Source organism: Urocitellus parryii, unplaced genomic scaffold, assembly GCF_045843805.1.
Source record: "Urocitellus parryii isolate mUroPar1 unplaced genomic scaffold, mUroPar1.hap1 Scaffold_129, whole genome shotgun sequence".
In the NCBI taxonomy this organism is placed as follows: domain Eukaryota; kingdom Metazoa; phylum Chordata; class Mammalia; order Rodentia; family Sciuridae; genus Urocitellus; species Urocitellus parryii.
In genome coordinates this window covers 43,828-188,006 of record NW_027551951.1, presented here as the reverse complement: position 1 = coordinate 188,006, position 144,179 = coordinate 43,828, and positions in this window count along the sequence as shown.

Below are 144,179 nucleotides of genomic sequence, written 5' to 3'. Positions count from 1 at the left end.
TAACCCTTACCCTAACCCTAACCCTAACCCGAAACCTTACCCTAAACCAAACCCAAACCCTAACACTAACCCTAACCCTAACCCTAAACCGAGCCCGACCTGAACCCGAACACTGAACTGAACCCTAACCCTAACCCTAACCCTAACCCGAACAATAACCCGACCCAATTCAGAACCCGAACCCTACCCTAACCCTAACCCTAACCCTAACCCTAACCCAAACCCTAACCCGAACCCTAACCCGAACACTAACCCTAACCCGAACTCGAATCCTAACCTGCACCATAACGCAAACACTAACCCTAACACTAATCCTAACCCTAAAACGAAAACAAAACTGAACCAGAACCCTAACCTGAACCCTAACCCAAACCCTAAACCTAACCCTAACCCGACCCTAACCCTAACCCTAAACCGAACCAGAACCTGAACCCGAACCATAACCTGAACCCTAACCCTAACCCTAAACCTAACCCTAACCCTAACCGTAACCCTAACCCTAACTCTAACCCTAACACGAACCCAAACCCTAACCCTAACCTGAACCTGAACCCGAACACTAACCCGAACCCGAACACTAACCCTAAGACGAACCCGAAATATAACCCTAACCCTATCCCTAACCAGAAACCTAACACTGACCCTAACCATAACCTGAACCATAACCCTAACCCTACCCTAACGCTTACCCTAACCCTAAATCTAACCCTAACCGAACCCTAAACCTAACCCTAACCCTAATCCTAATACAAATTCGAACTCTAACCATAACCCTAACCCTTACACGAACCCGACCCGCACTATAAACATAACCCTAATCAGAACCCGAACGCTAACCCTAACCCAAAAAAGAACCCTAACCCTAACCCTAAACCTAACCCTACTCTTAAACGAACCCTAACCCGAAACCGAACCCTAACCCTAACCCTTACCCTAACCCTAACCCTAACCCTAACCCTAACCCTAACCTGAACCCTTACCCTAACCCTACCCCGAATCCTAACCCTAACACTAACCCTTACAGTAACCCTAACACTAACCCGAAACGAATTCGAACCCTAATCCTAAACCTAACCCTAACCGTAACCCTAACCCGAATCCTAACCCTAATCCTAAACCTAACCCTAACTGTAACCATAACCCGATCCCTAACCCTAACACTAAACATAACCATAACACTAACCCTAATCCGAACCCTAACCCTAACCCTAACCCTAACCAGAACCCTATCCCTAACACTAACACTAACACTAAACTTAACCCGAACCCTAACCCTAACCAGAACTCGAACCCTAAACATAACCCTAATCCAAAATCTAACCCTAACCCTAATCTTAAACCTAAACCGAACCTGAACCAGAACCCGAAACCTAAACCTAAACCTAACCCTAACCCTAAACCTAACCCTAAAGTGAACCCGAACCTGAACCCGAACCCTAACCTGAACCCTAACCTAAACCCTAACCCTAACCCTAACCCGAACCCGAACCCGAACCCTAACCCTGACCCGAATCCGAACCCGAACCCTAACCCTAAACCTAACCCTAACCCTAAACCTCACCCGAACCCTAACCCTCACCCTAACGCGAACTCGAACCCTAACCATAACTGTAAATTTAACCCTTACCCTAACCCTAAACCTAACCCTAACCCTAAAACGAATAAGAACCTGAACCCGAACCCTAACCTGAACCCTAACCCTAAACCTAAACCTAACCTTAACCCGAACCCTAAGCCTAACCCGAACCCGAACAGGAAACCTAACCCTAACCCAAAACCTACGCGGAACCCGAAACCTAACCCTAACCATAAACCTAAACCTAACCAGAACCCTAAACCGAACCGTAACCCTAACCTTAAACCTAACCCGAACCCGAACCCTAACCCGAAACCCAAAACCTAACCCTAACCATAAACTAACCGGAACCCTCAACCGAACCCTAACCCTAACCTTAATCCTAACCCAAACCCGAACCCTAACCCTAACACTATCCCGAACCAGAAACCCAACTTTAATTCTTACCCGAATCCTAACCCTAACTCTAAAACTAACCCCAACCCTAACCCTAACTCGAACCCTAGACCGAACCCTATCTAGAACCCTAACCCTAACCCTAAACCGAACCCGAACCCGAACCGGAACACTAACCTAGCCTAATCCTAACCCTAACCCTAACCCGAACACTAACTCGAACCCGAAAACTAACCCTGACCCTAAACATAACCTGAACCCTAACCCTAACCCTAACCCTAACCCTAACTCTAACCCTAACCCAAACTCGAAACCTAACCATAACCAGAACCGTAATCCTAACCCGAACCCTAACACTAACCCTAACCCTAAACCCAACCTGAACCTGAACCCTAACCCTAACCCTAAACCTTACCATAACCCTAACCCGAACTCTAACGCTCACCCTAACCCAAACCCTAACACAAACCCTAAACCAAACCCGAAACAGAACCCTCTCCCTTACTTTGACCCTAACCCTAACCCTAACCCTAAACCTAACCATAACCCGAACCCTAAACCGAACACTAACCTTAACCCTAACTCTAACCCTAACCCTACCCCTAACCCTAACCATTATCCGAACCCGACTTTAACCCTATCCCTAACCCTAACCCTAACCGAAACCCTAACCCGAACCCGAAATCTAACACTAACCCTAACACTAACCCTAACCCGAACCCTAAACCGAAAACTAACCCTAAGCCTAACACTAACCCGAACCTCAACCCTAACCCTAACACTATCCCGAACCCGATCCCGAACCCGAACCGTAACCCTAACCCGAACCCAAACCCTAACTCTAAAACTACCCCTAACCCTAACCTGAACCCAAACCCGAACCCGAACCCTAACTCTAACCATAACCCTAACACGAAACCTAAACCTAACCCGAACCCGAATCCGATACCTAACTCTAAGCCTAACCCTAACCCTAATCTGAACCCGAACCCGAACCCTAACCCTAACCCTAATTCTAACCCGAACCCTAACACTAACCCTAACCCTAACCCTATCCCTAACCCAAATTCTAACCCGAACCCTAACCCTAACCCTAACCCTAATTGTAACCCTAACCCGAACCATAACCGGAACCCTAACCCGATCCCGAACCCTAAACCTAACCCTAACACTACCCCTAAACCTAACTCTTACCCGAACCCGACCTGAACCCTAACCCAAACCCTAACCCTAACTGTAAAACTAACCCTAGCCATAACCCTAACAATAACACTAACCGGAACCCTAACCCTAACCCTAACCCTAACCCTAAATGTAACCCGAAACCGAATCCGATACCTAACCCTAAGCCTAACACTAACCCTAACCCTAACGTGAACCCTTACCAGAACCCGAAACCTAACCCTAACTCTAACCCGAACCCTAACCCTAACCCTAACCCTAACCCTAACCCTATACCTAATCCTAATTCTAAAACGAACCCTAACCCTAAACCTAACCCAAACCCGAAAACTAACCGTAATCCTAACCCTAACCCGAACGTGAACCCAAACCCGAACCCTAACCCTAACCCTAACCCGAACCCTAAAGTGAAAACGAACCTGAACCCGAACCCGAACCTGAACCCTAACCCAAACCCTAACCCTAACCCTAACGTTAACCCAAACCCGAACACTAACCCTAACTCTAACCCGAACCCTAACCCTAACCCTAAACCTAACACTAACCGCAACCCTAAACTGAACCCGAACCTGAACCCGAACCATAACCTGAACCCTAACCCTTACCCTAAACCTAATCCTAATCCGAACCCTAACCCTAAACCTAACCCTAACCCGAACCATTACCCTAACACTACACCTAACCCTAAACCTAATCCTAATCCGAACACTAACCCTAAACCTAACCCTTATCCAAACCCGAGCCGAACCATAACTTTAACCCTAATCATAACCCGAACCCCAACCCTAAACTTAACACTACCCCTAACCCTAACCCTAACACTACCTTTCACTCTTACCCTAACCCTAACCCTAATCCGAACCCTAAACCTATCCCGAAACCTAACCCTAACCCTAACCCTAATCCGAACCCTAACCCTAAACCTAAACCTAACCAGAATCCTATCCCTAACCCGAACCCTAACCCTAACCCGAACTCGAACCCTAACCATAACCCTAACCCAAACCCTAACCCTAAACCTAACCCTAAACCTAAACCGAACCCGAACCTGAACCCGAACCCGAACCCTAACCCTAACCCTAACCCGAACACTAACCCTAACTTCAACACGAACCCTAACCCTAACCCTAACCCTAACCCTAAACCAAACCCTAAAATGAACCAGAACCCTAACCTGAACCCTAACCTTAACCCTACCCTAACCCTAACCCGAAAATTAACCCTGACCCGAACCCGAACCCGAAACCCAACCCTAAACTTACCCTACCCTAACCCTAACCCGAACACTAACCCTAACCCTATCCCGAACCCTAAACCTAACCCGAACTCGAACCCTAATAATAACCCTAACCAAAACCCTAACCCTAACACTAACCCTAACCCTAAAACGAACACGAACCTGAACCTGAACCCTAACCTGAACCCTAACCCCAACCCTAAAACTAACCCTAACCCAAACCCTAACCCTAACCCGAACCCGAACCCTAACCGTAATCCAAACCCAAACCTGAACCCGGACCCTAACCCTAACCATAAACCTAAACCTAACCAGAACCCTAAACCGAACCCTAACCCTAACACTAACCCTAACCCGAACCCGAACCCTAACCCTAACACTTTCCCGAACCCAAACTCGAACCCTAATTCTAACCCGAATCCTAACACTAACTCTAAAACTAACCCTAACCCTAACCCTAACCCAAACCCTAACCCGAACCCTATTCTGAACCCTAACCCTAACCCTAAGCCTAACCCTAAACCGAACCCAAACCCGAAACCAAACCCTAGCCTAACCCTAACCCGAACCCTAAACCTGACCATAAACATAAAATGAACCCTAACCCTAGCCCTAACCCTAACCCTAACCCTAACTCTAAACCGAACACGAACCCGTACCGTAATCCTAACCCAACCCTATCCCTAACCCTAAACTTAAACCCAACCTGAACCTGAACCCGAACCCTAACCTGAACTTGAAACCTAACCCTAACTCGAACACGAAATCTAGCCCTAACACTAACCCTAACCCTAACCAGAACCCTAACCCTAACCCTAATCCGAACCCGAACCGTAAATCTAAACCTAACCCTAAAGCTAATCCTAAATCTATCCCTAACCCGAACCCTAAACCTAAACCTTACCCGAACCCTAATCCTAACCCTAACCCTAACACTAACCCTAACCCTAAACCGAACCCGAACCTGAACAAGAAACCTAACCTGAATCCTAAATCTAACCCTAACCCGAATACTAACCCGAACCCGAACCCTAACCCTAAACCAAACGCTAAACCTAACCCCAACACTAACCATACAGCGAACCCTAAACCTAACCCTAAACCTAACCCTAACCCTAAAGCAAACCCTAACCCTAACCCTAACTCTAACCCTAACCCGAACCCGAATCCTAACCCTAACCCGAACCGTAATCCTAACCCTAACCCTAACCCTACCCTAAGCCTAAACCCAACCTGAAACTGAACAACAACAATAACCCGAACCCGAACCCTAACCCTAACCCTAACCCTATCCAGAACCCTAATCCTTACTCTAAACCTAACCCGAACCCGAACCCTAATCCTAACCCAAACCCTAACACTAACCCTAACCCTAAACCGAACCCGAACCTGAACCCGAACCATAACTTAAACCCTAAACCTAACACTAACCCGAATCCTATGTGGAACCCAAACCCTAACCCTAACCCAGACCTTAAACCTAAACCCAACTCTAACCATACCACGAAGCCTAAACCTAACCCTAACCCTTACGCTAAACCTAACCCTAACCCGAACCCTAACCCTAACCCTAACACGAACCCTTACCCTAACCCTACCCCTAACCCTAAACCTAATCCAAAGCCTAACCCTAACCCTAACCCTAACACTAACCCGAAACCAAACCCTAACCCTAAACCTAACCCTTACCGGAACCCGACCCAAACCATAACCCTAACCCTAATCATAACCCGAACCCTAACCCTAACCCGAACCCGAACCCTAAACCTAAAGCTAAGACTACCCCTAACCCTAACCCTTACCTGAACCCGACCCGAACCCTAATCTTAACCCCAACCCTAACCCAAACCCTAACCCGAACCCTCACGCTAACTCTTACACTAACTCTAACCTTAACCCGAACCAGAAACCTAACCCTAACTCTATCCCGAACCCTAAACCTAACCCTAAACCTAACCCTACCCGAAACCTAAACCTAACCCTAACTCTAACCCAATGCCTAACCCGAACCCGAACCCTAACCCTAACTCTATACCGAACCCTAAACCTAACCCTAAACCTAACCCTAACCCGAAACCTAAACCTAACCCTAAATCTAACCCAAAGCCTAACCCGATCCAGAACCCTAACTTTAACCCTAACGCGAACCCGAACCCGAACCCGAACCGTAAACCTAACCCGAACCCGAGCCCTAACCCTAACCCTAACACTACACCTAACCCTAACTCTTACCCGAACCGGACCCGAACCCTAATACTAAACCTAACCCTAACCAAAAACCTAACCTGAACCCGAAACCGAACCCGAACCCTAAACCTAACCCTATACCGAACTCTAAACCTAACAATAACCATAACCCTCACCCTAACGCTAACACTAACCCGAACCCTAACCCTAACCCGAAACCTAACCCTAACCCTAACCCTAACCCTAATCCTAACCTTAACCCGAACCAGAACCCTAGCCATAACCCGACCCCTAACCCTAACCCTAACCGTAACCCTAACCCTAACTCTAACACTAACCTGAACCAACCCTAACACTAACCCGAACCCGAACCCTAACCGTAACCCTAACCCGAACCCGAACCCGAACACTAACCGTAACCCTAACCCCAACCCGAACCCGAACCCTAATCCTAACCCTAATCCTAACCCTAACCAAACCATAACCCTAACCCTCACGCTAACCCTTACACTAACCCTAAACTTAACCCAAACCCGAACCCGAACCCTAACCCTAACTCTATACCAAACCCTAACCCTAACCCTAAACCTAACCCTAACCCTAACCCTAAACCGAACCCGAACCTGAACCCGACCCATAACCTGAACCCTAACCCTAACCGTTACCCAAAACCTATCCCGAACCCGAATCCTAACACTAACCATAAACCTAATCCTTACCGAACCTAACCCGATATCTACCCCTAACCCGAAACCGAACCCAAACCCTAACCCTAACCCTAACCATAATCCTAACCCTAACCGAAACCTAATCAAAAACCGAACCCTAATCCTAAACCGAACGCTAATCCTAAACCGAACCCTAAGCCCAAACACTACCCCTAACCCTAACCCGAACCATAAACCTAACCCTAACCCTAACCCTAATCCGAACCCTAAACCTAACACTAACACTAACCTGAACCTTGTCCCTAACCCTAACCCTAACCTTAACCCTAACATGAACCCTAACCAAAACCCGAACCCTAACCCTAACCCTAACTCTAACCCTAACCCGAACCCGAACCCTAACCCTAACCCGAACCGTAATCCTAACCCTAACCCTCACCCAAACCCTAACCGAAACCCAACCTGAATCTGAACCCGAACCCTAATCCGAACCCGAAACCTAAACCTAACCCGAACCCTAATCCGAACCCGAACCCTAAACCTAACCCGAACCTGAAACCGAACCCTAACCCTAATCCTAATCTGAACCCTAACCCCAACCCTAACCCAAAACCGAAACCTAACCCTAACCCAAACCAGAAACCTAACTTTTACCCTAACCCTAACCCTAATCCGAACCGAACACTTACCCTAATCTTAAACCTAACACTAACCCTAAACCGAACCCAAACCCTAACCCTAACAATAACCCTAACCTAACCCTAATCCGAGACCTAAACCTAACCTTAACCCTAACCAGAACCCTATCCCTAACCCTAACACTAACCCTAACCCGAACCCTAACCATAACCCAAACTCGAACCTAACCATAACCCTAACCAAAACAGTAACCCTAAACCTAACCCTAAACCTAAACCGAACCCTAACCTGAACCCGAACCCTAACCCGAACCCTAATCCGAACACTAACCCTATCTTCAACCCGAATCCTAATACTAACCCTAACCCTAACCCTAACCTGAACCCTAACCCTAACCCGAACCCGAACCCGAACCCGAACCCTGACCCGAACCGGAACCCGAACCCTAAACCTAACCCTAACCCTAACCCTAACCCCGACCCTAACCCTAACACTAACCCGAACCCTAACCCTAACCCGAACTCGAACACTCACCATAACCCTGCCCAACCCTAACCCTAACCCTAAACCTAAAACGAACACGAACCTGAACCCGAACCCTAACCTAAAATCTAACCCTAACCCTAAACCTAATCCTAACCTGAACCCTTACCCTAACCCGAACCCGAAACCAAACCCTAACCCTAACCCAAACCCTAACCCGAACCCGAACCCTAACCCTAACCATAAACCTAAACCTAACCGGAACCCTAAACCGAACCCTAAACCTAACCCTAACCCGAAATCAAAACCTAACCCTATCCCGAACCCGAACCCCAACCCTAATTCTAACCCGAATCCTTACCCTAATTCTAAAACTAGACCTAACCCTAACCCGAACCCAAACCCTAACCTGAACCCTATCCGGAACCCTAACCCTAACACTAAACCGAACGTGAACCCGAACACTAACCCTAGACTTACCCTAACTCTAACCCTAACCCGAACCCTAACTCGAAACCGAACCCTAAATCTGACCCTAATCATAACCTGAACCCTTACCCTATCCCTAACCCTAACCCTAACCCTAACTCTAACCCTACCCAAACCCGAACCCTAATCGTAAACCGAACCCTAACCCTAACCCTAAACCTAACCCTAACCCTAACCCTAAGCTATACCCGAACCCTAACCCGAACCCGAACCCGAACCGTAACACTAACCCAAACCCTAACCCTAACCCGAAACCGAACCTTAACCCTAACCCTAACCCTTACATGAACCCGACCCGAACCATAACCCTAACCCAAATCATAACCCGAACCCTAACCCTAACCCGAATCCGAAACCTAACTTACCCCTAACACTACCCCTCACCCTAACCGTTATCCGAAACTTACCTGAACCCTAATCCTAACCCTAACCGTAACCCAAACCCTATACCGTACCCGAACCCTAACCCTAACCCGAAACCTAATCCTAACCCTAAACCTAAACGTAAACCTAAATGTAAACCAAAGCCAAAACCTAACCCAATCCGGAAACCTAACCCTAACCCGAAACCAAACCCGAATCCGAAACCTAACCCTAACCCTAACCCGAACCCTAAACCTAACGCTAACCGTAAACCTAACCCTAACTCTAACCCGAACCCAAAACTTAACCCTAACACGAACCCGAACCTGAACCCGAACCCTAATCATAACCAGAACCCTAACACTAACACGAACCCTAATCCTAAACCTAAACCTAACCCTAACCAGAACCCTTACTCAAAACCTAACCCTAACCCTTACCCTAACCCTAACCCTAACCCGAACCGAACCCTAAACCTAATCCTAAACCTAACCCTAACCCTAACCTGAACCCTAACTCTAACCCTAACCCTAACCCTACTCCGAACACTAACCCTAACCCTAACCCTAACCAGAACCCTAACCCTAACCCGAACTCGAACCCTAACCATAACCCTAACCCAAACCGTAACCCTAACCCTAACCCTAACCCTAACCCTAAGCCTAACCAGAACACTAACCCTAACTTCAACCCGAACCCTAACTCTAACTCTAACCCTAGACCCTAAACCGAACTTGAACCCGAACCCTAACCTTAAGAATTAACCTAAACCTAACCGGAACCCTAAACCAAACCCTTACCCTAAACCTAAACCTAACTTGAACCCGAACCCTAACCCTCACCCTAACCGAAACCAAACCCGAAACCTAATTCTAATCCGAATACTAACTCTAACTCTAAAACTAACCCTAACCCAAACCCTAACCCAAACCCTAACCCGTACCCTATCCCGAACACTAACCCTAACCCTAACCCTAACCCTAATCCGAACCCGACCCTAACCCTAGCCTAACCCTAACCCAAACCTAACTGAATCCTAACACTAACACTTACCCTAACCCTAAGCATAACCCGAACCCGAACCCTAACCCTAACCCTAACCCGAACCCGAAACAGAACTGTAAGCCTAACCCTAACCCTAAACCTAAACCAAACCCAAAACTGAAACCGAACCCTAACCTGAACCCTAACTCTAACCCGAACACAAACCAGAACCCTAACCCTAAACCTAACCCTAACCCGAAAATAAACCCTTACCCTAACCCTAACCCTAACCCGAACCCTAACCCGAACCCGAACACTATCCCTAAACTAAAACGAAACCTAACCGTAACCCTAACCCTAACCGTAAGTCTAACCCTAACCCTAACCCGAACACGAACTCGAACCCTAACACTAACCCTAACCCTAACACGAACCCGAACCTGAACCCATATCCTAAGCATAAACAGAACCCTAAACATAGCCCTAACCCTAAACCTAACCAGATCCCGAACTCGAACCCTAACTTTAAACCGAACACTAACCCTAAGCTTAACCCTAACCCTAACCTGAATCCTAACCCTAACCAGAACCCGAACCCGAAACCTAACCCTAACCCTAACCCTAAGCCTAATCCTAACCTTAACCCGAACCAGAACCCTGACCCTAACCGGAAGACTAACCGTAACCCTAACCGTAACCCTAATCCTAACCCGAACCAGAACACTAACTCTAACCCTAAACCTAACCCTAACCCGAAACTGAATTCGAACCCAAACCTAACCCTAACCCTAACCCTAACCCGAAACCAAACCCTAACCCGAACCCTATCCGTAACCCAAACACTAACCCTAATCCTATCATTAATCCGAACACTAAACCTAAACCTAACCCTATCCTGAAACCTAACCGTAACCCTAACCATAAGAAGAACCCTAAACCGAACCCTGACCATAACCCTAACTCTAACCCTAACCATTCCCCTAATCGTAACCCTTATCCGGACCCGACCCAACCCTCACCCTAACCCTAACCCTAAACCAAAACCTAACCCAAACCCGAAACCTAACCCTAAAACTAACCCTAACCCTAATCAGAACCCTAAACCCAACCCTAACCCTAACCCTAATCCTAACCTTAACCCGAACCAGAACCCTAGCCATAACCCGACCCCTAACCCTAACCCTAACCGTAACCCTAACCCTAACTCTAACACTAACCTGAACCAACCCTAACACTAACCCGAACCCGAACCCTAACCGTAACCCTAACCCGAACCCGAACCCGAACACTAACCGTAACCCTAACCCCAACCCGAACCCGAACCCTAATCCTAACCCTAATCCTAACCCTAACCAAACCATAACCCTAACCCTCACGCTAACCCTTACACTAACCCTAAACTTAACCCAAACCCGAACCCGAACCCTAACCCTAACTCTATACCAAACCCTAACCCTAACCCTAAACCTAACCCTAACCCTAACCCTAAACCGAACCCGAACCTGAACCCGACCCATAACCTGAACCCTAACCCTAACCGTTACCCAAAACCTATCCCGAACCCGAATCCTAACACTAACCATAAACCTAATCCTTACCGAACCTAACCCGATATCTACCCCTAACCCGAAACCGAACCCAAACCCTAACCCTAACCCTAACCATAATCCTAACCCTAACCGAAACCTAATCAAAAACCGAACCCTAATCCTAAACCGAACGCTAATCCTAAACCGAACCCTAAGCCCAAACACTACCCCTAACCCTAACCCGAACCATAAACCTAACCCTAACCCTAACCCTAATCCGAACCCTAAACCTAACACTAACACTAACCTGAACCTTGTCCCTAACCCTAACCCTAACCTTAACCCTAACATGAACCCTAACCAAAACCCGAACCCTAACCCTAACCCTAACTCTAACCCTAACCCGAACCCGAACCCTAACCCTAACCCGAACCGTAATCCTAACCCTAACCCTCACCCAAACCCTAACCGAAACCCAACCTGAATCTGAACCCGAACCCTAATCCGAACCCGAAACCTAAACCTAACCCGAACCCTAATCCGAACCCGAACCCTAAACCTAACCCGAACCTGAAACCGAACCCTAACCCTAATCCTAATCTGAACCCTAACCCCAACCCTAACCCAAAACCGAAACCTAACCCTAACCCAAACCAGAAACCTAACTTTTACCCTAACCCTAACCCTAATCCGAACCGAACACTTACCCTAATCTTAAACCTAACACTAACCCTAAACCGAACCCAAACCCTAACCCTAACAATAACCCTAACCTAACCCTAATCCGAGACCTAAACCTAACCTTAACCCTAACCAGAACCCTATCCCTAACCCTAACACTAACCCTAACCCGAACCCTAACCATAACCCAAACTCGAACCTAACCATAACCCTAACCAAAACAGTAACCCTAAACCTAACCCTAAACCTAAACCGAACCCTAACCTGAACCCGAACCCTAACCCGAACCCTAATCCGAACACTAACCCTATCTTCAACCCGAATCCTAATACTAACCCTAACCCTAACCCTAACCTGAACCCTAACCCTAACCCGAACCCGAACCCGAACCCGAACCCTGACCCGAACCGGAACCCGAACCCTAAACCTAACCCTAACCCTAACCCTAACCCCGACCCTAACCCTAACACTAACCCGAACCCTAACCCTAACCCGAACTCGAACACTCACCATAACCCTGCCCAACCCTAACCCTAACCCTAAACCTAAAACGAACACGAACCTGAACCCGAACCCTAACCTAAAATCTAACCCTAACCCTAAACCTAATCCTAACCTGAACCCTTACCCTAACCCGAACCCGAAACCAAACCCTAACCCTAACCCAAACCCTAACCCGAACCCGAACCCTAACCCTAACCATAAACCTAAACCTAACCGGAACCCTAAACCGAACCCTAAACCTAACCCTAACCCGAAATCAAAACCTAACCCTATCCCGAACCCGAACCCCAACCCTAATTCTAACCCGAATCCTTACCCTAATTCTAAAACTAGACCTAACCCTAACCCGAACCCAAACCCTAACCTGAACCCTATCCGGAACCCTAACCCTAACACTAAACCGAACGTGAACCCGAACACTAACCCTAGACTTACCCTAACTCTAACCCTAACCCGAACCCTAACTCGAAACCGAACCCTAAATCTGACCCTAATCATAACCTGAACCCTTACCCTATCCCTAACCCTAACCCTAACCCTAACTCTAACCCTACCCAAACCCGAACCCTAATCGTAAACCGAACCCTAACCCTAACCCTAAACCTAACCCTAACCCTAACCCTAAGCTATACCCGAACCCTAACCCGAACCCGAACCCGAACCGTAACACTAACCCAAACCCTAACCCTAACCCGAAACCGAACCTTAACCCTAACCCTAACCCTTACATGAACCCGACCCGAACCATAACCCTAACCCAAATCATAACCCGAACCCTAACCCTAACCCGAATCCGAAACCTAACTTACCCCTAACACTACCCCTCACCCTAACCGTTATCCGAAACTTACCTGAACCCTAATCCTAACCCTAACCGTAACCCAAACCCTATACCGTACCCGAACCCAAACCCTAACCCTAACACTAAACTTAACCCTAACTCTAACCCTAACCCTAACCTAACCCTAACCTAACCATAAATCTAACCCAAACACGAACCCTAAACATAACCCAAACCCTAATCCTAACCCTACCCCTAACCCTAACACTTACCCTAACCCGGACCCTACCCCTAACCCTAACCCTAACGAAAACCCGAACCCTAACCCTAACCCAAACCCTAATCCTAAACCTACCCCTAACCCTAACCCTTACCCTAACCCTAACCCTAACCCTAAACCGAACCCTAACCCTATCCCTAATCCTATCTCTAAACCTAACCCGAACCCAAATCCTAACCCTAACCCTAACCCGAACCCAAACCCTAACCCTAACCCTAACACTTACCCGAACCCGACACGAAACCTAACCATAACCGTAACCATAACCCAAACTTTAACCCGATCCCTAACCCTAACCCTAACCCTAACCTTAACCCTACCCCTAACCCTAACCAATATTCGAACCCGACGCGAACCCTAACTCTAAGCATAACCCTAACCCAAACCCTATCCCGAACCCGAACTATAACCCAAACCCTAACCCTAAACCTAAAACTAACCCGAACCCTAACACTAACCCTAACCCTAACCCTAACCCTAAGCCTAAACCTAACCCTAACCCGAACCGTAACCCCAACCCTAAACCTATCCCAAAACCTAACCCTAAACCTAACCCTAAACCTAACCTAAACAATAACCTAACCTGAACCCTAACTCTATCTCTAACCCTAACCCTAACCATAACCATAACCCGAACCCATACCCTAACCCTAGCCCTAACCCTTACCCTATCCCGAACCCAAACCCTAACACGAACCTGAACCCTATCTCTGACTCTAACCCTAAACCTAAGCCGAACCTTAAACCTACCCTAACCCTAACCCTATCCCGAAACCGAACCTTAAACCGAACCCGAACCCTAACCCGAACCCGAACCCCAACCCTAAACCCGACCCTAACCCAAACCCTAACCCTCACCCTCACCCTAAGCCTAAACCTAACCCTAATCATAAACCGAACCCTAACCCGAACACTAACACTAAACCTAACCCTAACCCTAAACCGAACCCTAACCCTAAAACTAACCTGAACCCTAACCCTAACCCCAACCTTAACCCTAACCCTAACCGAAACTCTAACCGAACCCTAACCCTAACCCTAACCAGAACCCGATCCCAAACCCGAATCCTAACCCTAAACCGAACCATCGACCTAACCCTAACTCCAACCCGCACCCTAACCTTAAACCTAACCCTAACCCTAACCCTAACCAGATCCCGAACCCGAAACCTAACCCTAACCCTAACCCTAACTAACACTAACCGATCCGTAACCCTAACCCGAATCCGAACCCGAACCCTAACACTAACCCAAACACTAACCCTAACCCTATCCATATCCCTAACCCGAATCCTAAATCGAAACCGACCCCTAAGCCTAACCCTAAACCAAACCCTAACCCTAACCCTAACCTGAGACCGAACACTAACCCTAACCCTAACCCTAACCAGATTCCGAACCCTAAAACTAACCCTAACCCTAACCCGATCCCTAACCCTAACCCGAACCCGAACCCGAACTCTAACACTAACCAAAACACTAACCCTAACCCGATCCCTATTCCTAACCCGAATCGAAAATCGAACCTGAACCCTAACCCTAACTCTAAACCAAACCCAAACCCTAACCCTACCCCTAACCCTAACCCTAACTTGAAACCGAACCCTAACCCTAACCGTAACCCTAAACCTAATCATAACCCTAACCATAACCCTAACTCTAACCCTAACCCTACCACTCACCCTAACCCTAACCGTAATCCTAATCCTAACCCTATCCCGAACCCTAACCCTAACCCTAAGAGTAATCCGAAACCAAACCCCAAACCTTACCCTAACTCTAACTCTAACCCGAACCCAAACCCGAACCCTAACCGTTCCCCTAACCGTAACCCTAACCCTAACCCTAACATTCACGCTAATCGTAACCCTAACCAGAAAATAAACCCGACCCCGAACCCTAACCATAACCCTAATTCTAACCCTAAGCCTAACCCTAAACCCTCACGTAAACCCTAAGCCTAACCCTAACCCTAACCCTAACTCGAACACGAACCCGAACTCAAACTCTAACTCTAACCCGAACCCTAACAAGAACCCGAACCCTAACTCTAATCCTAACCCTAACCCTAATCCTAACCCTAACCCTAACCCTAACCTGAACCCTGACGCTAATCCTAACCCTAACCCTAAACCTAACCCGAACCCTAACGCGAACCTTTAACAGAACCCTAACCCTAACATTAAGCCTTACCCTAAACCTAACCCGAACCCTAACCTGAACCCTTAACAGAACCTTAACCCTAACCCTAATCCTGACACGAACTAGAACCCTAACCCTAACCCTAACCAGAACTTGAACCCGAACCCAAACCCTAACACAAACACAAACCCTAACCCTAAACCTAACCCTATACCTAACCCTTACCCGAACCCTAACCCTAAGCCTAACACTAACCCTAACCCGAACCCTAACCCCAACCCGAACCCTAAGAATAAAACTAAACAGAACCCGAACCCGAACCCTAACCCTAACACTAACCTGAACCCTAACTCTAATCCTAACCCAAACCCTAACCCTAACCCTAACCCTAACCCTAAACCTAACGCTAGCCCTAACCATAACCCGAACCCGAAACCTAACCCTAACCCTAACCCGAAACCTATCACTAAACCTAATCCAAAACCTAAACATTACCCTAACCCTAACCCTAACTGTAACCCGAATCCGATACCGAAACCTAACCCTAACCCTAACTCGAAACCTAACCCTAAACCTAACCGTAACCCGAAACCGAACTTGAACCCTAACCCTAACCTGAACCCTAACCCATCCTTAACCCTAACCCTAAACCAAACCATAACCAGAACCCGAATCCGAACCCTAACCCTAACCCTAACCCCAATCCTAATCCGATTCCTAACCCTAACCCGAAACCGAACCCTAACCCTAACCATATCCCTTACCCGAAACCGAACCAAACCATAACACTCACCCTTATCATAACCAGAACCATAACCCTAATCTGAACCCAAACCCTAACCCTAACCCTAACACTACCCCTAACCCTAACCATTACCCGAACCCGACACGAACCCTAATCCTAACCCTAACCCTAACCCTAACCTTAACCCAAACCCTAACCCTAAACCTAAACCTAACCCTAACCTGAAACCTAAACCTAACCCTTACCCTAACCCAAACCCAAATCCTATCCTGAAATCTAACCCAAACCCTAACCCGAACCCTAACCCTAATCCTAACCCTAACCCTAATTCTAATCAGAACCCAAAACCTAACCCTTACCCTAAACATAACCCTAACCCTAATCTGAAACCGAACCAAACCCTAACCCTAAGCCGTACACAAACCAGACCTGAACCCTAAACCTAACACCAAACATAACCCGAACCCTAAACCTAACAGTAACCCTAACACGAACCCTAACCCTAATCCTAACATTAAACCGAACCCTAACCCTAACCCTAACCCTCACCCTGACCCTAACCTAACCCTAACCCTAACCCTAACACTAACTCAAACCCTAAACCTAACCCTAACCCTAAACCTAACCCTAACATGAACCCGAACCCAAACCCTAAACCTAAGCCTAACCCGAACCCTAATCCTAACCCTAATCGTAAACCAAAACCTAACCCGAAACCGAACACTAACCCTAAACTTAACCCTTACTAGAACCCGACCCGAACACTAAACTTAACCTTAACCATTACCCGAAACCTAAACCTACCAATAACCCTCTTCCTTATCTGAATCCGACCCGAACCCTAACCCTAACCATAACACTAATCCAAACCCTAACCCTAAACCAAACCCTAAACCTAACCCTAACCCTAATCTGAACCCTAAGCCTAACCCTACCCCGATCCTGAAACCTAACCCTAACCCTAACCCTAACCCGAACACGAACACGAACCCTAACCCTAACCCGAAAACGAAACCTAACCCTAACCGTAACCCAAACCCTAGCCCTAACCCTAACCCTATCACTAACCCTAATCTGAACAAGATCCCGAATACTATCCATAACCCTAACTCGAACCCTAAGCCTAACCCTAACTCTAAGACTAAGCCTAACACGAACCCGAAACCTAACCCTACCCGTAAACTGAACCCTAACCCTAACCCTAACACTAACCCTAACCTGAACCCTAAACCGAACCCTAACTCTAACCCGAACCCGAACCCGAAACCTAACCTTAACCCTAACACGAACAAGACCCCTAACCCTAAACCTAACCCTAACAAGAACCCGAAACCTAACCCTAAAAATAAACCTAACCCGAACCGAAAACCTAACCCGAACCCTAAACCTAACCCTAACCGTAACCCTAAGCCTAAACCTAAACCTAAACCTAACCCTAACCCTAACTGTAACCCTAACCCTAACCTAACCCTAACCCTAACCCTAACACTAACCTTAACCCTAACCTAATCCTAACCCTAACCCTAACCCGAAAACTAACCCTAACCCTAACCCTATCCCTAACCCTAAATCTAACCCGAAACATAACCCTAACCCTAACACGAACCCGAACCCTAACCCTAGCACAAACCCTATTCCTAACCCTTCCCCTAACCCTAATCCTTAGCCTAACCCGAACCCAACCGCTAATGCTAACCCTAACCCTATTCTGAAACCTACCCTAACCCTAACCCTATCCCGAACCCTAACTCTAACCCTAACCCTAACCCTAACCCTAAACCGAACACTAACCTGAACCCGAAACCTAACCTGAACCCTATCAATAACCCTAACCCTAACCCAAACCCTAACCCAAACACGAACCCGAATTCTAACCATAATCCTAACCCTAACCCTAACACGAACCCAAAACCTCACCCTAACCCTAATCCGAACCCTAACACTAACCCCACCCCTAACCCTACGCCTAACCCTAATCCTAATCCGAACCCTAACCCTAACACTAACCCTAACCCGAACCCTAACCCTAAACCTAACCCTAAACCGAACCCTAACCCTAACCCTAACACTAAGCCAAACCCTAACCCTAACACTAACTCGAACCCTAAACCGAACCCTAACCCTAACCCTAACACGAAACCTTACCCTAACCGTAACCCTAAACCGAACCCTATCCCTAACCATAACCCTAACCCTAACCCTTACCCGAACCCAACACGAACCCTAATCATAACCCTAACCTTAACCCGAAAGTTAACCTGAACACTAAACCTAAACCTAACCGTAACCAGAACCCTAAACTGAACCCTAACCCTTACCCAAACCCGAACCCTAACCCTAACCCGAACACTAACTCTAACCCTAACTCTAACCCTAACCCGAACCGTAACCCTAACCCTAACCCTAAACCTAACCATAACCCTAACCCTAACCTTAACCCTAAACCTAACCCTAACCCTAAATGTAACCCTAAACATTACCCTATCCCTAACCCAAACCCTAACCCGAACCCAAACCCTAACACGAACCCTAACCCGAACCCGAACCCTAACCCCACACCCTACCCCTAAAACGAACCTGAACCTGAACCCGAACCTAACCTGAACCCTAAACCGAACCCTACCTCTAACCCTAACACTAACCCTACACCCTACGCTAAAACGAACCTGAAGCTGAACCCGAAACCTAACCTGAACCCTAACCCGAAACCTAACCCTAACCCAAACCCTAACCCTAACAGGAACCCGAACCCTAACCCTAACTCTACACCTAACACTAACATGAAACCGAACCCTAACCCTAACCCTAAACCGAACCCTAACCCTAACACTACCCGATCCCTAACCCTAACCCTAACCCGAACCCGAACCCTATCCCTAATCCTAACCCTAACATGAACCCTAAATCTAACCCTAAACATAACACAAACCCTAACTCTAACCCTAAACCTAATCCGAACCCTAACACTAACCCGAACCCTAACCCTAACCGAACCCGACCCGAACCCTAACCCTAACGCTAAAAATAAGCCAAACCCTAAACCGAACCCTGACCGTAACCCTCACTCTAACCCTAACCCTTCCCCTAATCCTAACCCTTATCCGTACCTGACCCCACCCTAACTCTAACCCTAACCCTAACCCAAACCCTAACCCAAACCAGAAAACTAACCCTAAACCTAATTCTAAGCCTAACCAGAACCGTAAACCGAACCCTAACCCTAACCCTAACCCAAACCTGAACCCGAACCCTAACCCTAACAATAACCCGAACCCTAACCCTAACCCAAACCATAACCCTAACTCAAAAACTAACCCTAACCCTAACCCTAAACCGAAACCTAAGCCAAACCGTATTCCAAACCATAACCCTAACACAAACCCTAACCTTAACACGAACCCGAAACATAACAATAACCCAGACCCGTACCCGAACACGAACCCTAACCCTAAAACTAAACCGAACCCTAACTCTAACCCTAACCCTAATCCTAACCCTAACCCGAACCCGAACCCTATCCCTAACCCGAACCCTAACCCAAACCCTAAAACTAACCCTAAACCTAACACGACCCCAAACCCTAACCCTACCACTAACCCTAACCCTTACCCTAACCCGGACGCTACCCCTAACCGTAACCCAAACCCAAACCCGAACCCTAACCCTAATCCAAACCCTAATCCTAACCCTACCCCTTACCCTAACCCTAACCCTAACCCTAAACCGAACCCTAACCCTATCCCTAATCCTAACTCTAAACCTAACCCGAACCCGAATCCTAACCCTAACCCTAACCTGAACCCAAACCCTAACCCTAACCCTAACCCTAACCTTAACCATAACCCGAACATTAAACCGATCCCTAACCCTAACCCTAACCCTAACCTTAACCCTACCCCTAACCCTAACCCTTATTCGAACCCCACCCGAACCCTAACTCTAAGCATAACCCTAACCCAAACCCTAACCAGAATCCGAACTATAACCCAAACCCTATCACTAACCCTAAAACTAACCCTAACCCTAACCCTAACCCTAACAAGAACCGTAACCCTAACCCTAATTCTAACCCAAACCGTAACACGAACCCTAAACCTATCCCGAAACCTAACCCTAACCCTAACCCTAACCCTAAACCTAACCTAAACAATAACCTAACCTGAACCCTAACTCTGTCTCTAACCCTAAACCTAACCATAACCATAATCCGAACCTGTACCCTAACGCTAACCCTAACCCTTACCCTATCCCGAACCCAAAACCTAACACGAACCTGAACCCTAACCTGACCCAAACCCTAAACCTAACCTGAATCCAAAACCTAACCGTAACCCTAACCCTAACCCTATCCCGAAACCGAACCCTAACCCGAACCCGAACCCTAACCCTAACCCGACGCGAACCCTAACACCGACCCTAACCCTAACCCTAACCCTCACCCTAACCCTAAGCCTAAACCTAACCCTAATCCTAAACCGAACCCTAACCCGAACACTAACCCTAAACCTAACCCTAAACCGAATTCTAACCCCAACAGTAACCCTAACCCTAACCCCTCACCCTGACCAGAACCCTAACACTAACCCGAACCCTAACCCTAAACCGAACACTAACCCTAACCCTAACCTGAACACAAACCCTAACCCCAACCTTAACCCTAACCCTAACCCAAACCCTAACCGAACCCTAACCCTAACCCTAACCCTCACCCTGACCAGAACCCTAACACTAACCCGAACCCTAACCCTAAACCGAACCCTAAACCTAACCCTAACCTGAACCCTAACCCTAACCCCAACCTTAACCCTAACCCTAACCCAAACCCTAACCGAACCCTAATCCTAACCCTAACGCGAACCCGATCCCAAACCCGAATCCGAACCCTAAACCGAACCCTCAGCCTAACCGTAACTCCAACCCGAACCCTAACCTTAAACGTAACCCTAACCCTAACCCTAACCAGATCCCGAACCCGAAACCTAACCCTAACCCTAACCCTTACTAACACTAACCCGATCCCTAAACCTAACCCGAACCCGAACCCTAACACTTACCCAAACACTAACCCTAACCCTATCCCTATCCCTAACCCGAATCCTAAATCGAATGCGAAACCTATGCCTAAACCTAAACCAAACCCTAACCCTAACCCTAACCCTAACCTGAAACCGAACCCTAACCCTAACCCTAACCCTAACTTTAACAGTAATCCTAACCTTAACCCTAACCCGAAACCTAACCCTAACCCGAACCTTAACACTAAAACTAAACCGAACCCAAACTATAACCTAAACCCTAACCCTAACACATACCCGTACCCGAACCCGAACCCTAACCCTAACACTAACCCGAACCCTAAATCTCACCCTAACCCAAACCCTAACCCTAACCCTAACCCGAACCCAAACCCTAACCCTAACGCTAACCCTAACCCTACCTTAACCCTTACCCTAAACCTAACCAGAACCCGAAACCGAACCAGAACCCAAATCCTAACCCTAAACCTAACACTAAACATAACCCAAAACCTAAACCTAACCCTAACCCGAAACCTATCACAAACCCTAATCCGAATCCTAACCATTACCATAACCCTAACCCTAACTGTAACCCGAATCCGAAACCGAAACCTAACCCTAACCCTAACTCGAAACCTAACCCTAAACCTAACCCTGACCCGAAACCAAACTTGAACCCGACCCCTAACTGAACCCTAACCCATCCTTAACCCTAACCCTAAAGCTAATCATAAAGCGAACCCGAACCCGAACCCAAACCCTAACCGTAAACCTAACCCTAAACATAACCCTAACCAGAACTCTAACCGTAACCCTTACCCTAAACCTAACCCGAATCCGAACCCTAACCGTAACCCTAACCCTAACCCGAAACCTAAACTTAAAATGAACCTGAAACCTAACCCTAACCCTAACACTAACCCTAACCCAGACCCTATCCCTAACATGAACCCGAACCCTAGCCCTAACCCTAACCTGAACCCACCCCGAACTGAACCCGAAATCAAACCATAACCCTAAACCTAACCCTAAATCTAACACTAACGCTAACCTTAAACCTAACCCTAAACCTAAACCTAAAACTAACCCTATCCCTAACCGTAAACGTAACTCTAACACTAACCCGAACCCTAACCCGAACCCTAACCCTAACCCAAACCCTAAACTTAACCCTAACACTAATGCGAAACCTGACCCTTACCCGAACACTAACCCTAACCAGAACACTAAACCAAACCCTAACCCGAACCCAAAACCTAAACCTCACCCTAACCGTAAACGAAACCCTAACCATAACCCAAACCCTAACCCTAAACCTAACCCTAAACCTTACCCTAACCAAACACTAACCCTAACACTAACACTAACCCCAACCCTAACCCGAACCCGAACCATAATGCTAACCCTAACCCTAACACGAAACCAAACCCTAACTCTAACTCTAAACCAAACCCTAACCCTATCCCTAATCTTAACTCTAAACCTAAACCGAACCAGAATCCTAACCCTAACCCGAACCCTAACCCTAACCCTAACCTTAGAACTTACACAAACCCGACCCGAACCCTAACCATAACCGTAACCATAACCCGAACATTAACACGATCCCTAACCCTACCCCTAACCCTAACCCTAAACCTTATTCGAAGCCGACCCGAAACCTAACACTAAGCATACCCCTAACCGAAACCCTAACCCGAACCCGAACAATAACCCAAATCCTAACCCTAACACTAACCCGAACCCTAACCCTAACCCTAACCTTAAAAAGAACCCAAACCCTAACCCTAAACCTAACCCTAACCCGAACCGTAACCCGAACCCTAACCCTTACCCGAACCCGAACCCTAACCCTAACCTTAACCCTAGCCCGAAACCTAACCCTAACCCTAACCCTAACCCAAAACCTAACCTAACCCGAACCCTAACTCGGTCCCTAACCCTAACCCTAACCATAACTATAACCCGAACCCGTACCCTAACCCTAACCCTAAACCTAAACCTATCCCGAAGCCAAACCCTAACATGTAAATGAACCCTAAGCCTGACCCTAACCAAAACATACCCCGAATCCTAAACCTAACCGTAACCCTAACGCTAACCCTATCCCGAAACCGAACCCTAACCCTAACCCTCACCCTAACCCTGAGCCTAAACCTAAACCTAATCCTAAACCGAACACTAACCAGAACACTAACCCTAACCCTAACCCTAAACCGAACTCTAACCCCAACCCTAAGCCTAACCCTAACCCTCACCCTGACCCGAACCCTAACACTAATCTGAACCCTAACCCTAACCCGAACCCTAAACCTAATCCTAAACCGAACCCTAACCCTAACCCCAACCCTAACCCTAACCCTAACCCAAACCCTAACCGAACCCTAACCCTAACCCTAACCCGAACCTGATCCCGAACCCGAATCCTAACCCTAAACCGAACACTCACCCTAACCCTAACTCCAACCCGAACCCTAACCCTAAACCTAACCATATCCCTAACCCTAACCAGATCCCGAACCCTAATCCTAACCCTAACCCTAACCCTAACACTAACCCTAACCCTAACACTTACCCGATCCCTAACCCTACCCCGAAACCAAACCCGAAACCCTACACTAAACCAAACACTAACCCTAACCCTATCCCTATCTCTAACCCGAACCCAAACCCGAACCCGAACCCGAACCCAAACCCTAACTCTAACCCTAAACCAAACCCTAACCCTAAACCAAACCCTAACCCTAATCCTAACCCTAACCCTAATCCTAAACCTAACCCTAACTCTAACCGTAACCCTAAATCTAACCCTAACCCTAACACTCACCCTAACCCAAACCGTAATACTAACCCTAACCCTATCACGAACCCTAACCCTAAACCTAAGCGTAACCCAAAACCGAACCTTAACCCTTACCCTAACCCTAATTCTAATTCCTACGCGAACCCTAACCCTTCCCCTAACCGTAACCCTAACACTCACGCTAATCGTAACCCTAACCAGAAACCAAACCTGACCCGGAACCCTAACCCTAACCCTAATTCTAACCCTAACCCTAACCCTAACCACTCATTCTAACCCCTAAGCCTAACCCTAACCCTAACCATAACTCGAACACGAACACGAACTCTAACTCTAACTCTCACCCTAACCCTAACAAGAACCCAAACACTAAAACTAACCCTAACCCTAACCCTAATCCGAACCCTACAGCTAACCCTAACCCTAACCCTAATCCTAACCCTAACCCTAACCCTAACCCGGAGCCTAACCCTAACCCTAACACTAATCCTAACACTAACCCGAACCCTAACCCGAACCCTTAACAGAACCCTAACCCTAAACCTAACCCTAACCCGAACCCGAATCAGAACCCTAACCCTAACCCTAACCCTAACCCTAACCCAATCCCTAACCCGAACCCTAAACCTAAACATAACGCTAACCCTAACCCGAACTCGAAACCTAAATCTAACCTAATCCTAACCCTAATCCTGACCCGAACTAGAAGCCTAACCCTAACCCTAACCAGAACCTGAACCCGAACACGAACCCTAGCACAAACACAAACCCTAACCCTAACCCCAAGCCTATACCTAACCCTTACCCTAACCCTAATCCTAAGCCTAACACTAACCCTATCCTGAACCCTATCCCGAATCCGAACACTAACCCTAACCCTAACCATAACCCTGACCCTAACTCTAACCCTAATCCTAACCTTAACCCTAACCCAAAACCTAACCCTAACCCAAACCCTAACACTTTAGTTAGTTTTAACTAACCAGAACCTGAACTCTAACCCTAACCCTAACCCGAAACATAACATTAACCCAGACCCGTACCCGAACCCTAACTCTAACCCTAACCCTAACCCTAACCCTAACCCGAACCAGAACCCGAAACCTAACCCTAACCCTAACCCGACTCGAAACCTAAACCTAACCCTAACCGGAAACCTATCCCTAACCCTAATCCGAAGCCTAATCATAACCCTAACCCTAACCCTAAACGTAACCCGAATCCGATACCGAAACCTAACCCTAACCCTAACTCGAAACCTAACCCTAAACCTAACCCTAACCTGAAACCGAACCCTAACCAGAACCCTAACCCGTCCCTAACCCTAACCCTAAACCTAACCATAACCCAAAACTGAACCCAAACCGAACCCTAAACCTAAACCTAACCCTAAACATAACCCTAACCAAAACTCTAACCCTAAACCTAACCCTAACCCTAACCCTCACCCGAACCCGAAACTGAACCCTAATCCTAACACTAACCCTATCCTGAAACCTAACCCTAAACCGTACCTGAAACCTAACCCTAACCCTAATCCTAAACCTAAGCCTAAACCTAACCATATCCCTAACCTGAACCCGAACCATAGCCCTAACCATAACTTGAACCCACCCTGAACCCGAACCCGAAATCGAACCATAACCCTAAAACTAACCCTAAACCTAATCCTAATCCTAACCTTAACACTAACCCTAACCCTAAAACTAACCCTAATCCTAATGCCAACCCTGACCCTAACCCGAACACTAACCCTAACCCTAACCCTATTACTAAACCTAACACTAACCCGAACTCTTACCTTAACCCTAAAGATAACCGTAACCCGACCCGAACCCTAACCCTAACCCTATCCCTAACCCTAACCCTAACCCTAACCCTAACCCCTAACTCTAACACTAACACGAACCCGAACCTGAGGCCTAACCAGAACCCTAACCCTAATCCGACCCCTAACCCGTAACCTAACCCTAACCCTAACCCTAAACCTAACCCTAAATGTAACCCTAACCAGAACGCTAACCCTAACCCTAACCCTAGCCCGAACCCGAACCGGTACACTAACCCTAAACCTAATGCTATCCCGAACCCAAACCCTAACACTAACCCTGACCCTAACCCTAAACCGAACCCGAACCCTAAATCTAACCCTAACCCTAACCCTAACCCTATCCCAAAACCGAACCCTAACCCGAACCTGAACCCTAACACTAACCCGAACCCGAACCCGAACACCGACCCTAAACCTAACCCTAAACCTCACCCTAACCCTCAGCCTAAACTTAACCCTAATCTTAAACCGAACCCTAACCCGAACACTAACCCTAACCCTAACCCTAAACCGAACTCTAACCCTAACCCTAACCCGAATCCTAACCCTCACCCTGACCCGAACCCTAACACGAACCCGAACCCTAACGATAAACCGAACCCTAACCCTAACCCTACCCGAACCCGAACCCTAACCCTAAATCCAACCCTAACCCTAACCCAAACCCTAACCGAACACTACCCTAACCCTAACCCTAACCCGAACCCGAAACCTAACCCTAAACCAAACCTAAAACCTAACCCTAACTCTAACCCTAACCCTAACACTAACCATAACCCCTAACCCTAAACCCTAACCCTAACCCCTCACCCTAACCCTAACCCTATCCCTAACCTGAACCCGAAACCTAGCCCTAACCCTAACCTGAAACCACCCCGAACCCAAACCCGAAATCTAACCATAATCCGAAACCTAACCCTAACCCTAACCCTAACCCTAAACCTAACCCTAACCCTAAACGTAACCCTAACCCTAACACTAACCCGAACCCTAACCCGAACCCTAACCCTAAACCTAAACCTAACCCTACAATTAATGGGAATCCTGACCCTAACCCGATCACTAACCCTAACTTTAACACTAACCAGAAACCTAAACCTAAAACTAACCCTAACCCGAACCCTAACCCTAACCCTAAACCTAACCCTAACCCAAACCCGAACCCTAACCCTAACCCTATCCCTAACCCTAAGCCTAATCCTAACCCAAAGACTAACCTGAACCCGAACCCTAACCCTAACCTAATCCTAACCCAAACCCTAACCCGAACCCGAACCCTCAACCTAACCCTAACCCTAACCCTAACCCTAACGCTAACCCGAACGTAACCCTAACCCTAACCCTAACCCTAATACGAACCCAAAACCTAAACCTAACATGAACACTAACTCTAACCCTAAACCTAACCATATCCCTTACGCTAACACTATCCCTAAACCTAACCCTAAACCGAACCCTAATATGATCCCGAAACCTAACCATAACCCAAACCCAAACCCTAAACCTAACCCTATCCCTAACCCTAACCTGAACCCTAACCCTAACCCTAACCCTAAACCTAACACGAATCCTAACCCGAAACCTAACACTAACCCTAACCCGAACCCGAACCCTCACCTGAACCCTAACCCGAACCCGAACCCGAACCCGAACCCGCACCAAAACCCTAACCCTAACCCGAACCCTAACCCTAACTCTAAAACTAACCCAAAACCTAACCCGATCCTGACCCTTACCAGACACCTATCCCAAACCCTAACCCTAACACTAACCCAAACCCTAACCCAAACCCGAACACGAAACCCAACCCTAAGCATAACCCTAACCCTAACCCGAACCAAACCTAACCAGAAACCAAACCCCAACCCTAACCCGAACCCTAACCTTAACGATAACACTAAGCCTAACCCTAACCCTAACCCTAAACCGAAAACTAACCTTAAACCGAACCCTAAACGAAAACCTCAGCTGAACCCTAAACCTAATCCTAACCCTATCCCTAACCCTAATTCTAACACGAAACCTAACCATAATCCTAACCCTAAACCTAACCCTATCCCTAATCCTAACCCTAAACCTAACCCTATCCCTAAACCTAATTCTAACCCGAAACCTAACCATAATGCTAACCCTAACCCTAAACATATCCCTAACCCTAACCCTAAACCTAACCCGAACCCGAATCTTAACCCTAACCCTAACCCGAACCCGAAACCTAACACTAACCCTAACCCTAGCCCTAACAAGAACCCTAACCCTAAACACTAAAAAGAACCCTACCCTTAACCTTAACCCTAACAGTAACCCAATCCTTAACCTTAAACAGAACATGAACCCGAACCCTAACCCTTACCCAAACACTAACACTAATCCTAACCCTAACCCGAACCCTAACCCGAAACCTAACCCTAACAATAACCCAAACCCGAACCAGCACAAGAACCCTAAACCTAACCCGAACACTAACCCTAACTCTAAAACTAACCCTAACCCTAACTCGAACCCGAACCCTTAACCGACCCTATCCCAAACTCTAACCCTAACACTAACCCTAACCAGAACCCGAACCTGAACCCGAACCCTAACCCTAAGCCTAAGACTAACCCGAACCCAAACCTAACCCGAAACCGAACCCTAACCCTAACTCTAAACCTAATCTTAACCCTAACGCTAACCCTAACCGTAACCGTAACCCTAACCCTAATCCAAACCCTAACCGTAACCCTCACCCGAACCCTAACCCTAAACCTAACCCTATCCCTAACCCTAATTCTAACCCGAAACCTAACCATAATCCTAACCCTAACCCTAACCCTATCCCTAACCCTAACCCTAAACCTAACCCTATCCCTAACCCTAATTCTAACCCGAAACCTAACAATAATCCTAACCCTAACCCTAAACCTAACGCGATCCCTAACCCAAACCCCACCCCTAACGCTAATCCTAACGCAAACCCTAACACGAACCCTAACCCTAACCCTAACCCTAACCCTAACCCTAACCGTAAACCTAACCGAACCCAAACCCTAACCCGAAACCGAACCCGATCCCGAATATTAACCCTAAACCTAACCATCACCCTAACCCTAACTCCAACACGAACCCTAAACCTAAACCTAACTCTAAACCTAACACTAACCCGATCCCTAACCCTAACCCGAACTCGAACCCGAACCCTAATACTAACCAAAATACTAACACTAACCCTAACCATAACCCTAACCCGAACCTGAACCCGAACCCTAACCCGAACCCTACCCTAACTCTAACCCTAAACCTAACGCTTAACCTAAACCTAACCCTAACCGTAAACCTAACTCTAACCCTAACCCTAACACTCACCCTAACCCTAATCATAATCATAACCCTAAACCTAACCCGAACACTAACCCTAACCCTAATCTAACCCGAAAACGAACCCTAACACTTACCCTAACCCTAAATCTAACCCGAACCCGAACCCGAACCCTAACCCTTACCCTAACACTAACCCTAACCCTAATCCTAACCGTAACCATAACTGTAACCCTAACCCGAACCTGACCCCGAACCAAAACTCTAACTCTAACCCTATCCCTAAACCGAACCCGAACCCTAACCTCTAACCCGAACCCTAACCCTAATCCGAACCTTAATCCTAAACCTAACACTAACCCTAATCCTATCCCTAACCCTAACCCTAACCCGAACCCTAACCCGAACCCTTACCAGAACCCTAACCCTAACACTAACACTATCCCGAACCCGATCACGAATCAGAACCCTAACCCTAACCATAACCATAACCCTAACACAAACCCTAACCCGAAACCTAAACCTAACCCTAACCCTAACCCTAACCCTAACTCGAACCCTAAACCTAACCCTAACCCTAACCCTAACGCTGACCGGAACACGAAACCTAATGCTAAAACTAACCAGAACCTGAACCCGAACCCGAACCCTAACACAAACACAAACCCTATCCTAAACCTAAACCTATACCTTACCCTTACCCGAACCCTAACCCTAAGCCTAACACTAACCCTAAACCGAACCCTAACCCGAATCCGAACACTAACCCTAACCCTAACCCTAACCCTAACTCTAACCCTAACACTAACCTTAAACCGAACCCGAAACTTAACCCTAACCCTGACCCGAACCCTAACACTAACCCTAACCCGAACCCGAACTCTAACCCTAACACTAACCCTAACCCTAAACCGATCCCTAACACTAACCAGTACCCGTAACCGAACCTGAACCATAACCCTAACACTAACCTGAACCCTAACTCTAAACCTAACCCTAACCCTAATTAAAACCCTACCCCTAACCCTGACCCTAATACTAACCCTAACCCTAACCCTAAACCTAACCAGAACCCGAACCCTAACCCTAACCCTAACCCGAAAGTGAACCCTAACCCTAACCCTAACCCTAACCCTAACCATAACCCTAACCCTAACACTAAACCGAATGCTAACCCTAACCCGAACCCTAACACTAACCCTAATGGGAACCCTAACTCTAACCCTAAACCTAAAACTAACCCCAACCCGAACCCGAACCCGAACCCTAAACCTAAACCTAACCCTAACCCTAACCCTAACTCTAACCCTAAACCTAAACCGAACTCTAAACCTAACCCTAACCAGAATTCGAAACCTAACCCTAACCCTATCCCGAACCCTATCCCTAACCCTAATCTGAACCCTAACCATAACCCTAACCATAACCCTAACCGTAACCCGAACCTGACACCGAAACCTAACCTTACCCTAACTCAAAACCTAACACTAAACCTAACCCTAAACCTAACCCTAACCCTAAACTGAACCTGAACCCAAACCCTAACCAGAACCCTAACATATCCCTAACCCTAACACAAAAACCTAACCCTAACCCGAACCCGAAACCGAACCCTAACCCTAAACCTAACCCTAAACCTAATCCAAACCCTAACCTGAACCCTAACACTAACCCTAACATTAACACTAACCCTAACCCTAACCCGATCCCGACCCCGACCCCGAACCCGAACTGTAAAAATAACACTAATCCTAACCCCTAACCCTAACCCCTAACCATAAACCTAACCCTAACCCTAAACCTAACCCTAACCCAAACCCTAATCATAACACTAACCCTAACCAAACCGAACCCTAACCCTAACTCGAACCCGAACCCTCAGCCTAAACCTAACCCAAACCCGAACCCTAACCATAACCCTAACAATAACCCTAACCCGAAACTGAACCCGACCCCGAACACTAACCCTAACCCTAACACTAAACGTAAGCCTAACCCGAACCCTAAGCCTAACCTGAACCCTAACCCTAACACTAACCCTAACCTGAACCCGAACCCGAAACCTAACCCTAACACCAACCATAACCCTAACCCTAGCAATAACCGAACCCTAACCCTAACACTAACACTAAGCCTAACCGAACCGTAAGCCTAACCCTAACCCTAACCCTAACCCTAATTAAAAGCCTACCCCTTACCCTGACCCTAATCCTAACCCTAAACCTAACGCTAAACCTAACACAAACCCGAACCCTAACCCTAACCCTAACCCGAACATGAACCTTAACTCTAACCCTCACCGAACCCTAACCCTAACCCTAACCCTAACCCGAAAGCTAACCCTAACCCAAACCCTAACACTAACCCTAACCCGAACCCTAACTCTAACCCTAACCCTAACCCAAACCCTAACTCAAACCCTAACCGTAAACCTAACCCTAACCCGAACACTAACGCTAACCCAAAACTGAACTCGAAACCTAAACCTAACCCTATCCCGAACCCTATCCTTAACCCTAAACTGAACCCTAACCATAACCCTAACCATAACCCGAACCCGATACCGAAACCTAACCCTAACCCTATCTCGAAACCTAACAATAAACCTAACCCTAAACATAACCCTAACCAGAACTTTAACCCTTACCCTAACCCTAATGCGAACACTAACCCTAACCCTAACCCTAACCCTAAACCTAACCCAAACCCTAACCTGAACCCTAACCCTAACCCTAACCCTAACACTAACCCTAACCCTATCCCGACCCCGACCCCGAACCCAAACCCGAACCGTAAAACTAACCCTAACCCTAACCCCTTACACTAACCCCTAACTCTAAACATAACCCTAACCCTAACCCTAACCATAAAACTAACCCTAACCTAACCCAAACCCTAACTCCAACCCTAACCCTAAGACTAACCCGAACCCTAAGCCTAACCCTAACCGTAAGCCTAACCCGAACCCTAAGCCTAACGCTAACCCTAACACTATCCTGAACCCTAAACCCAAACCTAACCCAAAACCTACCCCTAAACCTAACCCTAACCCTAACCGAACACTAACCCTAACACTAACACTAAGCCTAACCGAACCCTAAGTCTAACCCTAACCCTAACCCGAACCCGAACCCTAACCATACCCCTAACCCTAACCCGAACACCTAACCCTAACCCCTAAATGTAACCCTAACCCTAACCATAACCATAACAGTAACCCAAACCCTAACCCTAACCCTAACCCTAACCCTAACCCTAACCCTAAACCTAACCCGAACACTAACCCTAACCCAAACCCTAACCCTGACCCGTACCTGAACACGAACCCTTACCCAAAACATAACCCTAACCCGAACCCAAACCCTAACCCGAACCCGAACCCGAACCCTAACCCGAACCCTAACCCTAACCCTAACCCTAACCCTAACCCTAACACGAACCCGAACCCGACACCGAACCTGAACCCGAACGCTAACCCTAAGACTAACCCGAACCCTAACCCTAACCCTAACCCTAATCCTAAACCTAACCCTATTTGGAACCAAAACCCGAACCCGAAGGCTAACCCTAACCCTAACCCAAACCCTAACCCAAACCATAACCCGAAACCGATCCCTAAACCTAACCCTAACCCTAAACCTCACCCTAACCCTAACCGTAATCCTAACCCTAACCCGAACCGGAACAAGACCCCGACCCCGAACCCAAACCTTAACCCTAAACTTAACCCTAATCCTAACCCTAACGCTAACACTAACCCGAACCCTAACCCTAACCCTAACCCCAAACCTCACCCTAACCCTAACCCGAACCCTAACCCGAACCCTTACCAGAACCCTAACCCTAACCCTAACACTAACCCTAATCCGAACCCTTACCAGAACCCTAACCCTAACCCTAACCCAAAACCTAACCCGAAACCTAAACCTAACCCTAAACGTAACCCTAACCCTGACCTGAACATGAACCCTAACCCTAAACCTAAACAGAACCTGAACTCGAACCTGAACACTAACACAAACACAAACCCTAACCCTAACCCTAACCCTATACCTAACCCTTACCCAAACCCTAACCCTAAGCCTAACACTAACCCTAAACCAAAACCTAACCCGAATCCGAACACTAACCCTAACCCTAACCCTAAACCTAACCCTAACTCTAAACCTAACCATAACCTTAACGCTAACCCGAAACCTAACCCTAAACCTAACCCAAACCCGAACAGTAAACCTAACCCGAACCCGAACTCTAACCCTAACCGGTACCCGTACCCGAACCCGTACCCTAACCTTAACACTAACCCGAACCCTAACTCTAACCCTAACCCTAACCCTAACACTATTCCAAACCCTACCCCTGACCATAACCCTAATCCTAACCCTAACCCTAACCTGAACCCTAACCCGAATGCGAACCGTAACCCTAACCCTAACCCGAACTTGAACCCTAACCCTAACCCTAACCCTTACCGAACCTAAACATAACCCTAACCCTAAACTGAAACCTACACTAACCCGAACCCTAACACTAACCCTAACCCGAACCCTAACTCTAACCTTAACCCTAACCCTAATCCAAACCCGAACCCGAACCCTAACCCTAATTCGAACTCGAAAACTAACCCTAATCCTAACACGAACCCTATCCCTAACTCTAATCCGAACCCTAACCATAACCCCAGCCCTAAACCTAACCGTTACCCGAACCCGATACCGAACCTAAACCTGATCCTAACTCGAAACGTAAACCTAAACCTAACACTAAACCTAACCCGAAACCGAAACTGAAACCGAAACCTAACCTGAAACCAAACCAATCCCTAAACCTAACCCTAAACCTAAGCCTAACCCAAACCCGAACCCTAACACTAACCCTAAACCTAACGCTAAACATAACCATAACCAGAAGCCTAACCATAACCCTAACCCTAACCCTAATGCGAACCCTAACTCTAAACCTAAGCCTAACCCTAACCCTAACCGTAACCCAAACCCTAATCAGAACCCTAACCCTAAGCCTAACACTAACCCTAAGTGTAACACTAAACCTAACCCTAACCATAAACCTAACCCTAACCCTAACCCAAACACTAACTCTAACCCTAAGCCTAACCCTAACCCTAACCCAAACCCTAATCAGAACCCTAACCCTAAGCCTAACACTAACCCTAAGTGTAACACTAAACCTAACCCTAACCATAAACCTAACCCTAACCCTAACCCAAACACTAACTCTAACCCTAAGCCTAACCCTAACCCTAACCCTAACCCAAACCCTAATCCGAACCCTAACCCTAAGCCTAACACTAACCCTAACTGTAACACTAAACCTAACCCTAACCATTAACCTAACCCTAATCTTAACCCTAACACTAACACTAACCCTAACCATAACACTAAACCTAACCCTAACCCTAAACCTAACCCTAACCCGAACCCTAACCCTAACCCTAAACCGAACCCAAACCTGAACCCTAAACTTAACCCTAAGCCTAAACCTAACCCTAACACTAATGCGAACCCTAACCCGAACCCGAAACCTAAACCTAACCCTAACCCTAAACCTCAACGTAAACCTAACACTAACCCTAACCCTAACCCAAACCGGAACCCGATCCCGAACCCAAACCTTAACCCTAAACATGACCCGAACCCTAACCCTAATACTAACCCTAATGTGAACCCTAACCCTAACCCTAAGACTACCCCTAACCCTAACCCTAACAATAAACATAACACTAACCTGAACCCTAACCCTAACCCTAACCCTCACTGAAACCAGAAACCGAACCCTAACCCTACCTCTAACCCTAACCCTAACCCTACCCTAAACCTAACCCTAATCCGAACCCGTCCCTAAAACCGAACCGGAACCCTAACCCAAAATCTAACCCTAACGCTAACCAAACACTATATCTAAACATAAAACTAACCCGAACCCGAACCCTAATGCTAACCCGAAACCTAAACCTAACCCTAATCCTAACACTTACCCGAAACCTAACCCTAACTCTAACCCTAATCCTAATCCAAACCCTAATCCTAACCCTAACCCGACTCCGATCCCTAACCCTAACACTAACCCTAACCTGAACCCGAACCCTAACCCTAACCCTAACGCGAAACCAAACCCTAAACCTAACCCGAACCCGAACCCAAACACTAACCCTAACCCTAACACTAATCCGAACCCGAACCTGAATCCTAACGCTAACCCTAACCGTAACCCGAACCCTAACCCTAACCCTAACCCTAATCCTAACACTAAACCGAACGTGAATCCTAACCCTAACCATAACCCGAAACCTAACAATAACCCTAACCTTAACACTAACCCTAACCCTAAACCTAACCGGAACCCAAATCTGAACCCGCACCCTAATCCTAACCCTACCCTAACCTGAACCTGAATCCTAACCCTAACCCTAACCGGAAACCTAACAATAACCCTAAACCTAACTCTAACCCTAAACCGAACCCTAACTCTAACCCTAACCCTAACCCTATCCCTAACCCTAACCCGAACCCTAAACCTAACCCTAACCATATCCCGAACCCTAACTCTAACCCTAACCCTAACCCTAACACTAACACTACCCTGACCCGAACCCGAACACGAACCCGAACCCTAACCCTAATCTGAACCCTAACCATAACCCTAACCATAATCCTAACCGGAACCCGAACCCGACACCGAAACCTAACGTTACCCTAACTCAAAACCTAAAAATAAACCTAACCCTAACCCTAACCCTAACCCTAAACCGAACCTGGACCCGAACCCTAACCTGAACCCTAACCCATCCCTAACACTAACACAAAAACCTAACCCTAACCCGAACACGAACCCGAACCCTAACCCTAACCCTTACCCAAACCCTAACCCTAACCCGAACACGAACCCGAACCCTAACCCTAACCCTTACCCAAACCCTAACCCTAACCCGAATCCGAAACCTAACCCTAACCCTAAGCCGAACCCTAACCCTAACCCTAACCCTAAACCAAACCCGAACGCGAAGCCTACTACTAACCCTAAGCCTAAACCTAACCCTAACCCTAATGCGAACCCTAACCCGAACCCGAACCCTAAACCAAACCCGAACCCTAACACTAACCCTAACCCTAACCCAAACCCGAACCCGAACCCTAAACCTAACACTAACCCTAACCCTCAACCTAACCCTAACCTTAACCCTAACCCTAATCAGAACCGGAACCCGACCCTGAACCAAAACCTTAACCCTAAACATAACCCGAACCCTAACCCTAACCCTAACCCTAATGCGAACCCTAACACTAACCCTAATTCTAACCCTAACCCTAACCCTAACCCTAAGCCTAACCCTAACCCAAACACTAAATCTAAACATACACCTAACCCGAACCCGAACCCTATCACTAACCCGAACCCTAACATTAACCCTACCCCGAAACATAACCCTAACCCTAACCCTAACACTTACCCGAAACCTAACACTAACTCTAACACTAATCCTAATCCTAACCCTAACCCGACTCCGATTCCTAACCCTAACACTAACCCTAACCCGAACCCGAACCCTAAGCCTAACCCTAACGCGAAACCAAACCCTAACCCTAACCCTAAACCGAACCCTAACCCTAACCCTAACCCTAACACTAATCCAAACCCGAACCTGAATCCTAACCCTAACCCTAACCCTAACCCTAAACATAACCTGAACCCGAACCCTAACTCTAACCCTAACCCTAAACATAACCCTAACCCTAACCCTAAACCTAACCCTAACCCTATCCCTAACCTGAAACCGAACATTACCTTAACCCTAACCTGAACCCACCCCGAACCCGAACACAAACTCTAACCATAACCCAAAACCTAACCCTAAACCTAACCCTAACACTAACCCTAACCCTAAACCTAATTCTAACCCTAACCCTAAATGTAAAGATAACCCTAACCATAAACCGAACCTTAACCCGAACCCTAACCCTAACCCTAACCCTAAACCTAACCCTAACAATAATGAGAACCCTAACCCTAATCTGAACACTAACCCTAACCCTAACCCTAACCAAAACTCTAAATCTAATCCTAAACCTAACCCTAACCCGAACCCGAACCCGAACCCTAACACTGACTTTAACCTATTCCTAACCCCAACCCGAACTCTAAACCTAACCCTATCCCTAAACCTAACACTAACCCTAACTCGAACACTAACCCGAAACTTAAACCTAACCCGAACCCTGACGATAACCCTAACCCTAACCCGAACCCGATCCCGAACACTAACCCTATCCTAACCCTAACCCTAACCCGAACCCGAACCCGAACCCGAAACCTAACCCAAACCCTAACCATAACTCCTAACCCTAACCCTAACCCAAACCCGAACCCGAGGCCTAACGAGAACCCTAACGCTAACCCGACACCTAACCATTACCCTAACCCTAACCCTAACCATAACCATAAAACTAACCCTAAACGTAACCCTAACCAGAACCCTAAACCTACCCTAACCCTATCCCTAACACTAATCTGAACCCTAACACTAACCCTAACACTAACCGTAACCCTAAACCAAACCCAAACCCGAACCCTAACCCTAACCCTAAGCCTAAAACTAACCCTAAACCTAATGCGAACCCTAACCCTAACGCGAACCCTAAAGCTAACCCGAATTCTAACCCTAACCCTAACCCTAATCCTAAACCTAACCCTATCCGGAAGCAGAACCCGAACCCGAAGACTAACCCTAACCCTAAACCAAACCCTAACCCTAAACCTCAACCTAACCCTAAAGTTAACCCTAACCCTAACTCGAACCTGAAACCGACCACGAACCCAAACCTTAACCCTAAACATAACCCGAACCCTAACCCTAACCCTAACCCTAATGCGAAACCTAACCCTAAACCTAACAATAACCATAACCCTAAACATAACCCTAAACCTAACGCTAATACGAACCCGACCCCAAAACCGAACCCGAACCCTAACCCAAAATCTAACCCTAACCCTAACCCTAACACTAAATCTAAACATAAACCTAACCCGAAACGGAACCCTAACGCTATCCCGAACACTAACACTAACCTTAACCCGAAACCTAACCCTAACCCTAACCCTAACACTTACCCGAAACGTAACCCTAACTCTAACCCTAATCCTAATCCTAACCCTAATCCTAACCCTAACCCGACTCCGATCCCTAACCCTAACACTAACCCTAACCTGAACCCGAACCCTAACCCTAACCCTAACGTGAAACCAAACCCTAAACCTAACCCGAACCCGAACCCAAACACTAACCCTGACCCTAACACTAATCCGAACCCGAACCTGAATCCTAACGCTAACCCTAACCGTAACCCGAACCCTAACCCTAACCCTAACCCTAATCCTAACACTAAACCGAACGTGAATCCTAACCCTAACCATAACCCGAAACCTAACAATAACCCTAACCTTAACACTAACCCTAACTCTAAACCTAACCGGAACCCAAATCTGAACCCGCACCCTAATCCTAACCCTACCCTAACCTGAATCCTAACCCTAACCCTAACCGGAAACCTAACAATAACCCTAAACCTAACTCTAACCCTAAACCGAACCCTAACTCTAACCCTAACCCTAACCCTATCCCTAACCCTAACCCGAACCCTAAACCTAACCCTAACCATATCCCGAACCCTAACTCTAACCCTAACCCTAACCCTAACACTAACACTACCCTGACCCGAACCCGAACACGAACCCGAACCCTAACCCTAATCTGAACCCTAACCATAACCCTAACCATAATCCTAACCGGAACCCGAACCCGACACCGAAACCTAACGTTACCCTAACTCAAAACCTAAAAATAAACCTAACCCGAACCCTAACATGATACCGAACCCTAACCCGAAACCGAACCCTAACTCCAACCCTTACCCTAACCCTAACACAAACCCTAACCCGAACCCAAAATCTAACCCTAACCCTAACCCGAACCAGAACCAGAACCCGAACACTAACCCTATCCCTAAACCTAACCCAAACCCTAAACATAACCGTAAAACTTACCCTAACCGTAATCCGAACCCGATACCGAAACCTAACCCTAACCCTAACTCGAAACCTAACTCTAACCCTAACACTAACGCTAACCCTAACCCGAACACGAACCCTAACCCTAACCGAACCCGAACCCGAACCCTAAACATACCATAACCCTAACCCGAACCCCTAACACTAACCTCTAACCCTAACCCTAACCATAATCATAACCATAACAATAACCCTAACCCTAACCCTACACCTAAACCTAACCTGATCCAGAACACTAACACTAACCCTAACCCTAACAGTAACCCTTACCCTAACCCTAACCCTAACACAAACCCGACACCAAACCCTAACCCGAACCCTAACCCTAACCCTAACCCGAACCCTAAACCTAACCCTAACCCCAACCCTAAACCTAAACCGAACCTGAATCCTAACCCTAACCCTAACCGGAAACCAAACAATGACCCTAAACCTAACCCTAAACCTAAACCGAACCCTAACTCTAACCCTAACACTAACCCCATCCCTAACCCTAATGCGAACCCAAAACCTAACCCTAACGCTAACCCGAACCCTAACTCTAACCCTAACCCTAACCCCATCCCTAACCCTAACCCGAAAACTAACCCTAACCCTAACCCTAACCCTAACCCTAACCCTAAACCGAAAACTAACATGAACCCGAACCCTAACCCTAACCCGAACTCGAACCCTAACCCTAACCATACCCTAAACCTAACCCTAACCCTAACCGTAACCCGATCCCTAAACCTAAGCAGAACCCGAACCCGAACCCTAACTCTAACCCTAAATCTAAACCTAACCCAAACACTAATGGGAACCCTAACACTAACCCTAACCCTAAACTGAACCCAAACCCTAACCCAAACCCTAACCCGAACGCGAACCCGAACCCGAACCCGAACCGTAACCAGAAGCCTAAACTTAACCCAAACCGAAACCTGAAAACAAACCCTAATCCGAACCTTAACCCTAACTCTAACCCGAACCCTAACCCTAAACCTAACCCTAATCCTAAACCTAACACTATCCCGAAGCAGAATCCGAACCCGAAGACTAACCCTAACCCTAACCAAAATCCTAATCCTAACCCTAACCCGAATCCGAACCCGAACCAAACCCGAACCCTAACCCAAAATCTAACCCTAACCCTAACCCAAACCCTAACCCTAACCCTAACCCTAACACTAACCCTAACCATAACCCTAACCCTAAACCAAACCCTAACCATAACCCTATCCCTAATGCTAAACATAACCCTAACCATAAACCTAACCGTAACCCTAACCCTATCCATAACCCGAACCCTAACCCTAACTATAACCCTAAACCTAAACCTAAACCTAATGCGAACCCTAACCCTAACCCTAATGCGAACCCTAACCCTAACCCGAACCCGAACCCTAACCCGAACCCTTAACCTAACCCTAACCCGAAACCGATCCCGAACCCTAACCCTAACCCTAACCCTAAACCTAACCCTAACCCTAATGCGAACCCTAATCCGAACACTAACCCTAACCCTAACCCTAACCCAAACCTGAACCGGATACCGAACCCTCACCCTAACCTAACCCTAACGCTAACTCTAAACCGAACCCGAACCCTAACCCTAACCCTAACCCTAGCCCTAACCCCTAACCCTAACCCTAACCCGAACCCTAACCATTACCCTAACCCTAACACTAAACCTAACCCTAAACCTAACCCTAAACCTAACCCTAAGCAAAAACTTAAACTTAACCCTGACCCTTACCCTAACCCTAATCCAAACCCTAACACGAACCCTAACCCTAACCCTAATCCGAACACTAACCATAACCCTAACCCTAACCCTAACACTAACCCTATCCCTAACCCTACGCCCTAACCCTAACCCCTAACCATTACTCTAAATTTAACCCTAACCCTAATCATAATCCGAACCCTAACCCTAACCCTAACCCTAACCCGAACCCGAACCCGAAACCGAACCCTAAACCTAACCCTAAACCAAACCCTAATACGACCCGAACCCTAAGCCTAACCCTAACCGGAACCCTAACCCTAACCCTAACCCTAACCCTAATGTGAACCCTAACCCTAACCCTACCCCTAACACTAAACCTAAACCTAATCCGAACCCGACCCCAAAACCGAAACCGAACCCTAACCCAAAATCTAACCCTAACCATAACCATAACACTAAATCTAAACATAAACATAACCCGAACCCGAACCCTAACGCTAACCTGAACCCTAACACTAAACCTAACCCGAAACCTAACCCTAACCCTAACCCTAACACTTACCCGAAACCTAACCCTAACACTAACCCTAATCCTAATCCTAACCCTAATCCTAACCCTAACCCGACTCCAATCCCTACCCCTAAAACTAACCCTAACCAGAACCCGAACCCTAACGATAACCCTAAACCTAATCCGAACACGAACCTGAATCCTAACCCTAACCCTAACCCGAAACCTAACCCTAAACCTAACCCTAACCCGAACCCGAACCCGAACCCTAACTCTAACTCTAACCCTAAACCTAACCCTAACCCTAACCCTAACCCTAACCCTAACCCGAACTCGAACCCTAACCCGATATCGAACCCTAACCCTAACCCTAACCTGAACCAACCCCTAACCCTAACCCAAAATCTAACCATAACCCAAAAACTAACCCTAAACCTAACCCTAACCCTAAACCTAACACTAACCCTAAACCTAATTCTAACACTAACCCTAACCGTAAAACTAACCCTAACCAAAAACAGAACCCTAACCCGAACCCTAAACCTAAACCTAACCCTAACCATAACGCTAAACCTAACCCTAACAATAATGCGAACCCTAACTCTAGCCCGAACCCTAACCCTAACCCTAACCCTAACCAGAACATTAAACCTAACCCTAAAACTAACGCTAACCAGAACCCGAACCCGAACCCTAACACTGATCCTTAACCTAACCCTAACCCCAACCCAAACTCTAAACCTAACCCTATCCCTAACCTAACCCTAACCCTAACTCGAACACTAACCCGAACCCTAAACCTAACCCGAACCCTAACCCGAACCCTAACCCTAACCCTAAACCGAACCCTAACCCTAAACCTAACCCGGAACCCGATCCCGAACACTAACCCTATCCTAACCCTAACGCTAACCCTAACCCGAACCCGAACCCGAAACCTAAACCTAACCCTAACCCTAACCCTAACTCCTAACCCTAACCCTAACCCAAACCCGAACCCGAGGCCTAACCAGAACCCTAACGCTAACCCGACACCTAACCATTACCCTAATCCTAACCCTAAGCCTAACCCTAAAACTAACCCTAAACGTAACCCTAACCAGAACCCGAAACCTAACCCTATCCCTAACCCTAATCCGAACCCTAACACTAACCCTAACCCTAACCCTAATCCGAACTCCAACCATAACCCTAACCCTAAACCTAGCACTAACGCTAACCCTAACCCTACGCCCTAACCCTAACCCCTAAACGTTACTCTAACTCTACACTAACACTAACCCAAATCCTCATCCAAACCCTAACACTAACTCTAACCCTAACCCGAACCCCAACCCTAACCCGAACCCGAACCCTAACCCAATATCGAACCCTAACCCTAACCCGAACCCTTACACTAACCCTAACCCGAACCCTAACTCTAACCCCAACCCGAACCCTAACACTAACCCTAACCTGAACCCTAAATCTAACCCTAACCCTAACCCTAACCCGAACCCGAACCCGAACCCTAACCCTATCCCTAAACCTAATCCAAACCCTAACCATAACCCTAACCCTTACCCTGACCGTAATCCGAACCCGATACCGAAACCTAAACCTAAACCTAACTCGAAACCTAACCCTAACCCTAAACCTGAACCTAACCTGAACCCTAACCAAAACACTAAAGCTAACCCTAAACAGAACACGAACCCTAACCCTAAACCTAACCGAACCCGAACCCGAACCCTAAATATACCCTAAACCTAACCCGAACCCCTAACACTAACCTATAAAACTAACCCTATCCATATCCATAACCATAACAATAACCCTAACCCTAACCCTACACCTAACCCTAACCTGATCCAGAACACTAACACTAACCCTAACCCTAACCCTAAATCTAACCCTAACCCTAACCCGAACCCGAACCCGACACCAAACCCGAACCCGAACCCTAACCCGAATCCTAACCCGAACCCTAAACCTAACCCTAATCCTAACACTAACCCTAAACCGAACGTGAATCCTAACCCTAACCCTAACCCGAAACATAACAATAACCCTAACCCTAACACTAACCCTAACCCTAACCCTAACCCAAACCCGAACGCGAAACCTCACCCTAACCCTAACCCTAAACCTAACCCGAACCTGTATCCTAACCCTAAGCCACCTGGAAAACTAACAATAACACTAAACCTAACCCTAAACCTAAACCGAACCCTAATTCTAACCCTAAACCTAACCCTATCCCTAACCCTAACTCGAACCCTAAACCTAACCCTAACCCTAACCCGAACCCTAACTCTAACCCTAACCCTATCCCTAACCCTAACCCGAACACTAACCCTAACACTAACCCTAACCCTAACCCTAACCCTAACCCTAAACCGAACCCGAACCCTAACCCAAACCCTAACCCGAACGCGAACCCGAACCCGAACCCAAACCGTAACCAGAAGCCTAAACCTAACCCTAAAAGAAACCCGACAACAAACCCGAATCCGAACCTAACCCTAACTCTAACCCGAACCCTAACCCTAAACCTAACCCTAATGCTAAAACTAACACTATCCGGAAGCAGAACCCGAACACAAAGACTAACACTAACCCTAACCAAAATCCTAATCCTAACCCTAACCCGAATCCGAACCCGAACCCTAACCCGAAACCTAAACCTAACCCTAACCCGAAACCTAAACCTAACCCTAACCCAAAACCTCAACCTAACCCTAACACTAACCCTAACGCTAACCCTAACCGGAACCTGACCCCGAACCCAAACCTTAAAACTAAACGTAACCCTAACTCTAACCCTAACACTTAACCATAACTCCTAACCCTAACACAAATCCTAACCAAAATCATAACCATAATCATAACCCGAAACCTAATCATAACCCTAAACCTACCCCTAACCCTAACCCGAACCTGAACCCGAACCCTAAACCTAACGCGAACCCTAACCCTAACCCTAACCCTAACCCTAACCGTAAACCTAACCCGAACCCTAACCCTAACCCTGACCCTATCCCGAACCAGAACCCGAACCCTAACCCTAATCCTACCCGTAACCCTAACCCTAACCCTAAACCTAACTCTAATCCGACCCCGACCCCAAACCCGAACCCTATCCCTAACCCATAATCTAACCCTAACCCTAACCCGAACCCTAACACTAAATCTAAACCTAACCTGAACCCGAACCCTAACCCTAAACCTAACACTAAGACTAACCCTAACCCTAACCCTAACCCTAAACCAAACCCTAACCATAACCCTATCCCTAACGCTAAACATAACCCTAACCCTAAACCTAACCGTAACCCTAACCCTATCCATAACCCGAACCCTAACCCTGACTATAACCCTAAACCTACACCTAACCCTAATGCGAACCCTAACCCTAACCGGAACCCTAAACCTAACCCTAACCCGAACCGGAAGCCTAACCCTAACTCTAAACCTAACCCTAAACCGAAACCCATCCCGAACAATAACCCTAACCCTAACCCTAAACCTAACCCTATCCCTAATGCGAACCCTAACCCGAACACTAACCCTAACCCTGACCCTAACCCAAATCCGAACCGGATACCGAACCCTCACCCTAACCTAACCCTAACCCTAACTCTAACCCGAACCCGAACACTAACCCTAACCCTAACCCTAGCCCTAACCCCTAACCCTAACCCTAACCCGACCCCTAACCATTACCCTAACCCTAACACTAACCCTAACCCTAAACCTAACCCTAAACCTAACCCTAACCAAAACCCTAAACCTAACCCTGACCCTTACCCTAAACCTAATACGAATCCTAACCCTAACCCTAATCTGAACACTAACCATAACCCTAACCCTAACCCTAACACTAACCCTAACCCTAACCCTACGCCCTAACCCTAACCCCTAACCATTACTCTAACTTTAACCCTAACCCTAATCATAATCCGAACCCTAACCCTAACCCTAACCCTAACCCGAACCCGAACCCGAACCCTAACCCTAAACCTAACCCTAAACCAAACCCTAATACGACCCGAACTCTAAGCCTAACCCTAACCCGAACCCGAACACTAACCCTAACCCTAACCCTAATGTGAACCATAGCCCTAACCATAATCCTAACCCTAACCCTAACCCTAAACCTAAACCTAATCCGAACCCGACCCCCAAAACCGAACCCGAACCCTAACCCAAAATCTAACCCTAACCCTAATCATAACACTAAATCTAAACATAAACCTAACCCGAACCCGAACCCTAATGCTAACCTGAACCCTAACACTAAACCTAACCCGAAACCTAACCCTAACCCTAACCCTAACACTTACCCGAAACCTAACCCTAACACGAACCCTAATCCTAAACCTAACCCTAATCCTAACCCTAACCCAACTCCGATCCCTAACCCTAAAACTAACCCTAACCTGAACCCGAACCCTAACGATAACCCTAACCCTAATCCGAACCCGAACCTGAATCCTAACCCGAAACCTAACCCTAAACCTAACCCTAAATCTAACCCTAACCCGAACCCGAACACTAACTCTAACCCTAACCCTAAACCTAACCCTAACCCTAACCCTAAACCTGACCCTAACCTGAACCAACCCCGAACCCGAACCCAAAATCTAACCATAACCCAAAACCTAACCCTAAACCTAACCCTAACCCTAACACTAACCCTAACCCTAACCCTAGACCTAATTCTAACAATAACCCTAACCGTAAAACTAACCCTAACCAAAAACCGAACCCTAACCAGAACCCTAACCCTAACCCTAACCCTAAACCTAACCCTAACAATAATGCGAACCCTAACTCTAACCCGAACCCTTACCCTAACCGTAACCCTAACCGGAACTCTAAACCTAACCCTAAAACTAACCCTAACCCGAACCTGAACCCGAACCCTAACACTGATCCTTAACCTAACCCTAACCCCAACCCGAACTCTAATCCTAACCCTGTCCCTAACCCTAACCCTAACCCTAACTCAAACACTATCCGAACCCTAAACCTAATCCAAACCCTAACCCGAACCCTAACCCTAACCCTAACCCGAACCCGATCCCAAACACTAACCCTATCCTAACCCTAACCCTAACCCGAACCCGAACCCAAACCCGAAACCTAACCCTAACCCTAACCCTAACTCCTACCCTAACCGTAACCCAAACCCGAACCCGAGGCCTAACCAGAACCCTAACGCTAACCCGACACCTGACCATTACCCTAACCCTAACCCTAAGCCTAACCCTAAAACTAACCCTAAATGTAACCCTAACCAGAACCCGAAACCTAACCCTAACCCTCTCCCGAACCCTAATCCGAACCCTAATACTAACACTAACCCTAACCCTAATCCGAACTCCAACCATAACCCTAACCCTAAACCTAACACTAACCCTAACCCTAACACTACGCCCTAACCCTAACCCCTAACCATTACTCTAACTCTAAACTTAAAACTAACCCTTATCCTCATCCGAACCCTAACACTAAGCCTAACCCTAACCCGAATCCTAACCCCAACCCTAACCCAAACCCGAACCCTAACCCTAACCCGAACCCTAACACTAACCCTAACCCGAACCCTAAATCTAACGCTAACCCTAACCCTAACGCGAACCCTAACCCTATCCCTAAACCTAATCCAAACCCTAAACATAACCCTAACCCTTACCCTAACCGTAATCCGAAACCGATACCGAAACCTAAACCTAACCCTAAATCGAAACCTAACCCTAACCCTAAACCTGAACCTAACCCGAACCCTAACCCTAACACTAACGCTAACCCTAACACTAACGCTAACCCTAACCCTAAACCGAACCGAACCCGAACCAGAACCCTAAACATACCCTAAACCTATCCCGAACCCCTAACACTAACCTCTAATCCTAACCCTAACCATAACCATAACCATAACAATAACCCTAACCCTAACCGTACACCTAACCCTAACCTGATCCAGAACACTAACCATAAATCTATCCCGAACCCTAAACCTAAACCGAACACTAACCCTAACCCTAATTCTAACCTTGACCCGAACCCGAACACAAACCCGAAACCTACCCGAACACTAACCCTAACCCTAACTCTAACCCTAACCCTAACCCTAATCCTAACCCTAACCCGAACCCGACACCAAACCAGAAACCGAACCCTAACCCTAACCCTAACCCTAAACCGAACGTGAATCCTATACCTAACCCTAACCCGAAACCTAACAATAACCCTAACCCTAACACTAACCTTAACCCTAACCCTAACCCGAACCCGAACCCTCACCCTAACCCTAACCGTAAACCTAAACCGAACCAGTATCCTAATCCTAACGCTAACTGGAAAACTAACAATAACACTAAACCTAACCCTAAACCTAAACAGAACCCTAATTCTAACCCTAAACCTAACCCTATCCCTAACGCTAATGTGAACCCTAAACCTAACCCTAACCGAAACCCTAACTCTAACCCTAACCCTAATCCTATCCCTAAACCTAACCCTAACCCTAACCCTAACCCTAACCCTAACCCTAAACCGAAAACTAACATGAACCCGAACCCTAAACCTAACCATAACCCTAAACCTAACTCTAACCCTAACCATAACCCGATCCCTAACCCTTAGCCGAACCCGAACCTGAACCCTAACTCTAACCCTAAATCTAAACCTAACCCTAACACTAATGCGAACCCTCCACCTAACCCGAACCCTAACCCTAAACCTAACCCGAACCCTAACCCTAATCCTAACCCGAACCCTAACCCTAACCCTAACCCGAACCCGAACCCTAACCCTAACCCTAACACTAACCCTAACCCGAACCCGACAACGAACCCTAAACCTAACCCTAACCCTAACCCTAAGCCTAAACCGAACACGAACCCGAACCCTAACCCTAACCCTAAGCCTAAACCTAACCCTAACCCTAACCCTAATGCGAACCCTAACCCTAACCCGAACCCTAAAACTAACCCAAACCATAACCCTAACCCTAACCCTAATCCTAAACCTAAACATATCCGGAAGCAGAACCCAAACCCGAAGACTAACCCTAACCCTAACGCAAACTCTAACTCTAACCCTAACCCGAACCCGAACCCGAACCCGAACCCTAAACCTATCCTTAACCCTAAACCTCAACTTAACCCTAACCTTAACCCTATCCCTAAACAGAACCGGAACCCGAACCCGAACCCAAACCTCAACCCTAAACATAACCCGAAACCTAACCCTAACCCTAATGCGAAACCTAACCCTAACCCTAATCCTAACTCTAACCCTAACCCTAAACCTAACCCTAATCCGAACCCGACCCCAAAACCGAACCCGAACCCTAATCCAAAATCTAACCGTAACCCTAACCATAACACTAAATCTAAACATAAACCTAACCCTAACCCGAACCCTAATGCTAACCCGAACCCTAACACTAACCCTAACCCGAAACCTAACCTAACACTAACCCTAATCCTAATCCTAACCCTAATCCTAACCCTAACCCGAGACCGATCCCTAACCCTAACACTAACCCTAACCCGACCCGAACCCTAACCCTAAACCTAACGCAAAACCAAACCCTAACCCTAACCCTAACCCGAACCCTTACCCTAACCCTAAACCTAAACCTAATCCGAACACGAACCTTAATCCTAACCTTAACCCTAACCCAAAACATAAGCCTAAACCTAACCCTAAATCTAACCCTAACCCGAACCCGAACCCTAACTCTAACCCTAACCCTAACCCTAAACCTAACCCTAACCCTAACCCTAAACCTTACCCTAACCCTATCCCTAACCTGAAACCGAACCCTAGCCCTAACCCTAACCTGAACCAACCACGAACCCGAACCCAAAATCTAACCATAACCCAAAACCTAACCCTAACCCTAACCCTAACCCTAACCCTAAACCTAAACCTAATTCTAACCCTAACCCTAACCGTAAAACTAACCATAACAATAAACCGAAACCTAACCCGAACCCTAACCCTAACCCTAACCCTAAACCTAACCCTAACAATAATGCGAACCATAACTCTAACCCGAACCCTAACCCTAACAATAACTATAACCAGAACTCTAAACCTAACCCTAAACCTAAACCTAACCCCTTACCCGAACTCTAACACTGACCCTTAACCTAACCCTAACCCCAACCCGAACTCTAAACCTAACCCTATCCCTATCCCTAACCCTAACCCTAACTCGAACACTACCAAGAACCCTAAACCTAACCCGAACCCTAACCCAAATCCTAACCCCAACCCTAAACCTAACCCTAACCCGCACCCGATCCCGAACACTAACCCTATCCTAACCCTTACCCTAACCCTAACCCGAAACCGAACCCGAAACCTAACCCTAACCCTAACCCTAACTCCTAACCCTAACCCTAACCCAAACCCGAACCCAAGGCCTAACCAGAACCCTAACGCTAACCCGACACCTAACCATTACCCTAAACCTAACCCTAACACTAACCCTAAAACAAACCCTAAACGCAACCCTAACCAGAACCCTAAACCTAACCCTAACCCTATCCCGAACCCTAATCCGAACCATAACACTAACACTATCCCTAACCCTAATCCGAAATCCAACCATAACCCTAACCCTAACCCTAAAACTAACCCTAACCCTAACCCTACGCTCTAACCCTAACCCCTAACCGTTACTCTAATACTAACACTAACCCTAATCCTCATCCGAACCCTAACACTAACCCTAACCCTAACCCGAACCCGAACCCTAACCCCAACCCTAACCCGAACCCGAACCCTAACCCGAACCCGAACACTAACCCTAACCCGAACCCTAACTCTACCCCTAACCCGAACCCTAACACTAACCCTAACCCGAACCCTAAATCTAACCCTAACCCTAACCCGAACCAGAACCCGAACCCTAACCCTATCCCTAAACCTAATCCAAACCCTAACCCTAACCCTAAACCTTACCCTAACCGTAAACCGAACCCGTTACCAAAACCTAACCCTAACCCTAACTCGAAATCTAACCCTAATCCTAAACCTAACCCTAACCCAAACCCTAACACTAACACTAACGCTAACCCTAACCCGAACACGAACCCTAACCCTAACCCTAACTGAACCCTAACCCGAACCCTAAACCTAACCCGAACCCTAACCCTAACCCTAACACTAATCCTAAACCTAACTCTATCCGGAAGCAGAACCGGAACCCGAAGACTAACCCTAACCCTAACCCAAACCCTAAACCTAACCCTAATCCGAACCCGAACCCGAGCCCGAACCCTAAACCTAACCCTAACCCTAAATCTCAACCTAACCCTAAACCTAACCCTAACTCTAACCCGAACCGGAACCCGACCCCGAATCCAAAACTTAAACGTAAACATAACCCGAACCCTAACCCTAACGCTAACCCTAATGCGAACCCTAACCCTAACCCTAACCCGAATAGAAACGGGACCCCGAACCCAAACCTTAACCCTAAACCTAACCCTAACCCTAACCCTAACACTTAAACCTAACTTCAAATCCTAACCGAAACCCTAACCCTAACCATAAACCTAAGCCTAACCCGAAACCTAACCCTAACTCTAACCTAAACCTAACCCTAAACCGAACCTGAAACCTAACACTAACCCTAAAACTAACCCGAACACTAACCCTAAACCGAACCTGAAACCTAACCCTTACCCTTACCCTAACCCTAACCAAAACCCTTACCCCTTAATCTAACCCTAACCCTAACCCTAAACCTAACCCAAACCCGAAAACTAACCCTAACCCTAAACCTAACCCTAATCCGAACCCGAACCCTAACCCTAACCCTATCCCTAACCCTAACCCTAACCCTAACTCTAACCCGAACACTAACCCGAACCCTAAACCTAACCCGAACCCTAAACCGAACCCTATCCCAAACCCTGACCCTAACCCTAAACCTAACAACAAACCCTAACCCTAACCCTAACAACAAACCCTAACCCTAACCCTAACCCTAATGCGAAACTAACCCTAACAGTAACACTAACCCAAACCTGAACCCGAACCCTAACCCTAACCCTAACAACAAACCCTAACCCTACCCCGAAACCGAACCCAAGGCCTAACCAGAACCCTAACCCTAAACCGAAACCGAACCTGAACCCTAACCTTAACCGAAACCCTAACCCTAACCCGAACCCGACCCTGAACACTAACCCTATTCCTAACTCTAAGGCAAACCCTAACCCTAACCCTACCCCTAACCCTAACCTGAACCCGAACCCTAAACCTAACCCAAACCCTAACCCGAACCCGAACCCTAACACTAACCCTAACCCAAACCGAACCCTAACAATATCTCTAAACCGAACCCTAATCCAAACCTTAACCCTAAACCTAACCCTAACCCTAACCCTTATCCGAAACCTAACCCTAACTCTAACCATAATCCTAACCTTTACCCTAACCCTAACCATAACCTGACTCCGATCCCTAACCCTAACACTAACCCGAACCTGAACCCGAACCCTAACCCAAACCCTAACCTGAACCCGAAACCTACACCTAACCCTTACCCGAACCCTGACCCTAACCGAAATCCTAAACCTAACCCGAACCCGAACCTGAACACTAACCCTAACCCTAACAAGAAACCTAAATCTAACCCTAAACCTAACCCTAACCCTAACCCAAACCCTAACCCGAATCCTAACCCAAACCCGAATCCTAACCTTAACCATAACCCTAACCCGAACCCGAAACCTAACCCTAACCCTAACCCGAACCTTAACCCGAACCCTAAACCTAAGCCTAACACTAACCCTAACCCTAACCCTAACCCGAACCCGAAACCTAACCTGAACCCGAACCCGAACCCTAATCCGAAACCTAAACCTAAGCCTAACCCTAACACTAACACTAAACCTAACGCGAACCCTAACCCTAACCCTAACCCTAACCGTAACCCTAACCCGAACCCTAATCCTAACCCTAACCCTAACCCGAACCAAAAGCCGAACTCTAACCCTAACCCTACCCATAACCCTAACCCTATCCTTAACCCTAACACTAAATCTAAACATAACCTTTACCCGAACCCTAACCCAAACCCGAACAATAACACTAACCGTAAACCGAACCCTAACCCTATACCTAACTCTAACCCTTACCCGAAACCTAACCCTACCTCTAACCCAAAACTAACCCTAAGCCTAACCCTAACCCTACTCCGATCCCTAACCCTAAAACTAACCCGAACAGGAACCCGAAACCTAACCCTAACTCTAACCCGAAACCGAACCCTAACGCTAACCCTAACTGGAACCCGATCCTGGATCCTAACCCTAACCCTAACCCGAAAACTAACCCGAACCCGAACCCGAAACCTAACTCTAACCCTAACCCTAACCCTATTCCTAACCTGAAACCGAACCCTAGCCCTAACCCTAACCTTAACCCACCCCGAACCCAAATCTGAAATCTAGCCATAACCCTAAACCTAACCCTAAACCTAACCCAAACCCTAACCCTAACACTAACCCTAACCCTAAACCTAACCCTAACCCTAACCCGAAACATAACCCTAACCCTAAACCTAAACCTAACCCTAAACCTAACACTAAACCTAATGCGAACCCTAACGATAACCCGAACCCTAACCCTAACACTAACCCTAACCATAACCCTAACCCTTACCCTAAACCGAATCTGAACCTAAACCTGAACCCTAAACCGATCCCGAACCCAAACCCTAACCCTAACCCAAACACTAACCCTAACCCTAAACCGAAACCTAACCTCAAACCGAACTCCAACCGTCACCCTAAACCGAACCCTAAGCCTAACCCTAACTCTAACCCTAACCCAAACCCGAAACCTAACCCTAACCTTAACCCGAACCCTAACCCTAACCGTAACACTAACCCTAACCCGAAACACAAACCGAAACCGAAACCTAAACCTAACCCTAACCCTAACCCGAACACGAAACCGAACCCGAACTCTAACCCAAAACCGAACCCGAACCCGAACACTAACCCTAACCGTAACCCTAACCCGAACCCGACCCTGAACACTAACCTGAACATTAACCCTAAGCCTAACCCTAACCCTAACCCTCCTAACCCTAACACTTACCCTAACCCTAACCCTAACACTAACCCGAACTCGAACCCTATCCCTAACCCTAACCCTAAACCGAACACTAACACAAAACCGAACCCTAACCCTAATCCTAACCCGAACCCTAACCCTAACAATAACCCTAACCCTAACCCTAAACCGAACCCGAACCCGAACACTAAACCGAACCTGAACCCGAACCTCAACCCTAACCCAAACACTTAACCAAAACATAACCCTAACCCTAACCCAAAACCTAACCCGAACCCGAACCCTAACCCTCACCCTAAACCGAACCCTAACCCTAACACTAACCCTAATCCGAACCTGACCCAGAACCAGAACCCCAACCCTAATCCAAAATCTAACCCTAACCCTAACCCTAACACTAACCCTAATCTGAACCCTAACCCGAACCCTAACCCAAAATCTAACCCTAACCTAACCCTAACCCTAACACTAAATCTAAACCTAACCCAAACCCTAACCCGAACCCTGACCCAAACTCGAACCCTAACACTAACCCTAACCCATACCCTAACCCTAAACCTAACTCTAAACCTTACCCGAAAGCTAACCATAACTCTAACCCTAATCCTAACCATAACCCTAACCCTAACCCTAACCCTAATCCGACCCCGATCCCTAACCCTAACACTAACCTAAACCCGAAATTGAACCCTAACCCGAACCCTAACCCAAAACCGAACCCTAACCCTAACCCGTACCTGAACCCTAACCCTAACCCTAACCTGAACCCGAACCTGAATCCTAACCCTAACCGTAACCCGAAACCTAACCCTAAACCTAAACCTAACCCTAAACCTCACCCAAACCTGAATCCTAACCCTAATCCTAATTCGAACCCAAACCCTAACCCTAATCCTAACACTAACCCTATACCAAACCCTGATATGAACCTGAACCCTAACCCTAACCCTAACCCAAACCCTAACCCTAACCCTATCCCTAACACTAACCCGAACCCTAAGCCTAACCCTAACCCTAACACTAACCCAAAACCTAACCCTAACCCGAACCCGAACCCTAACCTAATCGAAATCCTAACTCTAACCCTAAACCTAAACCTATCCCTAACCCTGACCCTAACCCTAACCCTAACCTATCCTGAACCCTAACCCGAACATGAACCCTAACCCTAACCCTAAACCAAACCCTAACCCTAATCCTAACCCTAACCCTAACACTAAATCTAAACATAACCCTAACCCTAACCCGAAACCTAATCCTAACCCGAACCCTAACACTATCCCTAACCGACTTCGATCCCTAACCCTAACACTAACCCTAACCCGAACCCTAACCCTAAACCTAACCCTAACCATACCCGAACCTGACCCTGAATCCTAACCCGAAACCTAAAAATAACCCTAACCCTAACCCTAACCCTAACAATAAACCGAACCTTAACACGAACCCGAAAACTAACCCTACCCCTAACCCAAACCCTAAAACTAACCCTAACCCTAACCCGAACCCTAAACCTAACCATAACCCTAACCCTATCGCTAAACAGAACCCGAACCTGAAACCGAAACCTAAACTGAACGCTAAAAATAACACTAACCCTAACCATAACCCGATCCCTAACCCTGAACCCAACCCTAACACTAACCCTAAACCGAACCCTAACCCTAATGCGAACCCTAACACGAACCCGAACCCTAACCCTAACCCAAAACCGAACCCGAACCATAACCCTAACCCTAACCAGAACCCGAACCCGACACCGAACCCCAACCCCCTTCAATTAAAGTGATTTTCGTCAGTCTCTGCTTGGGGCTGCTTCAATAGGAAATAAACCATTGAGGTAGAACCTGGAACTACTTTATTGTGCCAAGTTTCAAAGAGCTCTCACAAACCGTGTTTGATTTAGAGTTCCAACTACATGTATCCATATAAGAGAAAACAAAGTGAAACCTAAAAATGAAAACGGTTACTGCAAAAGAACAGTTTAACCTAGAAGAACGAAATTTGGTGAGCCAAGTAGGATTGGTGTAGTCATCATTACCTGCAAGTATCATCAAGATTGGGTGAAAAAAATGTTTGCTGAGATTTCAGGAAAACCGTAGTTTTTTGGAAGCTTGGCAACACCTTTGAATTAAAGTGATTTTCGCCAGTCTCTGCTTAGGGCTACATTAATAGGAAACAAACCATACGGATAAAACTTGGAACTGCATTATTGTGCCAAGTTTCAAACGAAATTGGTGAGCCAAGTGGGATTGGTGTACTCATCAATTTCATTGAAAGGAGTTACCAAGCTTTCAAAACACTACGAGTTTCCGTTCGTTTGCAGTAACCGTTTTCATTTTGAGGTTTCACTCTGTTTTCTCCTATATGGATACATGCAGTTGGAACTCTAAATCAAATGCGGATTGTGCTACCTCTTTGAAACTTGGCACAACAATGTATTTCCAAGTTTTATCGGTATGGTTTGTTTCCTATTGATGTAGCCATAAAAAAAGACTGGCGAAAATCACATTAATTGAAAGGGGTTGCCAAGCTTCCAAAAAACTACGGTTTTCCTGAAATCTCAGCAAACATTTTTTTTTCACCCAATCTTGAAGATACTTGCAGGTAATGATGACTACACCAATCCCACTTGGCTCACCAAATTTCGTTCTTCTAGGTTAAACCATTCGTTTGCAGTAACCGTTTTCATTTTCAGGTGTCACTCTGTTTTCTCCTATATGGATACATGTATTTGGAACTCTAAATCAAACACGGTTTGTGCTAGCTCTTTAAAACTTGGCACAATAAAGTAGTTCCAAATTCTATCTCTATGGATGATTTCCTATTGAAGTAGCCTCAATCATACAAGAACGAAAATTACTCTCATTGAAAGGGGTTGCCAAGCTTCCAAAAAACTACGAGTTTCCTGTATCTCAGCAAATATTTTTTCACCCAATCTTATGATACTTGCAGGTAAGGATGACTACACCAATCCCACTTGGCTCACCAAATTTCGTTCTTCTAGATTAAACCGTTCGTTTGCAGTAACCGTTTAATTTTGAGGTTTCACTCTGTTTTCTCCTATGAGGATACCGGCAGTTGGAACTCTAAATCAAATGCGGTTTGTGCTACCTCTTTGAAACTTGGCACAATAGTGTAGTTCCAAGTTTTATGGGTATGGTTTGTTTCCTATTGATGTAGCCCTAAGTAGAGAATGGGAAAATCACTTTAATTGAAAGGGGTTGCCAAGCTTCCAAAAAACTACGGTTTTCCTGAAATCTCAGCAAACTTATTTTTCACCCAATCTTGAAGATACTTGCAGATAATTATGACTAGACCAATCCCACTTGGCTCACCAAATTTCGTTCTTCTAGGTTAAACCGTTCGTTTGCAGTATCCGTTTTCATTTTGAGGTTTCACTCTGTTTTCTCCGATATGGATACATGCATTTGGAACTCCAAATCAAATGCGGTTAGTCCTAGCTCCTTGAAACATGGCACTATAAAGTATTTCCAAGTTTTATCGGTATGGATGGTTTCCTATTGAAGTAGCCTCAATCATACTAGGACGAAAATTACTCTCATTGAAACGGATTGCCAAGCTTCCAAAAAACTACGAGTTTCCTGAAATCTCAGCAAACATTTTTTCACCCAATCTTGATGATAGTTTCAGGTAATGAGCAGTACAGCAATCCCACTTGGCTCACCAAATTTCGTTCTTCTAGGTTAAACCGTTGGTTTGCAGTACCAGTTTTCATTTTAAAGTTTCACTCTGTTTTCTCCTATATGGATAAATGTAGATTGAAATTTAAATCAAACAGGGTTTGTGTTAGCTCTTTGAAACTTGGCACAATAATGTAGTTCCAAGTTCTATTTCTTTGTTTCCTTTTGAAGCAGCCCAAAGCAGAGACTGAAGAAAATTACTTTCATTGAAAGGGGTTGCCAAGCTTCCAAAAAACTACGAGTTTCCTGAAATCTCAGCAAACATTTGTTCACCCAATCTTGATGATACTTGCAGGTAATGATGACTACACCAATCCCACGTGGCTCACCAAATTTCGTTCTTCTAGGTTAAACCGTTCGTTTGCAGTAACCGTTTTCATTTTGAGGTTTCACTCTCTTTTCTCCTATATGGATACATGCAGTTGGAACTCTAAATCAAACGCGGTTTGCGCTAGCTCTTTGAAACTTGGCACAATAGTGTAGTTCCAAGTTTTATCGGTATGGTTTGTTTCCTATTGATGTAGCCCTAAGCAGAGACTGGCGAAAATCACTTTAATTGAAAGGGGTTGCCAAGCTTCCAAAAAAGTACGGTTTTCCTGAAATCTCAGCAAACATTTTTTCACCCAATCTTGACGATACTTGCAGATAATTATGACTAGACCAATCCCACTTGGCTCACCAAATTTCGTTCTTCTAGGTTAAACCGTTCGTTCGCAGTAACCGTTTTCATTTTGAGGTTTCACTCTGTTTTCTCCTATATGGATACATGCACTTGGAACTCCAAATCAAATGTGGTTTGTCCTAGCTCATTGAAACTTGGCACTATAAAGTAGTTCCAAGTTTTATCGGAATGGTTTGTTTCCTATTGGTGTAGCACTAAGCAGAGACTGGTGAAAATCACTTTCATTGAAAGGGGTTACCAAGCTTCCAAAAAACTACGAGTTTCCAGAAATCTCAGCAAATATTTTTTCACCCAATCTTGATGATAGTTGCAGGTAATGAGCAGTACTGCAATCCCACTTGGCTCACCAAATTTCGTTCTTCTAGGTTAAACAGTTTGTTTGCAGTACCAGTTTTCATTTTAAAGTTTCACTCTGTTTTCTCCTATATGGATAAATGTAGATTGAAATATAAATCAGAGTGCCTGCAAGCGAGGCAAACCTGCAAGCCACGGGCGGGCGGGTCAGGCCCAGCAACCAGCCAAGTGACAGCAGATACACGCACCTGCAGGGATCGCGGACCGGACCCACTAGGACAGGTCCGGCGGACGGCTGAGGGTTAGGCCCGTCCCCTCCCCCAGTGTCTGCAGGTAGGCGGGGGACTGTGAACAACAGCAGAGCAGGCCCAAAGCCTGCTGAGGGGCGGAACCGGCCCCTCCCCCAGTGCCTGCAAGCGAGGCGAACCTGCAAGCCACGGGCGGGCGGGTCAGGCCCAGCAACCAGCCAAGAGACAGCAGATACACGCGCCTGCGGGGAACGCAGACCGGACCCACTAGGACAGGTCCGGTGGACAGCTGAGGGCAAGGCCCGTCCCCTCCCCCAGTGTCTGCAGGTAGGCGGGGGACTGTGAACAACAGCAGAGCGGGCCCAAAGCCTGCTGAGGCGCGGAACCGGCCCCTCCCCCAGTGCCTGCAAGCAAGGCGAACCTGCAAGCCACGGGCGGGCGGGTCAGGCCCAGCAACCAGCCAAGTGACAGCAGATACACGCGCCTGCAGGGAACGCGGACCGGACCCACTAGGACAGGTCCAGCGGACGGCTGAGGGCTAGGCCCGTCCCCTCCCCCAGTGTCTGCAGGTAGGCGGGGGACTGTGAACACCTGCAGAGCGGGCCCAAAGCCTGCTGAGGGGTGGAACCGGCCCCTCCCCCAGTGCCTGCAAGCGAGGCGAACCTGCAAGCCATGGGCGGGCGGGTCAGGCCCAGCAACCAGCCAAGAGACAGCAGATACACGCGCCTGCGGGGAACGCAGACCGGACCCACTAGGACAGGTCCAGTGGACAGCTGAGGGCAAGGCCCATCCCCTCCCCCAGTGTCTGCAGGTAGGAGGGGGACTGTGAACAACAGCAGAGCGGGCCCAAAGCCTGCTGAGGGGCGGAACCGGCCCCTCCCCCAGTGCCTGCAAGCGAGGCGAACCTGCAAGCCACGGGCAGGCGGGTGAGGTCCAGCAACCAGCCAAGTGACAGCAGATACACGCGCCTGCAGGGAACGCGGACCGGACCCACTAGGACAGGTCCGGCGGACGGCTGAGGGCTAGGCCCGTCCCCTCCCCGAGTGTCTGCAGGTAGGCGGGGGACTGTGAACAACAGCAGAGCGGGCCCAAAGCAGCTGAGGGGCGGAACCGGCCCCTCCCCCAGAGACTGCAAAGGAGGCGAACCTGCAACACATCGGGAGGTTAGGCCCAGCAACCTACAGAGTGACACAGGTGCCCCTGGCGCCTGCTGAGTAGGTGGACCTTTGACCGACCAGCAAAGCAGACCTAGGGCCTGCCAGCATGGTAGATGTTCACACTAATTGGAGGAGGATCACAACCACTACCTGCCCTGCAAGAGTGATTTTCCAACTATACAAGAGCAATATAAATAAATAGAGGGAAAATATCAAAGACACAACAATTTCACCAAGCAGAAAGAAACGCCAGCGGTATGAAACGACAAGGAAAGAAAGGACCACAGGCAATGCAGGTCAACTCAACTTTAGAAGAGGTAATAGCTGCAACAGATGGAATGTCAGATAGAGAGCTCAGGACATACATGCTTCAGATGATCTGGAGTCTCAAGGAAGACATGAGAGAGCAAAATCAGACAATGAAAGATCACATCGACAAACAAATCCAGGAAGTAAAAGATCAATTTCACAGGGAGATAGAGGTAATAAAAAACAAACAAATAGAAATACTAGAAATGCAGGAAACAATAAACCAACTTAAAAACTCAATTGAGAATACTACCAGCAGAGTGGATCACTTAGAAGATAGAACATCAGACAATGAAGACAGAGTATTTCAACTTGAAAAGAACATAGATAGCTCAGCAAGTCTACTAAGAAACCATGAGCAGCACATTCAAGAGCTATGGGATAATATCAAAAGACCAACCTTAAGAGTCATTGGGATACAGGAAGGCACAGAGCTCCAAACCAAAGGATTAAGCAATCTATTCAGTGAAATAATACAAGAAAACTTCCCAGACTTGAAGAATGAGACAGAATCCCAAATCCTAGAACCCTACAGGACGCCGAATGTGCAAAATCATAAGAGACCAAACCTAGACACATTATAATGAAGATGTCCAACATACAGAATAAGGAGAGAATTTTAAAAGCTACAAGGGAAAGGAAGCAGATTACATTTAGGGGTAAACCAATCAGGATAACAGCTGATCTCTCAACACAGACTCTAAAAGCTAGAAGATCCTGGAATAACATATTTCAAACGCTTAAAGAAAATGGATTCCAACCAAGAATCATGTATCCGGCGAAATTAAGCTTCAGGTTAGAAGATGAAATTAAAACCTTCCATGATAAACAAAAGTTAAAAGAATTCGCAGCTAGAAAACCATCTCTTCAAAAAATCCTTGGCAAAACATTACAGGAAGAGGAAATGGAAAATAACATTGATAACCAACAATGGGAGGTTGGACAGTAAAGGGGGGAAAGTAGTCAAAGAGGATAACAAATCAGGTTTAGTAACATCAATAAACAAATATGGATAGAAGAACAAACCATATCTCAATAATAACCCTAAATGTTAATGGCTTAAACTCACCAATTAAGAGACACAGGCTAGTAGAATGGATCACAAAACAAGACCCAACAATATGCTGTCTACAGGAGACGCATTTGATAGGAAAAGATGTACATAGACTGAAGGTGAAAGGTTGGGAAAAATCATATCACTCATATGGACCGCGGAAACAAGCAGGAGTGTCCATACTCATATATAATAAAATAGATTTCAAGCCAAAGCTAATCAAAAGGGATAAAGAAGGACACTTCATACTGCTCAAGGGAACCATACACCAACAAGACATAACAATCATAAATATATATGCCCCAAATAATGGTGCAGCCGTGTTCATCAAGCAAACTCTTCTCAAGTTCAAGAGTCTAATAGACCACCATACAATAATCATGGGAGACTTCAACACACCTCTCTCACCACTGGACAGATCTTCCAAACAAAAGTTAAATAAGGAAACTATAGAACTCAATAACACAATTAACAAGCTAGACTTAATTGACATATATAGACTATACCACCCAACATCAAGTTGCTACACTTTTTTCTCAGCAGCACAAGGAACCTTCTCAAAAATAGACCATATACTATGTCACAGGGCAACTCTTAGACAATACAAAGAGGTAGAGATAATACCATGCATCTTGTCTGATCATAATGGAATGAAACTGAAAATCAATGATAAAAGAAGAAAGGAAAAATCAAGCATCACCTGGAGAATGAACAATAGGTTGCTGAGTGATCAATGGGTATTAGAAGACATCAAGGAGGAAATTAAAAAATTCCTAGAGTTAAATGAAAACACAGACACAACAAATCAGAATCTTTGGGACACATTGAAAGCAGTTCTAAGAGGAAAATTCATTGCTTGGAGTTCATTCCTCAAAAAAAGAAAAAACCAACAAATAAATGATCTCATACTTCATCTCAAAATCCTAGAAAAAGAAGAGCAAAACAATAGCAAAAGAAGTAGAAGGCAAGAAATAATTAAAATCAGAGCTGAAATTAATGAAATTGAAACAAAAGAAACAATTGAAAAAATCGACAAAACTAAAAGTTGGTTTTTTGAAAAAATAAATAAAATTGACAGACCCTTAGCCATGCTAACGAAGAGAAGAAGAGAGAGAACCCAAATTACTACCATACGGGATGAAAAAGGCAATGTCACAACAGACACTACAGAAATACAGAAGATAATCAGAAATTACTTTGAATCCTTATACTCCAATAAAATAGAAGATAGTGAAGGCATAGATAAATTCCTTGAGTCTTATGATCTGCCCAGATTGAGCCAGGAGGATATAGACAACCTAAACAGACCAATAACAATAGAGGAAATAGAAGAAACCATCAAAAGACTACCAACTAAGAAAAGTCCAGGACCGGATGGGTATACAGCAGAGTTTTACAAAACCTTTAAAGAGGAACTAACACCAATACTTTTCAAGCTATTTCAGGAAATAGAAAAAGAGGGAGAACTTCCGAATTCATTCTACGAGGCCAACATCACCCTGATTCCGAAACCAGACAAAGACACTTCAAAGAAAGAAAACTACAGACCAATATCTCTATTGAACCTTGATGCAAAAATCCTCAATAAAATTCTGGCGAATCGGATTCAAATACATATCAAAAACATTATACACCATGATCAAGTAGGATTCATCCCTGGGATGCAAGGTTGGTTCAATATACGGAAATCAATAAATGTTATCCACCACATCAATAGACTTAAAAATAAGAACCATATGATCATCTCGATAGATGCAGAAAAAGCTTTCGACAAAGTACAGCATCCCTTTATGTTCAAAACTCTAGAAAAATTAGGGATAACCGGATCATACCTCAACACTGTAAAAGCAATCTATGATAAGCCACAGGCCAGCATCATTCTGAATGGAGAAAAATTGAAGGCATTCCCTCTAAGATCTGGTACAAGACAGGGATGCCCTCTCTCACCACTTCTGTTCAACATAGTCCTCGAAACACTGGCCAGAGCAATAAGGCAGACGAAAGAAATTAAAGGCATAAAAATAGGAAAAGAAGAACTTAAATTATCACTATTTGCAGATGATATGATTCTATACCTAGCAGACCCAAAAGGGTCTACAAAGAAGCTATTAGAGCTAATAAATGAATTCAGCAAAGTGGCAGGATATAAGATCAACACGCATAAATCAAAGGCATTCCTGTATATCAGCGACAAATCCTCCGAAACGGAAATGAGGACAACTACTCCATTCACAATATCCCCCCAAAAAATAAAATACTTGGGAATCAACCTAACAAAAGAGGTGAAAGATTTATACAATGAAAATTACAGAACCCTAAAGAAAGACATAGAAGAAGACCTTAGAAGATGGAAAAATATACCCTGCTCATGGATAGGCAGAACTAACATCATCAAAATGGCGATATTACCAAAAGTCCTATATAAGTTCAATGCAATGCCAATCAAAATCCCAACAGCATATCTTGTAGAAATCGATAAAAGAATCATGAAATTCATATGGAATAATAAAAGACCCAGAATAGCAAAAACAATACTAAGTAGGAAGTGTGAATCAGGCAGTATAGCGATACCAGACTTCAAACTATACTACAGAGCAATAGTAACAAAAACAGCATGGTACTGGTACCAAAACAGGCGGGTGGACCAATGGTGCAGAATTGAGGACACAGTAAGCAATCCACAAAAGTACAACTATCTTATTTTTGATAAAGGGGCTAAAAGCATGCAATGGAGGAAAGATAGCATCTTCAACAAATGGTGCTGGGAAAACTGGAAATCCATTTGCACCAAAATGAATCTGAATCCCTATCTCTCGCCGTGCACAAAAGTTAACTCAAAATGGATCAAGGAGCTTGATATTAAATCAGAGACATGGCATCTGATAGAAGAAAAAGTTGGCTACGACCTACATGCTGTGGGATCGGGCTCCAAATTCCTCAATAGGACACCCATAGCTCTAGAGTTAACAAATAGAATCAACAAATGGGACTTACTGAAACTAAAAAGTTTTTTCTCAGCAAAAGAAACAATAAGAGAGATAAACAGGGAGCCTACATCCTGGGAACAAATCTTTACTCCACACACTTCAGATAGAGCCCTAATAACCAGAATATACAAAGAACTCAAAAAATTAGACAATAAGATAACAAATAACCCAATCAATAAATGGGCAAAGGACCTGAACAGACACTTCTCAGAGGAGGACATACAATCAATCAACAAGTACATGAAAAAATGCTCACCATCGCTAGCAGTCAGAGAAATGCAAATCAAAACTACCCTAAGATACCATCTCACTCCAGTAAGACTGGCAGCCATTAGGAAGTCAAACAACAATAAGTGCTGGAGAGGATGTGGGGAAAAGGGCACTCTTGTTCATTGCTGGTGGGACTGCAAATTGGTGCAGCCAATTTGGAAAGCAGTATGGAGATTTCTTGGAAAGCTGGGAATGGAACCACCATTTGACCCAGCTATTCCCCTTCTCGGTCTATTCCCTAAAGCCCTAACAAGAGCATGCTACAGGGACACTGCTACATCGATGTTCATAGCAGCTCAATTCACGATAGCAAGACTGTGGAACCAGCCTAGATGCCCTTCAATAGATGAATGGATAAAAAAAATGTGGCATTTATATACTATGGAGTATTATTCTCCATTAAAAAATGACAAAATCATAGAATTTGGAGGGAAATGGATGGCATTAGAGCAGATTATGCTAAGTGAAGCTAGCCAATCTTTAAAAAGCAAATACCAAATGACTCCTTTGATATAAGGGGAGTAAACAAGGACAGGGTAGGGACGAAGAGCTTGAGAAGAAGATTTACATTAAACAGGGATGAGAGGTGGGAGGGAAAGGGAGTGAGAAGGGAAATTGCATGGAAATGGAAGGCGATCCTCAGGGTTATACAAAATGTCATATAAGAGGAAAGGAGGGGCGAGACAAGATAATACAAATGGAAGAAATGATTTACAGTAGAAGGGGTAGAGAAAGAAAAGGGGAGGGGAGGGGAGGGGAGGGGAGGGGAGGGGGGATAGTAGAGAATAGGACAGACAGCAGAATACATCAGACACTAGAAAGGCAATATGTCAAGCAATGGAAGGGAAACTGATATGATACAGCAATTTGTATATGGGGTAAAAGGGGGAGTTCATAATCCACGTGAATCAAACTGTGTAATACGATGTATTAAGAACTATGTAATGTTATGAACGACCAATAAAAAAAAAAGAAATATAAATCAAACAGGGTTTGTGCTAGCTCTTTGAAACTTTGCACAATAATGTAGTTCCATGTTCTATTTCTTTGGTTTGTTTCCTTTTGAAGCAGCCCAAAGCAGAGACTGACGAAAATTACTTTCATTGAAAGGGGTTGCCAAGCTTCCAAAAAACTACGGTTTTCCTGAAATCTCAGCAAACATTTTTTTCACCCAATCTTGAAGATACTTGCAGGTAATGATGACTACACCAATCCCACTTGGCTCACCAAATTTCGTTCTTCTAGGTTAAACCGTTCGTTTGCAGTAACCGTTTTCATTTTAAAGTTTCACTGTTTTCTCCTATATGGATAAATGTAGATTGAAATATAAATCAAACAGGGTTTGTGTTACCTCTTTGAAACTTGGCACAATAATGTAGTTCCAAATTCTATTTCTTTGGTTTGTTTCCTTTTGAAGCAGCCCAAAGCAGAGACTGACGAAAATTACTTTCATTGAAAGGGGTTGCCAAGCTTACAAAAACTACGAGTTTCCTGAAATCTCAGCAAACATTTTTTCACCCAATCTTGATGATACTTGCAGGTAATGATGACTAGACCAATCCCACTTGGCTCACCAAATTTCGTTCTTCTAGGTTAAACCCTTAGTTTGCAGTAACCGTTTTCATTTTGAGGTGTCACTCTGTTTTCTCCTATATGGATACAAGTATTTGTAAATCAAACACGGTTTGTGCTAGCTCCTTTAAACTTCGCACAATAAAGTAATTCCAAATTCTATGTCTATGGATGGTTTCCTATTGAAGTAGCCTCAATTATACTAGGACGAAAATTACTCTCATTGAAACGGATTGCCAAGCTTCCAAAAAACTACGAGTTTCCTGAAATCTCGGCAAACATTTTTTCACCCAATCTTTTTTTTTTTTTTTATTGGTCGTTCATAACATTACGTAGTTCATAATACATCATATTACACGGTTGATTCACGTCGATTATGAACTCCCGCTTTTACCCCGTATACAAATTGCTGTATCACATCAGTTTCCCTTCAATTGATTGACATATTGCCTTTCTAGTGTCTGATGTATTCTGCTGTCTGTCCTATTCTCTACTATCCCCCCTCCCCTCCCCTCCCCTCCCCTCCCCTTTTCTCTCTCTACCCCTTCTACTGTAAATCATTTCTTCCATTTGTATTATCTTGTCTCGCCCCTCCTTTCCTCTTATATGGCATTTTGTATAACCCTGAGGATCGCCTTCCATTTCCATGCAATTTCCCTTCTCACTCCCTTTCCCTCCCACCTCTCATCCCTATTTAATGTAAATCTTCTTCTCAAGCTCTTCGTCCCTACCCTGTCCTTGTTTACTCCCCTTATATCAAAGGAGTCATTTGGTATTTGTTTTTTAAAGATTGACTAGCTTCACTTAGCATAATCTGCTCTAATGCCATCCATTTCCCTCCAAATTCTATGATTTTGTCATTTTTTAATGCAGAGTAATACTCCATAGTATATAAATGCCACATTTTTATTTATCCATTCATCTATTGAAGGGCATCTAGGCTGGTTCCACAGTCTTGCTATCGTGAATTGAGCTGCTATGAACATCGATGTAGCAGTGACCCTGTAGCATGCTCTTGTTAGGGCTTTAGGGAATAGACCGAGAAGGGGAATAGCTGGGTCAAATGGTGGTTCCATTCCCAGCTTTCCAAGAAATCTCCATACTGCTTTCCAAATTGGCTGCACCAATTTGCAGTCCCACCAGCAATGAACAAGAGTACCCTTTTCCCCGCATCCTCTCCAGCACTTATTGTTGTTTGACTTCCTAATGGCTGCCAGTCTTACTGGAGTGAGATGGTATCTTAGGGTAGTTTTGATTTGCATTTCTCTGACTGCTAGCGATGGTGAGCATTTTTTCATGTACTTGTTGATTGATTGTATGTCCTCCTCTGAGAAGTGTCTGTTCAGGTCCTTTGCCCATTTATTGATTGGGTTATTTGTTATCTTATTGTCTAATTTTTTGAGTTCTTTGTATATTCTGGTTATTAGGGCTCTATCTGAAGTGTGTGGAGTAAAGATTTGTTCCCAGGATGTAGGCTCCCTGTTTATCTCTCTTATTGTTTCTTTTGCTGAGAAAAAACTTTTTAGTTTGAGTAAGTCCCATTTGTTGATTCTATTTGTTAACTCTAGCGCTATGGGTGTCCTATTGAGGAATTTGGAGCCCGATCCCACAGCGTGTAGATCATAACCAAATTTTTCTTCTATCAGATGCCATGTCTCTGATTTAATATCAAGCTCCTTGATCCATTTTGAGTTAACTTTTGTGCACGGCGAGAGATAGGAATTCAGATTCATTTTGGTGCAAATGGATTTCCAGTTTTCCCAGCACCATTTGTTGAAGATGCTATCTTTCCTCCATTGCATGCTTTTAGCCCCTTTATCAAAAATAAGATAGTTGTAGTTTTGTGGATTGGTTACTGTGTCCTCTATTCTGTACCATTGGTCCACCCGCCTGTTTTGGTACCAGTACCATGCTGTTTTTGTTACTATTGCTCTGTAGTATAGTTTGAAGTCTGGTATCGCTATACTGCCTGATTCACACTTCCTGCTTAGTATTGTTTTTGCTATTCTGGGTCTTTTATTATTCCATATGAATTTCATGATTCTTTTATCGATTTCTACAAGATATGCTGTTGGGATTTTGATTGGCATTGCATTGAACTTATATAGGACTTTTGGTAATATCGCCATTTTGATGATGTTAGTTCTGCCTATCCATGAGCAGGGTATATTTTTCCATCTTCTAAGGTCTTCTTCTATGTCTTTCTTTAGGGTTCTGTAATTTTCATTGTATAAATCTTTCACCTCTTTTGTTAGGTTGATTCCCAAGTATTTTATTTTTTGGGGGGATATTGTGAATGGAGTAGTTGTCCTCATTTCCGTTTCGGAGGATTTGTTGCTGATATACAGGAATGCCTTTGATTTATGCGTGTTGATCTTATATCCTGCCACTTTGCTGAATTCATTTATTAGCTCTAATAGCTTCTTTGTAGACCCTTTTGGGTCTGCTAGGTATAGAATCATATCATCTGCAAATAGTGATAATTTAAGTTCTTCTTTTCCTATTTTTATGCCTTTAATTTCTTTCATCTGCCTAATTGCTCTGGCCAGTGTTTCGAGGACTATGTTGAACAGAAGTGGTGAGAGAGGGCATCCCTGTCTTGTACCAGATCTTAGAGGGAATGCCTTCAATTTTTCTCCATTCAGAATGATGCTGGCCTGTGGCTTATCATAGATTGCTTTTACAATGTTGAGGTATGATCCGGTTATCCCTAATTTTTCTAGAGTTTTGAACATAAAGGGATGCTGTACTTTGTCGAATGCTTTTTCTGCATCTATCGAGATGATCATATGGTTCTTATTTTTAAGTCTATTGATGTGGTGGATAACATTTATTGATTTCCGTATATTGAACCAACCTTGCATCCCAGGGATGAATCCTACTTGATCATGGTGTATAATGTTTTTGATATGTATTTGAATCCGATTCGCCAGAATTTTATTGAGGATTTTTGCATCAAGGTTCATTAGAGATATTTTTCTGTAGTTTTCTTTCTTTGAAGTGTCTTTGTCTGGTTTCGGAATCAGGGTGATGTTGGCCTCGTAGAACGAATTTGGAAGTTCTCCCTCTTTTTCTATTTCCTGAAATAGCTTGAAAAGTATTGGTGTTAGTTCCTCTTTAAAGGTTTTGTAAAACTCTGCTGTATACCCATCCGGTCCTGGACTTTTCTTAGTTGGTAGTCTTTTGATGGTTTCTTCTATTTCCTCTATTGTTATTGGTCTGTTTAGGTTGTCTATGTCCTCCTGACTCAGTCTGGGCAGATCATAAGACTTAAGGAATTTATCTATGCCTTCACTATCTTCTATTTTATTGGAGTATAAGGATTCAAAATAATTTCTGATTATCATCTGTATTTCTGAAGTGTCTGTTGTGATATTGCCTTTTTCATCCCGTATGCTAGTAATTTGGGTTCTCTCTCTTCTTCTCTTCGTTAGCATGGCTAAGGGTCTGTCAATTTTATTTATTTTTTCAAAAAACCAACTTTTAGTTTTGTCGATTTTTTCAATTGTTTCTTTTGTTTCAATTTCATTAATTTCAGCTCTGATTTTAATTATTTCTTGCCTTCTACTTCTTTTGCTATTGTTTTGCTCTTCTTTTTCTAGGATTTTGAGATGAAGTATGAGATCATTTATTTGTTGTTTTTTTCTTTTTTTGAGGAATGAACTCCAAGCAATGAATTTTCCTCTTAGAACTGCTTTCAATGTGTCCCATAGATTCCGATATGTTGTGTGTGTGTTTTCATTTGACTCTAGGAATTTTTTAATTTCCTCCTTGATGTCTTCTAGAACCCATTGATCATTAAGCAACCTATTGTTCATTCTCCAGGTGATGCTTGATTTTTCCTTCCTTCTTTTATAATTGATTTTCAGTTTCATTCCATTATGATCAGATAAGATGCATGGTATTATCGCTACCCCTTTATATTGTCTAAGAGTTGCCCTGTGACATAATATATGGTCTATTTTTGAGAAGGTTCCATGTGCTGCTGAGAAAAAAGTGTAATTACTTGATGTTGGGTGGTATAGTCTATATATGTCAATTAAGTCTAGGTTATTAATTATGTTATTGAGTTCTATAGTTTCCTTATTTAACTTTTGTTTGGAAGATCTGTCCAGTGGTGAGAGAGGTGTATTAAAGTCTCCCATGATTATTGTATGGTGGTCTATTAGACTCTTAAACTTGAGAAGAGTTTGCTTGATGAACATAGCAGCACCGTTGTTTGGGGCATATATATTTATGATTGTTATGTCTTGTTGGTGTATGGTTCCCTTGAGCAGTATGAAGTGTCCTTCTTTAGCCCTTTTTATTAACTTTGGCTTGAAATCTATTTTATTAGATATGAGTATGGACACTCCTGCTTGTTTCCACAGTCCATATTAGTGGTATGATTTTTCCCACCCTTTCACCTTCAGTCTATGAATATCTTTTCCTATCAGATGCGTCTCCTGTAGGCAGCATATTGTTGGGTCTTGTTTTGTGATCCATTCTACTAGCCTGTGTCTCTTAATTGGTGAGTTTAAGCCATTAACATTTAAGGTTATTATTGAGATATGATTTGTCCTTCCAGCCATATTTGTTTATTGATGTTACTAAACCTGATTTGTTATCCTCTTTGACTACTTTCCCCCCTTTACTGTCCTACCTCCCATTGTTGGTTTTCAATGTTATTTTCCATTTCTTCTTCCTGTAATGTTTTGCCAAGGATTTTTTGAAGAGATGGTTTTCTAGCTGCAAATTCTTTTAACTTTTGTTTATCATGGAAGGTTTTAAATTCATCTTCTATCCTGAAGCTTAATTTCGCCGGATACACGATTCTTGGTTGGAACCCATTTTCTTTCAGTGTTTGAAATATGTTATTCCAGGATCTTCTAGCTTTCAGAGTCTGTGTTGAGAGATCAGCTGTTATCCTGATTGGTTTACCACTAAATGTAATCTGCTTTCTTTCTCTTGTAGCTTTTAAAATTCTCTCCTTATTCTGTATGTTGGACATCTTCATTATAATGTGTCTAGGTGTGGATCTCTTATGATTTTGCACCATCGGCGTCCTGTAGACTTCTAGGATTTGGGATTCTGTCACATTCTTCATGTCTGGGAAGTTTTCTTGTATTATTTCACTGAATAGATTGCTTAATCCTTTGGTTTGGAGCTCTGTACTTTCCTGTATCCCAATGACTCTTAAGTTTGGTCTTTTGATATTATCCCATAGCTCTTGAATGTTCTGCTCATGGTTTCTTAGTAGACTTGCTGAGCTATCTATTTCTTTTCAAGTTGAAATACTCTGTCTTCATTGTCTGATGTTCTATCTTCTAAGTGATCCACTCTGCTGGTAGTACTCTCAATTGAGTTTTTAAGTTGGTTTATTGTTTCCTGCATTTCTAGTATTTCTATTTGTTTGTTTTTTATTACCTCTATCTCCCTGTGAAATTGATCTTTTACTTCCTGGATTTGTTTGTCAATGTGATCTTTCATTGTCTGATTTTGCTGTCTCATGTCTTCCTTGAGACTCCAGATCATCTGAAGCATATATATCCTGAACTCTTTATCTGATATTCCATCTGTTGCAGCTATTACCTCTTCTAAAGTTGAGTTGACCTGCATTGCTTGTGATCCTTTCTTTCCTTGTCTTTTCATACTGCACGCGCTTCTTTCTGCTTGGTGCAACTGTTCTGTTTTTGAAATTTACTAGCCTGAAATCACCTCTTCCGTAACTGAATGAGCTGTGATCAGTAGAACATGGGGATGATTACATCATCTCTTTGAAATGGCGGCTGCTGTCCTCCTCTGTGGTCCGACCAGTGTCTGGAACCAAACTGGACCGCTTCTCTCCTCTGTCTCAAAGCTGAAACTCAGCCCTAAGCGCTGCCAAAGTCCTAGCGCCAAACCGCTAGAGGCCGTTCACAGACTCAGACCTGCGGGGCCCAGTCCAGCCGCCTCCGTGGCTGGCGGGATTGTGTTCCTGCTCCGCGTTGCTCCAGACCGGCTGGAGGGGGGTGGGGTGGTAGGAGTGTGGATCCTAACACTGAACTACCCGAGGCAGTTCGCAGACTCAGCCCTGCAGGGCCCAGACACCCAATCTTGATGATACTTGCAGGTAATGATGACTACACCAATCCCACGTGGCTCACCAAATTTCGTTCTTCTAGGTAAAACCGTTCGTTTGCAGTAACCATTTTCATTTTGAGGTTTCACTCTGTTTTCTCCTATATGGATACATGCAGTTGGAACGCTAAATCAAACGCGGTTTGTGCTAGCTCTTTGAAACTTGGCACAATAGTGTAGTTCCAAGTTTTATGGGTATGGTTTGTTTCCTATTGATGTAGCCCTAAGCAGAGAATGGGAAAATCACTTTAATTGAAAGGGGTTGCCAAGCTTCCAAAAAAGTACGGTTTCATGAAATCTCAGCAAACATTTTTTTCACCCAATCTTGAACATACTTGCAGATAATTATGACTAGACCAATCCCACTTGACTCACCAAATTTCGTTCTTCTAGGTTAAACCGTTCGTTTGCAGTAACCGTTTTCATTTTGAGGTTTCACTCTGTTTTCTCCTATATGGGTACATGCATTTGGAACTCCAAATCAAATGCGGTTTGTCCTAGCTCCTTGAACCTTGGCACTACAAGGAATTTCCAAATTATATGTCTATGGATGGTTTCCTATTGAAGTAGCCTCAATCATACAAGGACGAAAATTACTCTCATTGAAACGGGTTGCCAAGCTTTCAAAAAACTACGAGTTTCGTGAAATCTCAGCAAACATTTTTTCACCCAATCTTGATGATACTTGCAGGTAATGATGACTACACCAATCCCACGTGGCTCACCAAATTTCGTTCTTCTAGGTTAAACCGTTCGTTTGCAGTAACCGTTTTCATTTTGAGGTTTCACTCTCTTTTCTCCTATATGGATACATGCACTTGGAACTCCAAATCAAATGTGGTTGTCCTAGCTCATTGAAACTTGGCAGTATAAAGTAGTTCCAAGTTTTATCGGAATGGTTTGTTTCCTATTGATGTAGCACTAAGCAGAGACTGGTGAAAATCACTTTCATTGAAAGGGGTTACCAAGCTTCCAAAAAACTATGAGTTTCCAGAAATCTCAGCAAATATTTTTTCACCCAATCTTGATGATAGTTGCAGGTAATGAGCAGTACAGCAATCCCACTTGGGTCACCAAATTTCGTTCTTCTAGGTTAAACAGTACTTTTGCAGTAACCCTTTTCATTTTGAGGTTTCACTGTATTTTCTTCTATATGGATACAGACAGTTGGAACTCTAAATCAAATGCGGTTTGTGCTAGCTCTTTGATACTTGGCACAATAGTGTAGTTGCAAGTTTTATCGGTATGGTTTGTTTCCTATTGATGTAGCCCTAAGCAGAGACTGGCGAAAATCACTTTAATTGAAAGGGGTTGCCAAGCTTCCAAAAAACTACGGTTTTCCTGAAATCTCAGCAAACATTTTTTTCACCCAATCTTGAAGATACTTGCAGATAATTATGACTAGACCAATCCCAATTGGCTCACCCAATTTCGTTCTTCCAGGTTAAACCGTTCGTTTGCAGTACCAGTTTTCATTTTAAAGTTTCACTCTGTTTTCTCCTATATGGATAAATGTAGATTGAAATATAAATCAAACAGGCTTTGTGTTAGCTCTTTGAAACTTGGCACAATAATGTAGTTCCAAGTTCTATTTCTTTGGTTTGTTTCCTATTGATGTAGCCCTAAGCAGAAACTGGCGAAAATCACTTTCATTGAAAGGGGTTACCAAGCCTCCAAAAAACTACGGTTTCCAGAAATCTCAGCAAACATTTTTTCACCCAATCTTGATGATAGTTGCAGGTAATGAGCAGTACAGCAATCCCACTTGGCTCACCAAATTTCGTTTTTCTAGGTTAAACCGTTCGTTTGCAGTACCAGTTTTCATTTTAAAGTTTCACTCTGTTTTCTCCTATATGGATAAATGTAGATTGAAATATAAATCAAACAGGGTTTGTGTTAGCTCTTTGAAACTTGGCACAAAAATGTAGTTCCAAGTTCTATTTCTTTGGTTTGTTTCCTATTGATGTAGCCCTAAGCAGAGACTGGCGAAAATCACTTTCATTGAAAGGGGTTGCCAAGCTTCCAAAAAACTACGGTTTTCCTGAAATCTCGGCAAACATTTTTTTCACCCAATCTTGATGATACTTGCAGATAATGATGACTACACCAATCCCACTTGGCTCACCAAATTTCGTTCTTCTAGGTTAAACCGTTCGTTTGCAGTAACCGTTTTCATTTTGAGGTTTCACTCTGTTTTCTCCGATATGGATACATGCAGTTGGAACTCTAAATCAAACGTGGTTTGTGCTAGCTCTTTGAAACTTGGCACAGTCGTGTAGTTCCAAGTTTTATCGGTATGGTTTGTTTCCTATTGATGTAGCCCTAAGCAGAGACTGGAGAAAATCACTTTCTTTGAAAGGGGTTGCCAAGCTTCCAAAAAACTACGGTTTTCCTGAAATCTCTGCAAACATTTTTTCACCCAATTTTGAAGATACTTGCAGATAATTATGACTAGACCAATCCCACTTGGCTCACCAAATTTCGTTCTTCTAGGTTAAACCGTTCGTTTGCAGTAACCGTTTTCATTTTTAGGTGTCACTCTGGTTTCTCCTATATGGATACATGTATTTGGAACTCTAAATCAAACACGGTTTTTGCTAGCTCCTTGAAACTTGGCACAATAAAGTAGTTCCAAATTCTATCTCTATGGATGGTTTCCTATTGAAGTAGCCTCAATCAGAGTAGGACGAAAATTACTCTCATTGAAACGGGTTGCCAAGCTTCCAAAAAACGACGAGTTTCCTGAAATCTCAGCAAACATTTTTTCACCCAATATTGATGATACTTGCAGGTAATGATGACTACATCAATCCCACATGGCTCACCAAATTTCGTTCTAGGTTAAACCGTTCGTTTGCAGTAACCGTTTTCATTTTGAGGTTTCACTCTGTTTTCTCCTATATGGATACATGCAGTTGGAACTCTAAATCAAATGCGGTTTGTGCTAGCCTTTTGAAACTTGGCACAATCGAGTACTTACAAGTTCTATCTCTAGGTTTTGTTTCCCGTTGATGTAGCCCTAAGCAGAGACTGGCGAAAATCACTTAAAATGAAAGGGGTTGCCATACTTCCAAAAAACTACTGTTTTCCTGAAATCTCAGCAAACATTTTTTCACCCAATCTTGATGATACTTGCAGGTAATGATGACTACACCAATCCCACTTGGTTCACCAAATTTCGTTCTTCTAGGTTAAACCGTTCGTTTGCAGTAACCGTTTTCATATTGAGGTTTCACTCTGTTTTCTCCTATATGGATACATGCAGTTGGAACTGTAAATCAAATGCGGTTTGTGCTAGCTCTTTGAAACTTGGCACAATAATGTAGTTCCAAGTTTTATCGGTATGGTTTGTTTCCTATTGATGTAGCCCTAAGGAGAGACTGGCGAAAATCACTTTAAATCAAAGGGGTTGCCATACTTCCAAAATACTACTGTTTTCCTGAAATCTCAGCAAACATTTTTTCACCCAATATAGATGATACTTGCAGGTAATGATGACTACACCAATCCCAAATGGCTCACCAAATTTCGTTCTTCTAGGTTAAACCGTTCGTTTACAGTAATCGTTTTCATTATTAGGTTTCACTCTGTTTTCTCCTATATGGATACATGCAGTTGGAACTCCAAATCAAACACAGTTGGTGCTAGCTCTTTGAAACTTGGCAGTATAAAGTAGTTCCAAGTTTTATCGGTATGGTTTGTTTCCTATTGATGTAGACCGAAGCAGAGACTGGCGAAAATCACGTTAATAGAAAGGGGTTGCCTAGCTTCCAAAAAACTACGAGTTTCCAGTAATCTTAGCAAACATTTTTTAACCGAATCTTGCAGATACTTGCAGATAATTATGACTACACCAATCCCACTTGGCTCACCAAATTTCGTTCTTCTAGGTTAAACCGTTCGTTCGCAGTAACCGTTTTCATTTTGAGGTTTCACTCTGTTTTCACCTATATGGATACATGCATTTGGAACTCCAAATCAAATGCGGTTTGTCCTAGCTCCTTGAAACTTGGCACTATAAAGTAGTTCCAAGTTTTATCGGAATGGTTTGTTTCCTATTGATGTAGCACTAAGCAGAGACTGGCGAAAATCACTTTCATTGAAAGGGCTTACCAAGCCTCCAAAAAACTACGAGTTTCCAGAAATCTCAGCAAACATTTTTTCACCGAATCTTGATGATAGTTGCAGGTAATGAGCAGTACAGCAATCCCACTTGGCTCACCAAATTTCGTTCTTCTAGGTTAAACCGTTCATTTGCAGTACAGTTTTCATTTTAAAGTTTCACTCTGTTTTCTCCTATATGGATAAATGTAGATTGAAATATAAATCAAGCAGGGTTTGTGTTAGCTCTTTGAATCTTGGCAAAATAATGTAGTTCCAAGTTCTATTTCTTTGGTTTGTTTCCTATTGATGTAGCCCTAAGCAGAGACTGGCGAAAATCACTTTCATTGAAAGGGGTTGCCAAGCTTCCAAAAAACTACGGTTTTCCTAAAATCTCGGCAAACATTTTTTCACCCAATCTTGATGATACTTGCAGGTAATGATGACTACACCAATCCCACGTGGCTCACCAAATTTCGTTCTTCTAGGTTAAACCGTTCGTTTGCAGTAACCGTTTTCATTTTGAGGTTTCACTCTGTTTTCTCCGATATGGATACATGCAGTTGGAACTCTAAATCAAACGTGGTTTGTGCTAGCTCCTTGAAACTTGGCACAGTAGTGTAGTTCCAAGTTTTATCGGTATGGTTTGTTTCCTATTGATGTAGCCCTAAGCACAGACTGGCGAAAATCACTTTAAATGAAAGGTGTTGCCATACTTCCAAAAAACTACTGTTTTCCTGAAATCTCAGCAAACATTTTTTCACCCAATCTTGATGATACTTGCAGGTAATGATGACTACACCAATCCCACTTGGCTCACCAAATTTCGTTCTTCTAGGTTAAACCGTTCGTTTGCAGTAACCGTTTTCATATTGAGGTTTCACTCTGTTTTCTCCTATACGGATACATGCAGTTGGAACTCTAAATCAAATGCGGTTTGTGCTAGCTCTTTGAAACTTGGCTCAATAATATAGTTCCAAGTTTTATCAGTATGGTTTGTTTCTTATTGATGTAGCCCTAAGCAGAGACTGGCAAAAGTCACTTTAATTCAAAGGGGTTGCCAATCTCCAAAAAACTACGGTTTTCCTGAATCTCAGCAAATTTTTCACCCATTCTTGATGATAGTTGCAGGTAATGATCAGCACACCAATCCCACTTGGCTCACCAAATTTCGTTCTTCTAGGTTAAACTGTACTTTTGCAGTAACCCTTTTCATTTTGAGGTTTCACTGTATTTTCTCCTATATGGATACAGACAGTTGGAACTCTAAATCAAATGCGGTTTGTGCTAGCTCTTTGAAACTTGGCACAATAGTGTAGTTCCAAGTTTTATCGGTATGGTTTGTTTCCTATTGATGTAGCCCTAAGCAGAGACTGGCGAAAATCACTTTAATTGAAAGGGGTTGCCAATCTTCCAAAAAACTACGGTTTTCCTGAAATCTCAGCAAACATTTTTTTCACCCAAACTTGAAGATACTTGCAGATAATTATGACTAGACCAATCCCACTTGGCTCACCCAATTTCGTTTTTCTAGGTTAAACCGTTCGTTTGCAGTACCAGTTTTCATTTTAAAGTTTCACTCTGTTTTCTCCTATATGGATAAATGTAGATTGAAATATAAATCAAACAGGGTTTGTGTTAGCTCTTTGAAACTTGGCACAATAATGTAGTTCCAAGTTCTATTTCTTTGGTTTGTTTCCTATTGATGTAGCCCTAAGCAGAGACTGGCGAAAATCACTTTCATTGAAAGGGGTTGCCAAGCTTCCAAAAAACTACGGATTTCCTGAAATCTCGGCAAACATTTTTTTCACCCAATCTTGATGATACTTGCAGATAATGATGACTACACCAATCCCACTTGGCTCACCAAATTTCGTTCTTCTAGGTTAAACCGTTCGTTTGCAGTAACCGTTTTCATTTTGAGGTTTCACTCTGTTTTCTCCGATATGGATACATGCAGTTGGAACTCTAAATCAAACGAGGTTTGTGCTAGCTCTTTGAAACTTGGCACAGTAGTGTAGTTCCAAGTTTTATCGGTATGGTTTGTTTCCTATTGATTTAGCCCTAAGCAGAGACTGGCGAGAATCACTTTCATTGAACGGGGTTGCCAAGCTTCCAAAAAACTACGGTTTTCCTGAAATCTCTGCAAATATTTTTTTCACCCAATCTTGAAGATACTTGCAGATAATTATGACTAGACCAATCCCACTTGGCTCACCAAATTTCGTACTTCTAGGTTAAACCGTTCGTTTGCAGTAACCGTTTTCATTTTTAGGTGTCACTCTGGTTTCTCCTATATGGATACATGTATTTGGAACTCTAAATCAAACACGGTTTTTGCTAGCTCCTTGAAACTTGGCACAATAAAGTAGTTCCAAATTCTATCTCTATGGATGGTTTCCTATTGAAGTAGCCTCAATCAGAGTAGGACGAAAATTACTCTCATTGAAACGGGTTGCCAAGCTTCCAAAAAACGACGAATTTCCTGAAATCTCAGCAAACATTTTTTCACCCAATCTTGATAATACTTGCAGGTAATGATGACTACACCAATTCCACTTGGCTCACCAAATTTCGTTCTTCTAGGTTAAACCGTTCGTTTGCAGTAACCGTTTTCATTTTGAGGTTTCACTCTGTTTTCTCCTATATGGATACATGCAGTTGGAACTCTAAATCAAACGCGGTTTGTGCTAGCTCTTTGAAACTTGGCACAGTAGTGTAGTTCCAATTTTTATCGCTATGGTTTGTTTCCTATTGATGTAGCCCTAAGCAGAGACTGGCGAAAATCACTTTCATTGAAAGGGGTTGCCAAGCTTCCAAAAAACTACGGTTTTCCTGAAATCTCTGCAAACATTTTTTTCACCCAATCTTGAAGATACTTGCAGATAATTATGACTAGACCAATCCCACTTGGCTCACCAAATTTCGTACTTCTAGGTTAAACCGTTCGTTTGCAGTAACCGTTTTCATTATTAGGTTTCACTCTGTTTTCTCCTATATGGATACATGCAGTTGGAACTCCAAATCAAACACAGTTGGTGCTAGCTCTTTGAAACTTGGCAGTATAAAGTAGTTCCATGTTTTATCGGTATGGTTTGTTTCCTATTGATGTAGACCGAAGCAGAGACTGGCGAAAATCACGTTAATGAAAGGGGTTGCCAAGCTTCCAAAAAACTACGAGTTTCCAGAAATCTTAGCAAACATTTTTTCACCCAATCTTGAAGATACTTGCAGATAATTATGACTAGACCAATCCCACTTGGCTCACCAAATTTCGTTCTTCTAGGTTAAACCGTTCGTTCGCAGTAACCGTTTTCATTTTGATGTTTCACTCTGTTTTCTCCTATATGGATACATGCATTTGGAACTCCAAATCAAATGCGGTTTGTCCTAGCTCCTTGAAACTTGGCACTATAAAGTAGTTCCAAGTTTTATCGGAATGGTTTGTTTCCTTTTGATGTAGCACTAAGCAGAGACTGGCGAAAATCACTTTCATTGAAAGGGGTCACCAAGCTTCCAAAAAACTATGAGTTTCCAGAAATCTCAGCAAACATTTTTTCACCGAATCTTGATGATAGTTGCAGGTAATGAGCAGTACAGCAATCCCACTTGGCTCACCAAATTTCGTTTTTCTAGGTTAAACCGTTCGTTTGCAGTACCAGTTTTCATTTTAAAGTTTCACTCTGTTTTCTCCTATATGGATAAATGTAGATTGAAATATAAATCAAACAGGGTTTGTCTTAGCTCTTTGAAACTTGGCACAATAATGTAGTTCCAAGTTCTATTTCTTTGGTTTGTTTCCTATTGATGTAGCCCTAAGCAGAGACTGGCGAAAATCACTTTCATTGAAAGGGGTTGCCAAGCTTCCAAAAAACTACGGTTTTCCTGAAATCTCGGCAAACATTTTTTCACCCAATCTTGATGATACTTGCAGATAATGATTACTACACCAATCCCACTTGGCTCACCATATTTCATTCTTCTAGGTTGAACCGTTCGTTTGCAGTAACCGTTTTCATTTTGAGGTTTCACTCTGTTTTCTCCTATATGGATACATGCAGGTGGAACTCTAAATCAAATGCGGTTTGTGCTAGCCTTTTGAAACTTGGCACAATCAAGTACTTACAAGTTCTATCTCTAGGGTTTGTTTCCCGTTGATGTAGCCCTAAGCAGAGACTGGCGAAAATCACTTAAAATGAAAGGGGTTGCCATACTTCCAAAAAACTACTGTTTTCCTGAAATCTCAGCAAACATTTTTTCACCCAATGTTGATGATACTTGCAGGTAATGATGAGTACACCAATCCCAAATGGCTCACCAAATTTCGTTCTTCTAGGTTAAACCGTTCGTTTGCAGTAACCGTTTTCATTATTAGGTTTCACTCTGTTTTCTCCTATATGGATACATGCAGTTGGAACTCCAAATCAAACACAGTTGGTGCTAGCTCTTTGAAACTTGGCAGTATAAAGTAGTTCCATGTTTTATCGGTATGGTTTGTTTCCTATTGATGTAGACCGAAGCAGAGACTGGCGAAAACCACGTTAATAGAAAGGGGTTGCCAAGCTTCCAAAAAACTACGGATTTCCTGAAATCTCTGCAAACATTTTTTTCACCCAATCTTGAAGATACTTGCAGATAATTATGACTAGACCAATCCCACTTGGCTCACCAAATTTCGTTCTTCTAGGTTAAACCGTTCGTTTGCAGTAACCGTTTTCATTTTTAGGTGTCACTCTGGTTTCTCCTATATGGATACATGTATTTGGAACTCTAAATCAAACACGGTTTTTGCTAGCTCCTTGAAACTTGGCACAATAAAGTAGTTCCAAATTCTATCTCTATGGATGGTTTCCTATTGAAGTAGCCTCAATCACAGTAGGACGAAAATTACTCTCATTGAAACAGGTTGCCAAGCTTCCAAAAAACGACGAGTTTCCTGAAATCTCAGCAAACATTTTTTCACCCAATATTGATGATACTTGCAGGTAATGATGACTACATCAATCCCACATGGCTCACCAAATTTCGTTCTTCTAGGTTAAACCGTTCGATTGCAGTAACCGTTTTCATTTTGAGGTTTCACTCTGTTTTCTCCTATATGGATACATGCAGTTGGAACTGTAAATCAAATGCGGTTTGTGGTAGCTCTTTGAAACTTGGCACAATAATGTAGTTCCAAGTTTTATCGGTAAGGTTTGTTTCCTATTGATGTAGCCCTAAGGAGAGACTGGCGAAAATGACTTTAATTCAAAGGGGTTGCCAAGCTTCCAAAAAACTACGAGTTTCCTGAAATCTCAGCAAACATTTTTTCACCCAATCTTGATGATATTTGCAGGTAATGATGACTACACCAATCCCACATGGCTCACCAAATTTCGTTCTTCTAGGTTGAACCTTTCGTTTGCAGTAACCGTTTTCAATTTGAGGTTTCACTCTGTTTTCTCCTATATGGATACATGCAGGTGGAACTCTAAATCAAATGCGGTTTGTGCTAGCCTTTTGAAACTTGGCACAATCAAGTACTTACAAGTTCTATCTCTGGGGTTTGTTTCCCGTTGATGTAGCCCTAAGCAGAGACTGGCCAAAATGACTTTAAATGAAAGGGGTGGCCATACTTCAAAAAAAACTACTGTTTTCCTGAAATCTCAGCAAACATTTTTTCACCCAATATAGATGATACTTGCAGGTAATGATGACTACACCAATCCCAAATGGCTCACCAAATTTCGTTCCTCTAGGTTAAACCGTTCGTTTACAGTAACTGTTTTCATTATTAGGTTTCACTCTGTTTTCTCTTATATGGATACATGCAGTTGGAACTCCAAATCAAATACAGTTTGTGCTAGATCTTTGAAACTTGGCAGTATAAAGTAGTTCCAAGTTTTATCGGTATGGTTTGTTTCCTATTGATGTAGCCCTAAGAAGAGACTTGCTAAAATAACATTAATTGAAAGGGGTTGCCAAGCTTCCAAAAAAATACGAGTTTCCAGAAATCTCAGCAAACATTTTTTCACCCAATCTTGATGATACTTGCAGATAATGATGACTACACCAATCACACTTGGCTCACCAAATTTTGTTCTTCTAGGTTAAACCGTTCGTTTGCAGTAACCGTTTTCATTTTTAGGTGTCACTCTGTTTTCTCCTATATGGATACATGCAGTTGGAACTCTAAATCAAACGCGGTTTGTGCTAGCTCTTTGATACTTTCACAACAGTGTAGTTCCAAGTTTTATCGGTATGGTCTGTTTCCTATTGATGTAGCCCTAAGCAGAAACTCTCGAAAATCACTTTCATTTAACGGGGTTGCCAAGCTTCCAAAAAACTACGGTTTTCCTGAAATCTCAGCAAACATTTTTTTCACGCAATCTTGAAGATACTTGCAGATAATTATGACTAGACCAATCCCACGTGGCTTACCAAATTTCGTTCTTCTAGGTAAAATCGTTCGTTTGCAGTAACCGTTTTCATTTTGAGATTTCACTCTGTTTTCTCCTATATGGATACATGCATTTGGAACTCCAAATCAAATACGGTTTGTCCTAGCTCCTTGAAACTTGGCAGTATAAAGTAGATCCAAGTTTTATCGGTATGGTTTGTTTCCTATTGATGTAGCCCTAAGCAGAGACTGGCGAAAATCACTTTCATTGAAAGGGGTTGCCAAGCTTCCAAAAAACTACGGTTTTCCTGAAATCTCAGCAAACATTTTTTCACCCAATCTTGATGATACTTGCACGTAATGATGACTACACCAATCCCACTTGGCTCACCAAATTTCGTTCTTCTAGGTTAAACCGTTCGTTTGCAGTAACCGTTTTCATTTTGAGGTTTCACTCTGTTTTCTCCTATATGGATAGATGCATTTAGAACTCCAAATCAAATGCGGTTTGTCCTAGCTCCTTGAAAGTTGGCACTATAAAGTAGTTCCGAGTTTTATCGGTATGGTTTGTTTCCTATTGATGTAGCACTAAGCAGAGACTGGCGAAAATCACTTTCATTGAAAGGGCTTACCAAGCCTCCAAAAAACTACGAGTTTCCAGAAATCTCAGCAAACATTTTTTCACCGAATCTTGATGATAGTTGCAGGTAATGAGCAGTACAGCAATCCCACTTGGCTCACCAAATTTCGTTCTTCTAGGTTAAACCGTTCATTTGCAGTACAGTTTTCATTTTAAAGTTTCACTCTGTTTTCTCCTATATGGATAAATGTAGATTGAAATATAAATCAAACAGGGTTTGTCTTAGCTCTTTGAAACTTGGCACAATAATGGAGTTCCAAGTTCTATTTCTTTGGTTTGTTTCCTTTTGAAGCAGCCCAAAGCAGAGACTGACGAAAATTACTTTCATTGAAAGGGGTTGCCAAGCTTCCAAAAAACTACGAGTTTCCTGAAATCTCAGCAAACATTTTTTCACCCAATCTTGATGATACTTACAGGTAATGATGACTACACCAATCCCACTTGGCTCACCAAATTTCGTTCTTCTAGGTTAAACCGTTCAATTGCAGTAACCGTTTTCATGTTTAGGTTTCACTCTGTTTTCTCCTATATGGATACATGTAGTTGGAACTCTAAATCAAACTTGGTTTGTGCTAGCTATTTGAAACTTGGCACAATAATGTAGTTCCAAGTTCTATCGCCATGGTTTGTGTCTTATTGAAGAAGTCCCAAGCAGAGACTGGCGAAAATCACTTTAATTCAAAGGGGTTGCCAAGCTTCCAAAAAAGTATGGTTTTACTGAAATCTCAGCAAACATTTTTTCAACCAATCTTGATGATACTTGCAGGTAATGATGACTACACCAATCCCACTTGGCTCACCAAATTTCGTTCTTCTAGGTTAAACCGTTCGTTTGCAGTAACCATTTTCATTTTTAGGTGTCACTCTCTTTTCTCCTATATGGATACATATAGTTGGAACTCCAAATCCAACACGGTTTGTGCTAGCTCTTTGAAACTTGGCAGTATAATGTAGTTCCAAGTTTTATCGCTATGGTTTGTTTCCTATTGATGTAGCCCTAAGCAGTGACTGGCGAAAATCTCTTTAATTGAAAGGGGTTGCCAAACTTCCAAAAAACTACGAGTTTCCAGAAATCTCAGCAAACATTTTTTCACCCAATCTTGATGATACTTACAGGTAATGATCAGTACACCAATCCCACTTGGCTCACCAAATTTCGTCCTTTTAGGTTCGTTTGCAGTAACCATTTTCATTTTTAGGTGTCACTCTGTTTTCTCCTATATGGATACATGTAGTTGGAACTCCAAATCAACAGGGTTTGTGCTAGCTGTTTGAAACTTGGCACAATAAAGTCGTTCCAGGTTCTACCTCAATGGTTTGTTTCCTATTGAAGCAGCCCCAAGCAGAGACTAACGAAAATCACTTTCTTTGAAAGGGGTTGGGGTTCGGTGTCGGGTTCGGGTTCGCGTTAGGGTTAGGGTTAAGGTTAAGGTTAGGGTTCGCATTAGGGTTAGGGTTAGGTTTAGGGTTAGTGTTAGTGTTAGGGTTCGGGTTTGGGTTCGGTTTAGGGTTAGGGATCGGGTTACGGTTAGGGTTAGGGTTAGGGTTCAGTTTAGGGTTCGGTTTCAGGTTTGGGTTCGGTTTAGCGTTAGGGTTAGGGTTATGGTTAGGATTAGTGTTCGGGTTAGGGTTGGGGTTAGGGTTCGTTTAAGGGTTAGGGTTAGGTTTCGGGTTCGAGTTAGGGTTCGGTTTAGGTTTAGGGTTAGGGTTAGGGTTCGGGTTAGGGGTAGGGTTACTTTTTGGGTTCGTGTTAGGGTTCGGTTTAGGGTTAGTGTTAGGGTTAGGGTTAGGGTTATTGTTAGGTTTCGGGTTAGGATTCAGGTTCGGGTTCGGGTAAGTGTTAGGGTTAGTGTTAGGGTTCGGTTTAGGGTAGGGTTAGGGTTCGGGTTCGGGTTAGGGTTAAGGTTAGGTTGAGGGTTAGGGTTCGGGTTAAGGTTAGCGTTAGGGTTCGGGTTAGGTTTAGATTTAATGTTAGGGTTAGGGTTAGGGTTAGTGTTAGGGTTCAGTTTCGGGTTCGGGTTAGGGTTCAGGTTACGGTTAGGGTTAGGGTTAGGGTTAGTGTTAGGGATAGTGTTAGGGTTAGGGTTAGAGTTAGGGTTCGGGTTACGGTTAGGGTTCGGGTTCGGGTTAGGGTTAGGGTTCGGGTTAGTGTTAGGGTTAGGGTTAGGGTTAGGGTTAGGGATAGGGTTAGGGTTAGGGTTTGGGTTCGGGTTCGGGTTAGGGTTAGGGTTAGTGTTTGGATTAGGATTAGGGTTAGATTTAGGGTTCGGGTTCAGGTTAGGTATGGTTAGATTTTGTGTTCGGGTTCGGGGTCGGTTCCGGTTAGGGTTAGGGCTAGGGTTTGGTTTCAGATTAGGGATAGGGTTAGGGTTAGGGTTAGGGTTCGGGTGAGGTTTAGGTTTAGGGTTAGGTTTCGGGTTAGGGTTAGGGTTAGGATTTCAGGTTCGGGTTCGGGTTAGGCTTAGGGTTAGGGTTCGGTTTAGGGTTAGGTTTTGGGTTCGGGTTCGGGTTAGTGTTAGGGATAGGGATCAGGGTCGGTTTAGGGTTAGGGTTAGGATTAGGGTTAGAGTTTCGGGTAAGGGTTAGAGTTAGGTTTAGGGTTAGGGTCCGGGTTAGGGTTAGTGTTAGGGTTTGGGTTTGGGTTAGGTTTCGGTTTAGGGTTAGGGTTAGGTTTAGATATAGTGTTAGGGTTAGGGTTAGGGTTAGGGTTAGGGTTAGGGTTCGGCTTCGGCTTCGGATTAGTGTTAGTGTTAGGGTTAGGGTTAGGGTTAGGGTTACGGGTAGGGTTAGGGTTAGAGTTCGGTTTTTGGTGTGGATTAGGGTTAGGGTTAGGGCTATGGTTGGTGTTTGGGTTAGGGTTAGGGTTTGGGTTCGGGTTCGGTTTAGGGTTAGATATCGGCATACGGTTAGGGTTAAGTTTAGGGTTAGGGTTCATTTTAGGGTTCGGGTTCAGGTTTGGGTTCGGTTTAGTGTTAGGTTTAGGGTTATGGTTAGGGTTCGGGTTAGGTTTAGGGATCGGGTTAGGGTTATGGTTAGGCTTAGAGTTACGGTTAGGGTTCGTGTTCAGGGTCGGGTTCGGGTTCGGGTTAGGGTTCGGGTTTGGGTTCGGTTTAGGGTGAGGGTTTGTGTTAGGTTTAGGGTTAGGATTCAGGTTCGGTTTCGGATTAGGGTTAGGGTTAGGGTTATGGTTAGGGTTAGGTTTCTGTTTCGGGTTAGGGTAAGGTTTAGGGTTAAATTTAGTGTTACGGTTAGGGTTAGTCGTAGGGTTAGGGTTAGGATTAGGGTTAGTGTTAGGGTTAGGGTTAGGGTTAGGGTTTGTGTTAGATTTAGGGTTAGGGTTAGGGTTAGGCTTAGGGTTAGGTTTCAGGTTAGTGTTCAGGGTTGGGTTCGGGTTAGGGTTACGGATCGGGTTAGGGTTAGGGTTAGGCTTAGAGTTAGGTTTAGGGTTCGTGTTCAGGGTCGGGTTCGGGTTCGGTTTTGTGTTCGCGTTAGGGTTAGGGTTAGGGTTAGGGTTAGGTTTCGGTTTCGGTTTCAGGTTAGGGTTAGGGTTAGTTTTAGGGTTACGGTTAGGTTTAGGAGTAGGGTTAGGGTTAGGGTTAGGGTTCGGGTTCAGGTTAGGGATAGAGTTAGGGTTAGGCTTAGGTTTCGGTTTTGGTGAGGGTTAGAGTTCGGGTTCGGGTTACGTTTCAGGTTAGGGTTAGGCTTACAGTTAGGGTTAGGGTTAGGGTTTGGGTTAGTGTTAGTGCTAGGGTTAGGGTTAGGGTTAGTGTTAGGGTTATGGTTCGCATTAGGTTTCGGGTTAGGGTAAGGGATCGGGTTTCAGGTTAGGGTTAGGTTTAGTGTTTGGGTTAGGGTTAGGGTTCGGGTTCGGTTTAGGGTTCAGGTTCAGGTTCGATTCGGTTTAGGGTAAGGGATAGGGTTATGGTTAGGGTTAGGGTTTGAGTTAGAATTAGGGTTAGTGTTCGTGTTCATGTTAGGTTTCGGATTTGGGTTAGGGTTAGGGTTCGGGTTAGGGTTAGGGATAGGGTTAGGGTTAGGTTTAGAGTAAAGGTACGGGTTAGTGTTAGGTTTCGTGTTCGGGTTAGGGTTAGGGTTCGGGTTAGGGTTAGGGTTAGGGTTAGATTTAGGTTTAGGGTTACGTTTAGGGTTAGGATTAGTGTAAAGGTTAGGGTTAGGGTTAGGAATAGGTTTCGGGTTCGGGTTAGTGTTAGGGTTGGGGTTCGGGTTAGGGTGAGGTATAGGGTTAGGGTTAGGATTCGGGTTAGGGTTAGGGTTTGGTTTCGGGTTCGTGTTAGTGTTCGGTTTATGATTAAGGTTAGGGTTAGGGTTAGGGTTAGGGTGTGGGTTAGGGTTAGGGATATGCTTAGGGTTAGGGTTAGAGTTAGGGTTCGGGTTAGGGTTAGGTTTCCGGTTTGTGTTAGGGTTAGGTTTCGGGTTAGGATTAGGGTTAGGGTTAGGCTTACAGTTAGGGTTAGGGTTAGGTTTTGGGTTAGTGTTAGTGCTAGGGTTAGGGTTAGGGTTATTGTTAGGGTTATGGTTCGCGTTAGGTTTCGGGTTAGGTTTAGGTATCGGGTTCGGGTTAGGGTTCGGGTTCTAATGATGGTTTGTGTTCTGGTTAGGGTTGGGGTTAGGGTTCAGGTTCGGGTTAGATTTGAGTTAGAGTAAGGTTTAAGGGTTAGGGTTAGGGGGTAGGGTTAGGGTTAGAGTTAGAGTAAGGGTTAAGCGTTAGGGTTAGGGGGTAGGGTTAGTGTTAGTGTTAGGTTTAGGGTTAGGGTTAGGGCTTTTGTTAGTGTTCGGGTTAGGGTTAGGTTTAGGGATCTGGTTAGGGTTACGTTTGGGTTAGGTTTAGGGCTAGGGTTAGGGTTAGGGTTAGGGTAAGGTTTAGGGGTCGGCTTAGGGTTAGGGTTCTGGTTAGGCCTCGGGTTCGGGTTCGGGTTAGGGTTAGTCTTAGTTGTTATGGTTAAGGTTAGTGTTAGGGTTCGGGTTCGGGTTAGGGTTAGGGTTAGGTTAGGGTAAGGGTTCGGTTTAGGGTTAGGGTTCGGTTTAGGGTTCGGTTTAGGGTTAGGTTTAGGGTTAGGGTAAGGGATAGGGTTAGGGTTAGGGTTCGGGTTAGGTTTAGGGTTAGGGTTAGGGTTCGGTTTAGGGTTCGGCTTAGGTTTAGGGTTCGGGATAGTGTTCCGGTTAGAGTTAGGGTTAGGGTTAGGGATTGGGTTAGGGTTAGGATTCGGATTCAGGTTAGGGTTAGATTTAGGGTTAGGGTTCGGGTTCTGGTTTGGGTTAGGTTTAGGGTTAGGTTTAGGTTTAGGGGTTAGGGTAAGGGTTACGGTTAGGTAAGGGTTAGGGTTAGGTTTCAGGTTCGGTTTAGGGTTAGGGTTCGGGTTAGGTTTAGGGATTAGGGTTAGGGTTCGGGGTCGGGATCGGGTTAGGTTTAGGGTTAGGGTTAGGGTAGGGTTAGGGTTAGGGTTAGGGTTAGTGTTAGGTTTCGGGTTAGGCTTAGGGTTATGGTTACGTTTAGGGTTTGGGTTAGGATTAGGGGTTAGGGTAAAGTGTTAGGGTTAGGGTTAGGTTTAGGGTTAAGTTTAGGGCTTGGGTTAGGGATAGGGTTAGGGTTAGGGTTAGGGTTTGGTTTAGGGTGGGTGTTAGGTTTCGGGTTCTGGTTAGGGTTTGGGTTAGTGTTAGGGTTAGGATTAGGGTGTGTTTGGGTTAGGTTTGGGGTTCGGGTTCGGTTTATTGTTTGGTTTCAGGTTCGGGTTGGGTTTGAGGTTAGGGTTAGGGGTATGGCTAGGGTTAGGGTTAGGGTTAGGATTAGGGTTAGGGTTCGGGTTTGTGTTATAGTTCGGTTTAGGGTTAGCGTTAGGGTTAGGGTTAGGGTTAGGGTTCAGGTTAGTGTTCAGTGTCGGGTTCGGGTTAGGGTTACGGATTCTGTTAGGTTTAGGGTTAGGCTTAGAGTTAGGGTTAGGGTTAGTGTTCAGGGTCGGGTTCGGGTTCGGGTTAGAGTTAGGGTTAGGGTTCAGGTTCGGTTCGGTTTAGGGTTAGAGTTCGGGTTCGGTTTCGGGTTCGGGTTCGGGTTCGGGTTAGGGTTAGGGTTAGATTTCGGTTTCGGTTTCGGGTTCGGGTTAGGGTTATTTTTAGGGTTACGGTTAGGGTTAGGGGTAGTGTTAGGGTTAGGGTTAGGGTTCGGGTTCGGGTTAGGGTTAGAGTTAGGGTTAGGCTTAGGGTTCGGTTTTGGTGAGGGTTAGAGTTTGGTTTCGGGTTAGGTTTCGGGTTAGGGTGAGGGTTAGGTTTAGTGTTTGGGTTAGGGTTAGGGTTCGGGTTAGGTTTCGGTTTAGGGTTCAGGTTCAGGTTCGTATTCGGTTTAGGATAAGGGATAGGGTTATGGTTAGGGTTAGGGTTCGGGTTAGAATTAGGTTTAGTGTTCGTGTTCATGTTAGGTTTCGGATTTGGGTTAGGTGTAGGGTTAGGGTTAGGGAAAGGGTTAGGGTTAGGTTTAGAGTAAGGGTACGGGTTAGGGTTAGGTTTCGGGGTAGGTTTAGGGTTCGGGTTAGGGTTAGGGTTACGGTTAGGTTTAAGGTTAGGGTTAGGTTTAGGGTTAGGATTAGGGTCAAGGTTAGGGTTAGGGTTAGGGTTAGGGTTAGGGTTAGGGTTCAAGTTCGGGTTAGTGTTAGGGTTAGGGTTCGGGTTAGGGTGAGGTATAGGGTTAGGTTTAGGATTCGGGTTAGGGTTAGGGTTAGGTTTCGGGTTCGTGTTAGGGTCCAGTTTAGGGTTAAGGTTAGGGTTAGGTTTAGGGTTAAGGTTAGGATTCGGGTTAGGGTTAGGGATATGCATAGGGTTAGGGTTAGAGTGAGGGTTCGAGTTAGGGTTAGGTTTCGGGTTCGTGTTAGTGTTAGTTTTCGGGTTAGGATTAGGGTTAGGGTTAGGGTTACAGTTAGGGTTAGGGTTTGGGTTTGTGTTAGTGTTAGGGTTAGGGTTAGGGTTTGTGTTAGGTTTAGTGTTCGCGTTAGGTTTCGGGTTAGGGTTAGGGTTCGGGTTCGAATTATGGTTTGTGTTCGGGTTAGGTTTGGGTTTAGGGTTCGGGTTCGTGTTAGGGTTAGGGTTAGGGTTAGGGTTCGGATTTTTATTAGGGTTAGGGTTAGGGTTAGAGTTAGAGTAAGGGTTAAGGGTTAGGGTTAGGGGGTAGGGTTAGGGTTAGTGGTTGGTTTAGGGTTAGGGTTAGTGCTTTTGTTAGTTTTCGGTTTAGGGTTAGGGTTCGGGTTCAGGTTCGGGTTACGATTAGGGTAAGGCTTAGTGTTTGGTTTAGGGTTCGGCTTAGGTTTAGGGTTCGGGATAGTGTTCCGGTTAGGGTTAGGGTTAAGTTTAGGGATTGGGTTAGTGTTAGGTTTCAGGTTAGGTTTAGGGTTAGGTTTAGGGTTAGGTTTAGGGTTCGGGTTTGGGATAGGTTTAGGGTTAGGATTAGGGTTATGGTTAGGTTTAGGGGTTAGGGTAAGGGTTAGGGTTAGCTTTCAGGTTCGGTTTAGGGTTAGGGTTCGGGTTATGTTTAGGGTTAGGGTTAGGGTTCGGGTTAGGTTTAGGGTTAGGGTTAGGGTAGGGTTAGGGTTAGGGGTAGGGTTAGGTGTCGGGTTAGGCTTAGGATTATGGTTAGGTTTAGGGTTTGGTTTAGGATTAGGGGTTAGGGTTAAGTGTTAGGATTAGGGTTAAGTTTAGGGTTAAGGTTTGGGTTCGAGGTTGGGTTCCTATTCGGGATAGGGTTAGGGTTAGGATTAGGGATAGTGTTAAGGTTAGGGTTAGGGTGAGGTTTAGGTTTAGGGTTAGGTTTAGGGTTCGGTTTCGGGTTCGGGTTCAGTTTAGGGTTAGGGTTAGGGTTAGGTTTTGGGTTAGGGTTATTGTTAAAATTAGGGTTCTGGTTATGGTTAGGGTTAGGGTTCGTGTTCGGTGTCGGGTTCGGTTTAGGGTTTGGGTTAGGTTTAGGGTTAGGGTTAAGGTTCAGGTTCGGGTTAGGGTTAGGTTTAGGGTTCGGTTTAGTGTTAGGGTTAGAGTTAGGGTTCGGTTTAGTCTTAGGGATCAGGTTACGGTTAGGTTTAGAGTTAGGGTTAGGGTTCATTTTAGGGTTTGGTTTCAGGTTCGGGTTCTGTTTAGGGTTAGGGTTAGTGTTATTGTTAGGGTTAGGGTTCGGGAGAGGGTTCGGTTTAGGGTTAGGTTTAGGGTTCGGGTTATGGTTCGGGTTAGGCATAGGGTTAGGTTTAGGGTTAGAGTTAGGGTTTGGGTTAATGTTAGGGTTCGGGTTCGGGTTAGGGTTAGGGTTAGGATTAGGGTTAGGGTTAGGGTTAGGGCTAGGGTTAGGGTTAGGGTTAGTGTTAGTGTTAGGGTTAGGGTTATTGTTAGGTTTCGGGTTACGGTTAGGATTAGGATTCAGGTTCGGGTTCGGGTTAGGGTTAGGGTTAGGGTTAGGGTTAGAGTTCGGCTTAGGGTTAGGGTTAGGGTTCGGGTTCGTTTTAGGATTAGGGTTTGGTTTCGGGTTAGTGTTAGGGTTAGTGTTAGGGTTAGGGATCGAATTCGGGTTAGTGTTAGAGTTAGGGTTAGGGTTACGTTTCGTTTTAGGGTTAGTGTTTGTGTTCGTGTTAGGGTTAGGGTTAGGGTTAGGGTTCGGATTTGGATTAGCGTTAGGGTTAGGGTTAGAGTTAGAGTAAGGGTTAAGGGTTAGGGTTAGGGGTAGGGTTAGGGTTAGTGGTAGGTTTAGGGTTAGGGTTAGGGCTTTTGTTACTTTTCGGGTTAGGGTTAGGGTTCGGGTTCAGGTTCGGGTTACGATTAGGGTTAGGCTTAGTGTTTGGTTTAGGGTTTGGCTTAGGTTTAGGGTTCGGGATAGTGTTCTGGTTAGGGTTAGGGTTAGGGTTAGGGTTCGGGTTTGGGATAGGTTTAGGGTTAGGGTTAGGTTTAGGGGTTAGGGTAAGGGTTACGGTTAGGGTAAGGGTTAGGGTTAGGTTTCAGGTTCGGTTTAGGGTTAGGGTTCGGGTTATGTTTAGTGTTAGGGTTAGGGTTCGGGTTCGGGTTCCGTTTAGGTTTAGGGTTAGGGTTAGGGTAGGGTTAGGTTTAGGTTTAGGTGTCGGGTTAGGCTTAGGGTTATGGTTAGGTTTAGGGTTTGGTTTAGGATTAGGGGTTAGGGTTAAGTGTTAGGGTTAGGGTTAGGTTTAGGGTTAAGGTTTGGGTTCGGGGTTGGGTTCCTATTTGTGTTAGGGTTAGGGTTAGGATTAGGGTTAGTGTTACAGTTAGGGTTAGGGTGAGGTTTAGGGTTAGGGTTAGGTTTAGGGTTCGGGTTCGGGTTCCGGTTCAGTTTAGGTTTAGGGTTAGGGTTAGGTTTTGGGTTAGGGTTATTGTTAAAATTAGGGTTCTGGTTAGGGTTAGGGTTAGGGTTCGTGGTCGGGTTCGGTTTAGGGTTCTGGTTAGGTTTAGGGTTAGGGTTAGGGTTACGGTTCAGGTTCGGGTTAGGGTTAGGTTTAGGGTTAGGGTTAGGGTTCATTTTAGGGTTCGGTTTCAGGTTCGGGTTCTGTTTAGGGTTAGGTTTAGTGTTAGGTTCGGGTTAGGGTTAGGTTTAGGGTTCGGTTTAGGGTTAGGGTTCGCATTAGGTTTAGGGTTAGGTTTAGTGTTTGGGTTAGAGTTAGGGTTTGGTTTAGTCTTAGGGATCGGGTTACGGTTAGGTTTAGGGTTAGGGTTAGGGTTCATTTTAGGGTTCGGTTTCAGGTTCGGGTTCTGTTTAGGGTTAGGTTTAGTGTTATTGTTAGGGTTAGGGTTCGGGAGAGGGTTAGGGTTAGGGTTCGGGTTAGGGTTAGGTTAGGGTTTGGGTTCGTGTTAGGGTTCGGTTTAGGGTTAGGGTTAGGGTTAGGGTTCGGGTTAGGCATAGGGTTAGGTTTAGACTTAGAGTTAAGGTTTGGGTTAATGTTAGGGTTCGGGTTTGGGTTAGGGTTAGGATTAGGGTTAGGGTTAGGGTTAAGGCTAGGGTTAGGCTTAGGGTTAGCGTTAGTGTTAGGGTTAGGGTTATTGTTAGGTTTCGGGTTAGGGTTAGGGTTAGGATTCAGGTTCGGGTTCGGGTTAGGGTTAGGGTTAGGGTTTGGGTTAGAGTTCGGGTTAGGGTTAGGGTTAGGGTTCGGGTTCGTTTTAAGATTAGGGTTTGGTTTCGGGTTAGTGTTAGGGTTAGTGTTAGGGTTAGGGATCGAATTCGGGTTAGTGTTAGAGTTAGGGTTAGGGTTAGGTTTCGTTTTAGGGTTAGTGTTTGGGTTCGTGTTAGGGTTAGGGTTCTGGTTAGGGTTAGGGTTAGGTTTAGATTTAGTGTTAGGGTTAAGGTTAGGGTTATGGTTATGGTTAAGGTTCTGGTTCGGGTCCGGGTTTGGATTCGGGTTAGGGTTAGTGTTAGGGTGAAGGTTACGGTTAGGGTTAGGGTTTGGGTTAGGGTTAGGGTTCGGGTTCTGGTTCGGTTATGCGTAGGGTTAGGGTTAGGGTTCGGTTTAGGGTTAGTGTTAGGGTTCGTGTTAGGGTTAGGGTTCGGGTTAGGGTTAGGATTAGTTTTAGATTTAGTGTTAGGGTTAGGGTTAGGGTTAGGGTTAGGTTTAAGGTTCGAATTCGGGTCCGGTGTCGGGTTTGGGATAGGGTTAGTGTTAGGGTTAGGGTTAGGGTAAGGGATAGGGTTAGGTTTAGTGTTAAAGTTAGGGTTCGGGTTAGGTTTACTGTTCGAGTTAGTGTTAGGGTTAGGGTTTGGGTTAGGGTTAGGGTTAGGGTTAGGGTTAGGGTTAGGGTTGGGGTTAGGGTTAGGTTTAGGGTTAGTGTTATGGTTCGTGTTAGGGTTAGGGTTTGGGTTCGGGTTAGGTTTAGTTTTAGATTTAGTGTTAGGGTTAGGGTTAGGGTTAGGTTTAAGGTTCGGATTCGGGTCCGGTGTTGGGTTCGGGATAGCGTTAGGGTTAGGGTTAGGGTTAGGGTTAGGGTAAGGGATAGGGTTAGGTTTAGGGTTAGAGTTAGGGTTCCGGTTAGGTTTAATGTTCGAGTTAGTGTTAGGGTTACTGTTTGGGTTAGGGTTAGGGTTATGGTTAGGGTTGGGGTTAGGGTTAGGGTTCGGGTTAGGGTTAGGAATAGGGTTAGGGTTAGGGTTCGGGTTAGGTTTAGGCTTAGGGTTTGGGTTGGTATTAGGATTTGGTTTAGCGTTAGGTTTAAGGTTAGGGTTAGGGTTCCGGTTCGGGTTCGGGTTCAGGTTAGGGTTATGGTTAGGGTTCGGATTATGATTAGGTTTAGGGTTAAATTTACAGTAACGTTTCGGGGTTAGGGTTAGGGCGTAGGGTTAGGGTTATGGTTAGTGTTCAGATTGGGGTTAGGGTTAGGGTTAGGGTTAGGGTTCGGATTAGGGTTCGGATTAGGGTCAGGGTTAGTGTTAGGGTTAGGGTAATGGTTAGGGGTCGGGTTTGGGTTAGGGTTAGGGGTTAGGGTTAGGCGTTAGGGGTATGGTTAGGGTTAGTGTTAGGGTGCGGGTTCGGGTTAGAGTTATGGTTAGGGTTAGCTTAGGGTGATGGTTCGGTATCCGGTTCGGGTTCGGGTTAGGTTTAGGGTTAGGTTTAGTGTTCGGGTTTGTTTTAGGGTTAGGGATAGGGTTAGGGTTAGGGTTAGGGTTCGGGTTATGGTTAGGGTTAGGGTTACGGTTAGGGTTAGGTTGAGGGTTAGGTTTAGGGTTAGTTTTAGGGTTAGGTTAGGGTTAGGGTTCGGGATCGGGTTCTGGTTAAGGTTAGGTTTAGGGTTAGGGTTAGGGTTCGGGTTTGGGTTAGAGTTAGGGTTAGGGTTTGGGTTAGGGTTAGGGTTTGCATTAGGCGTAGGTTTAGGTTTAGGGTTAGGGTTAGGGTTAGCGTTCGGGTTATGGTTAGGTGTAGGGTTACGGTTAGGTTTAGGGTTAGGGTTATGTTTGGCTTTAGGGATAGGGTTATGGTTAGGGTTTGGTTTAGAGTTAGGGTTAGGGTTAGGGTTAGGGTTAGTGTTAGGGTTCGGGTTCGGGTTAGGGTTCGGGTTAGGGTTAGGGTTAGGTTTAGATTTAGTGTTAGGGTTCAGGTTAGTGTTAGGGTTAGATTTTGGGTTAGTGTTTGGTTTCGGGTTTGGGGTCGGGTTCGGATTAGAGTTAGGGTTAGGGTTAGGTTTAGGGTTAGGGTTACGGGTAGGATTAGTGTTAGGGTTCGGTTTCTGGTTCGGGATAGGGTTACGGTTAGTGTTAGGATTAGGTTTAGGGTTATGTTTATGGTTAGGGTTATGGTTTGTGTTAGGGTTAGGGTTTACGGTTAAGGGTTAGGGTTAGGGTTAGGTTTAGGGTTAAGGTTTGGGTTCGGGGTCGGGTTCCTGTGCGGGTTAGGGTTATGGTTAGTGTTAGGGTTAGGTTGACGTTTAGGGTTAGGGTTAGGTTTAGGTTTCGGGTTCAGGTTCGGGTTTGGGTTAGCGTTAGGGTTAGGGTTTTGGTTAGGGTTAGGGTTAGTCTGGGGTTCGGGTTCTGCCTCCAGATAAGGTTAAGTTTAGGATTAGGGTTAGGTTTAGGGTTAGGGTTCGGGTTAGGTTTAGGGTTAGGGTTCGGGTTCGGTTTAGGGTTAGGGTTTGGGTTAGGGTTAGGGTTCGGATTAGGGTTAGGGTTCGCATTAGTGTTAGGGTTAGGTTTAGATTTAGGGTTAGAGTTAGGATTCTGGTTTGGGTTCGGCTTAGAGTTAGGGATCGGGTTACTGTTAGGGTTAGGGTAGGTTAGGGTTATGGTTAGGGTTAGGGTTCGGGTTCGGGTTAGGGGTCGGGTTCATGTTAGTTTTCGGTTTAGGTTTAGGGTTAGGGTTAGGGTTCGGGTTAGGGTTAGGGATAGGGTTAGGGTTATGGTTAGAGTTAGGGTTCGGGTTAGTGTGAGGGTTAGGTTTAGGGTTCAGGTTAGCATTAGGGATAGGGTTAGGGTTAAGGTTAGAGTTAGGGTTCGGTTTATGGTTAGGGTTTGGTTAGGGTTATTGTTAGGTTTCCGTTTAGGGTTAGGGTTAGGATTCAGGTTCGGGTTAGCGTTAGGGTTAGGGTTAGGGTTAGGGTTCAGGTTCGGGTTCGGGTTCGGGTTAGGGTTAGTGTTAGTGTTAGGGTTAGGGTTATTGTTAGGTTTTGGGTTAGGGTTAGTTTTAGGATTCACGTTCGGTTTAGGGTTAGGGTTAGGGTTAGGGTTCGGGTTCGGATTAGGGTTTTGGTTAGGGTTAGGTTTAGAGTTAGGGTTAGTGTTAGTGTTCGGGTTAGGTTTAGGTTTAGGTTTAGGTTTAGGGTTAGGGTTAGTGTTATGGATCAGGTTAGTGTTAGGTGTAGGGTTTGGGTTAGGGTTATTGTTATGGTTATGTTTATGGTTAGGGTTAGGGTTAGAGGTTAGTGTTAGGGTTTTGGGTTAGAGTTAGGGTATGTTTAGGGTTCAGGTTCGGCTTCGGATAGGGTTCGTGTCCGGGTTAGGGTTAGCATTAGTGTTAGGTTTAGGGTTCGGTTTAGGGTTATGTTTGGGGTTAGGGTTTGGTTTCGAGTTAGGGTTAGGGTTAGGTTTCGGTATTGGGTTCTGGTTACGGTTAGGGTAAGGGTTAGGGTTATGGTTAGGGTTTGCATTAGGTTTAGGGATAGGGTTAGGGTTCGGGTTTGTGTTCGGGTTAGGGTTAGGTTTAGGGTTAGATTTAGGGTTCAGGTTAGGGTTAGTGTTAGGGTCCGGGTTAGGGTTAGAGTTAGGGTTCAGGTTAGGGTTAGTGTTAGGGTTTGCATTAGGGTTAGGGTTCGGTATCTGGTTAGCGTTCGGGTTTGGGTTAGGGTTCGGGTTCAGGTTAGGGTTGGGGTTAGGGTTCGGGTTCGGGTTATGGTTAGGGTTAGTGTTAGGGTTCAGATGAGGATTAGGGTTAGGGTTAGAGTTAGAGTAACGGTTATGGGTTAGGGTTAGGGCGTAGGGTTAGGGTTAGTGTTAGTGTTAGGGTTAGGGTTAGGGTTAGGGTTATGGTTAGAGTTCGGATTAGGGTTAGGGTTAGGGTTACCGTTAGGTTTCGGATTAGGGTTAGGGATAGTGTTTTGTTTAGGTTTAGGGTTCCGGTTAGGGTTACGTTTAGAGTTAGTTTTAGGGTTAGGGTTAGGGTTAGGGTAATGGTTAGGTGTCGGGTTAGTGTTTGGGTTCTGGTTAGGCCTCGGGTTCGGGTTTGGGTTAGGGTTAGGTTTAGGAGTTAGGGTTAGGGTTAGGAGTTAGGGTTAGGGTTAGGGTTAGGGTTAGGGTTCGGGTTAGGTTTAGGGTTCGGGTTAGTGTTCAAGTTAGGGTTAGTGTTAGGGTTAAGGATAGGATTAGGTTTAGAGTTGGTTTGGGATTAGGGTTAGGTTAATGGTCAGTGTTAGGGTTCGGGTTCGGGTTCGGGTTAGGGTTAGGTTTAGGGTTAGGTTTAGAGTTCTGCTTAGGGTTAGGGTTAGGGTTAGGGTTCGGGTTAGGGTTAGGGTTCACATTATATTTAGGGTTAGGTTTCGGGTTAGGTTTAGTGTTAGGGTTCGGGTTAGGGTTCGGTTTATTGTTAGGGTTACGATTATGGTTAGGGTTAGGGTTAGAATTAGGTTTAGGGATAGGGTTAGTTTTAGTGTTAGGGTTAGGGTTGGGTTTAGGGTTAGGTTTTGGGTTAGGGTTAGATTTTGGGTTCGGTTTCGGGGTGGGTTCAGGTTAGGGTTAGGGCTAGGTTACGGTCAGGATAGGGATAGGGTTAGGGTTAGGTTTAGGGTTAGGGTTAGGGTTAGGTTTAGGGTTAGGGTTAGAGTTCGGGTTCGGGTTTGGGTTAGGGTAAGGGATAGGGTTAGGTTTAGGGTTAGGTTTCGGGTTAGGGTTAGGGTTAGGAATCAGATTCGGGTTCGGATTAGGGTTAGGGTTAGGGTTCGGTTTAGGGTCAGGGGAAGGGTTTGGTTTCGCGTGAGGGTTAGGGTTAGGGTTCGGTTTCGGGTTAGGGTTAGTGTTAGGGTTAGGGATCGGAGTCGGGTTAGGGTTAGGATTAGGATTAGGATTAGGATTAGGGTTAGAGTTAGGGTTAGGTTTCGGGTAAGTGTTAGGGTTAGGGTTAGGGTTAGGTTTCGGGTTAGGGTTAGTGTTAGGGTTCGGGTTAGCGTTAGGGTTCGGGTTCGGGTTAGGTTTATGTTTAGAATTAGTGATAGGTTTAGGGTTAGGGTTAGATTCTGGGTTAGGGTTCGTGTTGGGTTTTGGGGTCGGGTTCGGATTAGGTTTAGTTTTAGGGTTAGGATTAGGGGTAAGGTTAGGGTTAGGTTTCAGTTTCTGTTTGGGGTTACGGTTAGGGTTAGGGTTAGGGTTAGGGTTAGGGTTTGCATTAGGTTTAGGGTTAGGGTTAGGGTTCGGGTTATGATTAGGGTTAAGGTTTGGTTCGGGGTCGGGTTCCGGTTCCGGTTAGGGTTAGGGTTAGGGTTAGGGTTAGGGTTAGGGTGAGGTTTAGGGTTAGGGTTAGGTTTAGGGTTCGGGTTCGGGTGAGGGTGAGGGTTAGGGTTAAGGTTTGGGTTAGGTTTAGGTTTCGGGTTAGGGTTAGGGTTCGCATTAGTGTTAGGGTTAGGTTTAGGATTTGGGTTAGGTTTAGCATTAGGGTTAGGGTTAGTGTTCGGGTTAGGGTTACGGTTAGTGTTCGGGTTCGTGTTCGGGTTCAGGTCAGGGTTAGTGTTAGGGTTAGGTTTAGTGTTCCGGTTAGGTTTAGGGTTATGTTTAGGGTTAGGATTAGGGTTAGTGTTCTGGATCAGGTTATGGTTAGAGGTAGTGTTAGGGTAAGGTTTATTGTTATGTTTATGGTTTGGGTTAGGTTTAGGGTTAGGGGTTAGTGTTAGGGGTTCGGGTTAGGGTTAAGGTTATGGTTAGGGTTCAGGTTCGGGTTCGGGTTAGTTTTAGGGTTCGGTGTAGGTTAGCGTTAGTGTTAGGGTTAGGGTTAGGGTTAGGATTAGGTTTAGGGTTAAGATTAGGTTTAGGGTTAGGGTTAGGTTAAGTGTTACGGTTAGGGTTAGTGTTAGGGTTAGGGTTAGTGTTCGGATTAGGGTTTGTGTTAGGGTTAGGGTTAGGGTTTGGGTTTGGGTTAGCGTTAGTGTTTGGGTTAGGGTTCCGGTTAGGGTTAGGTTTAGGATTAGGGTTAGGTTTAGTGTTACAGTTAGGGTTATGTTTAGGGTTAGGGTTAGGGTTCGGATTAGGGTTTGGATTAGGGTTAGGGTTAGATTTAGGCTTAGGGAGTAGGTTAGGTTAGGGTTAGGTTAGGGTTAGGGTAGGGTTAGGGTATAGTTTAGGTTAGGTTTAGGTTAGGGTTCGGGTTCGGGTTCGGGTTAGAGTTAGGGTTAGGTTAGGTTGGAGGGTTAGGGTTCAGGGTTCGGGGTCTTTCGTGGTTTAAGTTCGGTTTAGGGTTAGTGTTAGTGTTATTGTTAGGTTTAGGGTTATGTTTTGGTTTAGTGTTAGTGTTTGGTTTCGGTATCGGGTTCGGGTTACGGTTAGGGTTAGGGTTTGTGTTATGGTTTAGGGTTCGGATTAGAGTTAGGGATAGTAGGTTTCGTGTATGGTTTAGGGTTAGGGTTAGTTCGAGTTCGGGTTATTTGGGTCGGGTAGGGTTAGGGTTAGGTAGGTTTCTGGTTTGGGTTCGGGTTCGGGTTAGGGTTAGGGTTAGAGATAGGGTTCGGGTTAGGGTTAGTGTTAGGGTTCGGGTTAGGGTAGGTTTCGGTTTACGGTTAGGGTTAGGGTTAGTTTTCAGTGAGGGTTAGGGTTAGGGTTAGGGTTACGGTTCGCATTCGGGTTAGGGTTAGGGTTCGGGCTAGGTTTAGGATTAGGGTTATGGTTAGGAGTAGGCTTTGGAATAGTGTTAGGGTTAGGGTTAGGGTTAGGGTTAGAGTAAAGGGTTTGGGTTAGTGTTAGGTTTAGGGTACGGGTTCGGGTATGGGTACCAGTTATGGTTAGAGTTCGGGTTCGGTTTAGAGTTAGTGTTCGGGTTCGGGTTAGGTTTAGTGTTAGGTTTCGGGTTAGCGTTAAGGTTAGGGTGAGGGTTAGAGTTAGGATTAGGGTTAGGGTTAGTGTTCTGATTCGGGTTAGGGTTCGGTTTAGGGCTAGTGTTAGGCTTAGGGTTAGGGTTTGGGTAAGTGTTAGGTATAGGGTTAGGGTTAGCGTTAGGGTTTGTGTTTGTGTTAGGATTTGGGTTCGGGTTCAGTTTCTGGTTAGGTTTAGGGTTAGGGTTCGCGTTCAGGTCAGGTTTAGGGTTAGGTTTAGGGTTAGGTTTAGGTTTCGAGTTAGGGTTAGGGTTAGGGTTAGGGTTAGGCTTAGGTTTTGGGCTGGGTTTTGGGTTAGGTTTATGGTTATGTTTATGGTTAGGGTTCTGATTCGAGTTCGGATTAGGGTTAGTGTTAGGGTTAGGATTTGGGTTATGGTTAGGGTTAGGGTTGGGGTTACGGTTAGGGTTAGGGTTCGGGTTAGGGTTAGCGTTAGGGTTAGGATTAGGGTTAGGTTTAGGTTTCGGGCTGGGTTTTGGGTTAGGGTTATGGTTATGGTTATGGTTAGGGTTCTGATTCGAGTTCGGATTAGGGTTAGTGTTAGGGTTAGGATTTGGGTTATGGTTAGGGTTAGGGTTGGGGTTACGGTTAGGGTTAGGGTTCGGGTTAGGGTTAGCGTTAGGGTTAGGATTAGGGTTAGGTTTAGGGTTTGGATTAGGGTTCGGATTATGTTTAGGTTTAGGGTTAGGGTTAGGGTTAGAGTTAGAGTTAGGGTTCTGGGTCTGGTTCAGGTTAGGGTTAGTGTTATGGTTATGGTTAGATTTCGGGTTCGGGTTCGGTGTGGGTTCAGGCTAGGGTTAGGGCTAGGGTTCGGGTTCAGGTTAGGGATAGGGTTAGGGTTTGGATTAGGGGTTAGGGTTAGGGATAGGGTTAGGGTTAGTGTTAGGTTTCTGGTTGGGTTTAGGTTTAGGGTTATCTGTTAGGGTTAGGGTTAGTGTTAGGGTTAGGTTTCTGGTTAGGTTTAGGGTTATGGTTAGTGTTAGGCTTTGTGTTTGCATTAGGGATTAGGGTTAAGTGTTAGGGTCAGGGTTAGGGTTAGGTTTAGGGTTAAGGTTTGGGTTCGGGGTCGGGTTCCGGTTCGGGTTAGGGTTAGGGTTAGGTGTAGGGTTTGGGTTAGGGTTAGGGTTAGCCTTCGGGTTCGGGTTTTGGTTCCGAATAGTGTTAGGTTTAGGATTGGGGTTAGGGTTAGGGTTAGGGTTCGGGTTAGGGTAAGGGTTAGAGTTTGGGTTCGTGTTAGGTTTAGCGTTAGGGTTAGCGTTAGGATTAAGGTCAGGGTTAGGGGTAGGGTTTTAATTAGGGTTAGACTTAGGGTTAGGGTTAGGATAGGTTTAGGCTTAGGGTTCGTTTAGGCTTAGTGTTAGTGTTAGGGTTAGGGTTCGGTTAGGGTTAGGGTTAGGGTTAGGGTTGGGTTTAGGGTTCGGTTTTGGGTTCGGGTTCAGGTTAGGATTAGTGTTAGGGTTAGGGTTAGGGTTAGGCTTAGGGTTCGTTTAGGCTTAGTGTTAGTGTTAGGGTTAGGGTTCGGTTAGGGTTAGGGTTAGGGTTAGGGTTAGGGTTAGGGTTCGGGGTTAGGGTTAGGGTTCGGGGTTGGGTTCAGTTTCGGGTAAGGGTTAGTGTTAGGGTTAGGGTTAGGGTCCGGGTTCGGGTTAGGTTTAGGCTTAGGGTTCGGGTTAGGCTTAGGGTTAGGGTTAGGGTTAGGGTTCGGGTTAGGTTATGGATAGTGTTATGGTTAGGGTTTGAGTTAGGGTTAGGTTTAGAGTTAGGGTTAGGTTCGAGTTAGGGTTAGGGTTTGGGTTAGGGTTAGGGGTAGTGTTAGGTTTCAGGTTAGGGTTAGGGTTAGGGTTAGGATTTGGGTTCGGGTTAGGTTTAGGGTTAGGGTTCGGATTTGGATTAGGGTTAGGGTTAGCGTTAGCGTTAGGGTTAGGTTAGGGTTCGGGTTCGGGTTCGGGTTAGGGTTAGGGTTAGATTTAGGGTTTGGGTTAGGGTTAGGGTGAGCCTTCCGGTTCGGGTTTTGGTTCTGAATAGGGTTTGGTTTAGGATTAGGGTTAGGGTTAGGGTTAGGGTTCGGGTTAGGTTTATGGTTAGAGTTCGGGTTCGGGTTCAGTGTCGGGTTCGGGTTCATGTTAGGGTTAGGGTTAGGGTTACGATTAGGGTTAGGATTAGGGTTAGGGTTAGGGTTAGGTTTTGGGTAAGGGTTCGTGTTCAGGTACGGGTCAGGTTTAGTGTTAGGGTTAGGGTTAGTGTTCGGGTTAGGTTTAGGTTTAGGGTTAGGGTTAGGGTTAGGGTTAGGGTTAGGGTTAGGAATCTGGTTCGGGTTAGGGTTAGGGGTAGGGTTAGGGTTAGGTTTATTGTTATGATTATGGTTAGGGGTAGGGTTAAGTTTAGGGGTTAGGGTTCGGGGTATGGTTAGGGTTCGGGTTTGGTTTAGGGTTATGGTTAGGCTTAGGGTTCTGTTAGGCTTAGTGTTAGTGTTAGGGTTAGTGTTCGGTTAGGGTTAGGGTTAGGGTTAGGGTTAGGGTTATGATTAGGGTTAGGGTTGGTGTTAGGGTTCGGTTTCGGGTTTGCGTTCAGGTTAGGGTTAGTGTCAGTTTTAGGGTTAGGGTTAGGCTTAGGGTTCGGGTTAGGCTAGTGTTAGGGTTAAGGTTAGGGTTAGGTTTCGGGTTCGGGTTAGGGTTATGCTTAGGTTTTGGGTTAGTCTTAGGGTTAGGGTTGGGGTTAGGGTTCGGGTTAGGTTAGGATTAGTGTTATGGATAGGGTTCGGCTTAGGGTTAGGTTTAGGGTTAGGGTTAGGTTTAGAGTTAAGGGTTAGGGTAAGGGGTTAGTGTTAGGGGTAGTTTTACGGTTCGGGTTCGGGTTCGGGGTCGGGGTCGGGTTAGGGTTAGGGTTAGTGTTAGTGTTAGGGTTAGGGTTAGGGTTAGCTTTCGGGTTAGGGTTTGGGTTAGCTTTAGGGTTAGGGTTAGGGTTAGTGTTAGGGTTAGGGTTCGCATTAGTTTTAGGTTTAGGGTTAGAGTTCTGTTTAGGGTTATGTTTAGGGTTAGGTTTAGGGTTAGGTTTAGTGTTAGGTTTCGAGTTAGGGTTAGGGTTAGATTCGGTATCAGGTTCGGGTTACGGTTAGGGTTATGGTTAGGGTTATGGTTAGGGTTCAGATTAGGGTTAAGGATAGGGTTCGGGATAGGGTTAGGGTTAGGTTTCGTGTTCCGGTTAGGGTTTGGGTTAGGGATCGGGTTAGTGTTATGGTTAGGGTTAGGGTTCGGTTTAGGTTTAGGTTTAGGTTTAGGGTTCGGGTTCGGGTTCGAGTTAGGGTTAGGGTTAGGGTTAGGTTAGAGTTAGGGTTAGGGTTAAGGTTAGTGTTAGGGTTAGAGTTAGGGTTAGTGTTAGGGTTAGGGTTAGGTTTAGGTTTAGGGTTAGCTTTCGGTTTAGGGTTAGGGTTCAGTTAGGGTTAGGGTTAGGGTTAGGTTTGGGGTTAGGGTTCGGTTTTGGGTTAGTTTCGGTTTGGGGTTAGTGATCGGTTTCGGGTTAGGGTTCGGTTTGGTTTAAGGTTAAGTTTTGGGTTAGGGTTAGGGTTAGGGTTCGGGTTAAAGTTAGGGCTAAGGTTCGGGTTCGGGATAGGGTTTGGTTTAGGCTAAGGGTTAGGGTGAGGGTTAGGATTAGGGTTCTGGTTAGGGTAGGGTTAGGGTAGTTTAGGGTTAGGGTTAAGGTTAGGGTTTCCGTTAGAGTTAGGTTTCGGGTTCGGGTTCGGGTGGGTTAGGGTCATGTTAGGTTTAGGGTAAGGGTTTAGGGTTAGGGTTAGGCTTAACTTTAGGTTTAGCGTTCGGGTTAAGGTTAGGGTTAGGGTTAGGGTTTATTGGTTAGGGTTAGGGCTTAGCATTAAGGTTAGTGTTAGGGTTAGGGTTAGGGTTAGGGCTTTGGTTAGTGTTCCGGTTAGGTTTCGGTTTCGTGTTAGGGTTCGGTTTTTGGTTAAAGTTAGGGTAGGGTTAGGGTTAGGTTTAGTGTTAGGGTTCGAGTTAGGGTTAGGGTTATGGTTAGGCCTCGGGTTCGGGTTTGTGTTCGGGATAGGGTTAGGGGTTAGAGTTAGGGATAGGGTTAGGGTTAGGTTTTGGGTTCGGGTTAGAGTTACGGTTAGGTTTAGGTTAGTGTTCTGGTTCGGTATCGGGTTCGGGTTCTGGTTATGGTTAGGAAAAGGTTTAGGGTTAGGGTTAGGGATAGGGTTAGGGGTAGGGTTAGGTTTGCATTAGGGTTAGGGTTAGGTTTAGGTTAGGGTTAGGGTTAGGGTTAGGGTTTAGGGTTAGGTTTATGGGTTAGGTTATGGTTCGGGTTTGGTAAGGGTTAGGGTTCGCATTAGGGTTAGGTTTAGGTTTAGGTTTAGGATTAGGGTTAGCGTTTGGGTTATGGTTAGGGTTAGGGTTACGGTTAGGTTTAGGGTTAGGGTTTAGGTTTAGCGGTAGGGATAGGGGTATGGTTAGGGTTTGGTTTATGTTTAGGGTTAGGGTTCATTTTAGTGTTCGGGTTCAGGTTCGGGTTCAGTTACGGTTAGGTTAGGGTTATGATTGGGGTTAGGTTTTGGGAGAGGGTTAGGGTTAGGGTTAGGGTTAGGGTTAGGTTTGGTTTCGGGTTCGTGTTAGGGTTCAGTTTAGGGTTTGGGTTTGGGTTAGGTTAGGGTTAGGGTTAGGCATACTGTTAGGATTAGGGTTAGAGTTAGGGTTTTGGATACTGTTAGGGTTCGGGTTCGGGCTAGGCCTTAGGATTCGGGTTAGGGTTAAGGTTAGGTTAGGGTTAGGGTTACGGTTACGGTTACGGTTAGGGTTAGGCTTAGGGTTAGGGTTAGGGCTAGGGTTAGGGTTAGGGTTAGGCTTAGGAATAGGGTTAGGGTTAGGTTTCTGGTTAGGGTTACGGTTCGGGTGAGGGTTATGGTTAGGATTAGGGTTAGGGGTAGGGTTAGGGTAAGGGTTCGGGTTCTGGTTCGCGTTAGTGTTAGGGTTACGGTTAGGGTTAGGGTTAGGTTTCGGTTTAGGGTGAGTGATAGGGTTTTGTGTTAGGGTTAGTGTTCGGGTTAGGGTTAGGGTTAGGTTTAGATTTAGTGTTAGGGTTAGGGTTAGGGTTATGGTGAAGGTTAGGGTTCTGGTCCGGGGTCAGGTTAGGGTTAGGGTTAGGGTTAGGTTTAGGGTTAGGGTAAGGGATAGTGTTAGTGTTGGGGTTAGAGTTAGGTTTCAGGTTAGGGTTAGGGTTCGAGTTAGGGTTAGGGTTAGGGTCTGGGTTAAGTTTAGGGTTTGGGTTAGGCTTAGGAATAGGGTTAGGGTTAGGGTTCGGGTTAGGGTTAGGCTTAGGGTTCAGATTCGTATTAGGGTTTGGTTTAGCGTTAGGTTAAGGGTTAGGGTTAGGGTTCGGTTTCGGGTTCGGGTTCGGGTTAGGGTTAGGGTTATGGGTTATGGTTAGGGTTAGGGTTTGTGTTAGGGTTAGGGTTAATGTTTGCATTAGGTTTAGGGTTAGGGTTCGGGATCGGGTTAGGGTAGGGTTAGCTTTAGTGTTAGGGTTATGTTTCGAGTTAGGTTTAGGGTTAGGTTTCGGTATCGGGTTCGGGTTAGGGTTAGGGTTAGGGTTAGAGTTAGGGATTGGGTTAGGGTTAGTGTAGGGTTCGGCTTAGGTTTAGAGTTATGGTTCGGGTTAGGGTTAGTGTTAGGGTACTGGTTAGGGTTAGGTTTCGGTTTCGGGTTAGGGTTCGGGTTCGGGTTAGGGTTCGGGGTTCGGGTTAGGGTTGGGGTTATGGTTCGGGTTTGGGATAGGATTAGTGTTAGTGTTAGGATTAGGATTACGGTTAGCGTTCGGGTTAGAGTTAGAGTAACGTTTAGGGGTTAGGGTTAGGGCATAGGGTTAGACTTAGGGTTAGTGTTAGGGTTCAGATTGGGGTTAGGGATAGGGTTAGTTTTAGGTTTAGGTTCTGGTTAGGTTACGTTTAGGGTTAGGGTTTAGGGGTAGGGTTAGGTTTAGGGTTAGGGTAATGGTTAGGTGTCGGGTTAGGGTTAGGGTTCTGGTTAGGCCTCGGATTCGGGTTTGGGTTAGGGTTATTGTTAGGGGTTAGGGTTAGGGTTAGGGTTAGGTTTCTGGTTCGGGTTCGGGTTTGTTTTGGGGTTAGGGTTAGTGTTCGGGATCGGGTTCGGTTTTGGGTTACGGTTAGTGTTAGGGTTAGGGTTCGGGTTAGGATTCGGGTTAGGTTTAGCGTTCAGGTTAGTGTTCGAGTTAGGGTTAGTGTTAGGGTTAGGGATAGGTTTAGGTTTAGATTTCGGGTTGGGGTTAGGGTTAGGTTTAGGGTCAGGGTCAGGTTTAGGGTTCGGGTTCGGGTTCGGTTTAGGGTTTAGGTTTAGGGTTAGGTTTAGAATTCTGGTTAGGGTTAAGGTTAGGGTTACTGTTCGGGTTAGGATTAGGGTTTGCATTATTGTTAGAGTTAGGTTTAGTGTTAGGGTTAGGTTAGAATTAGGTTTAGGGTTAGGTTTAGGGTTCGAGTTAGGGTTAGGTTGGGTAAGGGTTAGGATTAGGGTTAGGTTTAGAATTAGGGTTTGGGTTAGGGTTAGTGTTAGGGTTCGGGTTAGGGTTAGGGTTCGGGTTAGGGTTAGAGTTAGGTTTAGATTTAGTGTTAGGTTTAGTGTTAGCGTTAGATTTTGGGTTAGGGTTTGGGTTCGGTTTTGGGGTCGGGTTCGGATTTGGGTTAGCTTTAGGGTTAGGGTTAGGGTTAGGTTAGCTTTAGGGTTAGGGTTAGGGTTAGTGGTAGGGTTTGGGTTAGGGTTAGGTTTCTGGTTCTGGTTCGGGTTAGGGTTAGGTTTAGGTTTCGCGTTAGGATTAGGGTTAGGGTTAGGGTTCCGGTTAGGTTTAGGGTTAAGGTTTGGGTTCGTGGTCGGGTTCCGGTTCGTGTTAGGGTTAGGGTAGGGTTACGGTTAGGGTTTAGAGTTAGGGTTCGGGTTAGTGTTAGGGTTAGGGTTCGGGTTCGGGTACAGGTACGGGTTAGGGTTAGGGTTAGAGTTAGGGATAGGGTTAGGGTTAGGTTTAGAGTTTGGGTTCGGGTTGGGGTTAGTGTTCAGATTCGGGGTAGGGTTAGGGTTTGTTTTCGGGTCAGGGTTAAGGTTAGTGTTTGGGTTAGAGTTAGAGTTAGGTTTAGGGTTAGGGTTATTGTTAGGGTTATGTTTATTGTTAGGTTTAGGTTTAGGTTTCGGTATCGGGTTCGGTATCGGGTTCGGGTTACGGTTAGGGTTAGGGTTAGGGTTATGGCTAGGGTTCGGATTTGGGTTAGGTATAAGGTTCGGGTTAGGGTTAGGTTAAGGTTAGGGTTCGGGTTCGGGTTAGGGTTAGGGTTCGGGTTAGGGTTAGGTGTTAGGGTTAGGGTTAGGGTTACAATTATGGTTAGGGTTAGGGTTCGGGGTCTGGTTTGGTTTCTGGTTAGGGTTACAGTTACGGTGAGTGTTAGGGTTACCATTAGGGTTACGGTTAGGGTTAGGGTTAGGGTTACGGTTAGGGTTAGGGTAAGGGTTAGGGTTCGGGTTTAGGTTAGGCTTAGGTTTCCGGTTAGGCTTAGGGTAGGTTTAGGGTTAGGGTTCGGGTTAGGCTTAGGGTTCAGGTTAGGCTTAGGGTTAGGTTTTGGTTAGGGATAGGGTGAGGTTTAGGGTTAGGGTTAGGTTTAGGGTTCGGATTCTGGTTTGGGTTCGGGTTAGGGTTAGAGTTAGGGTTTGTTAGGCTTAGGGTTAGTCTTCGGGTTCTGGTTTTGGTTCCGGGTAGGGTTAGGTTTAGGATTAGTTTAGGGTTAGGGTTAGGTTTCGGGTTACGGTTAGGGTTAGGGTTCAGGTTCGGGTTTCGATGTCGGTTTCGGGTTCGGGTTCGGGTTAGGGTTAGGGTTAGGGTTTCGAATAGGGTTAGGGTTAGGGTTAGGATTAGGGTTAGGGTTCGGGTTCTGGTTCAGGTTAGAGTTAGGGTTAACGTTAGGGTTCGTGTTAGGGTTAGGTTTTGGGTAAGGGTTCGTGTTCGGGTTCCTTAGGTTAGGGTTAGGGTTAGTGTTCGGGTTAGGTTTAAGTTTAGGGTTAGGGTTAGGGTTTGGGTTAGGGTTAGGGGTAGGGTTAGGGTTAGGGTTATTTTTATGGATATGGTATGGTTAGTTTTACGTTTAGGGGTTCGGGTTCGGGTTCGGGTAGGGTTAGGCTTAGGGTTCGTTTATGCTTAGTGTTAGTGTTAGGGTTAGGGTTTGTTTAGGGTTAGGGATAGGGTTAGGGGTAGGCTTAGGGTTAGGGTTGGGGTTAGGGTTCGGTTTCAGGTTCTGGTTCAGGTTAGGGTTAGTGTTATTGTTAGGGTTAGGGTTAGGCTTAGTGTTCGGGTTAGGCTTAGGTTTAGGGTTAGGGTTAGGGTTAGAGTTCGGGTTCGGGTTAGGCTTAGGGTTTGGTTTAGGCTTAGGGTTAGGGTTTGGGTTAGGGTTCGGGTTAGGTTAGGGTTAGGTTAGGGTTAGGGTTAGGGTTAGGGTTAGGATTAGGTTTAGGGTTTGGGTTAGGTTTAGGGTTAGGGGTTAGGGTTCTGGGTTAGGGTTAGGGTTAGTTTTATGGTTCGAGTTCAGGTTCGGGTTCGGGGTCTGGTTAGGGTTAGGGTTATTGTTAGGGTTAATGTTAGGGTTAGGGTTCGGGTTTGGGTTTGGCTTAGGTTTAGGGTTAGGTTTAGGGTTAGCGTTAGGGTTCGCATTAGGGTTAGGGTTAGGGTTAGGGATAGGGTTAGGGTTCTGTTTAGGGTTATGTTTAGGGTTAGGTTTAGGGTTAGGTTTAGGGTTCGGTTTTTGTTTCGGGTTAGAGTTAGGTTTTTGGGTTAGGGTTAGGGATGGGTTAGGGTTCAGGTTAGGGTTCGGGTTCAGGTTCATTTCGGTTTAGGGTTAGGGTTAGGGTTAGGTTTAGTGTTAGGTTTCGAGTTTGGGTTAGGTTTAGGTTTTGGTATCGGGTTCGGTTTACGGTTAGGGTTATTGTTAGGGTTATGGTTAGGGTTCAGATTAGGGTTTGGGATAGGATTCGGGATAGGGTTAGGGTTAGGTTTCAAGATCGGGTTAGGGTTAGGGTTAGGGTTCGGGTTCGGGTTAGGGTTAGTGTTAGGTTTAGGGTTATGGTTAGGTTTAGGGTTAGGTTCGGGTTCAGGTTTGGGTTCGTGTTAGGGTTTGGGTTAGGGTTAGAGTTAGGATTCAGGTTAGGATTAGTGTTAGGGTTCGGGTAATGGTTAGCTTTCGGTTTAGGGTTAGGGTAGGGTTAGTGTTTGGGTTAGGGTTAGGGTTCACATTAGGGTTGGGGTTAGTTTTAGGCTTAGGGTTAGGGTTATGGTTCTGGTTCGAGTTCGGTATAGGGTTAGGGATCCAGTTACCCTTAGGTTTAGGGTTTGGGTTAGTTTTGAGTTTAGGGTTCGGGTTCAGGTTCGGGCTCGGTTTAGGTTTAGGGTTAGAGTTATGGTTAGGGTTAGGTTTCGGGATAGATTTAGGGTTAGGGTTCGGGTTCGTGTTAGGGTTCGGTTTAGGGTTAGGGTTAGGGTTAGTGTTAGTGTTAGGGTTAGGGTTAGGGTTCGGGTTCGGTTTAGGGTTAGGGTTCGTGTTAGGGTTCGGGTTAGGATTAGGGTTATGGTTCGGTTAAGATTAGGTTTATGGTTAAGTTTAGGGTTCGTGTTAGGGTTAGGGTTACGGTTATGGTTAGGTTGAGGTTTAGGTTTAGGGTTAGGTTTAGGTTTCAGGTTTGGTTTCGGGTTCGGGTTAGGGTTAGGGTTAGGGTTTGGGTTAGGGTTAGGGTTAGTCTTCAGGTTCGGGTTCTGCTTCTGGATAGGGTTAGGTTTAGGATTAGGGTTAGGGTTCGGGTTAGGGTTAGTGTTAGGGTTCGGGTTAGGGTTAGGGTTCGGGTTAGGGTCAGGGTTAGGTTTAGATTTAGTGTTAGGGTTAGGGTTAGGGTTCGGGTTCGGTTTTGGGGTCGGGTTCGGATTAGGGTTAGGTTTAGGGTTAGGGTTAGGGTTAGGGTTAGGGTTCAGGTTAGGGTTATGGTTAGAGTTAGGGTTCGGGTTAGGGTTATGGTTATGGTTAGGGTTAAGGTTAGGGTTAGGATTAGTGTTAGGTTTAGGGTTCGTGTTAGGGTTAGGGTTAGGGTTAGGGTTCGGGTTAGGTTTAGGGTTAAGTTTTGGGTTCGGGGTCGGGTTTTGTTTCGTGTTAGGGTTAGGGTTAGGGTTAGGATTAGGTTGAGATTTAGGGTTAGGGTTAGGTTTAGGGTTCGGGTTTGGATTCGGGTTTGGGTTCGGGTTAGGGTTTGGGTTAGGGTTAGGGTTAGTCTTCAGGTTCGGGTTCTGCTTCCGGATATTTTAGGTTTAGGATTAGGGTTAGAGTTAGTGTTAGGGTTCGGGTTACGGTTAGGTTTCGGGTTAGGGTTAGGGTTATGTTTAGATTTAGTGTTAGGGTTAGGGTTAGGATTCGGGTTTGGTTTTGGGGTCGGTTTCGGATTAGGGTTAGGTTTAGGGGTAGGGTTATGGTTGGGGGTAGGGTTAGGATTAGGGTTAGGTTTCTGGTTCGGTTTCCTGTTAGGGTTAGGGTTAGGTTTCGGGTCAGGTTTATGGTTATGGTTAGAGTTAAGGTTAGGGTTAGGATTAGGGTTAGTTTAGGGTTCGTGTTAGGGTTAGGGTGAGGGTTAGGGGTAGGGTTAGGATTAGGGTTAGGTTTCTGGTTCGGGTTAGGGTTAGGGTTCGCATTAGGTTATTGCTAGTGTTAGGGTTCGGGTTAGGTTTAGGGTTTAGTTTTGGGTTCGGGGTCGGGTTTTGGTTCGTGTTAGGGTTAGGGTTAGGTTGAGATTTAGGGTTAGGGTTAGGTTATGGTTCGGGTATGGGTTCGGGTTCGGGTTCGGGTTTGGGTTAGGGTTAGGGTTAGGGTTAGTCTTCGGGTTCGGGTTCTGCTTCCGGATAAGGTTAGGTTTAGGATTATGGTTAGGGTTAGGTTTCGGGTTAGGTTTAGGGTTCGGGTTAGGGTTAGGGGTCGCATTACTGTTAGGGTTAGGTTTACGCTTAGGGTTAGGGTTAGGGTTCGGGTTCGGGTTCGGTTTAGGGTTAGGGTTAGGGTTATGTTAAGGGTTAGGTTTCGGGTTCGGGTTAAGGTTAGGGTTAGGTTAAGGGTTAGTTTTAGGGTTCTGGTTAGTGTTGGGGTTATGGTTAGGTTTCGGGTTAGGGTTAGGGTTCGCATTAGGTTTAGGGTTAGGTTTAGGCTTAGCGTTAGGGTTATGGTTCGGGTTCGTGTTCGGTATAGGGTTAGGGATCCGGTTACGGTGAGGTTTAGGGTTTCAGTTAGGGTTCAGTTTAGGGTTCAGGTTCAGGTTCGGGCTCGGTTTAGGGTTAGGGTTAGAGTTATGGTTAGGGTTAGGCTTCGGGTTCGGGTTAGGGTTCGTTTTAAGGTTACATTTAGGGTTAGTGTTAGGGTTAGGTTTAGGGTTAGGATTACGGTTATTGTTAGGGGTAGGGTTTGGATTAGGGTTAGTGTTAGGGTTAGGGTTAGGGTTAGAGTTAGAGTTCGGGTTAGTGTTAGGGTTAGTGTTCTGGTTCGGGTTCGGGTACGGGTTAGCGTAGGGTTCGGGTTAGGGATAGGGTTAGGGTTAGGGTTAGAGTTGGCGTTCGGGGTAGGTTTAGTGTTCGGATTCGGGTTAGGGTTAGGGTTAGTGTTAGGGTTAGGGTTAGGGTTCCGGTAAGGGTTCGGGTTAGGGTTCGGGTTAGGGTTAGGGTTAGGGTTAGGGTTAGGGTTCTGATTCGGGTTCTGGTTAGCGTTAGTGTTAGGGTTAGGGTTAGGGTTCCGGTAAGGGTTCGGGTTAGGGTTCCGGTTAGGGTTACGATTACGGTTAGGGTTAGGGTTAGGGTCAGTTTAGGGTTAGTTTTAGGGTTAGGATTAGGTTTAGGTTTAGGGTTAGGATTAGGGTTCGGATTAGGGTTAAAGTTAGGGTTAGGGTTAGGCTTCGGGTTCGGGTTAGGGTTAGGCTTCGGGTTCGGGTTAGGGTTCTGGTAAGGGTTCGGGTTAGGGTTCGGGGTAGGGTTAAGGTTACAGTTAGGGTTAGGGTTATGTTCGGTTTAGGGTTAGCATTAGTGTTAGGATTAGGTTTAGGATTAGGGTTAGGATTAGGTTTCGGATTAGGGTTAGGGTTAGTGTTAGGGTTAGGCTTCGGGTTCGGGTTAGGGTTAGAGTTAGGTTTCGGGGCTAGGGTTAGGGGTTAGGGTTAAGTTTAAGGTTAGAATTAGGGTTAGGATTAGGGTTCGGGGTCGGGTTTGGTTTCTGTTTAGGGTTACGGTTAGGGTGAGTGTTAGGGTTAGCATTAGGGCTACGGTTACAGTTACGGTTAGGGTTAGGGTTAGGGTTAGGGTTAGGGTTAGGATTCGGGTTCGGGTTAGGCTTAGGGTCCGGGTTAGGGTTAGGGTTAGTGTTAGGGTTAGGGTTCGAGTTAGGCTTAGGGTTCAGGTTAGGCTTAGGGTTAGGGTGAGTTTTAGGGTTAGGGTTAGGTTTAGGTTTCGGGTCTGGTTCGGGTTCGGTTTAGGGTTAGAGTTAGGGTTTTGTTAGGGTTAGGGTTAGGGTTAGGGTTCGCATTAGGTTTAGGTTTAGGGTTAGGGTTTGGCTTAGGGTTCTGGTTAGGGTTATGTTTAGGGTTAGGTTTAGGGTTAGGGTTAGGGTTCGGTTCTTGGTTCGGGTTAGGGTTAGGTTTTTGGGTTAGGGTTAGTGATGGGTTAGGGTTCAGGTTAGAGTTCGGGTTCAGGTTCGTTTCGGTTTAGGGTTAGGGTTACGGTTAGGTTTAGTGTTAGGTTTCTAGTTAGGGTTAGAGTTAGGTTTCCGTATCGTGTTCTGGTTACTGTTAGGGTTATGGTTAGGGTTCAGATTAGGTTAGGGACAGGGTTCGGGATAGGTTTAGGATTAGGTTTAGAGTTCGGGTTAGGGTTAGAGTTAGGGTTAGGGTTCGGGTTCGAGTTAGGGTTAGTGTTAGGGTTAGGGTTATGGTTAGGCTTAGTGTTAGGGTTTGGGTTCGGATTTGGGTTCGGGTTCGGGTTAGGGTTAGATTTAGGGTTCGGGTTAGGGTTAGTGTTAGGGTTCGGGTTAGAGTTAGCTTTCGGTTTAGGGTTAGGGTTGGGTTCAGGGTTCAGTGAGGGTTAGGGTTAGGGTTAGGGTTCATGCTCGGGGTAGGGTTAGGGTTAGGGTTCATGTTCAGGTTAGGTTTAGAGTTAGGGTTAGGGTTAGGGTTAGGATTAGGGTCAGGGTTAGGTGTAGGGTTTTAATTAGGGTTAGGGATAGGGTTAAGATTAGGTTTAGAGTTAGGGTTCGGGTAGTGTTAGGGTTAGATTTCGGGTTCGGTTACGGGTACTGGTTAGGGTTAGGGTTCGGGTTCGGGTTAGGGTTAGTGTTTGGTTTAGAGTTCGGGTTCGGGTTAGGGTTAGTGTTAGGTTTCGGGTTAGGGTTAGGGTTAAGTTTCGAGTTAGTGTTAAGGTTAGTGTTCGGGTTAGATTTAGGGTTAGGGTTAGGGTTAGCGTTAGTGTTAGGCTTAGGGTTAGGTTTCGGGTAAGGGTTAGGTGTAGGTTTAGGTTTAGGGTTAGGGTTTGTGTTTGTGTTAGGGTTCGGGTTCAGGTTGTGGTTAGTTTTAGGGTTGGGGTTCGTGTTCTGGTAAGGGTTAGATTTAGGGTTAGTGTTAGGTTTAGGGTTTGAGTTAGGGTTAGGGTTAGGGTCATGGTTAGGTTTAGGTTTCTGGTTAGTGTTTGGATTAGGGTTATGGTTATGGTTAGGGTTAGTGTTCTGATTCGGGTTCGGGTTCGGGTTAGTGTTAGGGTTAGGGTTAGGGTTAGTGTTCGGGTTAGGGTTAGGGTTAGGGATAGGATTAGGGTTAGGGTTAGGGTTAGTATTAGGGTTCGGATTAGGGTTAGGTTTAGGGTTAGAGGTTAGGGTTCGGGTTCGGTTTAGGGATAGGGTTAGAGTGAGAGTTAGGGTTCGGGGTCGGGTTCGGGTTAGGGTTACGGTTACGGTTATGGTTAGGGTTTGGTTAGGGTTTTGTGTTAGGGTAAGAGTTAGGGTTCGGGTTCGGGTTCGGGTTAGAGTTATGGTAGGGTAAGGGTTAGGATTCGGTTTCGTGTTAGGCTTAGGTTTAGGGTTACTGTTCGCGTTAAGGTTAGGGTTAGGATTTCGGTTAGAGTTACGGTGAGTGTTAGGGTTAGGTTTAGAGTTAGGTTTACGGTTAGTTTAGTGTTACATTTAGGTTAAGGGTTAGGTTTAGGGTTATAGTTAGGGTTAGGGTTCGGGTTCGGGTTAGGGTTAGGGATAGAATTAGTGTTAAGGTTAGGGTTTGGTTTAGGGTTAGGGTTAGGGTTCGGGTTCGGGTTAGGGTTCGGGTTAGGGTTAGGGTTAGGGTTAGTGTTTGGATTAGTGTTAGGGTTTGGGTTCGAGTTCGGGTTAGGGTGATGGTTAGGTTTTGTGTTAAGATTTGCGTTCGGGTTAGGTTTCGGCTTAGGGTTAGGTTTTGGTTAGGTTTAGGGTTAGGGTTAGTGTTAGGGTTAGGGTTAGGGTTAGGGTTCGTGTTAGGGTTTGCGTTAGGGTTAGCGTTAGGGTTCGGTTTTGAGTTAGGCTTCATGTTAGGGTTAGAGTTAGGGTTCGGTTTAGGGTTAGGGTTCGGGTTAGTGTTAGGGTTCAGGTTAAGGTGAGGGTTAGGTTTCGGTTTACAATTAGGTTTAGCTTTAGGCTTAGGGTTAGGGTTCGGGTTTGGGTTAAGGTTCGGTTTCGGGATAGGGTTAGGGTTAGTTTTACGTTTAGGTTTAGGGTTCGTGTTAGGTTTAGGGTTAGGGTTATGGTTAGGGTTCAGGTTCCTGTTAGGATTTGGGTTCGGGATAGGGTTAGGGTTAGGGTTAGGTTATGTGTTCGGGTTCGGGTTACGTTAGGGTTTTAGTTAGGGTTAGGGTTAGGTTTAGGGTAAGAGTTCGTGATAGGGTTACGGTTAGGGTTAGGTTTCGGGTTCAGGTAAGGGTTAGGGTTCGGGTTAATGTTCGGTTTAAGGTTAAGTTTAGGGTTAGGGTTAGGGTTCTTGTTAGGGTTAGGTTTAGGGTTAGGTGTCGGGTTCGTGTTAAGGTTAAAGTTAGGGTTCGGGTTCGGGTTAGGTTTAAGGTTAGGGATCGGTTTAGGATTCGGGTTAGGGTTAGGGTTTGTGTTAGGGTTAGGTTTAGCATTATGGTTAGTGTTAGGGTTATTGTTAGGGTTAGGGTTCGAGTTAGGGTTAGGGTTAGCGTTAGGGTTAGGGTTAGGGTTCAGGATCCGGTTATGATTAGGTTTAGGGTTAGGTTTAGTGTTAGGGTTGGGGTTGGAGTTAGTTTTAAGGTGAGGGTTCGTTTTAGGGTTAGGATTCTTTTTCGGGTTCGGGTTAGGGTTAGGGTTAGGTTTCGGTTAGGGTTAGGGTTAGGGTTAGGGTTCGTGTTAGGGTTTTGTTTAGGGTTAGGGTTAGGTTTAGGGTTAGGTTTCGGGTTAGGGTTTCGGTTTAGGATAGGGTTAAGTTTAGGCTTAGGGTTATGGTTCGGGTTCGGTTTAGGGTTCGGTTTCTGGATAGGGTTGGGGTTAGGGTTACGGTTAGGTTTAGGGTTCGGGTTAGGTTTAGATTTAGGAGTAGGGTTAGGGTTCAGGTTTGTGTTAGGGTTTTAGTTCGTGATAGGGTTAGGGTTAGAGTTACGGTTAGTGTACGGGTTCGGGTTATGGTTATGGTTATGGTTAGGGTTAGGGACAGGGTTAGGGTTCTGGTTAGGATACGGTTTGGGTTTGGGTTCGGGTAAGGGTTAGGGTTAGGTTTCGGGATATGATTAAGTTTAGGGTTAGGGTTCGAGTTCGGGTTTGGGTTAGTGTTAGGGTTAGAGTTAGGGTTCGGGTTGTGTTCGGATAAGGGTTAAGGTTAGGGGTAGGGTTAAGCTTAGTGTTAGGGTTAGTGTTAGGTTTCGGGTTATGGTTACGGTTATGTTTAGGGTTCGGGTAGGGTTCGGGTAAGTGTTAAGGTTAGGGTTAGGGTTAGGGTTTGGGATAGGGTTAGTGTTAGGGTTTGCTTAGGGTTAGGGTTCGGGTTAGGGTTAGGGTTAGGGTTCGGATTAGGATTAGGGTTAGGGTTAGCGTTAGGGTTAGGGTTAGGTTTAGTGTTAGGGTTCAGGTTTGGGTTCGAGTTAGGGTTAGGGTTAGGTTTAGGATTAGTGTTAGGGTTTGGGTGAGGGTTAGGTTTAGGTTTAGGATTATGGTTAGTTTTCGGGTTAGAATTAGAGTTAGGGATAGGGTTAGGTTTAGGGTTAGGGTTAGGAATAGGCTTAGGGTTAGGGTTAGGATTATGGTTTGGTTTCGGGTTAGAATTAGGTTTAGGGATAGGGTTAGGATTAGGGTTAGGGTTTGGGTGAGGATTACGGTTAGGGTTCGGGTTAGGGTTAGGTCTCGGTTTAGGGTTAGGGTTAGGGTTAGTGTTAGAGTTAGGGTTAAGGTTAAGGTTGGAGTTAGTTTTAGGGTGAGGGTTTGGTTCAGGGTTAGGATTCGGGTTAGGGTTAGGGTTAGGGTTAGGTTTGGGTTAGGGTTCGTGTTAGGGTTAGGTTTAGGGTTTGGGTTCATGTTAGGGTTTGGGTTATGGTTAGGGTTAGTGTTGGGGTAAGGGTTAGGGTTCGTGTTAGGTTTACGGTTAGGTTTCAGTTTAGGGTTAGGGTTCGGGTTACTGTTAGGGTTCATGTTAGTGTGAGGGTTAGGGTTAGGGTTGGGGTTAGGGTTAGGGTTCGGGTTAGGGTTAGGGTTATGTTTTGGGTTAGGGTACGGTTTAGGATAGGGTTAGGTTTAGGCTTAGGTTTAGTGTTTGGGTTCTGTTTAGGGTTCAGTTTCGGGATAGGGTTGGGGTTAGGGTTACGGTTAAGTTTAGGTTTCGGGTTAGGTTTAGAGTTAGGATTTGGGTTAGGGTTCAGGCTCGTGTTAGGGTTTCATTTCGGTATAGGATTAGGGTTATGGTTAGGGTTAGGGTACGAGTTCGGGTTATGGTTATGGTTATGGTTAGGGTTAGGGACAGGGTTAGGGTTCTGGTTAGGTTAGGGTTTGGGTTGGGGTTAGGGTTAGGGTTAGGGTTACGGTTCGGTATAGGGTTAAGGTTAGGGTTAGGGTTTGAGTTCGGGTTAGGGTCAGTGGTATGGTGAGAGTTAGGGTTCGGGTCGTGTTCGGATAAGGGTTAGGCTTAGGGTTAGGGTTAGAGTTAGGGTTAAGGTTAGGGTTAGGATTAGGGTTAGGGTTCGGTTTCGGGTTATTGTTAGTGTTAGGGTTAGAGTTTGGGATAGGTGACGGGTAAGGGTTCGGGTTAGGTTTAGGGTTAGTTTTAGAGTTAGTTTTAGGGTTCGGTATAGGTTTAGGGTTCAGGTGTGGGTTCGGGTTCGGTTAGGGTTAGGGTTAGGGTTCGGGTTAGGGTCGGGTTAGAGTTAGGGTTAGAGTTAGGTTTCGGGTTCGGGTTCGGTTTAGGGTTAAGGATCGGGTTACGGTTATGGTTAAGGGTAAGGTTAGGGTTCTTTTTAGTGTTCTGATTCAGGTTCGGGTTCGGTTTAGGGTTATGGTTAGGGTTATAGTTAGGTTTAGGGTTCGGGTTAGGGTTAGGGTTAGGGTTCGGTTTCGTGTTAGGGTTCGGTTTAGGTTTAGGGTTAGGATTAGGGTTAGGGTTCGGGTTAGGGTTAGGGATAGGGTTAGTGTTAGAGTTAGAGTTAGGGTTCGGGTTAGGGTTAGGGTTCGGGTTCGGGTTAGGGTTTCGGTTCGGGTTAGGGTTAGGGTTAGGGTTAGTGTTAGGTTTAGGATTCGTGTTAGGGTTTGGGTTAGGGTTAGCTTTAGGGTTGGGGTTTGGGTTAGGGTTCGGGTTAGGGTTAGGGTTAAGGTTCTGTTTAGGTTTAGGGATCGGGTTAGTGTTAGGGTTTGGGTTAAGGTGAGGGTTAGGATTAGGGTTAGGGTTAGGGTTCGGGTTAGGGTTCGGGTTTGGTTTAGGTTTAGTGTTATGGTTCGAGTTAGGTTTCGTTTTAGGATTAGGTTTAGGTTTAGGCTTAGGGTTAGGGTTCGGGTTCGGGTTATGGTTCGGTTTCAGGATAGGGTTAGGTTTAGGGTTAGTGTTAGGTTTAGGGTTCGTGTTAGATTTAGGGTTACGGTTAGTGTAGGGTTCAGGTTCGTGTTAGGGTTTGGGTTCGGGATAGGGTTAGGGTTAAGGTTAGGGTACGGGTCGGGGTTCGGGTTAGGTTAGGGTTTAGGTTAGGGTTAGGGTTAGGGTTAGGATTCGGGTCAGGTTCGGGTAAGGATTAGGGTTAGGTTTAGGGTTCTGGTTAGGGTTAAGTTTAGGGTTAGGGTTAGGGATCTTGTTAGGGTTAGTGTTAGGGTTAGGGGTCGGGTTCGTGTTAGGGTTAAGTTTAGGGTTCGGGTTCTGGTTAGGTTTAGGTTTAGGGTTCGGTTTAGTGTTCGGGTTAGGTTTAGGGTTCGTGTTAGGGTTAGGGTTAGCATTATGGTTAGGGTTAGGGTTAGGGTTCGGGATCGGGTTAGGGTTATGTTTATTGTTTCGCTTAGGGTTAGGGTTAGGTTTTGGGTTCGGGTTCGGGTTAGGTTTAGGGTCGGGTTAGGGTTTGGTTTAGGGTTCATGTTAGGTTTCGGGTTCAGGTTTGGGTTCGGTTTAGTGTTAGGATTAGGGTTAATATTAGGGTTAGGGTTCGGGTTCGGTTTAGGGTTAGGGTTAGGGTTAGGTTTTGGGTTCGGATTAAGGTTAGGGTTAGTGTTAGGTTTAGGGTTAGGGTTAGGTTTTGGGTTAGAGTTAGGTTTAGGTTTAGGGTTAGGGTTCGGGTTCGGGTTAGGGTTAGAGTTAGGGTTAGGGTTTGGGTTAGGGTTAGGTTTAGGGTTCATGTTAGTGTTCGTGTTCAGGTTCGGGTTCGGTTTAGGGTTAGGATTAGGGTTAGGGTTAGGCATAGGGTAGGTTTAGGGTTAGGTTTCGGTTTCAGTTTCGGTTTAGGGTTAGGGTTAGGGTTAGGATTAGGGTTACGTTAGGGTAAAGGTTCAGGTTATGGTTAGGGTCAGGGTTAGTTTTCCGGTTCGGGTTAGGTTTAGGGTTAGGGTTATGGTTCCTATTAGGGTTCGGGTTCAGGTTTGGGTTTGGTTTAGTGTTAGGGTAAGGGTTAGGTTTAGTGTTTGCGTTAGGGTTATGGTTAGGGTTAGGGTTAGGGTTACGGTTAGGGTTAGGGATAAGGTTCGGGTTAGGTTTAGGTTTATGGTTAGGTTTAGGGTTCAGGTTAGGGTTCGGGTTCAGGTTCGGGTTCGCTTTAGTGTTAGGATTAGTTTTAGGGTTAGGTTTAGGGTTCAGGTTAGGGTTCAGTGTATGGTTCGGTTTAGGTTAGGATTAGGGTTCGACTTAGGGTTTGGGTTAGGTTTAGTGTTTGGTTTCGTGATAGGGTTCGGGTTAGGGTTAGATTTAGGGTTCAGGTTAGGGTTCGGGTTAAGGTTCGGTTTCGGTTTAGGGTTAGGATTAGGGTTAGGGTAAGTGTTAAGGTTAGGGTTAGTGTTTGGGTTAGGGTTATGGTTAGTTTTAGGGTTAGGTTTCAGGGTCGGTTTAGGGTTAGGGTTAGGGTTAAAGTTAGGGTTAGAGTCAGGATTAGGTTTCGGGTTCGCGTTAGGTTTAGGGTTAGGGTTAGGGTTCAGGTTAGTGTTCGGGTTCAGGTTCAGTTTCGGTTCAGTGTTAGGGTTAGGTTTAGGGTTAGTGTTTCGGTTAAGGTTATGGTTTGGGTTTGAGTTCGGGTTAGGGTTAGGGTTCGGGTTAGGGTTAGGGTTAGGGTAAGTGTTCGGGTTCGTGTTAGGATTAGGGTTAGGGTTCGGGTTCGGGTTCGGGTTTGGGTTCGGGTTAGGGTTAGGGTTAGTGTTCGGGTTAGGGTTAGGGTTTGGGTAGTGTTTGGGTTCGGGTTTGGGTTAGGGTTACGGTTAAGGTTATGGTTAGGTTTCGGGTTAGGGTCAGGGTTTTGGTTCGGGTTAAGTTTAGGATTAGGGTTGGGGTTAGGGTTAGGTTTAGGGTTTGGGTTCATGTTAGGGTTAGGGTTAGGATTCGGGTTAGGGATAAAGTTAGGGTTAGGTTTAGTCTTACGGTTAGGGTTAGGGTTAGGTTTAGGTTTAGGATTCGGTTTAGGGTTAGGGTTAGTGTTCGGGTTCGGGTTAGGGTTCGGATTAGTTTTAGGGTTAGGGTTTGTGTTTGGGTTAGGGTTAAGGTTAGGGTTAGGGTTCAGGTTAGGGTTCGGTTTCAGTTTCGGCTTCGGTTTACGGTTAGGGTTCGGGTTAGGTTTCGGGTTACGGTTAGGGTTAGGTTTAGGGTTCCGATTAGAGTTAGGGTTAGGGTTACGGTTAGGGTTCTGGTTCGAGTTAGGGTTAGGGTTAGGGTTAGGGTTAGGTTTAGGGTTAGGGTTCAGTTTGGTTAGCGTTATGGTTAGGGTTCAGTTTAGGGTAAGGCTTTTGGGTTAGGGTTAGGGTTAGGGTTCGGTTTCAGGAAAGGGTTAGGGTTAAGGTTTGAATTGGGATTAGGGTTAGGGTTAGGGTTAGGGTTAGGTTTAGCGTTAGGTTTTAGGGTTAGGGTTCGGTTTAGGGTTAAGTCAGGGTTAGGTTTAGGGTATGGGTTAGGTTTAGGATTAAGGTTAGGGTTCAGGTTAGCGTTCAGGTTCAGGTTCGGGTTCGGTTTAGTGTTAGTGTTAGGGTTAGGGTTAGGGTTAGTGTTTTGGTTAGGGTAATTGTTAGGGTTAGGTTTAGTGTTAGGGTTCGGGATAGGGTTAAGGTTCGGGTTAGGGTTAGGGTTAGGTTTAAATTTAGTGTTAGGGTTCGGGTTCGGGTTAGGGTTAGATTTTGGGTTAGGGTTCGGGTTAGGGTTCGGATTAGGGTTAGGGTTATGTTTAGCGTTAGGGTTCGGGTTCGGGTAAGGGTTAGGGTTAGGGTTTGGGTCAGGGTTAGTGTTAGGGTTCGGTTTAGTGTTAGGGTTCGGGTTCGGGTTAGGGTTAGTGTTAGGGTTAGTGTTAGGGTTTGGGGTAGAGTTACGGTTAGGGTTAGGGTTCGGGTTAGGGTTAGGGTTAGGGTTAGAGTAAGAGTTAGGGTGAGGGTTTGGGTTAGGGTTTGGGTTAGGCTTAGGCTTAGGGTTAGGTTTCGCCTTTGGGTTAGGGTTAGGGTTAGGGTTCGGGTTCAGGATCGCGTTAGGGTTGGGTTCGGGTTCAAGTTAGGGTTAGGGTTACGGTTAGGGTTACGGTTAGTGTTCTGGTTAGGTTTCGGTTACTGTTTCGGGATAAGTTTAGGATTACGGTTAGGGTGAGGGTTAGGATTAGGTTTCGGGTTAGTGTTAGGGTTAGGGTTAGGGTTAGGATTCGCGTTAGGGTTGGGTTAGGTTTCGGGTTCGGGTTCGGGTTCGTGTTAGGGTTAGGCTTAGTGTTTGGGTTAGTGTTCGGGTTCGGTTTATGGTTAGGGTTGGATTCGGGTTCTGGTTAGGGTTAGGGTTACGGTTAGGGTTACGGTTATGTTTCTGGTTAGTGCTAGGGTCCTGGTTCGGGTTAAGGTTAGGATTAGGGTTAGGGTTAGGGTTCGCATTCTTGTTCGGTTTAGGGTTAGGTTTAGGGTTCGGTTTCAGGTTAGGGTTAGGGTTAGTGTTAGGTTTAGTGTTAGGGTTAGGTTTTGGTTTCGGATTATGATTAGGGTTAGGGTTAGTGTTAGGGTTAGGGTTAGGGTTCCGGTTAGGGTTAGGGTTAGGGTTGGGTTCGGGTTCGGATTCAGGTTAGGGTTAGTGTTCGGGTTCGGGATTGGGTTAGGGTTATGGTTAGAGTTAAGGTTAGGTTTAGGGTTTGGGTTAGGTTTAGGATTCGGTTTGGGTAGGGTTAGGTTTAGGGTTCAGGTTAGGGTTCTCATTCAGGTTCGGGTTCCGTTTAGGGTTAGCATTAGGGTTAGGGTTAGGGTTTGGTTTAGGGTTAGGGTTAGTGTTAGGGTTAGTGTTAGGGTTAGGGTTAGATTTAGGGTTTGGGTGAGGTTTAGGGTTTGGGTTAGGTTTAGGGTTCGGTTTCGGGTTAGGGTTCGGGTTAGGGTTAGGGTTAGTGTTCAGGTTAGGGTTCTGGTTCAGGTTCGGTTTCCATTTAGGGTTAGGATTAGGATTAGGGTTTGGGTTTGGGTTAGGGTTAGGGTTAGTGTTAGGGTTATGTTTCAGGTTCGGTTTAGGGTTAGGGTTAGGGTTAGGGTTTGGTTAGGGTTAGGGTTCAGGTTATGGTTAGGGTCAGTGTTAGGTTTCGGGTTAGGGTTCAGGTAAGGGTTCGGGTTCAGGTTCGGGTTTGGTTTAGTGATAGGGTTAGGTTTAGGGTTAGGTTTAAGATTTGGTTTAGGGTTATGGTTAGGGTAGGGTTCGGGTTAGGGTTCGGTTTAGGGTTAGGGTTAGCGTTAGGGTTAGGGTTTGTTTTCGGGTTAGGGTTAGGATTAGGGTTCTGGTTCGGGTTTGGGGTTGGGTCAGGATTCGGGTTCGGGTTAGGCTTAGTATTAGGGTTAGGGTTCAGGTTAGGGTTCGGTTCAGTTTAGTTTTCGGTTTAGGGTTAGGTTTCGGGTTAGGGTTATTGTTGGGGTTAGGGTTCCAATTAGAGTTAGGGTTAGGTTTAGGGTTAAGGTTAGGGTTCGGGTTAGGGTTAGGGTTAGGGTTTGGTTTCGGGTTAGGGTTAGGTTTAGGGTTAGGTTTAGAATTTGGGTTAGGGTTTGGGTTCGGGTTAGGGTTAGGTTTAGGGTTTGGTTTAGCGTTAGTGTTAGGGTTCTGGTTAGAGTTACGGTTAGTTTTCGGGTTCGGGTTAGGGTTAGGGTTAGTGTAGGGTTTGGGTTAGGTTTAGGGTTTGGTTTTTGGTTAGGGTTAGATTTAGGGTTAGGTTAAGGTTTCAGGTTAGGGTTCGGGTTCAGGTTCGGGTTCGGTTTAGGGTTAGGATTAGGGTTAGTGTTATGGTTAGGGTTTGGGTTACGTTTAGGGTGAGGTTTCAGGTTCGGTTTAGGGTTAGGGTTAGGGTAATTGTTAGGGTTAGTTTAGGGTTAGGTTTCAGCTTACGGTTAGGGTTAGGGTTAGGTTTCGGTTTAGGTTTAGCGTTGGTCAGGTTTAGGGTTCAGGTTAGGGTTCGGGTTCAGGTTCGGGTTTGGGTTAGGGTTAGTTTTAGGGTTCGGATTAGGCTTAGGGTTAGGGTTAGCGTTAGGGTAATGGTTCGGTTTAGGTTTAGGTTTAGGGTTAGGTTTAGGATTTGGGTTAGGTTTTGGTTTCGGGATAGGGTTAGGCTTAGTGTTTGGGTTGGGGTTATTGTTAGGGTTCGGGTTAGAGTTACGGTTAGGGTTAGGGTTCGGGTTAGGGTTAGTGTTAGGGTAAGGGTTAGGGTGAGGTTTAGGTTTAGGGTTTGGGTTAGGCCTAGGCTTCGGTGTAGGTTACGGGTTTAGGTTAGGGTTAGGGTTAGGGTTCGGTTTCGGGTTCGGGTTTGCGTTAGGATTAGGGTTAGGGTTAGTGTTCGGGTTTGGGATCGAGTTAGGGTTGGATTTGGGTTCGGGTTCGGGTTAGGGTTACGGTTAGGGTTACCGTTAGGATTCGGGTTAGGGTTAGGGTTAGATTTAGGGTTAGTGTTCGGGTTTGGGTTAGGGTTAGGGTCGGGTTCGGGACTTGTTCGGGTTAGGGTTAGGGTTACGGTTCGGGTTACGGTTAGGGTTCGGATTAGGGTTAGCGCACTGGTTCGGGTTAAGATTAGGATTAGGGTTAGGATTAGGTTTCAGGTTAGGGTTAGGTATAGGGTTAGGGTTCGGGTTCAGGTTAGGATTAGTGTTAGGGTTCTGGTTCGGGTTCTGGTTCGTGTTCGGGTTAGAGTTAGGGTTAGGGTTAGGGTTAGTGTTCGGTTTCTGGTTAGGGTTAGGGTTGGGTTCGGGTTCGGGTTAGGGTTCGGGTTAGGGTTAGCGTTAGGGTTCCGTTTAGGGTTAGGATTCAGGTTAGGGTTAGGGTTAGGTTTAGGGTTAGGGTTAGTGTTCGGGTTAAAGTTAGGGTTCGAGTCCGGGATCATGTTAGGTTTACGGTTAGGACTAGGGATCGGGTTATGGTTAGGCTTCGGGTTCAGGTTTGTTTTTGGGTTAGGTTTAGGGTTAAGGTTAGGGTTAGGGTTTGCATTCGTGTTCGGGTTATGGTTAGTGTTAGGGTTAGGCTTACGGTTAGGGTTAGGGTTAGGGTTAGGTTTAGGTTTCGGTTTAGTGTTAGGGTTAGTGTTCGGGTTAAGGTTAGGGTTCGAGTTAGGGATAGGGTTAGGGTTAGGGTTACGGTTAGGCTTAGGTTAGGGTTAGGGTTAGGGTTATGATTTCAGTTCGGTTAGTGTTAGGTTTAGGGTTAGGGTTGGGTTCGGGTTCCGGTTAGGGTTAGGGTTACGGTTAGGGTTATGGTTAGGGTTCGTGTTAGGGTTAGGGTAATGGTTCGCGTTAAGGTTAGTATTAGGGTTAGGGTGAGGGTTAGGGTTAGGGTTCGGGTTAGGGTTAGGTTTATGGTTAGGGTTGGGTTTGGGTTTGGGTAAGAGTTAGGGTTACCGTTAGGGTTTCGGTTAGGTTTTGGGTTAGGGTCATGGTTCTGGTTCGGGTTAAGTTTAGGATTAGTGTTAGGATTAGGGTTAGGGTTAGGGTTCGGGTTCGGATTCCGGTTAGGTTTAGAATTCGGGTTAGGGTTAGGGTTAGGGTAAGGGTTAGGGTTAGTGTTCGGGTTAAATTTAGGGTTCGAGTTCAGGATCGGGTTAGGATTAGGGTTAGGGTTAGGGTTAGGGTTCGGGTTATGGTTAGGGTTCGGGTTATGGTTAGGGTTCGGGTTCAGGTTCGGGTTCGTGTTAGGGTTAGGGTTAGGGTTAGGGTTAGGTTTAAAATTCAGTTTAGGTTTAGGGTTAGATTTCGGGTTCGGTTTAGGGTTCGGGTTAGGGTTAGGGTTTGTTTTCACGTTAGGTTTAAGTTTAGTGTTCTGGTTCGGGTTAGGGTTCGGGTTAGGGTTAGGGTTAGGGTTAGGATTCTGATTAGAGTTAGGGTTAGTGTTAGTGTTATGGTTTGGGTTCGGTTAGGGTTAGGGTTAGGGTTAGGTTTCGGGTTAGGCTAAGGGTTAGTCTTAGGGTTAGGGTTAGGATACGGGTTATGGTTCAGGTTAGGGTTTGGGTTCAGGTTCAGGTTAGGGTTAGGGTTATGCTTAGTGTGAGGTTTCGGGGAAGGGAAAGGGTTAGGGTTAGTGTTAGGGTTACGGTTAGAGTTAGGTTTATGGTTAGGTGTAAGGTTAGTGTTAGGTTTAGAATTATGGTTATGGTTAGGGTTAGGGTTAGGTTTATGGTTACGGTTCGGGTTAGGGTTAGCTTTAGGGTTAGGGTTAGGGTTCGGGTTAGGATTAGTGTTTGCGTTAGGGTTATGGTTGCGGTTCGGGTTAGGGTTAGTGGTAGGTTTAGGGTTTGGGTTAGGGTTAGCGTTCAGGTTCGCGTTCGGGTTCAAATTTGGGTTATGTTGCTTGTTAGGTTTATGGTTAGGTTTAGGGTTAGGGTTCGGGTTAAGGTTAGGTTTGGGGTTCCGGTTCGAGTTAGTGTTAATCTTAGTGTTAGGGTTCGGGTTATATTTAGCGTTTAGGTTAGTGTTCGGGTTCAGGTTCGAGTTAGGGTTAGGGCTAGGGTTAGGGTTAGGTTTCGGGTTTGTGGTAGGCTTAGGCTTAGAGTTAGGGTTAGGCTTAGGGTTACGGTTATGGGTAGGGTTACGGTTAGGGTTCGTTTTAGGGTTAGGGTTAGAGTTCGTGTTAGGTTTAGGGTTAGGGTTAGGGTTAGGGTTAGGTTTAGAGTTTGGGTTAGGGTTAGGGTTCGGATTCCGGTTCCGAATAGGGTTAGGGTTCGGGTTCGGGTTAGATTTAGGGTTAGGGTTAGGGTGTAGGTTAGGGTTCGGGTTCAGGTTCGGGTTCGGTTGAGAGTTAGGGTTAGGGTTAGTGTTCGGGTTCGGGATAGGTTTAGGATTGGGTTCGGGATCGTGTTAGGGTTAGGGTTATGGTTAGGGTTCTTGTTAGGGTTAGGGTTAGGTTTAGCGTTAGGTTTTGGGTTAGGGTTAGCTTTCAGGTTCGGGTTCGGGTTAGGGTTTGGGTTAGGGGAAGTGTTAGGGTAACAGTTAGGGTTCGGTTTCGGGTTATGGTTATGGTTCGGGTTATGGTTATGGTTAGGGTTAGGGTTCGGGTCGGGTTCTGGTAAGGGTTAGGGGTAGGGTTAGGGTTCGGTTATGGGAAATGGTTTTGGTTAGGGTTCTAATTAGGATTAGGGTTAGGGTTAGGGTTAAGGTTAGGATTCGGTTTAGGGTTAAGGTTTTGGGTTAGGGTTAGGGTTCAGGTTAGGGTTAGTGATAGGGTTAGGTTTAGGGTTTTGGTTACTTTTAGGGTTCGGTTTTGGGTTAGGGTTCGGGTTAGGGTTCGGATTCGGGTTAGGGTTAGGGTTAGGGTTCAAGTTCGGGTTAGGGTTAGGGTTAGGGTTCACATTCGGGTTAGAGGTAGGGTTAGGGTTAGGATTAGGGTTATGGTTAGGTTTCGGTGAGGGTTAGGGTTAGGGTTAGGGTTCAAGTTCGGGTTCGGGTTAGGGTTAGGGTTAGGGTTCGCATTCGGGTTAGGTTTAGGGTTAGGGTTAGGATTAGGGTTAAGGTTCGGGGTAGGGTTTGGATTAGGGTTAGGGTTAGGGTTAGGGTTAGAGTTCGGGTTCGGGTTATGGTTATGCTTAGGGTTAGGGTTCGGGTTAGGGTTAGGTTTAGGATTAGGGTTTGGGTTTGGTTTAGGGTTACGGTTCGGGTTTGGGTTAGGGTTAGGGTTAGGGTAGTGGTTAGGGTTAGGGTTAGGGTTAGGTTTATTTTTAGGGTTAGGGTTTGGGTTAGGGTTAGGGTTAGTTTTAGATTTAGGGATAGGATTAGGGTTTGGGTTAGGGTTAGGGTTAGGGTTCAAGTTCGGGTTAGGGTTAGGGTTAGGGTTCACATTCGGGTTAGGGTTAGGGTAAGGGTTAGGATTAGGGTTATGGTTAGGTTTCAGTGAGGGTTAGGGTTAGGGTTAGGGTTCAAGTTCGGGTTAGGGTTAGGGTTATGGTTCGCATTCGGGTTACGGTTAGGATTAGGGTTAGGATTAGGGTTAAGGTTCGGGTTAGGGTTTGGATTAGGGTTAGGGTTAGGGTTAGGGTTCGGGTTAGGGTTAGGGTTAGGGTTAGAGTTTAGGTTCAGGTTATGGTTAGTGTTCGGGTTTGGGTTAGGGTTAGGGTTCAGTTTAGGGTTAGTGTTAGCCTTAGGGTTAGGGTTCGGATAAGGGTTAGGTATAGGGTTAGGGATAGGGTTTAGTTTGTGTTTGTGTTAGGGTTCGGGTTCGGGTTGAGGTTCTGGGTAGGGTTAAGGTTAGGGTTCGCGTTCGGGTCAGGGTAAGTTTAGGTTTAGGGTTAGGTTTAGGTTTCGAGTTTTGGTTAGGGTTAGGGTTAGGTTTAGACTTTGGGTTAGGGTTTCGGTTAGGGTTAGGTTTAGGGTTACGGTTCTGATTTGGGTTCGGGTTAGGGTTAGTGTTAGGGTTTGGTTTAGGGTTCTGGTAAGGGTTCGGGTTAGGGTTCGGGTTAGGGTTATGGTTATGGTTACGGTTAGGGTTAGGTTTAGGGTTTGGGTTAGGGTTAGCGTTAGGGTTAGGATTAAGGTTAGGGTTAGGGTTAGCATTAGGGTTCAGATTAGGGTTAGGTTTAGGGTTAGGGTTAGGGTTCGGGTTCGGCTTAGGGTTTTGGTTAGGGTTCAGGTTTAGGGTTAGGTTTTAGGGTTAAGTTTAAGGTTAGAATTATGCTTAGGGTTAGGGTTTGTGTCGGGTTTGGTTTCTGGTTAGGGTTACGGTTAGGGTGAGTGTTAGGGTTAGAATTAGGGTTACGGTTACGGTTACAGTTAGGGTTAGGTTTAGGGTTAGGGTAAGGGTTAGGATTCGGGTTTGGGTTAGGCTTAGGGTTCGGGTTAGGCTTAGGGTTAGAGTAGGGTTATGGTTTCGGTTAGGCTTAGGGTTCGGGATAGGTTTTGGGTTAGGGTTACGGTTAGGGTTAGGGTGAGGTTTAGGGTCAGGGTTAGGTTTAGGGTTCGGGTTCTGGTTCGGGTTCGGTTTAGGGTTAGGGTTAGGGTTTTGTTAGGGTTAGGGTTAGGGTTAGGGTTCGTATTAGGGTTAGGGTTAGGGTTAGGGTTCTGGTTAGGGTTATGTTTAGGGTTAGGTTTCGGGTTAGGGTTAGGGTTCGGTTTTTGGTTCAGGTTAGGGTTAGGTTTTTGGGTTAGGGTTACGGATGGGTTAGGTTCCAGGTTAGAGTTCGGGTTCAGGTTCGTTTCGGGTTAGGGTTAGGGTTACGGTTGGGTTTAGTGTTAGGTTTCGAGTTAGGGTTAGGGTTAGGTTTCGGTATCGGGTATGGGTTACGGTTAGGGTTATGGTTAGGGTTATGGTTAGGGTTCAGATTAGGGTTAGGTATAGGGTTCGGGATAGGGTTAGAGTTAGGTTTCGAGTTCGGGTTATGGTTAGGATTCTTGTTCGGGTCGGGTTAGGGTTAGTGTTAGGGTTAGGGTTATGGTTAGGTTTAGGGTTCGGGTTCGGGTTCGGGTTCGGGTTAGGGTTAGGGTTAGGGCTAGAGTCAGGGTTCGGGTTAGGGTTAGTGTTAGGGTTCGGGTTAGGGTTAGCTTTCGGTTTAGTGTTAGGGTTTGGGTTAGGGTTCAGTGAGGGTTAAGGTTATAGTTATGTTTCATGTTCAGGTTAGGGTTAGGGTTAGGGTTCGTGTTCGGGTTAGCTTTAGGGTTAGGGTTAGGGTTAGGATTAGGGTCAGGGTTAGGGGTAGGGTTTTAATTAGGGTTAGGTTTAGGGTTAGGTTTAGGTTTAGAGTTAGGGTTCGGGTTAGTTTTAGGGTTAGGGTTCGGGTTCGGTTACGGGTACTGGTTAGGGTTAGTGTTAGGGTTACGGTTAGGGTTAGTGTTAGGGTTACAGTTCGTTTTCGGGTTTGGGTTAGTGTTATGTTTAGGGTTAGGGTTAGGGTTAAGTTTCGGATTAGGTTTAAGGGTAGTGTTAGTGTTAGAGTTAGGGTTAGGGTTAGGGTTAGGGTTAGTTTTCGGGTAAGGCTTAGGTGTAGTTTTAGGTTTAGGGTTAGGTTTTGTGTTTGTGTTAGGGTTCGGGTTCAGTTTCAGGTTCTGGTTAGGTTTAGGGTTAGGGTTCGTGTTCGGGTCAGGGTTAGGATTAGGGTTAGGGTTAGGTTTAGGTTTCGAGTTAGGGTTAGGGTTAGGGTTAGGTTTAGGTTTAGGTTTCGAGTTAGGGTTAGGGTTAGGGTTAGGTTTAGGTTTCGGGTTACGGTTTGGATTAGGGTTATGGTTAGGTTTAGGGTTAGGGTTCTGATTCGGGTTCGGGTTCGGGTTAGTGTTAGGGTTAGGGTTCTGGTAAGGGTTCGGGTTAGGGTTCGGGTTAGGGTTAGTGTTAGGGTTAGGGTTAGGGTTACGGTTCGGTTTAGGGTTAGGTTTAGGGATAGGATTAGGATTAGGGTTAGGGTTATTATTAGGGTTCGAATTAGGGTTAGATTTAGGGTTAGAGGTTAGGGTTCGGGTTCCGTTTACGGATAGGGTTAGAGTTAGAGTTAGGGCTCGGGCTCGGGTTCGGGTTAGGATTACGGTTACGGTTACGGTTAGGGTTAGGGTTAGGGTTAGTGTTAGGGTAAGGGTTAGGGTTCGGGTTCGGTTTCGGGTTAGAGATAGGGTTAGAGTAAGGGTTATGGTACGGTTTCGGGTTAGGCTTAGGGTTAGGGTTACTCTTCGGGTTAGGGTTAGTGTTAGGATTCCGGTTAGGGTTAGGGCGAGTGTTAGGTTTAGGGTTAGAGTTAGGTTTATGGTTAGTTTAGGGTTAGTTTAGGTTAAGGTTTAGGTTTAGGATTAGGGTTAGAGATATGATTCGGGTTCGGGTTAGGGTTAGTGTTAGAATTAGGGTTAAGGTTAGTGTTTGGTTTAGAGTTAGGGTTAGGGTTAGGGTTAGGGTTAGGGTTAGGTTTAGTGTTTGGGTTAGTGTTAGGGTTCGGGTTCGAGTTCGGGTTAGGGTGATGGTTAGGTTTAGGGTTAAGATTCGGGTTCGTGTTCGGTTTTGGGTTAGGGTTAGGGTTTGGTTATGTTTAGGGTTAGGGTTAGTGTTAGGGTTAGGGTTAGGGTTAGGGTTAGGTTTCGTGTTAGGGTTTGGGTTAGGGTTACCGTTAGGGTTGTGGTTTGGTTTAGGGTTCGTGTTAGGGTTAGAGTTTGGGTTCGGTTTAGGTTTAGGTATCGGGTTAGTGTTAGGGTTTGGGTGTGGGTTAGGGTTAGGTTTGGGTTTTGGTTAGGATTAGGTTTAGCTTTAGGCTTAGTGTTAGGGTTCGGGTTTGGGTTAAGGATCCGTTTCGGCATAGGGTTAGGGTTATGGTTAGGTTTAGGGTTCAGGTTAGGTTTAGGTTTAGGGTTAGGGTTAGGGTTCAGGTTCGTGTTAGGATTTGGGTTCGGGATAGGGTTAGGTTTATGGTTAGGGTACGTGTTCGGGTTCATGTTAGGTTAGAGTTAGGGTTAGGTTTAGGGTAAGAGTTCGGATTATGGTTAAGGATAGGGTTAGGGTTTGGATTCGGGTAAGGGTTAGGTTTCGGGTTACAGTTTGGGTTAGGGTTAAGTTTACGGTTAGGGTTCTTGTTAGGGTTAGGGTTAGGGTTATGGGTAGGGTTCGTGTTAAGGTTAAGGTTAGGGTTCGGTTTTGGGTTAGGTTTAGGGTTAGGGTTCGGTTTATGGTTCGGTTTAGGGTTAGGGTTTGGTTTCGGGTTAGGGTTCGCTTCGGTTTAAGGTTCGGGTTAGGGTTTGGGTTAGGGTTAGGGTTCGGGTTAGGGTTAGGGTTAGGGTTAGTGATTGGGTTAGGGTTAGGGTTAGTTTTAGGGTTAGGTTTCAGGTTCGGTTTAGGGTTACGGTTAGGGTTAAGGTTAGGGTTAGGGTTAAGTTAGGGTTAGGGTTAGGGTTCAGGTTATGGTTAGGGTCAGGTTTAGGTTTCTGGTTCGGGATAGGTTTAGGGTTAGGGTTAGGGTTCAGGTTAGGGTTCGGGTTCAGGTTCGGGTTCGGTTTAGTGTTAGGGTTAGGGTTAGGGTTAGTGTTTGGGTTAGGGTTATGGTTAGGGTTCGAGTTCAGGTTAGGGTTAGGGTTCAGGTTAGGGTTAGGGTTAGGGTTTGTGTTAGGCATAGGGTTCGGGTTAGGGTTAGGGTAATGGTTCGGGTTAAGTTCTGTAATAGGGTTATGGTGAGGGTTAGGGTTAGGGTTCGTGTAAGGGTTAGGGTTAGGGTAAGGGTTCGGGTTCTTGTTAGGTTTGGGGTTAGGGTTCGGGTTTGGGTTCGGGTTCGGGTTCTGGTTAGGGTTAGGGTTAGTGTTCGGGTTAGGGTTAGGATTAGGGTTGTGTTTGGGTTCGGGTTAGGGTTAGGGTACTGTTAAGGTTACGGTTAGGTTTCGGGTTAGGGTCAGGGTTCCGGTTCGGGTTAAGTTTAGGATTAGGGTTGGGGTTAGGGTTAGGGTTAGGGTTCGGGTTCGGGTTCAGGTTCTGGTTATGGTTAGGATTCGGGTTAGGGTTAGGGTTAGGTTTAGCGTTACGGTTCGTGTTCAGGTTAAAATTATGGTTGAAGTTCGGGATCGGTTTAGGGTTCGGGTTAGGGTTCGAGTTATGGTTAGGGTTCGGGTTCATGTTTCGGGTTCGGGTTCGGCTTAGGGTTAGGGTTCGCATTCGTTTTCGGGTTATGGTTAGGGTAGGTTTAGGCTTACGTTTAGGGTTAGGGTTAGGTTTAGGTTTAGGATTCGGTTTAGGGTTAGGGTTAGTGTTCGGGTTCGGGTTAGGGTTCGGGTAAGGGTTAAGTTTAGGGTTAGTCTTTGTGTTCGGGTTAGGGTTAGGGTTAGGGTTCGGGTTAGGGTTCAGGTTAGGGTTCGGTTTCAGTTTCGGTTTCGCTTTAGGGTTAGGGTTCAGGTTAGGTTTCGGGTTAGGATTAGGGTTAGGTTTAGGGTTCCGATTAGAGTTAGGGTTAGGGTTAGTGTTAGGGTTAGGGTTAGGGTTAGGGTTCAAGTTCGGGTTAGGGTTAGGGTTAGGGTTAGGGTTCGCATTCAGGTTAGGGTTAGGGTTAGGGTTAGATTTGGGTTAATGTTCGTGGTAGGGTTTGGATTAGGGTTAGGGTTAGGGTTAGGGTTAGAGTTCGGGTTCGGGTTATGGTTATGGTTAGGGTTAGGGTTAGGGTTTGGGTTAGGTTTAGGATTAGGGTTTGGGTTTGTTTTAGGGTTACGGTTCGGGTTTGGGTTAGGGTTAGGGTTAGGGTAATGGTTAGGGTTAGGGTTAGGGTTAGGGTTAGGTTTATTTTTAGAGTTAGGGTTTGGGTTAGGGTTAGGGTTAGGTTTAGGTTTAGGGATAGGATTAGGGTTCGGGTTAGGGTTAGGGTTAGGGTTAGGGTTCAAGTTCGGGTTAGGGTTAGGGTTAGGGTTCCCATTCGGGTTAGGGTTAGGGTAACGGTCAGGATTAGGGTTATCCTTAGGTTTCAGTGAGGTTTAGGGTTAGGGTTAGGGTTCAAGTTCGGGTTAGGTTTAGGGTTAGGGTTAGGATTAGGGTTAAGGTTCGGGGTAGGGTTTGGATTAGGGTTAAGTTTAGGGTTAGGGTTAGGGTTAGGGTTAGAGTTCGGGTTCAGGTTATGGTTAGTGTTCGGGTTTGGGTTAGGGTTAGGGTTTGGTTTCGGGTTAGGGTTAAGGTTAGGGTTCGGGTTAGAGTTAGGGTTAGGTTTAGGGTTAGGGTTAGTGTTCGGATTCGGGTTAGGGTTCAGTTTAGGGTTAGTGTTAGCCTTAGGGTTAGGGTTCGGATAAGGGTTAGGTATAGGGTTAGGGATAGGGTTTAGTTTGTGTTTGTGTTAGGGTTCGGGTTCGGGTTGAGGTTCTGCTTAGGGTTAGGGTTAGTGTTCGCGTTCGTGTCAGGGTTAAGTTTAGGATTAGGGTTAGGTTTAGGTTTCGAGTTAGGGTTAGGGTTAGGGTTAGGTTTAGACTTTGGGTTAGGGTTTGGGTTAGGGTTAGGGTTAGGGTTCTCATTAGGGTTCGGGTTAGGGTTACTGTTAGGGTTTGGTTTAGGGTTCTGGTAAGGGTTCGGGTTAGGGTTCGGGTTAGGGTTATGTTTATGGTTACGGTTAGGGTTAGGTTTAGGGTTTGGGTTAGGGTTAGCGTTAGGGTTAGGATTAAGGTTAGGGTTAGGGTTAGCATTAGGGTTCAGATTAGGGTTAGGTTTAGGGTTAGGGTTAGGGTTCGGGTTCGGCTTAGGGTTTTGGTTAGGGTTCAGGTTTAGGGTTAGGTTTTAGGGTTAAGTTTAAGGTTAGAATTATGCTTAGGGTTAGGGTTTGTGTCAGCTTTGGTTTCTGGTTAGGGTTACGGTTAGGGTGAGTGTTAGGGTTAGCATTAGGGTTACGGTTACAGTTACAGTTAGGGTTAGGGTTAGGGTTAGGGTAAGGGTTAGGATTCGGGTTTGGGTTAGGCTTAGGGTTCGGGTTAGGCTTAGGGTTAGGGTAGGGTTATGGTTTGGGTTAGGCTTAGGGTTCGGGGTAGGTTTTGGGTTAGGTTTACGGTTAGGGTTAGGGTGAGGTTTAGGGTCAGGGTTAGGTTTAGGGTTCGGGTTCTTGTTCGGGTTCGGTTTAGGGTTAGGGTTAGGGTTTTGTTATGGTTAGGGTTTGTATTAGGGTTAGGGTTAGGGTTAGGGTTAGGGTTCTGGTTAGGGTTATGTTTAGGGTTAGGTTTAGGGTTAGGGTTAGGGTTCGATTTTTGGTTCGGGTTAGGGTTAGGTGTTTGGGTTAGGGTTACGGATGGATTAGGTTCCAGGTTAGAGTTCGGGTTCAGGTTCGTTTCGGGTTAGGGTTAGGGTTAGGGTTAGGTTTAGTGTTAGGTTTCGAGTTAGGGTTAGGGTTAGGTTTTGGTATCGGGTACGGGTTACGGTTAGGGTTATGGTTAGGGTTATGGTTAGGGTTCAGATTAGGGTTAGGTATAGGGTTCGGGATAGGGTTAGGGTTAGGTTTCGAGTTCGGGTTATGGTTAGGGTTCTTGTTCGGGTTCGGGTTAGGGTTAGTGTTAGGGTTAGGGTTATGGTTAGGTTTAGGGTTAGGGTTCGGGTTCGGGTTCGGGTTAGGGTTAGGGTTAGGGTTAAGGCTAGAGTCAGGGTTCGGGTTAGGGTTAGTGTTAGGGTTCGGGTTAGGGTTAGCTTTCGGTTTAGTGTTAGTGTTAGGGTTAGGGTTCAGTGAGGGTTAAGGTTATAGTTATGTTTCATGTTCAGGTTAGGTTTAGGGTTAGGGTTCGGGTTCGGGTTAGCTTTAGGGTTAGGGTTAGGGTTAGGATTAGGGTCAGGGTTAGGGGTAGGGTTTTAATTAAGGTTAGGTTTAGGGTTAGGTTTAGGTTTAGAGTTAGGGTTCGGGTTAGTTTTAGGGTTAGGGTTCGGGTTCGGTTACGGGTACTGGTTAGGGTTAGTGTTAGGGTTACGGTTAGGGTTAGTGTTAGGGTTACAGTTCGTTTTCGGGTTTGGGTTAGTGTTATGTTTAGGGTTAGGGTTAGGGTTAAATTTCGGATTAGGTTTAAGGGTAGTGTTAGTGTTAGAGTTAGGGTTAGGGTTAGGGTTACGGTTAGTTTTCGGGTAAGGCTTAGGTGTAGTTTTAGGTTTAGGGTTAGGTTTTGTGTTTGTGTTAGGGTTCGGGTTCAGTTTCAGGTTCTGGTTAGGTTTAGGGTTAGGGTTCGTGTTCGGGTCAGGGTTAGGATTAGGGTTAGGGTTAGGTTTAGGTTTCGAGTAGGGTTAGGGTTAGGGTTAGGTTTAGGGTTAGGGTTCTGATTTGGGTTCGGGTTCAGGTTAGTGTTAGGGTTAGGGTTCTGGTAAGGATTCGGGTTACGGTTCGGGTTAGGGTTAGTGTTATGTTTAGGGTTAGGGTTAGGGTTAAGTTTCGGATTAGGTTTAAGGGTAGTGTTAGTGTTAGAGTTAGGGTTAGGGTTAGGGTTACGGTTCGTTTTAGGGTTAGGTTTAGGGATAGGATTAGGATTAGGGTTTGGGTTATTATTAGGGTTCGAATTAGGGTTAGATTTAGGGTTAGAGGTTAGGGTTCGGGTTCCGTTTAGGGATAGGGTTAGAGTTAGAGTTAGGGCTCGGGCTCGGGTTCGGGTTAGGATTACGGTTACGGTTACGGTTAGGTTTAGGGTTAGGGTTGGGGTTAGTGTTAGGGTAAGGGTTAGGGTTCGGGTTCGGTTTCAGGTTAGAGTTAGGGTTAGGGTAAGGGTTATGGTACGGTTTCGGGTTAGGCTTAGGGTTAGGGTTACTCTTCGGGTTAGGGTTAGTGTTAGGATTCCGGTTAGGGTTAGGGCGAGTGTTAGGTTTTGGGTTAGAGTTAGGTTTATGGTTAGGTTAGGGTTACGTTTAGGTGACGGGTTAGGTTTAGGGTTATAGTTAGGGTTAGGGTTCAGGTTCGGGTTAGGGTTAGGGTTAGAATTAGCGTTAAGGTTAGGGTTTGGTTTAGGGTTAAGGTTAGGGTTCGGGTTCGGGTTAGGGTTCGGGTTAGGGTTAGGGTTAGGGTTAGTGTTTGGGTTAGTGTTAGGGTTCGGGTTCGAGTTCGGGTTAGGGTGATGGTTAGGTGTAGGGTTAAGATTCGGGTTCGTGTTCGGATTTGGGTTAGGGTTAAGGTTTGGTTATGTTTAGAGTTAGTGTTAGGGTTAGGGTTAGGGTTAGGGTTAGGTTTCGTGTTAGGGTTTGGGTTAGGGTTACCGTTAGGGTTGTGGTTTGGGTTAGGGTTCGTGTTAGGGTTAGAGTTTGGGTTCGGTTTAGGTTTAGGTTTCGGGTTAGTGTTAGGGTTCGGGTTTGGCTTAAGGTTAGGTTAGGGTTCGGGTTAGGATTAGGTTTAGCTTTAGGCTTAGTGTTAGGGTTCGGGTTTGGCTTAAGAATCGGTTTCGGCATAAGGTTAGGGTTAGGGTTATGGTTAGGTTTAGGGTTCGGGTTAGGTTTAGGGTTAGGGTTAGGGTTAGGGTTCAGGTTCGTGTTAGGATTTGCGTTCGGGATAGGGTTAGGTTTAGGGTTAGGGTACGTGTTCGGGTTCGGGTTAGGTTAGGGTTAGGGTTAGGTTTAGGGTAAGAGTTCCGAGTATGGTTAAGGATAGGGTTAGGTTTTGGATTCGGGTAAGGGTTAGGTTTCGGGTTACAGTTTGGGTTAGGGTTAAGTTTACGGTTAGGGTTCTTGTAAGGGTTAGGTTTAGGGTTAGGGTTAGGGGTCGGGTTCATGTTAAGGTTAAGGTTAGGGGTCGGTTTTGGGTTAGGTTTAGGGTTAGGGTTCGGTTTATGTTTCGGTTTAGGGTTAGGGTTTGGTTTCGGGTTAGGGTTCGCTTCAGTTTAAGGTTCGGGTTAGGGTTTGGGTTAGGGTTAGGGTCGGGTTAGGGTTAGGGTTAGGGTTAGTGATTGGGTTAGGGTTAGGGTTAGTTTTAGGGTTAGGTTTCAGGTTCGGTTTAGGGTTACGGTTAAGGTTAAGGTTAGGGTTAGGGTTAAGCCTTGGGTTAGGGTTAGGGTTCAGGTTATGGTTAGGGTCAGGTTTAAGTTTCTGGTTCGGGATAGGTTTAGGGTTAGGGTTAGGGTTCAGGTTTGGGTTCGGGTTCAGGTTCGGGCTCGGTTTAGTGTTAGGGTTAGGGTTAGGGTTAGTGTTTGGGTTAGGGTTATGGTTAGGGTTCGAGTTCAGGTTAGGGTTAGGTTTCAGGTTAGGGTAAGGGTTAGGGTTTGTGTTAGGGATAGGGTTCGGGTTAGGGTTAGGGTAATGGTTCGGGTTAAGTTCTGTAATAGGGTTAGTGTGAGGGTTAGGGTTAGGGTTCGTGTAAGGGTTAGGGTTAGGGTAAGGGTTCGGGTTCGTGTTAGGATTGGGGTTAGGGTTCGGGTTTGGGTTCGGGTTCTGGTTAGGGTTAGGGTTGTGTTTGTGTTCGGGTTAGGGTTAGGGTACTGTTAAGGTTACGGTTATGTTTCGGGTTAGGGTCAGGGTTACGGTTTGGGTTAAGTTTAGGATTAGGGTTGGGGTTAGGGTTAGGGTTAGGGTTCGGGTTCAGGTTCTGGTTATGGTTAGGATTCGGGTTAGGGTTAGGGTTAGGTTTAGGGTTACGGTTAGTGTTCAGGTTAAAGTTATGGTTGAAGTTCGGGATCAGTTTAGGGTTCAGGTTAGGGTTAGGGTTAGGGTTCGAGTTATGGTTAGGGTTCGGGTTCATGTTTCGTTTTCGGGTTATGGTTAGGGTTAGGTTTAGGCTTACGTTTAGGGTTAGGGTTAGGTTTAGGTTTAGGATTCGGTTTAGGGTTAGGGTTAGTGTTCGGGTTCGGGTTAGGGTTCGTGTAAGGATTAAGGTTAGGGTTAGTCTTTGTGTTCGGGTTAGGGTTAGGGTTAGGGTTCGGATTAGGGTTCAGGTTAGGGTTCGGTTCCAGTTTCGGTTTCAGTTTAGGGTTAGTGTTCGGGTTAGGTTTCGGGTTAGGATTAGGGTTAGGTTTAAGGTTCCGATTAGAGTTAGGGTTAGGGTTAATGTTAGGGTTAGGGTTAGGTTTAGGGTTAGGGTTCAGTTTGGTTAGGGTTACGGTTAGGGTTCGGGTTAGGGTAAGGGTTTTGGGTTAGGGTTATGATTAGGGTTCGGTTTCGGGAAAGGGTTAGGATTAGCGTTTGAATTATGATTAGGGTTATGGTTAGGGTTAGGGTTATTGTTAAGGTTAGGGTTCGGGTTAGGGTTAGGTTTAGGGTTAGGGTTAGGGTTCGGGTTAGGGTTAGGGTCAGTGTTAGTTTTAAGGTTTGTGTTAGGTTTAGGGTTAGGGTTAGGGTTCGGGTTCGGGTTAGGGTTAGGGTTAGGGTTAGGGTTAGGGTTAGGGTTAGTTTAGGGTTCATATTAGGTTTCGGGTTCAGGTTCGGGTTCGGTTTAGGGTTAGGATTAGGGTTAGGGTTAGGGTTAGGGTTAGGTTTCGGATTCAGGTTCGGTTTAGGGTAGGGTTAGGGGTAGTGTTAGGGTTATGTTAGGGTAAAGTTTCAGGTTATGGTTAGGGTCAGGGTTAGTTTTCAGTTCAGGTTAGGTTTAGGGTTAGGTTTAGGGTTCAGGTTAGGGTTCGGGTTCAGTTTCGGGTTCGGTTTAGTGTTAGGGTTAGGGTTAGGGTTAGTGTTTGGGTTAAGGTTAAGGTTAGGGTTCGAGTTCAAGTTTGGGTTAGGGTTAGGGTTAGTGTTAGGGTTAGGGTTAGGGTTAGGGATAGGGTTCGGGTTAGCGTTAGGGTTACAATTAGGTTTAGGGTTCAGGTTAGGGTTCCGGTTCAGGTCCGAGTTCGGTTTAGGTTTAGGATTAGGGTTAGGGTCAGGGTTAGGTTTAGGGTTAGGGTTAGGTTTCAGGTTCAGTTTAGGGTTAGGGTTAGGTTTAGAGTTAGGGTTAGGTTAGGTTCAGGGTTCAGGTTATGGTTAGGGTCAGGGTTGGGTTTCGGGTTCGAGTTAGTTTAGGGTTAGGTTTAGGGTTCAGGTTAGGTTTCGGGTTCAGGTTCGGGTTCGGTTTAGTGTTAGGTTTAGGGTTAAGGTTAGTGTTTGGGTTAGGGTTATGGTTAGGGTTCAAGTTCGGTTTTCGGTTAGGGTTCGGGTTAGGGTTAGTGTTACGGTTAGGGATAGGGTTCGGATTAGGTTTAGGGTTATGGTTAGGTTTAGGGTTCAGGTTAGGGTTCGGATTCAGGTTCAGGTTCGGGTTAGGGTTAGGATTAGGGTTAGCGTTCCGGACGGGTTCGGGTAAGGTTAGGGTGAGGATTAGGGTTAGGGTTAGGGTTAGTGTTAGGGTTAGGGATAGGTTTCGGGTTAGGGTTAGGGTTATGGTTAGGTTTAGGGTTCAGGTCAGGGTTCGGGTTCAAGTTCAGGTTCGGGTTAGGGTTAGGATTAGGGTTAGCGTTCGGGACGGGTTCGGGTAAGGGTTAGGGTTAGGGTTAGGGTTCGATTTAGGGTTTGGGTTAGGTTTAGAGTTCGGTTTCGTGTTAGGGTTCGGGTTAGGTTTGGGTTTAGGGTTCAGATTAGGGTTCGGGTTAAGGTTCGGGTTCGGTTTAATTTAGGATTAGGGTTAGGGTAAGGTTTAGGGTTAGGGTTAGTGTTTGGTTTGGGGTTAGGGTTAGTTTTAGGGTTAGGTTTCAGGTTCGGTTTAGGGTTATGGTTATGGTTAAGGTTAGGGTTAGGGTTAAGTTAGGTTTAGGGTTAGGGTTCAGGTTATGGTTAGGGTCTGGTTTAGGTTTCGGGTTCGGGATAGGTTTAGGGTTATGGTTAGGGTTCAGGTTAGGGTTCGGGTTCAGGTTCGGGTTCAGTTTAGTGTTAGTGTTAGGGTTAGGGTTAGTATTTGGGTTAGGATTATGGTTAGGGTTCGAGTTCGGATTAGGGTTAGGGTTCGGGTTAGGGTTAGGTTTAGGGTTTGTGTTAGGGATAGGGTTCGGGTTAGGGTTAGGGTAAGGGTTTGTGTTAGGGATAGGTTTCGGGTTAGGGTTAGGGTAATGGTTCTGGTTAAGGTCTGTAATAGGGTTAGGGTGAGGGTTAGGTTTAGGGTTCGGGTAATGGTTAGGGTTAGGGTAAGGGTTCGGGTTCGTGTTAGTATTAGGGTTAGGGTTCGGGTTTGGGTTCGGGTTCGGGTTCTGGTTACGGTTAGGGTTAGTGTTCGGGTTAGGGTTAGGGTTAGGGTTGTGTTTTGGTTCGGGTTAGGGTTAGGGTTACGGTTAAGGTTACGGTTAGGTTTCGGGTTAGAGTCAGGGTTCTGGTTCGGGTTAAGTTTAGGATTAGGGTTGGGGTTAGGGTTAGGGTTCGGGTTTGGGTTCAGTTTCTGGTTAGGGTTAGGATTTGGGTTAGGGTTAGGGTTAGGTTTAGGGTTACGGTTAGTGTTTGGGTTAAAGTTAGGTTTCAAGTTGGGGATCGGTTTAGGGTTCGGGTTAGGGTTAGGGTTAGGGTTCGAATTATTGTTAGGGTTCGGGTTCACGTTTGGGTTCTGGTTAGGGTTAGGGTTCGCATTAGTGTTCGGGTTATGGTTAGGGTTAGGTTTAGGCTTACGTTTAGGGTTAGGGTTAGGTTTAGGTTTAGGATTCGGTTTAGGGTTAGGGTTAGTGTTCGGGTTCGGGTTAGGGTTCGGGTAAGGGTTAGGGTTAGAGTTAGTCTTTGTGTTCGGGTTAGGGTTAGGGTTAGGGTTCGGGTTAGGGTTCAGGTTAGGGTTCGGTTTCAGTTTCGGTTTCGGTTTAGGGTTAGTGTTCGGGTTAGGTTTCGGGTTAGGATTAGGGTTAGCTTTAGGGTTCCGATTAGAGTTAGGGTTAGGGTTAGTGTTAGGGTTAGGGTTAGGTTTAGAATTAGGGTTCGGTTTGGTTAGGGTTACGGTTAGGGTTCGGGTTAGGGTAAGGGTTTTGGGTTACGGTTAGGGTTAGGGTTCGGTTTCGGGAAAGGGTTAGGATTAGGGTTCGAATTAGGATTAGGGTTATGGTTAGGGTTAGGGTTATTGTTAAGGTTAGGGTTCGGGTTAGGGTTATGTTTAGGGTTAGGTTTAGGGTTCGGGTTAGGGTTAGGGTCAGGGTTAGTTTTAAGGTTTGTGTTAGGTTTAGGGTTAGGGTTAGGGTTCATGTTAGGGTTTGTGTTCAGGTTCGGGTTCGGTTTAGTGTTAGGGTTAGGGTTAGGGTTAGTGTTTGGGTTAGGGTTATGGTTAGGGTTCGAGTTCGGGTTAGGTTAGGGTTCGGGTTAGGGTTAGGGTTCGGGTTAGGTTTAGGGTTAGTGTTAGGGTTAGGGATAGTGTTCCGGTTAGGGTTAGGGTTAGGGTAGGGTTAGAATTAGGGTTAGGGTTACGGTTAGGGTTCGGGTTAGGATTAGGGTTCGGGTTATGATTAGGGTTTGGGTTCAGGTTCAGTTAGGGGTAGGGTTAGGCTTAGGGTTAGGGTTAGGCTTAGGGTTAGGGTTAGGGTTTGGGTTCGGAATCGAGGTAGGTTAGGGTTAGGGTTGGGGTAGGTTTTGGTTTCGGATTAGGTTTAGGTTTAGGGTTAGGTTTCGGTTCGGACTAGGATTAGGGTTAGGGTTAGGGTTCGGGTTAGGGTTAGGTTTAGGGTTCGAGTTTGTGTTCGGGTTCGGTTTTGGGTTAGGGTTAGGGTTAGGGTTCGGGTTAGGGTTAAGGTTAGGGTTCGGGTTCGCGTTACAGTTATGCTTAGGGTTAGGGTTCGGATTAGGGATAGGGTTAGGGTTTGGGTTGGGGATCGAGGTAGGGTTAGGGTTAGAGTTAGGGTTACGATTAGGGTTAGGGTTAGTTTTGGGTTCATATTAGGATTAGGGTTAGGGTTAGGGTTAGGTTTAGGATTCGGGTTCGGGTTAGGGTTAGGGTTACGGTTCTGGTTAGGGTTAGGGTTAGGGTTAGGTTCACGCTTATGGTTACGGTTAGGTTTCGGGGTAGGGTTAGTGTTATGGTTCATGTTAAGGTTAGGATTAGTGTTATGGTGAGGGTTAGTGTTAGGGTTCCGGTTAGTGTTAGGTTTAGGCTTAGGGTTCGGGTTTGGGTTCGGGTTCGGGTTAGGGTTAGGGTTCGCGTTCAGTTTAGGGTTAGGTTTAGGGTTAGGGTTAGCGTTAGGTTTAGGGTCCGGGTTAGAGTTAGGGTTAGGTTTAGGGTTAGGGTTAGGGTTCGGGTATGGATTAGGGTTTGGGTTAGGGTTACCGTTAGGATTAGGTTTCGGGTCGGGTTCGGGTAAGGGTTAGGGTTAGGGGTAGTGTTAGGGTTAGGGTTCGAGTTCGGGTTAGGGTTAGGGATCGGGTTATGATTACTGTTAAGGTTATGGTTCAGATCGGGTTAGGGTAAGGTTTAGGGTTAGGGTTAGGGTTCGGTTTCAGGTTAGGGTTAGGGTTCGGATTAGGATTAGGGTTAGGGTTAGGGGTAGGGTTAGGGAAATGGTTCAGATTATGGTTAGGTTAGGGTTAGGGTTAGTGTTCGGGTTAGGGTTAGGGTTAAGGTTAGGGTTCGGGTTTGGGTTCGGGTTCGTGTTATGGTTAGGGTTAGGGTTCGGGTTCGGGTTAGGGTTTGGGTTTGGGTTAGGGTCATGGTTAGGATTCGAGTTCGGGTTAGGGTTAAGGTTCGGGTTAGGTTTAGGGTTAGTGTTAGGGTTAGGGATAGTGTTCTGGTTAGGGTTAGGGTAAGGGTTAGGGTTCGAATTAGAGTTAGGGTTACAGTTAGGGTTCGGGTTAGGATTAGGGTTCGGGTTATGATTAGGGTTTGGGTTCAGGTTCAGTTAGGGTTAGGGACAGGCTTAGGGTTAGGGTTCGGATTAGGGTTAGGGTTTGGGTTTGGGTTCGGGATAGAGGTAGGTTTAGGGTTAGGGTTAGGGATAGGTTTTGGGTTCGGATTAGGTTTTGGGTTAGGGTTAGGGTTAGGGTTAGGTTTAGGGTTCAGTTTCAGGTTAGGGTTAGTGTTAGTGTTAGGTTTAGGTTTAGGGTTAGGTTTCAGTTTGGATTAGGATTAGGGTTAGGGTTAAGGTTAGGGTTAGGGTTCGAATTTGTGTTCAGGTTCAGTTTAGTGTTAGGGTTAGGGTTAGGGTTCGGGTTAGGATTAAGGTTAGTGTTTGGGTTCGGGTTACGGTTAGGCTTATGGTTAGGTTTCGCATTTGGGATAGGGTTAGGGTTTGGGTTTGGATCGAGGTAGGGTTAGGTTTAGGATTAGGGTTAGGGTTCGGTTTTGGGTTCGGATTAGGATTAGGGTTAGGTTTATGGTTAGGTTTAGGGTTCGGGTTCGGTTTAGGGTTAGGGTTACGGTTCTGGTTACAGTTAGGGTTAGGGTTAGGGTTAGGGTTGCCGTTCGGGTTAGGGTTAGGTTTAGGGTTCTGGTTCGGGTTAGGGTTCGGGATCGGGTTAGGGTTACGGATAGAGTTTGGGTTAGGTTTAGGGTTTTGGTTAGGATTAGGTTTAAGGTTCAGGTTCGGTTTAAGGTTAGGGTTAGGTTTAGGGTTAGGGTCAGGTTTAGGGTTTGGGTTAGGGTTAGCGTTAGGGTTAGGGTTTGGGTTAGGGTTAGGGTTAGGGTTAGGGTTAGGTTTCAGGTTCCATATAGGGTTAGGATTAGGGTTAGGTTTAGGGTTAGGTTAGGGTTACGGTTCAGGTTATGGTTAGCGGCAGGGTTAGGTTTCTTTTTCGGGTTAGGTTTAGGGTTAGTGTTAGGGTTCAGGTTAGGGTTCGGGTTAGGGTTAGGGTTAGGGTTAGGGTTAGGTTATGGTTCGGGTCGGGTTCAAATAATGGTTAGGTTTAGGTTTAGGGTTCGGGTTCTGGTTAGGTTTTGGTTTAGGTTATGGTTCGGATTAGGATTAGGATTAGGGTTAGTGGTATGGTTAGGGTAAGTGTTCGGTTAGGGTTACGTGAGATGCTATAGTATGGATATTATATTAAAATTAAATGTCAAAGAGTACCTAT